At 44.8% G+C, this 123801-nt stretch overlaps 1 protein-coding gene across 5 annotated transcripts; it reads left to right on the forward strand.

Annotated features, from left to right (window-relative positions):
• Positions 1–8777: 8777 nt before the first annotated feature.
• KIFC3 (kinesin family member C3) lies at positions 8778–108580 on the forward strand. 5 transcript variants are annotated; one of them, XM_029608917.1, is made up of 20 exons: positions 8779–9286; positions 11492–11658; positions 54750–54928; positions 55331–55396; positions 58003–58137; positions 60465–60707; positions 65800–65973; positions 67103–67250; positions 67664–67794; positions 77898–78009; positions 78284–78465; positions 79003–79107; positions 80045–80175; positions 80432–80555; positions 81187–81316; positions 81584–81813; positions 92450–92581; positions 106251–106335; positions 106806–106825; positions 107153–108580. In XM_029608917.1, exons 2-19 carry the CDS (start codon positions 11592–11594, stop codon positions 106808–106810), a joined length of 2379 nt encoding a protein of 792 aa, XP_029464777.1. In that variant the 5' UTR covers positions 8779–9286; positions 11492–11591; the 3' UTR covers positions 106811–106825; positions 107153–108580. The 5 variants fall into 5 exon arrangements, with proteins under 5 accessions (XP_029464779.1, XP_029464777.1, XP_029464775.1 ...); XM_029608919.1 differs by lacking the exon at positions 106806–106825 and having other exon boundaries at positions 8778–9286; positions 67664–67740; XM_029608915.1 differs by lacking the exon at positions 106806–106825.
• Positions 108581–123801: the final 15221 nt, after the last annotated feature.

Raw genomic sequence — 123801 nt, forward strand, 5'->3', positions numbered from 1 at the left:
GCCTGTGAGGGAGTCAGTTGGACCGTTAGATGATCGAGGGGTTAAAGGGGCACTTAGAGAAGATAAGGCCATCGCGGAAAGATTAAATGATTTCTTTGCTTCGGTGTTTACTGAAGAGGATGTTGGGGAGGTACCCGTAATGGAGAAGGTTTTCATGGGTAATGAATCAGATGGACTGAATCAAATCACGGTGAACCTAGAAGATGTGGTAGGCCTGATTGACAAACTGAAGAGTAGTAAATCACCTGGACCGGATGGTATACACCCCAGAGTTCTGAAGGAACTAAAAAATGAAATTTCAGACCTATTAGTAAAAATTTGTAACTTATCATTAAAATCATTCATTGTACCTGAAGACTGGAGGATAGCAAATGTAACCCCAATATTTAAAAAGGCCTCCAGGGGCAATCCGGGAAACTACAGACCGGTTAGCTTGACTTCAGTGCCAGGAAAAATAGTGGAAAGTGTTCTAAACATCAAAATCACAGAACATATAGAAAGACATGGTTTAATGGAACAAAGTCAGCATGGCTTTACCCAGGGCAAGTCTTGCCTCACAAATCTGCTTCACTTTTTTGAGGAGTTAATAAACATGTGGATAAAGGTGAACCGGCAGATGTAGTATACTTGGATTTTCAGAAGGCGTTTGACAAAGTTCCTCATGAGAGGCTTCTAGGAAAAGTAAAAAGTAATGGGATAGGTGGCGATGTCCTTTCGTGGATTGCAAACTGGCTAAAAGACAGGAAACAGAGAGTAGGATTAAATGGGCAATTTTCTCAGTGGAAGGGAGTGGACAGTGGAGTGCCTCAGGGATCTGTATTGGGACCCTTACTGTTCAATATATTTATAAATGATCTGGAAAGAAATACGACAAGTGAGATAATCAAATTTGCAGATGACACAAAATTGTTCAGAGTAGTTAAATCACAAGCAGATTGTGATAAATTGCAGGAAGACCTTGTGAGACTGGAAAATTGGGCATCCAAATGGCAGATGAAATTTAATGTGGATAAGTGCAAGGTGATGCATATAGGGAAAAATAACCCATGCTATAATTACACGATGTTGGGTTCCATATTAGGTGCTACAACCCAAGAAAGAGATCTAGGTGTCATAGTGGATAACACATTGAAATCGTCGATGCAGTGTGCTGCGGCAGTCAAAAAGCAAACAGAATGTTGGGAATTATTAGAAAAGGAATGGTGAATAAAACGGAAAATGTCATAATGCCTCTGTATCGCTCCATGGTGAGACCGCACCTTGAATACTGTGTACAATTCTTGTCCCGCATCTCAAAAAAGATATAATTGCGATGGAGAAGGTACAGAGAAGGGCTACCAAAATGATAAGGGGATAAACCTCTTTAGTCTTTCCCCTATGAGGAAAGACTAAAGAGGTTAGGATTTTTCAGCTTGGAGAAGAGACGACTGAGGGGGGATATGATAGAGGTGTTTAAAATCATGAGAGGTCTAGAACGGGTAGATGTGAATCGGTTATTTACTCTTTCGGATAGTAGAAAGATAGGGGGGCACTCCATGAAGTTAGCATGGGGCACATTTAAAACTAATCGGAGAAAGTTCTTTTTTACTCAACGCACAATTAAACTCTGGAATTTGTTGCCAGAGAATGTGGTTAGTGCAGTTAGTATAGCTGTGTTTAAAAAAGGATTGGATAAGTTCTTGGAGGAGAAGTCCATTATCTGCTATTAAGTTCACGTAGAGAATAGCCACTGCCATTAGCAATGGTTACATGGAATAGACTTAGTTTTTGGGTACTTGCCAGGTTCTTATGGCCTGGATTGGCCACTGTTGGAAACAGGATGCTGGGCTTGATGGACCCTTGGTCTGACCCAGTATGGCATTTTCTTATGTTCTTATGTTCTTAACATATAGCTAGTCATGGTTTAATGGAACAAAGCTAACATGGATTTAGCCAATGGGAGTCTTGCCTCACCAATCTCTTACTTTTTTTGAAGGTGTGAATAAAGATGTGGATAAAGCTGAGCCAGTTGATTTAGTGTATATGGATTTACACAAAGGGCTAGATTTTAAAAGCCCTGCGTGCGTAAATCCTGCCGGATTTATGCGTGCAGGGCACTCGCGCGCCGGCGCACCTATTTTGCATAGGCTGCCGGCGTGTGCAAAGCCCCGGGACGCGCGTAAGTCCCGGGGCTTCGTAAAAGGGGCGGGAGGGGGCGGGTCCGGGGTCAGGGGGCATGCCGGGAGGGCAGTCCCGAGTCCCCTGGCACTGCGGCCTGTGTTGGGGGATGCCGAGGCGGCGCGGGCAAGTTACGCCTGCTTCAAGCAGGCGCAACTTGCACAACAAAGGTACGGGGAGATTTAGGTAGGGCTGGGGGGTGGGGTAGATAGGGGAAGGGAGAGGAAGGTGGGGGACGCAGAAGTAAAGTTCGGAGGGAACGGAGGCAGGCTGCGCGGCTCGGCGTGCGCAGGCTGCCGATTTTGCGCAGCCTTGCGCGCGCCGACCCCAGATTTTATAAGATACGCGTGGCTACACGCGTATCTTATATAATCCGCACACATTTTCAAAAGGGGAAGCTGAGGTAGATTTTAAAAACATACACGCGCATGTATGTTTTTAAAATCTACCTCAGCACATTTAACAAAGTACCTCTTGAGAGATTTTTGAGGAAATTAAAAAGTCATGGGATAGGAAGCAATGTTCTATCGCATAGCCGCACGCATGTTGTAAAATTCCCCTCTTTATGTGCATGAGTCGGCATTCGCATGGACATGCACGCGGGTAGCGGTTTTATAACATGCACATGTTGACACATGCATGTTATAAAATTGCCGTGTCCATGTGCTTGGGCCGGCAATTGCGCACACATGGATGCCCACGCGCTAGTTTGAAAATTACCATCTTAGGGGCAGATTTTAAAAGGTGCGTGGGCATGTCCTTGTGCACAAGGTACCCGGCTCCTGCACATGGATGTGCGGATTTTATAACTGCATGCGCATTTTATAACCCGCGTGCACGTGTGTGGGTGGCATGCACGGTGGGGGGGGGGGGATTTTACTAAATTATACGCGTGACGACGCAATCGGGCCTTCCCCAGTTCACTCCCAGTCCGCTCCAATTAAGGAGCGGACTGGGAGGGAACTTCCATACCCCCTTACGGAAACCCCCTCCCTCTTCCCCTCTCCTACCCACCCCCTAAACCCTTTATTTCAACTTACTCTTCTTTTCTTTCATTACTTACTACTCCTCAGGGGCAAAAGTAGTTTGCGTATGCCAACCGGCTGCCGGCGCGCACTTCCCCAGGACAGCAGCTAATGGCCGCTGTCCTGGCCGGCCTCCGTCCTGCCCAGGCCCCGCCCCTTCTAGCGCAGACCACACACCCCCTGCCTGCCCCTTTTTCAGGGCCTAGCACTTGTGCGCATATCGGTGTTTACTCACATAGCCGGGCCCTTTTGAAAATGTGTGCGGTGTGCACAAGGCACGGCTGTGTGCATAAACACCAAAATGTACGTGCGCTGGGCTTTTAAAATCTGGGCTTTAATGTGTATAAGTGTAAAATGATGCATGTAGGGAAGAGCAACCCAAATTATAGCTACACAATGCAAAGTTCCACATTGGGAGTCACCAGCCAGGAAAAAGATCTAGGCGTCATCATGGATGATATGTTGAAATACTCTACTAAGTGTGTAGCAGCTGCCAAGAAAGCAAATAGAATGATAGGAATGGAGAATAAAACAGAATATCACAGTGCCTCCACAATTTGAATATTATTTGCAGTTCTGGTCACTGTATATCAAAAAAGATAAAGCAGAATTGGAAAAGGTACAGAGAAGGGAAACCAAAATGATAAAGGGGATGGAACGATTCCCCTATGAGGAAAGGCTAAAGAAGTTAGGACTCTTCAGCTTGGAGAAGAGACGGCTGAGGGGAGATATGATAGAGGTCTATAAAATAATGAGCAGAGAGGAACAAGTACGTGCAAATTGTTTACTTTTTCATAAAATGCAAAGACTATGGGACATGCAATGAAGCTACTAGATAATATATTTTTAAAAATTGTAGAAAATATTTATTCTCAACACATAATTAAGCTCTGGAATTTGCTGCCAGAGGATGTGATAAAAGCTGTTAATGTAGGTGAGTTTAAAAAAGGTTTGGACAAGTTCCTGGAAGAAAATTCTATAAATCATTATTAAGGTGGACTTGGGGAAATCAACTGCTTATTCATGGGATAAGCAGCATGGAATCTATCAACCTTTTGGCATCCTGCCAGGTACTTGTGACCTGCATTGACCACTGTTAGAAATAGGATACTGTGCTTGATGGATCTTTGGTCTGACCCAATATGGCAATTCTTATGTTCTTTATCTTTATTAAAATGTATTAATCGCCTAAGAACTAGGTGATGTACAAAATAAAAACATACACAAGATTTCAATCAAAACTTGTACAGACAACATATTAAAAATTCTTAACAAATAATGGACAATTAATAGAATGCCTGCCTGAATAGCCATGTCTTTTCTGACTGCTTAAAAGTCTTTAGATTGTCTGCCGATCGAAGTGGTTCAGGGAATGTGTTCCAGAGAGCCAGGGTAGCAATAAAAAATGCACAGTCTCTCTTTCAGCTGAGCCTGGCGTGTGCAGGCGAGGGCACATCCAGCAGGCCCCTCCGCGAGGAGCAAAGTTGGCAAGTGGGACAGTACAATCGCAACAAGGCATTGCACCATGGGGTGACAGCAGAAGAAATTAATTTGAAAGTGACCACTGCAACCTTGTATTTAATATGCTCAGCTATGGGGAGCCAATGCAAGTCAATGAGGATCGGGGTGATATGTTCCCCTCTTTTCGTGCCAGTAATGAGACGCGCAGCAGCATTATGAAAATATATGTAAATCGTAAAAAGCATTCCAATGAGAATGTGAAGGGGAAGTGCAGGGGAGGTGGGAAAGGGTGGATGATGGGTTATCAGAAGAGGATCAGCAATGTAAAGTTATGGATCATAACGAGTTAAGAAATCTAGGTCTTTGAGACCTTTCTTGTCAGTTCTGAAGTGTCTGATCATGTTACTTCAAATGTCTTACATTTCTGGATTGTTTTGAATTTCCTTTTTAGTATTCTGGTCATAAGGCAGGGTAGCGCTAGCAGATTGCTAACTCCGCAGCCTAATTCGTAACAGATTGCTAACTCCGCCCCCCTGGCGGGGTGATCGCTAACACATGGTCAGTGGGCAATACGATAAATAATGCCTGTTTTATGGGCTCTAATGCATTTTGATGAATGCCCCTGTTAATTTGCCACTAACGGTTGGGGGAAGGCCTTTGCTTTTTTTCCAGAGGGTGAGGTAGAAGGCTTCAAAGCGAATGGGAAAGTGGTAGCTCGTTCAAGATTTTGGTAGCACAGCAGCTGAAGTTGTGCAGCTCAGTTTTGCAGAGATCAGGAGAATAGAAAGGCCTTTTTGAGAGGATCGGCATTTTCTAGTGGGGCTGAAGGAGGTAAGAAGAAGGGAGTGATACTCTTGGATCTGTTTATTCACAAATTTTTGAAGCAAAGCAGAGGGCTTTGAATTTTATCTTGGATTCCAGGTGAACTTTCACCTTTGTACAAGTTTCACATGACAGGACATAATCTTTAATGTCTCTGTTCTTGCGTGGCCACCAAAAACAGCGATCAATTGATGCTCTTGTGCCCCGAATCCCCAACTAATTGGATATCATGACAGTTCCTTTTTTTTTTTTAAATTTGATTTAAAGAATGCATATTCCACCTTACGCAGCAACTGTTGTTCTAGGCAAGACAAAACATTAAAACATTAAATGTATCTAGAACATATATAAAACAATCTTACAAACATCATAATATAAAACCCAGCATTACAACAATGTAAAATAATACAAGGCTGTCATAATTTCAAACAATTTAATCTGTAAATGTCTCTTGATAGCTGAATTAAAAAACAACCTAAATAAAAATGTTTTTACCCTTTTCCTGAAAACCTTCAAATCACATTCTCCCTTACTATTTAAAGATAGTGTGTTCCACAATGTAGTGCTACTGAAAAAGTTTGGTTATGAATACTTTTAAGTAAGCTGCTTTTAAATGACAGAATAGTAAATAATAGTCAGGAAGTAAACTGTGTAGGAGCTTTTTAAAATACAAGGGACCAACATCTCTAAATACCTTATATATTAAAGTTAGTAATTTGAGTTTTACCAAAGAGGCAACTGGGTTCCTGGTACAGCGCCAGACGTGGTGGCTGGAGGAGGGTCCAACAAGGAAGTTGATCCAGTGTCTCCCACCACATCAGGGTCCAGCAGTGGAGGGAAGACTCAGAAACTCAGCAGGAGAAGAGGAAGTGGGGTAACTGGGAAGGGAAGACTCGCCCCCATCTCCAAAAGCTTCACTGCGGTGAGAATGATCAGTATCACCGAGGTGGTGGTGGAGTTAGAATTTACTCAGGAAGAGAGACCATGCCTGCCTGGAGAGACATTGGGGGAGAATGATCTATCTACCAGGGATGCAATGTGTAATTAACAATTTTTGTCAGTAGATGGCAGCAAGTCTATTCTTTTCCAGGTTGCAGAGACTATTCATTTGGCCACTTACCTGGTCTCACCTGGATGCCTTTTTCATTCTTAGGTATTGCTGCCTGCTTCATTGTCATCTTCTTTTTATGTATTGTGAAGTGTCAGAAAAAAAATGTTTCACTTGTTGGTTCATCATTTTTTGTCGGTAGGGAAGAGGGTAAGGCAGCTTAGGTTGCAATTGTGCACTATTTCTCACACTGAGAATGTTCCAGTAAGGGGGAGCTCTAGGAAGTTAAAATTGGGTGACAGTGAAAGAGCGCTCCTTTTCCCAAAAGGAATGGGTTTTGGTGTGAGTCTATTTAGGTGCTTCCAGAAGCACTGGGAGGAGTTGTTGGAGGATTTCTGAGAGCAAGAAGCTTTGCAGTCTCAAGAGCTTTGGCCTTTGAGGAATTCAGGGTGAGAGAGAGTTGCTGAGAAAGTTTGCTGGAGTCACAGAGGGAGCTTTTTCTGGGTGAACCACTGGCCATGTAGGAGGTTAAGTACCCCTCAGGACAGGGACACCAGTCTGCCTAAGGAAGCTGACAGCTGGAAGTTGGGTTACAGAAGGAAGCGATTCTTCTGGGTTCTTCCCTGAGACCTGGAGGAGCTAGGGGACCTGTGTGGGAACCTGAGAGGGAGACATTTCTTTTGGAATGTGCTCAAGAATTGAGCGAAGAAGAAATGTGAGTAACAGCAGTGAAATTTATTTATGTGTGTAGTGAGAAGCTTGTTCTGGTTTCAAGTACTGTGAGCAGTGCTAGTTTAAGTTTTCAATCTTTTCCTTGACTTTATAGACTTAGTAATTTGGACTCTAAAATAAATGTTTCTGTTTTGGAACAACAGTCTTGGTGTGGACTCCTGATTTCATGTATGAGACTCCCTGTGGACCCTAGAGCAGAAGCGAATTCCCTGTTAGAAGAACTGTGTTATGGGGCCACAAACAGGTTTTTCCAGCCCTCCAGCACCTGAAGGTGATTCGCTGCAAAGAGGGAGTTAAATGTATGTGCAAAGGTAGGCGTTAATTTCTGCAGGCACTGGGAAAGTGCACAGAAAATTTTAAATCAGCCCGCGGCTTAAAAACCAGATGTTCAATTTTGCCGGTGTCCGGTTTCCGAACCTGTGGCTGTCAGTGGGTTTGAGAACTGACGCCGGCAAAATTGAGCGTCAGCTGTCAAACTCACTGACAGCCGCGGCTCCTGTCAAATAAGAGGTGCTAGGGATGCGCTACTGTCCCTAGCGCCTCTTTTTACCGCAGGCCCTAATTTGAATATTTTTTTTACTGAATCGTGCACACAGGAGAGTGGGCGCTTGCCCACTCTCCCGCGACTTTTACTGTATCGGCCTGATAATCGGGCCGATACAGTAAAAACGCGGGAGAGTGGGCGAACGCCTGCTCTCCTGTGCACGTTATTCAGTATTTTAATTAGGGCTGGCGGTAAAAAGAGACGCTAGGGACCTCTTTTTTGACAGGAGTGGCGGCTGTCAGCGGGTTTGACAGCCGACGCTCAAATTTGCTGGCGTCGGTTCTCGAGCCCGCTGACAGCCACGGGTTCAGAAACCAGACGCCGGCAAAATTTAGCGTCCGGTTTTCGACCCGCGAGCCTATTTCAATTTTTTTTTACTTTTTTTTAACTTTCGGGACCTCCGACTTAATATCGCCATGATATTAAGTCGGAGGGTGCACAGAAAAGCAGTTTTTTACTGCTTTTTTGTGCACTTTCCCGGTGCCCGGAGAAATTAGCGCCTACCTTTGGAATAAGGGGTAAAGCTAGCGCGGTAACAGTGCGCTCCGCTGTACTGTATCGGCCCGCTGGAGCGCACTGTACTGTATCGGCCCGAATGTGATCGGCCGAATGTGATCCAAGAAGTACCAACATGTGAAGGTCTTGGCAGAGACAGGGTTGCATCCATGCTTGTTAGTAAGATTTGTCAGACTTAAAGGCACGCCTTGTGTGCAAGAATAAGCAGCAGCATAAATATGAGGAATCGGTAACCCATTTGCACTGAATACCACGGGCAACTCACCCTTACATATACACATTTCATTTCATCCAAGGGCGTTTTAAAACTTCAAGCCTTTTCCAATTAACATTACAGAAGGGAGAGTTTGCAAGTCGCGCCAGTTTACAGGAAGGGGCACTGCAGTTAAACGGGAAATCATTTATGCGCTGCTGAGGCGGGGTGCGAGTTTCCCCACAGACATAAACCGTTAGTGCAGCTTCGGAGGGCCCGGCGCGCCAGGAGGAGGGCAGAAAGGGCTGCCGGCACCATTCATCCGGTCAGGGCCTTCCGGTGGGGGGGGGGGCTGCGCTGTCAGGTCGGGCAGCCCCGGTCCCCACCCCCCCCCAACAGGAGCACTGGAGACAGGGAGGGCGATCGGACGGGGAATCGGGGCCGGATAAACCGGCGCCGCCGCATTCCGCTCATTCCCCGGCAGCTCTGCGCAGCGGAGGAGGAGGAGCCGGGAGCAGAGGGAGAGAGGAAGGGATTCGGCCACAGGAGAACCTTCCTCTCGCCCCCTCCCTCCCCCGTTCTCGTGGGTTCGCCCCCTTTCCTTTCTGAGGCGGAAAGTTAAAAGTTTCACCTGCGGGGCCGAGGAGTCCTCCCTTCCCCACCTACCCGGTGATATCTCCGCCGGGGTGGCGTGCAAGCCCCCTCCATGCTGACGCGGACCAGGATCGGGACGGAGAAGCTGCTTGCCGCGTCTCTCGTAACGCGGTGTAAGAGGAGGCGCTGCACAGGTACAGGATAAAAGTGCAGGCGAGCGCCATTCCCCTTCCAGGCTGGAGGATTATCCGGGGGGCGGTGGAGATCAGAGTGATTGCAGCATTTGTCTGGGCTCTGCAAACGCGGAAACTCCTTTAATTGCTTTCCCTTGTCAGTACTCCTCCTCCTCCTCCTTATCCTTTCTATAGCACTACTAGGCGTACGCAGCGCTATATAAGTACACATAAGAGGCCATCCCTTCCCTATAGAGCTTGCATTCTAGTTAAGACAAGCATACAGAATAAGTGAACTCTTGGAATTTTGTTTATTAAGAAAATGGTTAACACCAACACGGCGGTATTCAAAAGTAGCCCCGGAAAGGTAGGGTTTAATTAAGGCGGAATTTGGAACAGAGCATGACGCACGGACTCGGGAAGTCTGTTCCAGGCACAGCAGGGCACGGAGGAAAGCGTGGAATTGGCAGTCGAGAATAGTAGGGGCATAGATAAGAGTGACTTGCCCTTTTGATTGCAAAAGTCACTTTACAAAGATGAAACCTTTTGAGGAGTCTTTGTGTAGCCATTCTTCGCTACTCGGTTTTAGTGGTTCAAATCACGTTACAGCTTTCGGGCCCATGCAGTTAAAACTGTGAGCGGAAACTCATCAGTTTCATAACTAACGCTCAAGCGAATGTTTTTAACCCCTGAAGAAGTAAGCTAATGCTTTGTTAATGTATTGGGAGTTTTAAAAATGTGCACAAACAAGAAAATGTGGAACCAAAAAAGGCTTAGTGCACAGAAAAACAAGTTAATGCCAGCAAGCATATTTTATGCATGGAAAACATGCTTTTTGTGCACAAATCATGTTTTCTATGTATAAAATCCCAACTATAGGTTCTTGCTTCGGAACACCAGCTTCTGCCCATTGTCTGACCCTAAGCGCTGGAAATTTTACTCCACCTGGGACTAGGAGTTAAGTTTCCAGTGCTAAGAAAATAGGAGGTAAGCCAAGGCACCTCTCTGTATTGGGAAGTATTACCTAAAGCCTTCATTGGCGCAGATTTTCCATGCAAGGGCGCCAACTTACACACACTGTATCTGTGCGCAAAACTCCTTGCTGCATCTGCAGTAGAGTTTCTGCATAAAAAAATGAGTGCATCGTTTTTCATCCGCCCCTTAGTTTCTGTACAGTGAGTCTGAAGCTCGGGATGTGATTTCCAGAGCTGATGTCAGCAGCCAACAAGAGAACCATTGTCAAATGCTCTTTTATTGTCAGATGTTATGTCCAGAAATAACTTTGCTGAGTTGCCTGTTCTGCTTTATTGTGCAGTAATTGAGTGCTTTTCACCTTTGCACTAGGGAAGTAAGAATTGGGAGTGCAAGAGCTTGTGGATAGCGCAGGGGTCTCCTGCATACAGGTTTTTGTTACCTTGAGGACACTTTAATTTTTGTTAGCCCTGGGTGAACTGAAGCTTCTCTGGGGAATATGACCTTCCAAACATCCTGAGCTTGAATTGCTTATATTGCAGGGCATTGATAGCTGAGGTAAACTCAGTTTTCTAAAGAAACTGTTTTTAGTCATTTATATAGACCTAGCAATAGGCCAGACTTAAAATTATGGTGCTTGGGAGCTGAAGACTGGTGGAGAGAGGGTGTTCCCCAAAGACTGGAGGGGCCCGGGGGGATCCCTGGCGTCTTCAGAATACATTGCCTTTGCCTAAATCTGGCCCTGAATACCAGTGTTCATCAAGCTGTGAGCTGTGCATGAGATCCTTTTATGAAGTGTATAGCACCATTCGTTATTTTGGCTCTTCCTTGTGGGAGACAATAGCTTCTAAAGCCTTCAAAGCTGTAGGAGCTTCCAGTATTGCTTAAAAAACTGGGGGGGGGGGGGGGGGGGATTGTTTTCTCTTGCTGCGTGCTGTGGTATGTTTCACCTGCATTCCACTGCTCATAATCACGCTGGAGTCATCCAGGTCAGGGTATGCCAGGCACAGCTGAGCGATCAGATAAGTTGAATACACCTCTGTGCTTCATAAGCCTCCAAGGAGTCGATTGGCTTCTCTTGGATGTTACACTGAAGTCAATCTTAGTGAGTCCTATTGTAAGGTAGAGGTCCCTGGGAGCTCTGTAAATACGGAGTCTCCTCTGTCATACATAGACACACTGGTAGTGGGAGGGGCAGTGTTTCAAAAACTGTGTACTGCATTATAATGGGATTATTTTCTGTTTCTCCTAAAGCAGCGGGTCTTCAGGGGACACAGATTGGTGATAGGGAGGAGTTATCTTTGGAGAAGAGACCTCCATCCTGTTCCCCTATGCAGGCGGCAGCCCTGATTCCATGCAAGCCCTTCAGCTGGGAGCGGGCCAGCTCTGTCAGCCCCTGGAGCCGCAGCTTCACTATACAGGTAAGGACACTCTGCAGCGTTTTGGGGGGGATGGAGGGCGGAGCACATGAAAGAGTCATTCGGCGCCCACAGTCACCAGCCTGTTCTTCCTGCCCAGTTTTGTCTTTTTTCCAGAGCTCAGAAATAAAAGGTTAACTATAACAAAACCAAAAAAAAAGATATGTCATTAAAAAAAAAAGTCTGACCTGAAGAAATATAATTTTTGTTTGTTTGTTAGGCTTGTATTTTTGTGCATTCGGGTGGATTAACTCAGCAGCCAGACTGCTTCTTTCAGTGCCGCCGTGTTCGTTTCCAGGATCCTGCATCCTGTTATCTTGCTCATATTGTGACGGCATTTGGAGATGCAGGAAGAGGACATGTTGTTGTTGATTTGTGGCTAAGGTGTCATGTGGTGCCCACCTCATTCTAATTGTGGTCAGACCAGGAAGAGCCACTGATTTCCTAACTCGTTTCCTGATTCCTGTTAGCTTGGCTCATGGTGGTTTATAGAGGGTTTGCATCAGTGTGTGGATTGTTGGCGGGTGCTGGTGAGCGGTTTGATGTGACTGAGCCAGTTACAGACACAGCTTCATATCGCTGGCCTTCGGTAACTGAGGGCGGCCCTCGCCCTTGGGCATCTGTTCAGCAGAGTGCCAGATTTTGGCAAAGGCTTTTCCATGGACGCAGAAGAGAGAGAAATTCCTAGCATTGCACAGGTTAATATGGCAGTGCTAGAAATGACTACTCTTAGAAATAATTTCAGCAGTGAATAGAAAAGAGATGTAAGATCGGGGAGTTTTTCTGAAAAATTACATTTTGATTCTTCTTCCTGTGGAAAAGCTTCACATGTCCAAAACTGTATCTCTCTGGAAGGTTTAAGAATCTTTCTTTTCTTTGGATTTTATTTTTTCTTTTGACACTTCTTCTCCCAGTTTTGCTATCTTAATATAATGTCTTGAAAACATAGACTGTTACTTTACAAGTTTGGGCAGCAGGACCATGAAAGGAGCAAAGCAAGGAGAACTATTCTGTCAGCTTCTTACGAAGCTTCTGCAAGACCTACGTGTTTTGCATTCCTAAACTAAGCCATGGAAATCACCAGCCAGATAAGTGATTTGTTTGGCTGAAGGCTTCGTCATGCATTATAATTATGTAGTTTTCTACACTGCAGCATAAGAAAGATTTGGGTTGGATTCTCCACAGTTGCAGAATAGGACAAAATCTGAATGTCTTTACTGATGCATCAACTGAAGTAACTTACAGGCCGATACAGTAAGGACACGTAAGAAAGAGTGTGGCAGTGCCGGGCGCACCCACGTTTGCTGCACTATACAGCGCCTACACAGTATCCTGGGTGCGCTGGTACCTGTCATTTCAAATGACATTTGAAATGACAGGTACCAGGAAGTGGATGGTTCACCTGTGCGCGCAGCTCCGATTTTCCGCCTCCTTCGGACGGTCAAGAAACGAAATTTCACGGGCAAACTTTCCCCCAGCCCCCGCTCACCTGCCCTGGTCACGGCCACGCAAGCCCCCAGCAGCAGAAGGGCGTCCATGGGTGCCGGTCTCCCGTGCGGGCACGCTGACAGCTCCGGAGCAGCCCCAGTCTTCTCTCCCCTCCTCCCGAGGCGTGCGCCGCGGCTCCCCTGCCTCCCGGGGGCAGCCGGCGGTGAGAGCGGCTTCAGCAGCCCGGGGCGGATCGGGCGCTCCCCATGCGAGGCGCGGCTTCCAGCAGCCCCTGCCGGCAAAGGTGCATGAACGCCCGCCTGTACGTGCATGAGCGCATGCCGTGACCTCGGACATCCAGCCGGGCGCTCAGGTCATGACATGCGCTCATGCACCTTCGCCGGCGGGGGCTACTGGAAGCCGCTCCTCGCATGGGGAGCGCCCGATCCGCCCCGGGCTGCTGAAACCGCTCTCGCCGCCGGCTGCCCCCAGGAGGCAGGGGAGCCACAGTGCGCGCCTCGGGAGGAGGGGAGAGAGGACTGGGGCTGCTCCAGAGCAGTTCTTGTTTCTGCTGGCGACGTATCTGTTTGTCATTCAAAATAAAATTCACATGCAGTAAGTTTGTTACAATTTATTCACTATTTGCTTTAATAACATGTCGAGTCGTTTTCTCTCTTTTGTTCCTGGCTGACAGCTTAATAGCATCATTTCAGTTTTAGTATTGCTGCCACTTTAGTAATTATTTCTCCTTTGCAGTGAGCTTTAACACTGTTCATTTTTGAATTTCATCTCTCTCTGCTAAGTTCACCACACTAACACAGGGGTAATAGCAGAGGGCCAGGCATGCCTAGCATGCCTGGCCCTCTGCTATTGTTATGCAGTGATTTGGTCACAACATTACCTCTAGGCTACCAGTTTCCAATCCCAGGCTCGGGTGACACGTGTGAAATGAGCCAGCAATCTCAATCCAGTTCCAGGAGCCACAGCAGAAGCGTTCGCTCCACGGCTCCTTCCTATGAATCTGTGACTCCTGTCACGCGCCTTGCCACTTGACTTATGACGAGCACGAGGAGAAAGAAAGTGATGGAAATTCCTGGAAGTTTGTTTTGAAGACTTGGACTTTGCTGTTGGAGGATCCTGGGCTGAGGCTCGGCGGTGGCAGAGCTCAGCGGGAGGGATAGCAGCTTGCTAGCATTTCTGGGGTCTCGCTGCAGTGCGAGATGTTTTGGGTGACTGCCCCCACGTTGGATCTGGTCCAGGGTTGGGCCATAAATGTAGTAGCTTGGAGTGCTGACCTCTCCGTCTTACTTGTTTCAGTCTGTGATCCATAGCGGGGTGGTCCATGGCATCGTGCCTGCTTGTGATCTGAAGATGTTGCATTGCCCCATTTGCCCTCTTGGCTTCATGGCGTCGTGTGTGTTTATATGTCTGTCCTGCTAGTGTCGGCGCCACTCTTGTTTTATGTGTAACTTTTTTTTTTTGTTTTTCTTACCTGGCTTTTACTAGTACGGTCAAAGTGGGGTACAGTTTAAAAAGAGAAATACTTCCAGCCTTGATGGCACAGGGAGGCAGTCTGCAGACCGGGCACCAAGGTTTGTCACAAGTCTGGTGAGACTACTTGATTTAGCACAAGTGCTCTTCTGACTTACGAAACCTTTAAGCCTCTGGCAAGCCGTGAAAGAGTTTCTGGAATGTTTGTCATAGGCTGAAGAGGGATTTTCATTTCTAATACTATTTGAAGATATTAATCATGACTGAGAAAAATGTTCCTCTGAACGCTAAGCTTAGAAAGGACATTTTAAAGTGGCATTTCCCGTTTAAATCATGGTGTTCGTGCGTGAGGTAAAATGCTTACTCTTCTAGAGCCAAAATAGTTCAGCCTTTACCAGCAGAGCTGACATCAAAAAAGCAGGGGTACAAGTGACTGTTTGCAGGGTGCCAGTATTACCCTGGCTGTAACTCTGACATGCTGCAAGCTCCTGTTGTTCTAGCATTACCTCCTGAAGTTACATCCCGGATTAATGAGAAACTTAAAGCAAGGTTTGGGGCGAGGTGATCAAGGAAAGTGGGGGTGCAGCTGCCCTCACAAGTAACACACACGCTCTTCCTGAATCTCTATCTGCATTTTTACGCATATGACACATTTTTTTTACAACTGTTTTTTTGCTGGCCAACTTTATTATTTTAAATAAATTTCAGTTTTTTATTTTAGCAGTTTCCGATTTATACAGCATTTCCTCATCAGAACTGGGATAGAAATTCTCTTATTCTCTAGGCCTCTAATTTATTGTTTTAATTTTCCTTCACTTTATCCTGGAAACTGGCTCTTCTGTTTTTCTGCAAACCATGAAGAGGCCTCGCTCATGGCCCTGCACTCCAGTGAAGCCTGCAGCCTTGGTAAGCCCTCTGCTAATCGCTGATCAGATAGCTGGGTAGAGGAGGGCCAGAAGGGGACAGTGGCACTGCCAGATGCAAGCAAAGTTAAACATTTACCTGTAGGTTTTTGTTGGGTTTTATTTTTTGGAAGAATTCTCAAGGACTGATTGTATTTATTTATTTATTTATTTTTAGTTTTTATATACCGATCTTCCTACATTAGATGCATTAGATACATTAGTATTGTTTGTTGTATGCTCTGGAACTCATGCCTTCAGTAGCCACTCTGTTCTGATAAAGTTAAAACTTACTTTGCTCTAGCACTAGACTTAACAGACTAACAATAAAATCAGACTGGGACGCAGGAAGGGCTCGGCTCTACTTGCACTTCTTACTGAGGTCTATTAAGGGTAATTAACCTTTACAGGTTCAGTATCCTCCCCCCTCCCCCCCCCCCCCCCCCCACACTCGAGGTTCATTCTAATTAACAATTTCCAGGGGGCATAGCAATCAGTCTGGACATTTAAACGCATCCCTTTCAGGTCCAGTCCTTAAAACAGCTGCTAAACATTCACATTTTCCTCAGGACTTTGGCTTCACTGAGCATCCCCCTTTTTATTCCGGTGAGCAGATCTCGAGTCAACAAATATTCCTTTTGCCGTTGTATCTAAAACGTAGCCACTGATTTGCGAAGGTATTTTCATCTCTGGTTACTTGTACGCTATGCACCAGCTAACTCTCACTCACTTTTAAGCAGTTATCATTTAAACAAGTTTCCAGCTGAACCTAACTGGCTAGGTTTCCAGCTGAAAATGTCTCTACATCATCATAACAGTTATTGTTTGTGACGCCCTCTGTAATAATTGCTGAACTGCCCTGTGCCGTGCATTTGGCATTCACATGTTCTGCCCCTGTTATGTGGGACTTGCTCCCCCAGGATCTTTTTGCTCAGGGGGAAATTCTGTCCTTTTGCAAAAATCTGAAAGCCTGGCTCTTGTCGGCAGGTGTTCTGTGGCCTTTGTGACTTGCACACTACACAGCTGTCTTTTTGATGTTGGGATTTTCAACCTCATTTATTATCAGTATTGTTTCAGAGAATAGATTCTTAGGACATACGATCATGAATATTTGGGGTTTTTTTTAATTTTATTTAAATCTTATTTGCCGTTTATCAAAATAACAGGGTCCTTCATCAAATTGCGTTAGGGCCCTAACACCCGCGATAACGCTATAAGGTATGCATTATTTATTGCAGCGTGCGCTGCGTATGCATATGTGCAAAAATGTATTCGGATGGGTGGATTTTGGGAAGAGTTTGGACGGAGTAAATGAAAAAATGAGATGTGATAACACTGCGTGCGATAGCATAACGCATGTGTTTATACATGCTATCGCAGGCAATAACACTGGAAATAACTACACCTTTTTTTCCTAGCTTTATGGCATGCGATAGCCATGCATTAGGCCCAAAACAGGATATTTCGTAAATTCCGTTTTGGGCAGAGGAGGACGAGTGCAGTGGAATACAGAGAGAGCCTCTGGAGTGGCACACATTAGTCATCTATTTATAGACCACCACCAAAACCTCACCTCACGTTACTAGATGACCCACCTACAGTGATATAAATAGTTGACTATTATGAGAGCCTTATCAAGAGTGTCTCGCTTTCTCGGACCAGCCCAAAACAAGGAAAATTCCTCCCTGGACACTTTGCAAGCTGCGAAGTGAAAATATAACAGGTGTGATAAATTTAACGCGTGCTGTGGTAAAAAAAAAAACAAAAAAAACACAACCTAGGCGGAGAGCTAAAATAGCATGCATTACAGTAACTCAAAAATTACTCTAACCATGCCCCTCTTTTTTTATCGTGGGCTTTATTCTTGCGAAATATATAGCATTTTGATGAATCTGGGGGTAAGTCCCTTTTTACAGTAGTCGCATAATCATCATAAAATCAAGCACAACGCACAGAATTGGACAAGTATGAAGCCACAATTAATACAGTAAGTATATTGAAGAAAAGCTTGCTGAAACTGGTAAGTCTTCCGTTTTTCTTGTGGGACGGCTTATGATCTGAAGCCTCGCGCAATTTAAGCAGCAGGGCAGTCCATAACATAAGGTCAGCAATGGAGAAAAGTGCGCGCCTACGAGTAACTTCTAGATGCGCTTCCCTAAATGAAGACCCCATTAAAAACTGCTTGTTCCCGGGCGTTCATTACACGCTGGACATGCGGCTGCAATAAATCCGTTTAAACACTGTGTGCCATCGTTACTCAGTACTTTATGCGCCAGTCCAATGAATTTGAACATCACGCCGCATACAGCTGGAAGCCAGCCGAGGAGCTACAGTACTCGGATAGGACTCTTCCAGGGGGATTCATCGTTCTGCCATGTTTACAGCGCAATGATGAACCGCGAAGGAAAAAGGGGAGGGTGATAGTGTGCACCAGGCCGCATCGCACGCACACTATTGCCCCCATAATGCCACCGTTAAAGGTGGTGTTATTTCCGGTGCTACTGCCGGCGATAGTGTCTAAAACATTATCTCCTGCAGCGGTACCGGGAAAACATTGCCCTAACCCCTCCCCTTTCCCTCATTTAAATTTTTACCACCGCAATGCGGTAGTTATCGCGTGCAATAGGGCGATAACGCACTAATGCATGCGTTAGCCCCACATCACGTTTTGATAAATGACCCTGTTAGAGAGGCCTGGATACAAATGAACTGCAGTAGTCAATGGATGTAATTATGAAGACAATCATTTGCATCCAAAATGTTTGGGTTCAGTGTGGTGGTGCTGTGATGGAAAGGGAGGGTTATGTATGTGTTTGAGGTTATTGTTCTGTGGGTATTACAATTGTCATAGCCTGCTTTTAGTGTTATGTCTCTGTTATGATTTATGTTCACCACTGTAAAAGGCAGGATATCAGATGGCAATAAATCAAAATTGATTGAAACAATCTATGGATAATAATGGAACATAAAAGAAAATATTCTTCTCAGGAGTGATTTGGCACCTAAGTGCCCAGTTTACAGGTAAACGATAGAAAGTCCTTTGGTCAGATGAGAAGTGTGGCTTCTTTTTGAGGTCAGTTATGAAACACTGCTGAGCAGATAAGGTAACTCACTCACTTTTAAGCAGTTATCATTTAAACAAGTTTCCAGCTGAACCTAACTGGCTAGGTTTCCAGCTGAAAATGTCTCTACATCTAGCCAGTCAAAATATGAGCAGCTAGATTTAGCACAGCTCTGGGTAGCTGAGCCAGACTTAGCCAGTTAGTGCTGGCTAGATCAAAAAGAGAAAAACAGGACACTTCCCTCGCCCAGTACCAGAAAGACCAAGAAATGCCAGCCCTGACTTTCCCCCTGCCCTCTACCTCCCCAGAATCCCCCAAAGCGCCTCCACATTGAGGCAGTAGGTGGGGACTCGCTGTTATTGGCTCCTCATCCATCCGTACGGGTTCTCTTGTGGCTCTAGGTCAGGAAGCAGGAAGGTAACACTCACATCCCAGAGATTCTTATAATTCATTTGCAGTCATACACATCACCTTTATATAAATCCCCATAATAAAGCAGACATTTATGCACATTTTATAATGTGCGGTGTGTTTGGGTTTTTTTTGTTTTTAAGTTGCCAGATTTTCCATTTATACTTCTTTTTTTTTTTTTTTACAAACTTGTTTCCTCATATTGAATATATCATTTATTTATTTGTACTGCTTATCAGCCTTAGTAAGTGGTTTACAATAAAACCTTCATAAAATCAAATCTGTACAAAAGCTAAAAACATAAGATAAACCAATGTTATCTGTATATTGATCTAAGACGAGCATTAAGATCAAAGCATAAAACAAACAAACAAAAAAAGCACTGGTATATTATAAATCTCTGCTGCTTGCTTCTATATCTCAGCAACCAGTATTCTGCAAGAAATTCACTGAAAAAAAAATGTGACCAATTATAAATCACAAGCCTGCTGGAAGAAGTGCGTTTGAACCAGTTTCCTGATTTTTAACAGAGAAGCTTCAGACTTAATATTACCTGGTAGCATATTCCAATTGACTGGTCCTTGTACACAAACCAGGCATTCTCAAAATTCAGCAAGTCTCGCTTGCTTAATGGAGGGGATGTGTTATAGGCCCTGGGATTCAGTTGTAAGGCTTGCACCCAAAATAGATGCTGCAGTTGCTGGAGTCACTATTTTGGCAGACTTGAGACTGAGGGAATCTATTTACTATAGAACAAAAATTTAATTAAAGGAGACTTTACAGGATGACCAACGCAGCTTTAGAACTGGCTATGTCCTCTGTCCAGAGCCTTAGTAAAATTGATAGGTGCTTTGCAGGCAAAGAGCTGCAGGGACCTTTAGGGATAGTTTTCTAAAAGACACTGACTTGTATTACTTCTGCAGTGGTGGGTTTTTGTTTTGTTTTTTATGTTAATGGCATGTCAGCATTACTGGCAAGATTTCAGTAAGCGACAGTGAGGCAATCCTTGCGGCTAACAAAGTAATCCGTGCATATTCATTGGAAAATACATTTTGATAGATGATCTTTGCTGTTTGGGGATTTGGAATTTCCGTTAAAGAAGCTGGCAGACAGTAAAACTAAAAATACAATTCTACCACAGGAAACCCAGGAAATAATTGTATGTTTGTAGGAAACACCCAACTAGAGACTACAGGCAATCCAGGGATTTCAGAGAAATGAGATTTGGTTGAGAGAGGTTTTCAACATCTGTTTCTCGGCTGTGTTTGGGCAGCTGAAGGAGAATTTTTACTCTTTCGGATAATAGAAGGACTAGAAGGCACTCCATGAAGTTAGCAACTAGCACATTTTGAGAGAGATTTTTCAAGCCTTGGCAGAAAGATTATTGCAGAAGGTTGTCAGATTTCTGCGTCGGACGCAGGATAGCTTATTATTTACAGAAGTGATTCCTTACTCATCTGACAGATGGGTTTTGAGCATAATGAGAGAGAGATTCTCTGGAGTTTCTAAATGTTTTGATGACAAGTAGATTTCTTTAATCCCTGTTTGTAAGAGAAAATGTAAAATAAGCTAACAGTGCACAAATGTATTACAGACCACCTAAACCAGGGCAAGTTCTGAAACAAGGAAAAGGTGTATATCTTATCCTGTTTCTGGTATAAAAGTCTCCAAGAGAATTCTGAGCAGTATTGGACTTGAAGTTTGTCAACCAGAGTTCTCGTTTCAAGATGGGAGTCTAAATGATCAGTGTAAAAAGAGGAATGTCCCTAACTGAAACTTTTGCGGTCTACATTAATTTGATATGTACATCACTGTTTTACAAATGTAATAAATTGTGATTCGTTAAGAAATAATAAACATTAAGAAAGAAGACAACTAATTACTAATAAGCAAAGTAGGGAGAATTCATTGGTCCGGACTGAAATATTCCAGTGCCTAAAATTTAGAAAAGCAAAAAATGAAAATAAGCCAAAAAATCTTTTGAAAAAAATACACAACTATAAAAACAAAAAAGAACATAATAAGAAAAACAGCCAAACAAAATAAGTAAAATGGCTGCAATAAAAAAAGAATGAACAGGGGAGAAGAGAGGAAAAAATTTTCTCTGGGTCGTAAAGATAACTTTCAAACGATGGCAAACGTACTCATGTCTCACTGCATGCCCAGAGACGTGGCCATGTTATAAAGTAGTCTAGGTGCGTATATGTGTGCGCCCGGTTTTGCAAGTAGGAACACACAGCTGCGTAAAGTCTGGTTTGAGCCACGCAAGTAGGGGAATCCTTTTTTTTTATAACAGGCGCGCTTCCACGCCATGACCAGTTTCACCAGTTCACCTAGTCTAGATCCAGGTCCTTCACACACCCCCCCCCCCCCCAGAAACCCTAAACCCCTTAAGCTCAGGGATGCCTGTATTTTATTTATTTAACTTGCACCTCCTCCTCCATAGCAGAAATAAAGTTACGCGGCACGAGACCTGGGCACACGCCCAGACATGTAGGTACTCGCATGTACATCTCTTGTGCCCACACCACAACCTCTTATCTCATTCGATGTGAGAGATTCGCGTATCTAGGGATGTGTGCGCATGCAGGTGGCTTTCAAAATCGGGTGGATGCATGCACATCGCCCGATTTTGGGCACGCGCTTTTAAAAATCATCTTAAAGGTTTTTTGACTGGGCATGTAAACTTTCTCAATTTATTTCCATCCCTGACATTGGTAAAACACAGTATATCTTCATTAATACATATAAACAGAGTCAAGAAAGTAAAGCGCACAAGTGATCATAACCATATAAATATTAAATTTAAAAAAAAAAAAGTATTCGGTATTAATATAGCATCCACAGAGGCACCCCTCCCACACACACACAACCAAGCCAATGGTGACATTAAGTCATAAGGATGCCAAGAAAGGCCCATCAAAACATTGAATTTTGCAATACGAACTGTACAAACAATACATGCTATCATCTTGACCTCTCCCTCTCTCTCATGCCACTGCCCTTCCACAGCTGCCTTGGGCCAGTCACACTTCCTGCTCACTTTGTATGGCTGCTGCCCCTGAACAGTTGTTGCCTCCTGGTCTGGCATTATGCGAGTTTCAGCCACATGGTACGTCTCATGCTGATTTGGCATTCTTAAGTCACATGGGGAGTTTGTGTAAGTAGCAGTTAAAAGTATATTTGTTAAGACTTATATGGGTGACCAGCGTCCATGATCCAGCCCCTTTAAGGGGGGGCCTGTACTTTTCAGCAGCCTACATCACATGGTGTTTTTTCTTCTGAGTGTTAAAGGACAGGCAGAGGCTCAGTGGAACTTTTTTTTTTTTTTTTTAATAATGCTGTGATTTGGTCATTTGTTCTGGATACCACACTGAAATTTCTAGGTACCATGGCAACCTGATGAGTGGGATTCATTGAGCCCAGCTTTAGGGTGTGGTTGATCAGTTGGTGTAGTGAGGGAGGGGAGAGCAGCATTCAAAAGTAAGCCTGACCAAGGCCTCTCTGTGCCTGCACAACTCCAAAAGCTGTGGTTCCAAAAGTGATCTGACTCTTATTTGTAGATGACCGTGTTTACCCGCCGATTCACAAACACAGTTTGAGTGTACGTGGTTTCTGTTTCTCTGTGCTGAACGAGGTGGGCTTGGTTTCAGAGTTTCAAAGCAGTCACAAAATGGGGTTGTGTGAGCAGCAGTGATAATTGTCAAAGCTTCAGTCCTGTCTACTGTCCATTTGTGCATCTTTCATGAACATTCATAATTCAGTCATGTTCTCCATGTTGGAGAAATGTGAAATAGCTGTAAGAAAAAATCTACTTCATGCTTGGATCAGACATGACTGAGCAGCATGCAGATTGCAAACTCTTTTAAGGAGTTTTCCTTGGCAAATTTAATATCAATAGGCAGGTCTGATTGTCCAGGGTTGGAAGGAGGTGGCTGGTATGGATGGATGTAGTACATATTTTTTAAGTAGTTGAAATGTTGCTAAAATCACAAAAAAAAGTAACAAAATGTACTTTATCACGATCCTCATGCTCTTACTGTATACATTTTGATGCAGTTCCACTACAGAAGTCAAGTATTTTCTTATAAATTGCTAAGAGTCCAGCTCCTTGCTTGCATGGCTTCTCAAGCATGCTGTCCAAAAACCTGAGCAAACAAAAAGTGTTCATTTTTTTTTTCTTTAAAAAAAAAAAGAAGAAAGGTAGATTAGACTTAACTCTGCGCTCAGGAAGCAAGTTTTCTCCTATTTGTTTTAACTTGGAACTTGGGTTATGGTTCTCAAGTCAACAGAAACATAATTGGCGCATCTTACTCGTACTTCAGATATGCTGCTCAGAATAAAGCTCTGGGATTTTAAAGCATGTGGCCTCTCCCTAACTTTCCCAAGGAATGGATCTTATTCATTCTCTACTGAAAACTTCCTCTCTTAAGATTCACTGGGTATTACCTTCTTTCTGTTCCAGACGTACCGTTATAGTAAGGTTTCATTATCCTTAAAGTGTTTGAGTTAGGAGGAACCCTTTTTCCTCGCTGTTCTTTATCCTCGGTGACTGGAACCATCTTGCAGGTAAGGTTGCATACTTCTGCCCGGAGCTCAGGGCTTCCTCTCTCCATCTATGCTTTCTATAGTCTTTCTCAGCTGCCTTCGTTGCAGCTGCTCACAGAAGCTCCTTCACACGCTGAGCTTCGGTTTCAGACTGACACGCGCCCTCTAGAGCCTACGGACACCATCCTTTGGGGCGCTACCATTGGGGCTCGAAATGCAGGTGTTTGCTTTCTCTGGGATATACCATTGGCCCTACATTTAAAACTCGGCTCTTCGTTTGGTAGTAATTTATGTACCGCGATAAGATGCGTGCGGCGCTGAGCAGACCCATGTGAGAGCGAGCCCCTGCTTTACGAAGCTACAATCTAACCCGTGATACACAGACCAGTTTCTGGGAGCTTTGTGTACATCAAGGAGGCCATGGTTTGGGGGGGGGGGGGGGGGGAACAGGTTTCAAGTTTTGAAAGCACCCTTGAAGAGGTGAGGTTTTAAGAGGGATTTGGCTGTGGAGGTGAAGGGCAGAGATAAGATCAGCTTGCCGCGGGAATGAAGTTTGTGAGAAGAGGTAATGAGGAACTGAATGCGCTTGTAGGCGAGGATAAGACCTTTTGAATTTTATGGGAAACCAATGTAGAGATCTGAGAAGAGGAATAGAATGTTGTAACGGCAGAGAGAGAGAGAGAGAGAGAGGTCATGCAGCTGCATTTGGAATAGACTGCAGTGGAGAGAGAAGGTTCAGTCGGTTGACCCATGAGGAGCGGGTTGCAGGGGGGATGAGGGAGCAGATGAGTTTGGTAGTATGTTCAGAGAGGAAGGGATGGCTTTTGCCGATGTTAGAGAGAGAGGGACAATACTCTTCGGGGACGATGTGGATGTGTTCAGGGGAGAGGGAAATCAAAGAAACCCCCCCCAGATTGTGTGCCTAGGGGAGGTGTCGATAGTGATAGAAAAAGGTTGTGTGAAGGCGGGGAGAACAGGCAGGACTGGGAGGAGGAAAAAAAAGAAGCTTTTGAGTTTTAAGGCCAGGCAGCAATATTCGACAAGCAGACCGCGATTCGGGATTTGCTTCTCAGTGAAGGGTTCTGGTACAGAGAGAGAGAGAGGTTGGGAAATCGTCAGCATAAAGGTGGCACTGTAAACTTTTTGGGAGGAGATTTAGATTACCAAAGGGAAAATGAATAGCGAGAGAAGAGCCAAACTGATAAAGGGATTGTGGTGGGAAAGAATCCACAGGATGCGCACAGAGAGTGAGCTGGAAGCGGTAAGAATGTGAGGAGGCTGCGATGCTCAATGATCTTCATTTGTGAGTGTGCCGTCTCGCACAACTAGAACCAAGGTAAGTTTTCCACTATGAACGTACAGGAGAGTGGAAGCGGGTACTTTTCTCAGTTTGAATCTCCAGAAATCGCTGTCGTGGCATGGTGATTATCTCCATATCGGTTTCATTACTTTATGACTCTGATGCCTGACGGAATGATGCAGCCAAACCGTTGGTATCTTCTGGAAGTTACAGATCTTGTCTAATTCTTGAAATCGCCTGTTGAATTATTTTGCTAATTTTGGTCAGGTATGCATAGAACTTTTATGGCTAGAACCATTTTTCTTTCTGGTTTTTTTTTTTCCCCCAGATATTTTTCTAGACTTGGGAAGTACTGCAGCATTTTATCTATACCCGGTTTAAATTTGAATGGCTTCACCACACTGATGATATCTAATACACCTTTGACCTTTTACCTGCAGTTTGCAGTTCAGCTCATTCGTTTTTGGCATTGTCAGTAAGGAATCTGCAATCTTATCAACCATACAATGTCTGACAACTCGTTGCACACTTCGTTCTTTGATTCTAGACAAGTAATCATTTTGGACGTTGGATGCAAAATTCTTTACAGAGCCCTCCTGTTTAATCACCTCACATTGTTTTGGAGAAGCTGCATTCACTTTATCACTTTTTAAAGATTTTAGACCAGCAGCGCTGAAGGCTCTTGCGCCAGTGCAGTTCTGATATTACTTTTCATCACGCGTGAGAAGTCTGCAGCCTTGCTTGCCAGTGCTGGTAATGGATTGCACAGAGGGAATTCCCAAAAGAAGGAAAATCGGGTTCATTTCTGCAAAATGCACCAGAATCCGCTTTTGCACCAAGCGCTGCGGGTGCGCTATATCGTGTGATGGAAACAAGTTTCTTGACTGGAATATTTTGTCTTAACCGCATACTTTACTTTTTGAATTTCTTGTAGATCTTTTCACCTCGTAGTTTGTCTTTTAAAGAGCAAAACAGAAAGTCCTCTTTGTCATACCCTGTGCAAACACTACCGCTTGGGCTGAACTGCAGTGAAAAGCATTTGCAGTCCTTCCTGTCCTGCTGTAGTTCAAAGATGTAAATAGATTGTATTCATCTGGCTGCCCTGGAAGTGCCAAGTGATACAGATAGCCTCATTAGTGCCTCTTTTGCAGTCTTTAAAGGAGGTGTGGGCTGCCATGGTCATTACTTCTTTGAGAATGATTTCTGGGTCTTTTTTGTTAGTAGATGGCAGACACTAAAGAATGCTTCAATAGAGTCTTTCCATGTTTCTGCAGGCTTAGCAAAAAAAAAAAAAAGACTGAGCTTTCAGATTGGCTTTTAATTCATGACCGTTCTCTTTGAAGCATGCTATTCAAGGAAAGACCATCCTAGAATTTGCTCTGCATTGTTGTATGGTAGCTTTCTAAATTCTCCCTCCTTTTTTTTTTTTTAAACTTAAGACTCTTGACTTTGACATTAACGTCTGGGAAATGTCTACCCAAGATCAGTCGCTGAAAACCTGAATTCCTTAAAGGCTGTCAAAAAAAAAAAAAAAAAAAAATCTGAGGAAAGACTGGCGTAGATCCAGGAAGAAAAACCACAACTCTGGTCTTAGTTGCATCCGCTTTCTGCTGCAGCCATTGCACCAGAGGCCGTCATTCGCGTGTGGATCTTTATAGTCGTAGAAGTCACTGAGACCGAGAAGACCATCAAGGGCGCGTAGCGATGGCCCCTTGAGATGGGAGGAGCCTGACGCACCCTGGTGACCTACTTATCGTTCAGCATTGTGAATAAAAATTCACTTTCCCATTTCAAACAGAAGTTGTAGGTTCTGGGGGGGGGGGGGGGGGGGTTTGTTTTATGGCTCTGCTTCATCACACTTTTTTTAAACGCTGGGGGAGAGAAGACAGCATCTCTCTGCAGTCCAGCAGCAATGAGCACAAGGCTCCCCTACACAGCTTGAAACACAAACTTACAATCAAGGGAGCCTCTTGTTAAAATGTTTTATGGTAATCTAGCCAGTGACTTCATTATAGCTGTTTACTTGCCTGGGTCCAGGCTGTGCTGGGATGTGAAGGGCAAGGACACTCAAATCCCAGCTCCATGGGAAAGTCTGGCCACGAAGTTGGGCAGGAAGCTTGGGAGAGTGCAGCAGCAGTGAGAGGCAACACGTGAATCCGGCAGGGCCTGACCTGAGTTGCGCAATTGGCGGAAGAACCTGGGTAGAAGCTACAGTGGTGGCTGGGAAAGAGTGTGAACTGTCTAACATGAGGCACCTGTTTGCAGCCACTTGATGTGGCAGTTGGGGGGGGAAATACCCATAGTAGTACTGCTGTCCATGTTAGTGTTGGCACGAATGAGGAGCTCCCGATATGTGACGGTGGTGGTGAGACTAAGCAGACTGCACATGGGGTAGAAGCTTTGCAGGAGCCATACCAACAGCGGGGAAATGATGCTGGAAGGAGTGGCAGAAGTCATTAATGGGGTCAGACCAGGCCAGAATAGGGGGGTGGGGTCATTCTATGAGCCATATCCAAGAAGCGGGCCTATGGACAGACTTCTATGTGTGCTTCCGCCTTGGCCATTGATAGGGTAGAAAAAGCGCTTCTTGTAATATAGTGAATGACAGCAGATAAAGACCAAAAAGGTCCATCTAGTCTGCCTTTTTTTGTGTGTGTTTTATGGGTAGGAGCATCTGCTGCTCCATATAGGCTACCCCCAAACAGAAATGCAAACTTTAGGTGTAATTGTAAAACGACCCTGTTTGTTCATTTCCATTCTCTAGCCGGCAGGGGTCCTCTTTTTGTTCCACACCCTTTTGAATTCCGTTTCCATTCTTTTCTTCACCACCTCTCCTGGGAGGACATTCCATGCATCCACCATCCTTTCTGTGAAGAAATAGTTCTCGACACTGTTCTTGAATCTTCCCCCTTAGAGTTTCATATTGTGACCCCTAGTTTTGCAACTTCCTTTCCATCGGAAAAGATTTGATTTTTGCGCATCATTAAATCCTTTCAGGTGTTTGAAAGTCTGCATTTCCCCTGTCTCTTTTTTTTTTTTTTCTTCAGTCTCATTTTATATGGTTTTCTGTACCGACCTTACACCATTTTGGTCGCCTGTCTCTGGACTGCTTCCATTTTGTCCTTGGGCCGCATAGAGGTATTATCACCTTCATTTTCCTGCTGGTTATTCCTCTTTAAATGCAGCCCAGCATCCCTCTGGCCTTAGCCATCGCCTTGTCACTTTGCTTCACCACTTTCAGATCATTAGTCATTAGAGCCCCGAAGTCTCTTTCCAAGTTCTTGCATCAGTCTTTCGCGGTGCCCCCACATGTATAATAAATTTATATTGCCATACCCCAGATGCATCACTCTGCATTTCTTGGCATTGAATCCCAACTGCCAAACCTTCAACCAGTTCTCTAGTTTTTTTTTTTTAGATTACTTCTCATTCTCTCCACTCCTTCAGATGTGTCCACTCTGTTGCAGTTCTTAGTGCCATCCGCAAAAAAAACCAAATTTTAGCTCCTAATCTCTTCACAATATCGCTCACAAAAATGTTGAACAGAACTGGTCCCAGAATCGATCCCTGAGGAACTCCCCTTATCACTCTTCTTCAGAATAAGTTCCATTTACTACTACTCGCTAATGTCTGTCTGTCAGCCAATTGTAATCCATTCCACCACCTTGGACCCTATTCCCAGGCTTCTCGTTTTATTTATGAGCCTTCTCTGTGGGAATTTATCAAAAGGCTTGCTGAAATCCAAGTTAACCACATGGAGCACTCTTCTATGGTCCAGTTCTCTAGTCACCCAATCAAAGAAAAATCAAGCTGATTCGGATCCTGTTCCCCATTGAATTGCAGAGAGTTCATTATCCTTTCCTTTAGCAATCTCTCCATTAATTTTCCACCACTGAGGTAAGGCTAACTGATCTGTAGTTTTATCCTCCTCTCTGCTACCAGAGAGGATCATGAGGCCCTGCTTTCATAGTCTGAATTCATATTGAAAATCAAAATCAAGTGGGCTTTGGACCTGCTGCTCTACAGGAGGTTTCCATCCTCCCTGACGTCGCCTTAGGATACCTGTGTTATGATTTGACAGTATATCAGGACCACTTCCAGCCTTCTCCAGTTTTCTGGCATTATTTCTGTGTCCAAGGATGTATTGAACAGATCTTTCAGTAGACCCGCCAGCACTTCTTAGAGCTCCCTCAGTATCCTAGAATGTATCTTATCTGGCCCCATGGCCTTGTCCATGTTTAGTTTTCCTAGTTCCAGCCAAACATACTTGTCTGTAAATGGGAATGTAGCTACCCACTCTCATCGATATTCTTTCTAGCCAGCAATGGACCTTCTCCAATGTCTTCCATAATGAAAGCTGAACTAAAGTATTTGTTTAATATATCTGCTAGTTCTTCACCATCACCCTCAAAGGTGATACTGATAGCTCTGGTCTGGCCAGGGAGGCCTTGGTATGTGGACCTAGTCAGGCTTCTACTGGAGGCCCCGCTTATGATTTCCCAGAGAACATCAGTTACTCTGGCAGGGCCCGATACCGATGGAAGATCCAGTTCCATTCTGTCTTACTGCCTGGTTCTTGAAAGGCCATGTTTACGAAGTAGAGGAACCATATAAGTGGTGGCCACCATGCTGAAGGCCTATCAGGGGGCCAACCTCATTAGCCAATCTCAGAGTCTGGAGGTTCTTTGAGACATATTATCAAGAAATAGGAATTACACCATTAAAGGCAGAAATGCCACGAATCCTAGATTTTTTACGGAAGGGCTTAGAAGGTACAGATGGCAGGTAGATGCATTAAAGGTATCCAGGTAGCCACACATCCTGATGTGGTATGCTTATTATGAGGAGCGAAGCAGATTTGGCCACCCTTCAGACCAATCTTATCTCAATGGGACCTTTTAACATGGTCCTCAGGATGCTAGCTGGTCCACCCTTTGAACTCTTGAATGGAGCATCCATTAAAGACCTTTTATTATAAAACTGCCTTTTTGATAGCAATCTGCTTTGCTAGACTCATCTCAGAGTTGCAGGCACTCTCATGTAGAGAGCTATACTTAATGATGTCCCCACATTTGGTCATCTTTAAACCGGTGCTCTTGTTTCTCTCGAAGGTGGTGTCTATCTTCCATATGAAACAGGCAGTGCTTCTGCCAGCTTTTGTGGGGAAGGAGAGCAGCTTTCACCTACTGGATGGTTGGCTGCAGTAATATAGTAGTTGAAGGAAACAAATTCATTCAGGAAATCTGACAGGTAATTGTGCTGTTTGGTGGATGACAGAAGGGAGCGGTGGCCTCCAAGGGCACAATAGCAAGATGGCTCAAGGAGGCCATCCCTTAGTGTATATTCTTAATGGTAAACAGGTATTGGTGCTGCTCTGTGCACATTCCATAAGAGCACAGGTATCTTCCTGATCAGCAGTATCATGGGTCCTCCCAGGGGGAGCTGCAGGACTGCAACCTGGTCATCCCTGCACCCATTTGCCAAGCATTACAGACTAGATGTCCAGGCAAAAGAAGAAGCCACCTTTTGGGTTGGGGGTTCTCAAAGCAACTCTTCCTTCCTCCCTCCCTGCCTCTCTTTTGTATCTCCCAAGCATAATGTATTGGTCTATCAGGCAAAAAAGGTGAAATGTATTCTTAACTGATAATTTTCTTTTCTTGAATCCAGCTAGATTAGTCTAAGCCCCACCCAGAAAGATTGGGGTTATGATGGAAGTGTAGGAGGAGCCATTCTCATTCTTTCTCTATTCGTCCTTTCTCTCTACCCTTTTTCTCCTCCCCTGAAGTGGGGGAGTGGTCTCAAGAGACAAACAATGTACAGAATAACAATACAATACATATAAAGGGCACAGAGAAGGGTCCATTGTCCAGTCGCTTTGACAAGAGTCTACTGGCAAGCTCTATGACCAGACTCCCTTTTATGAAAGAGTGATGTCATGAAGAAGGTGTGCCTTCTGTCTCTGGCAGTTGAGGAACAGGGAAATCCCCACGTGTAATGGACAGGTCTAGCAGGATTCAAGGAAAGGTTCAGGTACAAATAATTTCACCATACTGTCTCAATCACTTCCTGATGTGGGTGATTTAAGCACACTACTCCCAACTACATCCTAACAATGAGAGGACTGTAGCTGCTCCATTAACAACTGTTGTATCATTTACACATACATTTTTATAGGGTAGCTACTTGATTATTTAGACACTATTACCATTTACATACTGAAGTGTCTTTGGATTCTTCTTTTGGGAGAAGGGAATGTGCAGCAGTTATGCCATGGGAGTGATTATCTGTGTAGAATGGTATTTATGAAATTGCTTTGATAAACTTAAGTGTTCTGGGCTATTAAAGTTGGAACATCTGAGAGGGGAGAATTTTCTTATTTGCTAACTGGGTTTCTCAGAGTTCCACCAGAAAGAAGCCAGATGGACCACCCTAGTTTTCACTGGTGATAGAGGGTTTTTTTAAAGAATATTATATGCTTGGATAGTAAATAGCTAAGATTTGATGTGCTTGGAATACTAGGTTATAGAATACAGTATATGAGGTAAAGGTTAACCAAGTAGGATATGTTAGCTTTGGAAGAGTCAGAACTAAGGCAGTGTTATTTATAGTATTGAACATCCTCTGCCTTCTAATTTATTTTGTCTGCTGGCTAGAGGAATAATCAGTGGCTTGGGTTATTCCTGGTAGAACTCCAAAAATATAATTGACAGGTAGAAAGGACAGTTTTCCTAACATGCAGGTTTCCTGAAGTCTTGTTATCTTCTAACTACATGTTTCAGTGGAGCAGCTCTCATATAAATGGGCCCTGCAAAGGAAACTTGATAGTGCTGTGTGTTCCAGGGCACTACAAGAAGAGTGACCAGACTTTCAGGCCGATACAGTACAGTGCGCTCCGGAGCGCACTGTACTGTATCGGCGCATCCAAATGCCAGCTAACAGTGCGCTCCGATGGAGCGCACTGTTAGCTGGCATTTGGACGCGCGTTTTCGACGCGCTAGCTTTACCCCTTATTCAGTAAGGGGTGATAGTGCGTCCAACGCCCCCGAACCTAATAGCGCCCGCAACATGCAAATGCACGTTGATGGCCCTATCAGGTAATCCCGCGCGATTCAGTAAGTAAAATGTGCAGCCAAGCCGCACATTTTACTTTCAGAAATTAGCGCCCACCCAAAGGTAGGCGCTAATTTCTCCGGGCACCAGGAAAGTGCACAGAAAAGCAGTAAAAACTGCTTTTCTGTGCACCCTCTGACTTAATATCATGGCGATATTAAGTCGGAGGTCCTGAAAGTTTTAAAAAAAGTAAAAAAAAAAAAAAAAAAAAAAAAAAAAATTTGAAATAGGCCCGCAGCTCGCGGGTTGAAAACTGGACGCTCAATTTTGCCGGCGTCTGTTCTTGAGCCCGCTGACAGCCACGGGTTCGGAAAACAGACGCCAGCAAAATTGAGCATCAGCTGTCAAACCCACTGACAGTTGTCGCTCCTGTCCGAAAAGAGGTGCTAGGGACGCGCTAGTGTCCCTAGCGCCTCTTTTTACCGCCGGGCCTAATGTCGCCCGCTCTCCCACGACTTTTACTGAATCGGCCCGTTTGTAAGATCTCAGTGGCACATCACATCTGGGTCCAGAGGAGGCAGGACGCTGGTACTATGAACCTTGAGATAACAGGTAAAACGGGAGGGGAAGACTCCTATCAGCCTGTTGTATTAGGTCTAATTGTGATCCCCACAACCCTTCTGGCTCTGTGTGGTCCATTATCCCCAAGGACAAAATGTGTCCCTTGTCAGCTAATCTACCCCAAAGACGTGATGTGCAAAAATCCTGTTGCCAGCCCCTTGATTCCTTATGCATTCTGCCATAACCTACAGAATATCGATCCCTGGGGGCTCTGTCTATACCTGATGTATAATGAACCCCCGACTGTGAGACTGTTCCCCCCACATTTTAACATTAACAAATGCAACATAATGAAAAGAGAAAAATACCTTTTTGTATACTTATATATAGTTATGTAAACCCCTGCAAGTCGAGCCTAGACAGTTTCTCGTTAACCCTTGTGAGCATGTCTCTAGGGTGGATATTTCTGGAGACCTCAAATCCATACTCCTGCTCCGCAGTAGACTCTGTAGACTGTATGACCAGAAGTGATACCTAAAAGTCAGCTCTGGTCAGAAGCATTGGAACGAAAATCTTCTGACTGGCGGCGAAGTCGCTTCCCTCCCTTGCCTGCTCTATGCCATCTGGGTTGAGTGTGCAATTTATGGGGAGCGGTGGTAGTTTTGGGGACCAAAAAGGTGGCTTGTATCTGGGCCTGTTGAAATGCATCTGCAGCTTCCTTTAGCGATCTAACTCTGAGTCATGCCTTTTACTTGGAATTGCAAGCCAAAAGGATATGTCCATCGATAGCGGATTCCACTATTGCGCAAGGCACCGTAGCTTCACGCAGGTCAAACCGTTTCTGGAGCGTCGCAGGCGCCAAATCTTGAAAAATAGACAGCTTATGGGAATTCCAGAGTATTTCATTTTGTTTTCGTGCTGCTTCATACACCTGATTGTTTTCACATCTTTACACAGAAAAAATGATTATATCACGAGGTCCCTGGTCCCTGCACTGCCCCAATGCTCTGTGTGCCTTTTCGAGTCAGATCACCAGCTGTGGCTCTGCCATGCTATTTTGTTCAGTGTTTGCACACAAAATGGAGGAGCAAATTTGTAGTGCTCTGAGGTGTGCATCAGCGAAGTCTGCATTATCAGGCACCCTGCAGATCCTCAGGTTACACCTCCTGTTCCTGTTTTCCAGGTCCTGTGTTTTCTCAGAGAGGGTCGCAATTTCATTAGAAAACTGTGTTTTGTTGATGTGTCAGGTTCTTAATGGCCTATCCATGTCATCCACACGAGCTCCTAGGGCTGCAAGATCTTCTTTAATGTCTGCCATTGAGACTAATAAATCAGTTTTGTGCTGCCTCAGATCTGCCTGGATTTCCATGAACCAGCCCCTTAATTCCTCTCTCGAAAGTGGGTCGGACGTGGGGTTCATACCGGATTTGGTGGGGGCTCCAGCTGCATTATCTATGGATTTGGCGGGTTCTAAATTTAGTCTGGCCTGGTCGTTTTCCTCTGGCCCCGCTTCCGAGATCAGTTTCCCATATGAAAATTGTTTGAGGTCAGTCTTCCATTTTGCCGCCATTCTAAGCACAAGCTGAGTATGTGAGGAGTCTGGTGCTCTGTTAGTGTTGATATCTCGGGGGGGGGGGGGGGGGGTGGTTATCACCGAAAAATAAGATATTTATATTTGTGGGGGTCGGAACTCCGGTCTCAAACGTCTACTCCCATCGGCTGCGGTATAGCGCCCCCCCCCCCCCCCAGTCTGTTATATTAAACAGCTTTAGCTAATGTACAACCATAAGCACCACTGCCCTGCTTCTGCAGCCTAGAGGGAAGAAAAACAGGAAGGGAGGGGTTAGATTAGAGAACAAAGTAGCTCTTCTGTGGTTTGTTTTGTTCATCTATTCCAAAATATCCACCACCTCCTCCTCCTGTTCCCTGTAAGACACAGTGGGAGGACTGGATTAAGGAGTAGTATAGCTCTTTGCTCTGCTCTGTCTATTCCAGCCTCTGCCTGACCCAACCACACTCCTACCCTGCAGGCTGCCTGGTAAGGGAGGGACTAGAGCTGGAAACGGAGGGATTTTCTGTAAGTGCGATTTTATTTTTAATTTATGTCTTCCACTTATATACTGCTTGTGAAAAGTATAATCTAGGTCAGTAATACATACAAATATATTTAGTAAATTAAACCTGCTAAAGTGTATGCATTTACAGACTTAAAATAACACAAATATAACAAAATCAACTAAAAATAAACATTAACAATAAAATCAGATACATTAAAATATGCATAGAAAAAATCCCATTAAATTGATTAAAAGCCAGCGTGTAAAAACCAATGAAAAGTAGCATAATCAAATATCAATCGAACATCTCTAGATAACTGAATCCCAGAGAGAAGGGTCCAGCTAAGAAAGTTATCTTATGAATCTCCATTAATTTTATTTCTCTAGGGTTTTGAATTCTAAGCTCCTGTCCTGTATTGATCATAAATTTCCAGCTGGTGTGTATCCAGATAGTTGATCAGTTAAATACCTTCCTCCCAGTCCATCTAAAAATTAAACACCAAGGGGGTTGATTTTAGAAGCGTTGCTCGCACAAAAATGCCCATATACTCAAGTATGTGGGCTGCGCGTGAGCAATGCATACTTTTAAAGCCATGATTTATGTGCATATATGTGCATGCATGAGCAAAAAATAAAGGGTGGGGCATGGGCGTTCCAGGGAAGGGGGCCACCTGTTGTGTGCATAACTCATTATTTTAAAATCAGAGGCCGCAATGATTGGCGGCTTGTTAGCTGCCTAACTTTACTGCTGCTCCTGTTGAGGATCAAGTCTCCAGGTCTTGTGTATTAGGGCTTACATGACAGGGTGAAGAGTCTGGGTCATCTGGCGGGCATATAGGATGATGAACCAAAGGGGTCTGGTTGACCTTGAGTTTGGGCGAATTGGAAAAGCTGGGAATATCCCTCGCGTGAATATGTTTAAAAATTTGCTTGCATACACGCGTTAAAGCCAGGCGTATTTTGAATCATATGTGTACAAGTTTGCACATGGTTTACAATTCCAGCGTATCTCTGCTCGCGCACCAAGTGCATTTAGGGGTGCATGTGTGCTCGTTTTAAAATTAGCCTGCAAGTAAGTATCTTGAACTTTAACCCTAAAGATTATGGGTAACCAATGGAGAAATATCAGCCCAAGTGAAATATGATCAGTGAACTTCAAACCCAATTGAATACATGCTGCTGTATTCTGGATTACTTAGTCTATTTAGCCAAGCCTTTCAGGACACTTAATCGCCCCTCGCCTGTAACCTCACTCTCTCAAGCGATCATTCCAGTTCTGACACTTTAGTCCACTTCCCATTTCTGTTTGCATTGGTTATCATCTCTCCGGGTTCCGAGATGATATGAAAGGACTTATTTTATTTTATGATAAGTTAAGAATGAGTACTGACCTGTTTGCTACTGTTAACTCTACTGTTAGTTGTTCACAACTGTTCCTTGTTACTGCCACAGAGCGAATGTTGTGGTTACATTGTAAACCGATATGCTTTGTATACTTTACAGGAATGTCGGTATAGAAAAAAAAAATAAATAAATACCTCCCACCCCACCCAACACAATTCCAAAATCAGCAAAAGAACCTATCTTCAACTGGAGCATTCTTTTCTCAAAAAAGATTCATATCACTCAAGCATATCCCCCTACAATGTCTGCTGCACTTAGATAATCTAATGAGATACTATGTTCTGGCATATCAAAGGCAGCTGATAAGTCCACAAGTGCCACCACCCAATCTACCTCTTTATCAAGTCCCCTTCTAAGATCAACCAAGGCTACCAGTGCTGTCTTGTACTATAATAATTACAAAAACTGTATGATGGCTATCCAAAAGGCCAGTCTACTCCAGTAATATGGAGAGTTGAAAAGCCACTAAAAAAAATAATAGATCTACTTTTTCCAGTAATTTTGCCAGAAGACGACAAATTTGAAACTGGGCAGTAGTTTTCAAAGAGACATCTAATCCATTTTTCTTTGAAAGAGGACAAGTTACTCTTTCCATAAGTACGTTGGGAAGAATTCCTGATTGCAAAAAGCAGTTAAGTCTGCTGAAGTAGCTCGATAAGTACGTTCACACTTTTTTTTTTCTGTAATTAAAAAAAAGATGGACTTGGGTACAGATAGCAGTAACTTGCTTTGGCCTGCTGTAAGACCCTAGTAATCTCAATCCCTGTTGCGAATTCAAAAGTTGTTATGGTAGTTCCAGTTGTGTGCTAAACCGCGATCTCATGAAGAATATTCTGTCTCAAATCTTGTTAACCTTATCTCTAAAATAAGATGCAAAGACATTGCATCTCAGCATGCAGGAGATATTCACGTTTGATTGGACCTTTTGATTTGGTTAATTTTTTTTTTAACCAATTCAATAGTACCTTTTGGTTGATTTTCAGCCTGAACCATTTAATTGTCAAAATAGACTTTCTTAGTATCCTTAATCTGTCTCCTGAATGGCACCACTCTCTCTCTTCAGTTTTCTACCAGATCTCTTCCTTTGGCAAAGATCCTTGGTATATCTTGGAGCAGACTTGTTAACATTAAACATCCTGTTTTTTGAGGGAGCAATTTCATCAAAAGCTGAAGAGTGTTCTTCCAGAGATATGTTATCTGGTAGCTTAACGACATTTGAATGCTATTTAAAAACTATATGCTGCCATATCCTTATTTTTATAACTGTCAATTTAGTTATAGCTATAGCGAAGGATTGCATTTTAGCTACAAAACAGAGTAAATAACGATCAGACCAAACTACCAGGATGATAGGATTCTGTGTTTGACAATATTTCTGAATCATGTCTGTCAGAAATATCAAATCTAACACATGACTCTTAATATGTGTAGGAGGGTGAAAAATATATTTAAAACCTTGAGAAATTAAACTTGAAATGAACCCTGATGTTAATCCACCTGCTTCTCCAGCCATTGGGCTGTTAAAATCACCAAGCACGATTAATTCTTGCCTCTCCGAACTCATGTTCAAGACTAGCTGAGACAGATCTTGAAATGAATCATGATTACCCCTAGGCACTCAATATATCACCAGAAAAGAACATTTCAATGATCTGCTTAATTTTACTAACAGACATTCAACCCCTAAAGGGAAGTCTGTGGCTTGAGGAGGAGAGAATGCTGGGATTTGTCCCGGGGCTGGGGTAGGGATAGAGGGGAAAGTGCTTGGATCATCCCTGGAGGTGTTAGGGGGAAGAGGGCAGATAGAATATGTGTGAGAGAGTGGAGCAGGGGTAATAATGGAAGAGAAAGTTGTGGCCTGCACATCTTCCCCCCCCCCCCCCCCCCCAATTCACACTGAATCCGAGTGATCACAACTCACGGTTCCCGGATATGGCTGCGGAGGTGGCTGACTTGGGGGAAAGGGGATACAGAAAGGGTTTGCTTTTTCTGTCTACATATGAACGAACAGTGTGCAATAGAAATGCAACCAGGCTTGGCAGTGTCCTCTGAAGTGGGGTAAGTGCTGATCCCATTCCTAAAAAGAAAAAAAGGAGAGACTGAAAACTAACCAGCTGTGAAGGAGAAGTGTACAGCTGACGAGACATGTTGGACTTGTGGCAAGCAGAGAAATCTAGTGAGAGACTTAAGCAGTGAGAAATATGTAGAAAGTGGGCAGATGGGTCAGCCAGGTGTGTGGGAAGAGAAGCCTGTTGTGCAAAGGCCTTTAGCTAACAGGAGCTGCAGGCCCTGTAGTAAAATCATCGTTGTACTTGAAGACTTGGAAGGTGGCCAATGTAACTCCTGATATATAAAATGGGCTCCAGAGGTGATCTGAGAAACTATAGACCGGTGAGTCTGACTCCAGTGCCAGGAAATATCGTGGAAACTGTTACAAAGAATTAAAATCATAAAACATTTAGACATGATTTAATGGGACACAGCCAGCATGGATTTACCCAAGGGAAGTCTTGCCTCACAAATCTCCTACATTTTTTTTGAAGGGGTGAATAAACATGGACAAAGATGAATCGGTAGATGTGGAGTATTTTTGGATTTTCAGAAGGCATTTGACAAAGTCCCCTCATGAGAGGCTTCTAAGAAAACTAAAAAGTCATAGGATAGGAGAAGTTGTTCTATTGTGGATTGCAAACTGGTTAAAAGAGGAAACAGAGTAGGATTAAATGGTTTGTTTTCACAGTGGAGAAATGTAAACAATGGCATGCCTCAGGGATTTGTACTTGGACCAGTGCTCTTTAATATATTTATAAAGGATCTGGAAAGAGGTATGACCAGTGAGGTGATCAAATTTGCAAATGAGACAAAATTATTCAGAGTAGTTAAATACACGCGGATTGTGATAAATTGTACTTACATGATGTTAGGTTCCATCTTAGGAGTTATCTGGGCATCGAGTTATCTGGGCATCGATTATTACATTGAATTCATCTACTCTGTGTGCTATGGCGGTCAAAAAAGCAAACTATGTTAGGAATAATTAGGAAGGGAATGGCAAATAAAATGGAGGATGTCATAATGTCTGTGTATCGCTCAGTGGTTAGACCGCACCTTGAATACTGTGTGGAATTCTTTTTTGAGATGTGGGTGACCAGATATAGTTGCATTGGAGAAAATACAGAGCAGGGTGACCAAAATAAGAGAGGACATGGAATGGCTCCTCTGGGAAGAAAGGCTAAAGAGGTTAGGGCTGCTCATCCTAGAAAAGAGAGAGCTGAGTGTGGATATGATAGAGATCCACAAAATCATGAAAGGACTGGAACTGGTAAATATGAATGGGTTATTTACTCTTTCGGATAATACAAGGACTAGGGGGTCACTCCATGAAGTTAGAAAGTAGCACATTTGAAACAAATCAGAGACATTGTTTTTTTCACTGAACACTCAATTAAGCTTTGGAATTCATTGCTAGAGGATGTGGTTAAGGCAGTTAGTGCAGCTGGGTTTAAAAAAGGCTTGGATAAGTTCCTGGAGGAAAAGTCCATAAACCACTATTAATCAATAGGGAATAGCCACTGCTTGTTGTCGACATTAGTAGTGTAGGATCTGCTTAATGTTTGGTTCTTGCCAGGTACTTGAGACTTGGATTGGCCACTGTTGGAAACAGGATGCTGGGCTTGATGGACCCTTCGTCTGATCTAATATGGCATATCTTATGCTCTTTTGTAATAGCTCTGTTCTGCTGCAGAACTCAGTGCAAGAGAGTGCCCAAAGGGAAAACATCCTAATATATTAGCTGAGCATGTTCTCAGTGCTGCAATAGTGGTATTGCAGAAGCATGGGCTATGAATTGCAGCATGAGTCAGAATTAAAGTATATTTTATTATTGTAGTAATGCAGACCTTGTATCACAGGTCACCGGCCCAGGTCTGTTGCTTCACTGTGCTCTTCATTCTTTCAGTCTGTGACCCAGTGCAGAACATTGCTCAGCTGTCTGGTAGGTATGCACGGAAGGCGGGGAGTCCCTGCGGATGAGCCCTGAGGCAGAGCATGTATACCGTGGGAAAGACACTCAGCTGTAGGAAGTTCATCACCGGGTGCTCTGAACCTGTCCAGACTTGGCTGAGCCAATCCTGCTTAGGTTTTGTGCTCTTCATCTCAACTTCAAGGATGTTGCTGGTTTCGGGGCAGCTCCTTGATGTGTATGTGTGTCACATTCTCCACCCAGACAAGGGATGTCTGTCTGTTAAGAAAATGGGAGGAGAAATAGTGAGAAAAGGAAAGACAGTGAGTGAGTAGGAGACAGAAGCCGAGGAAAGTCTGGGAGACAGGTGGAAGAGGTAAGAGAAGCAGCACTGAGCAGGTCTGAGATAAGAGATGGATATCTGTACTGTGACGCTCACGTACATACGCTCTGTTTCTCTTTCAAAGCAAGGTTGTGTCTCCTAACCATCAGTGTTGTCCTTGTATATGCGGCGTCCAGTGGGACAGGTGGGGGGTGTAAGAGGATTAGAGCAGGAGGTCGGGGTATATGTTTGCTTTTCCCACTGATGCTCGGTGTGACCTTGGGTAGGTCACTTCACAGACTTGGATTGTAAGGTCTCTTGGGCAGGGAAATAATTACAGCACCTGAATTGTAATTCACCTTCAGCTTGGATTTAGAAAAGACAAATCTAAAATCCAGTTATATCAAATTCTGCATCCATTGTGGGTGTGTTATGTGCAGTGTAGTGCAGTACGCTTTGCCAGTGGGCATCTGATCAGAACTGTCAGACAGGTGCATCCTGACTCATGGGAACTTTTCCTTTTTATTTCAATGCTTACGGAGGGTGGTGGGTAACGTTCAAAGTAGGATTTCTTAGTTACTGACTCTGTAGCCATGATTTGTACGGTAAAAGTAAATAGGATCTGAAACTGAATTAGGTGGGTAAGGTTACTTTAATTGTTAGTTTTGTGTTGGAGCCAAATAAGAATGGTGACTGAGGATTATCCCTGCAAAACAAATGTAATTTTATTATTTATTTTAGGTTAGGATATTTCCAGATGTTGCCCAATCCGTTCAAGAGCAAGGAGAGAAATTTATAAGAGTTTAAAAATGAAGGGTTTTCGAGAGAGGTGCTTCATTTGAGTTGGAATATCCTTGTAAATGTAATGTAACCTCATCTGATTTTCTCTCGTTCGTAGCATTAGGATGCCAGAACGTTGATTGAATTTGGCCCTCCGTTTTAGTTTTATAAGCTCCTTGACCTTGCAGTGCATTGCTGGAGAAGACTCTTGGTTTTTCTTTTATTTTTTGTGGCTCATTTTGTACTGTTTCCTGTATTCCATCTCGCTTCCCTCGTTCCCACACCCTCTCTCCTTTTCCAATCTCCCTATCTGGTGGCCTTTTCTGATTTAGACAGAACATTTATATATTGACGGTTATATTGCTTGGCGGCTATGATTTTGAGAAGACTGCTGTGTAAATATGTTCTGATGGAAGAGGGTTTATATTTTTGGTTGAAAAAAAAACTGATGATAAATATAAAGTAGTTTTCATAGGGGGTCGTTCCTTAACACGCGATGCGACGAAGTTAGAAAATGTTCTTTCCGGTACCAGAGAAAAATTTTCTAACCCACTCCCCTTTCCTTCGTTTAAATGCTAACGACGTGGTGCAGAAGTTATCACATGCGTTAGGGCTATATCGCGTTTTAAAGAATGCCCCCCCCCCCCCCAATCCCGTGAAAACTCTGGTAGTTACATATGTGACAGAACGTACTTTATATTTATCACCAGTTTTGTTTTTTTTTTTTCAACCGAGAATATAAACCCTCTTCCATCAGAACATATTTACACAGCAGTCTTCTCAAAATCATGGCCGCCAAGCAATATAACCGTCAATATATAAACGTTCTGTCTAAATCAGAAAAGGCCACCAGATAGGGCCATCAGATTAAAGCACCGTTCTTAAGTTTGTAACTTGTACACTCTACGGTAAAATTACTTTACTGGCCTTTTCTTCTTTCCAGCTTGTTGCAAGCTTCCAAGTTCTCGCCCCCTGTTGATTGTAACTTTGACTTATTCCTGCTTTGGTTATCTTTCGTTTACGTGAATTTGTTACTCTAGTTTTTTTCCCTTTGTTAAACTGTAAACCGATCCGATATGGTAATCTACTATGAAGGTCGGTATATAAAATTGTTAAATAAATAAATAAATAGGGAGAACGGAGAAGGAGAGAGGGTGGGAACGAGGGAAGCGAGATGGAACACAGAAAAAAACAGTACAAAATGAGCCACAAAAATAAAAAGAAAAATACAGAGGACTGATGGATGTAGGCCATGGTTAGTATTTGAAAAGCAAAGTAGCTAGTTTCTTTGCAGTTTGGGCTCAGCACCCAGTGGGGACTTAGTTTCTCTTTTGCATAAGAACTCGAGCTCCTGAAGACCGCCTTTCTCCTCCTGCCTCTCTTCATCTCTAGCTGCTTCCCTATAAACAGAAGCCAGGAGCAGCTCAACCCAAGGACACCTGCAAAAGAATAGTTTGTTTTCAATAACTTCTTTTAATAAAGATAATTGAGTTCAAGCGTTCTACGTTTCGTTAAACACACATGCCATACAGTTTCACATTTTGTATTTCGATTTAAGCAGTTCCTTAGTTCCAATTGTTTGTGGATCCCTGATGCATTATTTCCTCGAAGGACAGCAACTCCTCATGACCCCCTACGTTTGCCGGAGAGTGTTTTTCGTCTGCTGACTCTGGAGTTGCGCTGGGTCGGCTTGCATAGTCATTCAGCCTGTGCAACTGCTCGCCCATTGCTGCCTTTCACAAGATAATGCAATATTGCTCCTTTCCCGCCCTCCCCCTCCCCATCAGCGCACACCTCGGTTATCTCATGTTGCGCTGCGCTTGCCTCCCTGAATTTTTCCATGGATAAAAGAAGAATAAATTTTTTTTTTGTTTGTTTTGGAGCCCAGAATCCCAAAGTACTTGCAACTGCGGGTCCTACAAAAACCCCAAATCTTTCCATGTCCAGAGACCAGAGGGTCCCTCCTCTGTGAGGTTTAATACCATAAACGTAGAGGGCATTTTTCACAGCCCGTTTACACGGCCTGTCTGAAACGGATCTCCTCCATCTGGTTAGAAGGCCCGCGTGAGCTTCCACGGCAAGCATGCATTTAGCAGAGTTAAAAAGAGGCGTTCCGTGCATGTGTTTGGGTCAGGGGAGCAAAGCCATGCATGTATGTAGCCATTTTCAAACGCACCTGCGCCGTTTCGCTCCTGCTCGGCCGCCCGCACAGAGAGGAAGCGCCAAACAGGGCGGGCACTCTTGGCGCGTGATCTCTTTGCAGCTGCTAATTTTTCAAAGGGAATTAACGTGGGCAGTTTCCTTTTGGGAAAATGTACACGGGCTATAAGCCCCCGAATGCAAGGCAAATATTGTGGCCTCTTCTTTTCAAAATGCAGGTGATGCTGGGATCAGAGTGTGGATGAGAATCGTGAGACTATCAGCAAACTGCATCTTAAAATGTGGAAATGGGGGCCTGGAGATCGGAACCACACCCATCCAGGTGGCCCGTTCTCCCTACCTTTGATCGTGCAGGCCCTACTGGGTCTGCAACTTACGGCTTTCACTTTGAATTTCCCAGACGGTGTCACTTTTCACCCAGGTGGTGCTGCAGCCCTGAAATCTAGGCCCAGACATGGGAGGAGAGGGCATGAGACTCTAGTGAGAGAGTGACGGATGAGATGCAGTGGGTAATCCTTTCTTAGCTGGTACAGCCTGGGTGCATGTGCAGTAATTGTCTACTTACGCGGTTACATAATCTGGACAGGCAGGCTTGTGCCAGAATTGTTAGATCTTCTTCCAGAAAAGCCATGAATGATTTGTAGCTGAAGGACTGCCTGGGGTAGACTTCCCATTATGTTTTCATCGCTAAGTACTAGGTACGGGAGGAGGAGGAGATGTCTTTGGATCTTTCCTGCATTTTTTTTTTTTTTTTCCAGTCCCATGTTTCTCTTGCATTCTTTTATGTGAAAGTGAAATGCAGATTCTTGAGGCGGGGACAAACTGTAAGGATGACCTCTCCCTGGAGTAAGGTCCGTAAAGAAGCTCCATTGGCATTGATGCTAGGGTGGAGAGCTTGACAAGTTTGGGTTAAAGAGGTGTGAAGTAGTTTTGCTGGAGAAGAGCAAAAAGGGAGGAGTGGGAGAGGATGGTAAGGAGTAGAGAGTGTGTGTGGGAGGTAGTCCTTGGTAGAAGTTCTTGAACTGCTTAGGAGTAACATCAGGGGCTGTAAAAGCTGTGGGGCGGATTTTAAGAGCCCTGCTCGCCTAAATCCGCCCAAATCCGGGCGGATTTAGGCGAGCAGGGCCCTGCGCGCCGGTGAGCCTATTTTACATAGGCCTACCGGCGCACACAGAGCCCCGAGACTCGCGTAAGTCCCGGGGTTTTCTGAGGGGGGCGTGGCTACGGCCCGGGGCGGTCCGGGGGCGTGGCCGCACCCTCCGGACCCACCCCCAGATCGCATCCCGGCGCTAGCGGCCTGCTGGCGCATGGGGATTTATGTTTCCCTCCGGGAGGCGTAAATCCCCTGACAAAGGTAAGGGGGGGGTTTAGACAGGGTCGGGCGGGTGGTTAGGTAGGGAAAGGGAGGGGAAGGTGAGGGGAGGGCAAAAGAAAGTTCCCTCCGAGGCCGCTCCGATTTCGGAGCGGCCTCGGAGGGAACAGGGGTAGGCTGCGCGGCTTGGCGCGTGCTGGCTATACGGAATTGATAGCCTTGCGCGCGCCGATCTAGGATTTTAGCGGATACGCGCAGCTACGCTCGTATCTACTAAAATCCCACGTACTTTTGCTTGCGCCTGATGCGCCAGCAAAAGTACGCCAAATCGCGCGGTTTGAAAATCTACCCCTGTGTGCAGAATATAAAACTCTTCGGTGCCGTACAGTTCTTTGTACATGGAAGACCGTAATTAAACCAAAAAAATGACAGCAGTCGGGTGGCACCTTATAGACAAACCAATTGGTTGAAACATGAGCTTTCGAGGACAGTATCCACTTCATGAGATGCATGACGAAGTGGACTCTGTCCCCGAAAGCTCATGCTTCAACCAATTGGTTATTCTATAAGGTGCCACCCGACTCCTGTCATTTTTTTGCTATACCAGACTAACATGGCTGTCTATCCCTCTGAACATTATTCAACCAGGAAACGCAATCATCCTCCTCCTGGATTCATGTGGAACTCTTAGTCTGGACCCGAGGTATGGCACTGAATGAATACAGGATGGGATTCCCGATGCCTCTTCCAGTCCTGCTCTTCTGTCTATCCCTATGCAGGGACTTCTGGGTTCTCTTTCTTTTTTTGTGTCCTCGTGCCAGGGCTCTCTTCCTTGGGTGTTCCTCACTGTCTCAGGTGCGTGAGGCTTTGCTTCCACTCTGCACAGCTGGCTGAAAGGAAAGTAGTATTTTGGCTTCCTCCCTGCTATGTGAATTTTTTTTTTTTTAAGCCTCTTGGATTTTGGATTTAACTATTCACCTCTCCAAATCCAAGCTCAAGGCGAGTTACAAATTAAAGGTACAGTCGATAAGTCCCTGTCCTGGAGAGGATTTACAATCCAAGGGCCTAATTTTTAAAAAGTATTTACATGCATAAAACTGGATTTTTTTATGTAATGCCTTGGGCTCTTCTGTTATATGTACACCGATTTGATATGTTTGCTTTCAACATGAAGGTCGGTATAAAAAAGTTCAAAATAAATAAATACATTTTTCACATGTAAATGTACTTGATTCCAGTAAGTGGGCTTTCAAAAATTGCTACAATATATGCCCTTGAATTGTCCATAGGATTTACAAAGCGTAAATAGCTTTTGAAAAATGCTACGATAGGATGTTACATTTATGCACGTAACTCCTTTGAAAATTGCCTCCTTGGTCAGTACTTGAGGCAGTGGAGGGTGAAGTGACTTGGCCGAGGTGCTAAGGTGCATGGGTGGGATTTGATCCCCGGCTTCCCTGGTTCTTCAGCCTGCTACTCTAACCGCTGGACTCCTCCTTGCTTTCTTATAAATGCTGGCCTGTGGAATGCAGGGAGAGCCGGAGGCAATGGGACAGTGCTGTGGTATTACAAATATTTTCATAAGTGAAGATGTTTGGTTATTGTGCACATTCCATCAGTAGCTTTTCCTAGGAAAGAGGATCCCTTTTGTACGTGAGGCTCGCTCTACACGCCCATCTCTTGTTGCTGATTATCTTACATACTCTCGCACATTCCTGCAATTTGCAGGAACGTTAGCAAAACAGGGGCCAGTTTCATCTCCATCCCTGGATTTAAATTAGAGTCCCCCCTCTGCTTTAGGGATTTCCTCCCCCCCCTCCCTTTTACCTTTTAAATGAAAAAGCAAGGGGAATTTCAGAGAGTGTAGGTCTGGAATCTTTGAAAGGGATTTTTTTTTTTTTTTAAATAAGTCAGCCATAGCCTCCTGCCTGAAGGGCAGTGATTATTGTAGGGAAGAGGTGGCCTGTAGCACTGTCCCTAGGAAATTCACCTCAGTACGCCTTGGGGAGGAGCGAGATCTTCTTCTGTGCATTGTTGCTCTTCCAGAGTGTTTTAATGGTCAAGGCACCACAGATTAATTAAAGATGGGAACAAATATTTTATAGTTCAGTGCCTCTGAGGTCTGTCCTATATTACCAGATGGAGTGCATCGCTGGTTAAACATTTTATGCTTTTTTTTTTTTCCCCCTATAAATTAGCCTTGTGTATTTTCCTGTTAACCTCAGCTCAGGAAGTTGGCTGGGTAGGGGCAGAACTTTAAACCGGGCTTTCATAGTGGTTGATGGCTGGGCCCTATCTTGTCCGTATATGAAACATGGTGATTACTCCCTGTGATAGACCACTGACAGGCCAATGCATGGTCTGCTGACACTTGCAGTTAAAAACAGCCTTATTCCATGTATCTGTTTACTTCACATTTTAAAGCTTTCAGTTTCTTTTCAGAGGCTCCAGTATCGCCCCAGTAAAGTACATTAAAAGTCAGATGTAGGTCAGCCCAGTTTCCTAAGATCCATATAGCAGTTAGTTACTTCCCAACCGTGCCTTTTGCAGATTCAAAAGCCCTACCCACAGGCTGCAGGCATCTCTGCTGCTAGGTCCGGATAGGCCCTTTCCCTCTAGGCTCCCCGCCTGCCTTTCAGACAGAGACACTGAACCAATGTTCTCTCTGGTTAAGCGGAAACGGGCTGATACGGTCAAGATGCGAGGGAAAACCGGTGCTCAGTGTTCAGCGCCTGCTTTCCTAATGCACGCCCTGCCACCTGTCCTGGGTGTGCGATATATTTAGATGAGGGGGTCTCGCTAAAAAGGAGGTGCTAGGGACAATTGCACACCCCCTAGTGCCTCCTTGGCAGCGGGCGCTCAGGAGAGGTGGCTGTCAGCAGGTTAGGAAAATGGATACTTGTTAATTGAGCACCCCTTTTCCTAACCTGACCGCTGGCAAGACTTATTTTTTTTTAACTATTTTCTGCTTTACTGTACACTGTTTTGGGCTGCTCAGAAATGGACGTTTGCTCTAGGGCAGGTGTTAATTTCTGAGAGTAAAAATGTGTGGGTCGAGCGCACATTTTTGTTTTGTATCTGGGGTGAATAGCTAATAGCCTCATCAACATGCATTTAGCCTCAGCTGTCTCTCTCAATTAGTAACATCCCTTTCACTGGCTGCTACCTTGATCCTCATTACCTGTCTATGAGGGATCTTCAAACCTCATTGCCCAGCAGCCCTGTGCTTTAAAATCCCCTAACCAGCTCTTCTTCACTTTCTTGAGCCTCCCCTCTGCCTTCTGGAGTCTCTAATTATCCCGTTTCTCCTGGCTGCTTCTGCCTGCGCGAAGCCCCTGCTTCATCACGCTTTCGCTGGCATAAACCTGCTAGGTGGAGAATACTTACTGTATTAGCTTAAATTTCTGTCAAAAGTGACTGAATACTGAAGAACACATTGAAATAGTCGGTTCAGTGTGCTGCAGCAGTCAAAAAAGCAAACAGAATGTTGGGAATTATTAGAAAGGGAATGGTGAATAAAACGGAAAATGTCATAATGCCTCTGTATCGCTCCATGGTGAGACCGCACCTTGAATACTGTGTACAATTCTGGTCACCGCATCTCAAAAAAGATATAATTGCGATGGAGAAGGTACAGAGAAGGGCTACCAAAATGATAAGGGGAATGGAACAGCTCCCCTATGAGGAAAGACTAAAGAGGTTAGGACTTTTCAGCTTGGAGAAGAGACGGCTGAGGGGGGATATGATAGAGGTGTTTAAAATCATGAGAGGTCTAGAACGGGTAGATGTGAATCGGTTATTTACTCTTTCGGATAGTAGAAAGACTAGGGGGCAGTCCATGAAGTTAGCATGTGGCACATTTAAAACTAATCGGAGAAAGTTCTTTTTAACTCAACGCACAATTAAACTCTGGAATTTGTTGCCAGAGGATGTGGTTAGTGCAGTTAGTATAGCTGTGTTTAAAAAAAGGATTGGATAAGTTCTTGGAGGAGAAGTCCATTACCTGCTAGTAATTAAGTTGACTTAGAAAATAGCCACTGCTATTACTAGAAACAGTAGTTTATAGTTTATTCGTTTTTCTATACCGCCATATTAGCAATAGCCTTCACAGCGGTTTACAGTTTACATATTAAGGAATAATACAATAAATAAGTTCAATAAAAGATAACAGCTAAAATTAAAAGCACATAAAAGTATTTTAGCTGTATAGTAACATGGAATAGACTTAGTTTTTGGGTAATTGCCAGGTTCTTGTGGCCTGGTTTGGCCACTGTTGGAAACAGGATGCTGGGCTTGATGGACCCTTGGTCTGACCCAGTATGGCATGTTCTTATGTTCTCATATCAATCTGTAGTAATATTTTAATTCCACTTTTTATTATATTTAATAGTTCAGCCATTAAAATAACACAATCATTTCCCTCTGTCATCACGTTTATGCTACTCTTCAAATATTTCATGGTAGACAACATTTCTCGCGAACATTTTTTTATTGTTAAGTAAGATTCCTCAGTTCTCATCCTCAGCAAGAAATCCTTCCAAATGTAAGAGGGACGTTGGTTCTCAGTAGAGCAGGGGCAGTGATGTGAAGAAGCCGTTTGGTGTAACGTTCTGGGAAAGATGCACCGGGGGGGGGGGGGGGGGGTCGTACCAGGCAAGCTACTGGATGGAAATGCAGTATCTACTGGGGTTTATGTGAGGGAGTTTGGATTCTGTTTGGGAGTTGGTTTATGAACCACAAGAGAAGCCCAATTCCCATCTATCTTGGATTCGTTTTTAGCCCTTCACATCCAAAGAGCAACGTCATAAAAATAGGTCAGAAAGATGTTTAAAACGTTTTGTAAATTCAAAATTGATGGGGAAAGCATAAAGGAGCAGAGCAGGTTGGGCTTGGTGGAAGGGAGCTCAAGAACTGCAAGCAGTACTCATGGTGGTGGTTTCTGGGGCATTTGGAATTGGTGAAAGGGTGAGCAGTAGGAAAGACTAGAAACTTTCGGGCCAATGCAGTAAAATCGCAGGAGAGCGGGCGAGCGCCCAAGACCCTCTCCTGTGCGCGTGATAAAAAGAGGTGCTAGGGACACTAGCGCATCCCTAGCGCCTCTTTTTGGACAGGAGCGGGCGGCTGTTAGTGGGACTGAGCGTCCGGTTTTCGAGCCGCGGACCTATTTCAAATTTTATTTTTTTTTTAAACTTTCGGGACCTCCGACTTAATCTCGCCATGATATTAAGTCGGAGGTTGCACAGAAAAGCAGTTTTTACTGCTCTTCTGTGCACTTTCCCGGTGCCCGGAGAAATTAGTGCCTACCTTTGGGTAAGCGCTAATTTCTTAATTTAAAATGTGCGGCTTGGCTGCACATTTTATTTATTTATTTATTTATTTATAACTTTTATATACCGAGGTTCAATTAACAAGATTAATTATCACTTCGGTTTACATTACAACCAGCAAAATAACATAGACAAAGTCTTGTTTTACAATGAACAGGGAATAATAACCTGGATAAAACAAAGAACAGGGAAGAAATAACCTGGAAAACATAAAATGGGTGAAGCAAGTATAGAGAATAGGGTTTGTATAACTTGGGCGAAAAGCAAGGAAATTAAATAGGGGAGGACTGTGAAGGCTTTTATTACATCACCTTCATGAATGTCGTAGCTCTGAATTTTACTTACTGAATCGCGCGGGAATACCTAATAGGGCCATCAACATGCATTTGCATGTTGCGGGCACTATTAGGTTCGGGGGGGGGGGGTTGGACGCGCGTTTTGGACGCGCTATTACAGCTTACTGAATAAGGGGTAAAGCTAGCGCGTCAAATGCGTGTCCAACTGCCGGCTAACAGTGCGCTCTGTCGTAGCGCACTGTTCTGTATCGGCCTGTTTGGAGTAAAGCAATATACAGGTAATAATCAACAAGTCGAAGGTATTTATACGGAGGTCGAAAACAGACCAGAGGCAACAGGTAGGACAGTAGCTTTGTTTAAGGCAAGGGCCCCTCTTCTGTGTCCAAACTGGGCAGTAGTGAATACGTTCAAGGGAGGCACTTTCTTTAGACACACGGAGGAGACACTTTCGTCCCTTTTATTAAATCATGAGGCTGCTCATGAATTGTTTAGCAGCTGATGACCTGAGTGAGGGAGCCAGTCTTTCAGAGTAAGTCAAGCGTCTTTTGCAAGCAAGATAGGTGTGTCAGAGGAACGAATAAAGGCAACTGGGAGGCAGAAATCGGAGCTGCTGTACGTTAGAGATGGCAGATACTGGAATTGAATTAACTGTTGTCTCTTTTTATAAAAGGCTTAAATAGAAAGCAACGCAGAAAAGAGTGTGGATTAATGATCATTTCTATTTTGGGCTCAAAAAGACAAGGATGAGCACTCATGATGAAATGTTGAGGCTCCTGGAAAGCTTAGTGTCAATTCAGTGGATCAGCAAGAGAGTTATGAAATAGACCCAGTTGCTACTCACGCAACTGCAGAAAGGAAGTGGCCAAATCCTGGCATATTGCATGTTCTGTAGCGATGATCTAGTTTTGGTTGAGAATGTTGATCTGATTATCAAGATAAAAGAATTTAGCATGTTCTAAGTCAACATAGGTTAACACCATAGTAGTCTGGTCCTATATCATCCCAAGTCTGGTATGGAGGGGGGGCAACCAGGTCAGAAAAAAACAATAGAACAGGAAAAAGCCGAACAAAGAGCTTGGTGATTTCATGAAAATACTGGTGAATTGGATCAAGACCCGAAGATCAAATGAAAGGCTATAAAGATCTGATGAGGTTTGAACATATCTAGCACTGAAATGTCATCAATACCTTAGAGGATGAGTAGAACAGTAGATGGTGTGGGAGGATAGGGTAAAACCTTGCTGAGAGAAAATTTGGGTACTGTAGTAAGATAAGGTGGGCCTGGAGCAATAGATAGGGGGCATCTGGCTTAGTTTTAAATATGCATTGAAATTCCACTCTTGAGCCAATAGGGGCCAGATGAAATAATTCAATTCTCTAGTAAAGCTACTTGGGTGCCATTAAGTGGCATTTGGGCCAACTGATGGGATGAAAAGGTTGCAGCACAGACAGCATGGCATTAGACAACAAAGTGCCCTTATGCTTTTTTAGATATTGAACTTCAAATAAAACTAGATGGTATAGTTTAGCCACCCCCACAATCTGCCAGTCGGGCAGTAATTTAAAGATATATACATAGCTAAGAATATGTGAGATTAAAATAAAACTGTGGCCTATTTATGCCACAAAAATTGTTAACTTGGTGGTCTTTTTTTTTTTTGAAAACTGCTTCCACTGCTCTTAATATATATATTTTTTTTTAAACGTTATTTTTATAGTGAAGCCATTCATTACAGAATAGCTCAGAAGTATCAGTGATCTACCAGGAGCCCAGCAATGTATGAGCCAGTCACATTACTGCAACATTCTTCCTTTAATTGAGAGATGTCAGTTTTTTATGCAAACAAAAAGGGTCAAAGCTCTAGGGGAAAAGTATATAAAAATAGGGCTGGAATATGTTAAATATAAAAAATAGAGAAGAAAACAAATTGCTCAGCAGCCAATCATGCCAAGGAAGCCAGAAAGGGAGCTCAGGTCTTGCGAAATCTGTTATTTCATTCTGCTGTGATCTTTCAAAGAGTAAATATTCCATAATCGGGTTTTCCAGTTCAGTATGCTGCTTGGATTGTTTTCTTTTTCCAGAAGGCAGCTTTACAGCAAGAAGCTGCAGTTAGATAACCAGTCGGTTTTTGTTTCCCTTCACCAAAATCTAGTGGCAAGCCCAATAGAAACATCCCAGTCTCCTAAGGAAGGCCTAAGCCCATATAAAATGATGCATCTTTTAAAAAAAACAAACAAAAAACGGCATAGCCACCACATGTGGAGTAAGGCATTGGCTCCTGCTCGATCCCACCAGCATTTGTTGGAAGCATTAGGGAAAACTGTATTGATTCTCTTAGGCACAGGATACCGACCACAATCTTGAAGCCATTATTTAATACATTTGAGGTTTGAAGTTTTCCTTAGATTTCAGTTTGACTGTACAGGAACAATTCAGACCCTTCTCCCAAGCAAAGCCTATGGTGCCTTGTAAAAGTAGTCACACCCTTGCACACTTTTTATGTTCTGCGTGTAAAAATGCATTCAACAGGAGTTTTTCTTTTCACTGACCTACACAACCTACTCTGCACTTTTATTATGAAAGAACAATATGCCTGAAGAGCAGCAATCTTAAACTTTTCTGGAAGCAACTGAAAGCAGTATTCTTTCAGGAAGCTTTTATGTGTGCATCTGAATAGTGTTGGAGAGACTGTAAGCATTGTTTTAACAATATTTGCTGTGTGTGTGTGCGCTCGCGCTGTTTTATTTTGTTTGAAGGTGTTGTAATGCTTATTGGAACTCAGTTACTATAGATGGGCTACAGATAGTTTCAATGAATAAATAAATTGTAGAAATATTCCAAAAGTAATTACTATGATAATTTTTTTTTTTAAGTCTTGATTGCATAAGTCTTCAAACTCGTTGAATCAAAGTAAGCCTATTTTGTAACAGTAAGAGTCATGAGTCTTTTAGGATAAGTATCTGCCAGCTTTGCACTGAGGATTGGTGTATGTTTTGCCCGTTCTTCTTCACAGTAGAGCTCATCTGTGGACTGCAGTCTTCAAGTCTTGCCACAGATTTTCTGTTGGACTCAGGTCTGGGCTTTGACTTGGGCCACTTGAGGACATTCGTTTTCTTCTCGCTGAGCCTCTTCCTTGCTGCTTTTGCTTTGTGCCTAGGATCATTGTCCCGCTGAAAGGTGAAACTTCTCCCCCAGTCCCAGGTCTATGGCAGGCTAAGCTGGGTTTCCCTCGAGAGCTGCCTGTACCAAAATGCCACCCACCTTTTCCCTCTAGCTTGACAAACGTCTCAGTCCATGCTGCTACAAAACATCCCCACAATGTAATGCTGCCACCCCTGTGCTTTACTGGAGGGATGGTGTTGGTTTTTATGCCACACTCATCACTTAGCACCGAGACCAAAACGTTCCACTTAGGTCTCATCAGACCACAGAACCTTCTTCCACGTTTGCAGGGTCCCGTAAGTGTTTCTTTACGTACAGTTTAACGGCACATCCTCTGGCTTTTCTTCCGCAGTGGAGAAATCCTTGAAATTGTTGAACAGTCAACATTTTCTCCATTCCTAGCCAGAGGTCTCTCTAGTTCTTTTAAAGTCATCTTAGGCCTCACAATGACCTTCTGCTGCAGTTTCTTTATCCCATAGCTGCTGATGTTGGAGGGATGGCCTGATTGCGGCAGTGTTTTTTGAGGGAGCCAAACAGTTTCCACTTTATGATGACGACTGTGCCTTAAAGAATATTCGGAGTCGTCAAACATTTCTTATAGCCTTTCCTCAGTCTGTACCTTTGGAATAACGTTATCCTGGAGTTCTTTTGTCAGGTCCTTGTTGGGCAAATTCTGACTTTGTAAAATTCACTTCATACAATGAGCAGCTTAATTGGATACAGGCAGGCTGCATTTAACTTATTATCGACCTAGTGAAAGCAACCTTTTGAACTGGAGCTAATTTGGATTTACTGTGTCAAAGGGAGTGAAGACTTTACATAGTAACATAATAAATGACGGCAGATAAAGACCAAAAAGGGCCATCCAGCCCGCCCAGCAGCAATTATTTGCACATTTGCAAAAAAAAAACAAACCCAGATCAGATTCACACATGGAACTCGCCCCCCCTCCCCCCTTTTAGGGTTACAACTGCCGTTCTGTGCAGGCTTCCCCCATGCCATCCAGGAAGCACAGTGCAGCCGTATCGCTGATTTCCCCGGGCTGCAGCCATCACTCAATGAAGGCTTCGGGTTCCACCATTACTATTCCCCCATTACCATTACCATTCTCTTGCCACCAGGGATCCTCTGTATTTATCCCATGCTTTGTTGAGGTCTGCCCCCGTCTTTGTCATCACCACCTCATCTAGGAGGCATTTCAGGCTTCCACTGTCCTTTCCGTGAAAAAAGACCTCCTGACATTTTTTTTTTTTCCTGAGTCTACCTCCTTGGAGCTTCATATTGTGACCCCTAGTTCTGCAGCTTCCATTCCATTGGAAAAGCCTGTCTTCCTGTGCATTAATACCTTTCAGTGTTTGTATCATATCCTCCGTCTCGCCTCTCTTCTAGAATATACATATTAAGATCTTTCATCTCATCTCATAGAGATTTATGCAAGCAAGATGTTTTTTTTTTGTCTGTGCACTATTGAGTTCTGGCTTCCTCCTTACTCTCCTACGCCCTTTCTTCCTGTGCTCTTTTAACACTTTTTTTTTTTTATTTTTTTAATTCTCCCACAGGTGGAAGGTTTTTCGGATTTGGAAAGCGCTCCTATTTGGCGGGAGCTCATCCGTTCCCTATGATTCAGAAGATGGTAGAGTCCATGAGCCAGCTGCAGGAGAAGAAGCTGCAGCTGCAGGAAGAGCTGCAGGCGCAGGACAAGGAGCACCGAGCTGTCTGCTGGGGCCTGCAGTACCAGGTACAGCGCAAAAGGGGCAGGCTTAGCAGGAAGAGTGCAGGACCAGGGGCCGTGAAGGAGAGGAGAAGTTGCTGAGGTTCTGGGGAGCCAACAGGTCTTTTCTGTGAGGCAGCTCTTACAGTGTGGCGCTTAACACAGAGTGAGGTCCTTGTAGAGTTTTTTGCATTTGGAGGGAGCAGGGAATCCTTTGTCAAGAGCAGTGCAAGAGAGCATAGCATGCTGTGTAATTTGTGTTTGGGCCGGAGGCAGGCATGCACAGGATTGTATGACGTGAGGGAAATCTCCCTTGCCCAGGTTAGAGAACGGAGCCTGATGCGATTTGTCTATGTTGGGGGTGGATAAGAAAGTCTGTGCGCAAAGCTGCAAACAGATGTTTATGTAAGGCTTATGTCTGGCTGGCAGGTGGAGAACCTTCCGGAAAAAGTGCTGATTCAGGCTGAGGAAGTGAACAGATTCCAGTCAGAGGTGGTGAGTACCGGTAACATGTTCGCTAATGGCTGGCGTAAGACAGTAAAGGGATTTAGCAGTGGGGCAATAAAAATATTTCTGTGTGTATTTTCTTTTCTGAGCAATATAGAGGACAATTTTCAGAAGGACTTAGCTAAATACTTGGCGTAGTGGGACACAGGGACAGTTGTATTAGGTTGTTTGCTCACTTTTTTAAAACACAACTTTTATTTATATATATATACACATACACACAAGCCGTTATATATATATATATATATATATATATATATATATATATATATATATGTATGTATATATATATATATATGTATGTGTATATATATATATATATATATATATATGTATATATATACATACACACAAGCCGTTAAGCCCGTTAACGGGCTACATTAAAACCTTTTTTTTTTCGGTTTGGTTTTCGGAAACGGCACTCTTCCTCATTTCTTCTCCCTCACTCCCCCTTCCCCTCTCTCATTCACCTTGGTCACTCACCTCCCCTGCCCCCACTCAAACTCCTTTCCCTCAGTCTTATTCACCCTCTTTCTCCCACTGCCTCCCTCCCCTCTCACTGAAACCCCCTTTCCTTCACTCTCACTCTCACCTCCCCTTCCCTCATTCTCAGTCACTCCCCACCCGTCCCCTCTCAGTCACTACGCTATGTGACTCACTCCTTCCCTTGTGGCACGGCAGTCTATCTGTTACTCTTGGCCCTTATTGGAAACTTTTTGTTTCTAATTTTCTTCCCCTCTGCCACTGATGCAGAGAGCAGTGCTGGAGCTCCATCAAAGTAAAGGCTTGCTTTGCACTCTTTCTGGGAGACACCCCCCCCCCCCCCCCCCCCCCGGTTGATAGCACTGCTCCCCCCTGCAGCAGTTGCTGTTTACTTGGCTTCTCCTTATCTGCGGGACTCAGGGGGCGGGCTGACTCAAATGTTCTCCGTTCAGTTGTCTTGGCTGTGCTCCTGCTGCTTCTAATCTGTTCAGCTGGAGGTAAGGAGCAAGGCCCCTTCGCAGCACGTGGGTCTCTACTACATTTGCTGGCAACTCTTCTTTCCTCCTCCTGTCCCTGTTCGTGACGGTCCGGCTGTCCCTCCCTACTCCTCCCCCCCCCCCCCCCCCCCCCTGCGGTGGAGGAGGAACAGCTCAGGCTGTTAACATATCGGAGCAGCAGCTCCCTGCCCTTTCCTCCTCCCCTCTGTCGCTCAGAGTTCTCTGTGCCGCACATGCGCAGTAGAGCTGCTCTCTACTGCGCATTTGCGGCACGTCTGTCCAGCTTCATTTATCTAGTTAGATATAGATAGATATATATATAGGCAGGCGCTAATTTCTGAAAGTAAAATGTGCGGCTTGGCTGCACATTTTACTTACTGAATCGCGCGGGAATACCTAATAGGGCCATCATTTTGCATGTTGCAGGCACTATTAAGTTCGGGGGGGTTGGACGCGTGTTTTGGACGCGCTATTACCCCTTACTGAATAAAGGGTAAAGCTAGCGCGTCAAACGCGCGTCCAAATGCCGGCTAACAGTGCGCTCCATTGGCCTGTTAGTGTTTACTTATACAACCAACTATCAGTGACAGTCCAAGAAGAAGTTGTTTGTGTATACATATGTATATTTTTCTCTTGTGTGTGTGTTTAAGCTCCATATTTTGGGGACAATTTTGAAGCAGAGTTCTTGCTTCTAAAGGGGTAACTTTATAGCTGTGTATAGAGCTCAGGTCTATGTGTAATTTGAACACACAGACTTATGCACACATTTTAGCCTTGAAAATACTTGGGTAATTGATTCGGTATGCACAAAAATAATTTTGCAAAAAATGCCTGCTCTTTGCAGGGCATAACTTGTGTGGGGTAACTCGGGCACATAATTTTTTTTTTTTTTTTTTAAATCATGTGACTCTCAAAATCGCTCTCTGGCAAGGTTACTTTTCCTCACACAAAACCAGGATTTCTGCATGCACCTGGCTTTGAAAATGACCCCTTAATGCCTTCAACTGCAGCCATCCTGGATACTTGCGGAGATTCCCCTTTTTATAAAAAAAAAATTCCCCCTCCTGTAGTGTGTATAAATGTATGCATGTGGACTTTCATATCTTGCGCACTTTATAGCCAGATTTTTTTTAAAAAAGGCGTTTGCACAGGCTTGGTTTTAGATTGGGAGTAAATAGCATGCATGCATTTGGATTTTCAAATATATTTATTTTTCTATACCGACATTCGATTTGACATATCACATCAGTTTACATATAACATGATGTCTAAGGCCTGCCTTATAATGACATGGTACATTGTAACAGATTAAATGCATAAACTGATACATATAACTGATATATATATATATATATATATATATATATATATATATATATATATATATACTTCTCCCGCCTTCCCCAGTCCCCCAAATCTGACCCTCATGCAAATATCAGGTGTTAATATTCACATGCACTTAGCATGTGCCAGGCAAAAAGTTTTTTACCTGATTTAGCTTCCCTTTCAAAAAATTAACTAAAAGGCACGTGTGCATACATCACTGCAGCCTATTCAGAATTGCCCCCATAAGCAGGGCTTGAGTCATGTATCTGTGCTTTTTGTTTTTTTCAGGGTGGCACAGACTTAGAGAAGCACCGAGACTTGCTGGCTGCTGAGAATGAGCGACTGAAGCAGGAACTCAGGGCCTGTCATTTGCAGCTGCAGGAACTGAAGAAGGGGGATTGTGAAGACTGTGTTCACAGAAAGGTGAGGAGTGGATTTTGGAACACAAATATCCATGATGTACTCTCCCCAGGGTACAGGAAGGGAACAGCACACATTCTCACTTTATTCCTATGTGCACTCCTGGGAATCACCCAGAGATCACTGTACATTTAGCAAGGGAATTGCGAATTTCCCTCAGGATCCACTATATTTTCTCTCACTCTTGCTTTCACACATACACACGCTCTTACACTCTCTCTTGTCCTCTCTCGCACCCTTCCTGCTTTCAGGCCTGACCTCCACCAGCCTGAATCCTCTCACTTGTCCAGTTGCAGTTACTTCCTCTGCCTTCCAGTCCAAAGCAATGACTCCTGCTTATAGGGGGGGCCAGCACAATTCCTCCTCTTCCTTCCAGCCCGGGCAGGCTGAGGAGACACCACTCCATTCTTCCTGCCTGTGCAGGTTGATTCAGCATGAGCTCTATGAGATTTTCACTATCTGCTTGGACACCTGGCAATTCATGCAGAATCCTGGCATCTCCAGGTATGCCTGTGTAGCAGATGGGTAGGGTAGCATGTATGAGATGAAATAGAAATAAAATGTAGAAGTAAAGACTAAGGACCATCCCGGTGGCACTGATGCATGTTAGTATTTTGGCAGGTCAGGTCAACATCAGTTATTTTCTTATTGAAGAATTAACACTCTTCATGACTTAACAGAATGCAGATTAAATGTGCATTCCCTGTATGTATCCAGATCAGTCCAGACTCCTGGGTTTTGCCTCCCTTCCAGCAGATGGAGACAGTTTTTTGCTGACACTGCCACATAACCTGGTGTGCCACCTGCAGCCCCTCAGTATTTCTCTGTCTCCGCAGATGGTAGAGATGCAAAACCTGCAGTCTGAAAATTAGTTTAAAAGAAAATAGGAAAAGGAAAGGAGAAGAGTTCCCCCAGAAGGTTGGCAGGTCCTGGTGGGGGCCATCCCTTCTGGTCCTGAGGTAGATAAGCAGGGGGTTGGGGATCCTTGTTTGGCTCGATGCTTTTCGCTGCTGGGGATAGATAACTGGTGGAGCCAGTTCCCTCACCCCCAGGAGGAAATCCGGATCCTGCTGCCCAGCTTCAGGGAAGTGTCTTAGTCTTTGAAGTTTTAATGGGAGGGGGGGGGAAGGGGGTCTTTTTTTTCTTCTTGTGGTGTCGCTTGACCAGAGGGGCAGATCACAGGCAGCCCGGCAGGTGCAGGGCTGGGTTGGCGTTTTTTTCTTTGGCATCCTCGGAGCAGCTGAGGCGCACGCGACCATGTGCACACCTGCGTGTGGCCATGTGCACACCTGTCCCAAGCCAGCGTTTGTTCCCGCTGCCTCTCGGGGGAGAGGGCAGCTTGGGGAGGCATCGTGAGGCCACGAGGATCGCGAGTGATGCCTGCGTAGCAGCGGGCTCCTTCTCGGTTAGCACAGGAATGTCAGCCATTTTGGCTTTTGCGGTTGCATCTGAAGCTGTGGGGGAAGGGGGATCTCCCTCCACCACTGTCCCCGGCCAGTAGAAGTCCTGGGATCCTCTGGGGGAAGATCCTGAGGATCTGACAGTCCTTTCTCCTGACTTTGGAGCAGTTTCATCTACCGCTGCCTCTTACAGAGATGGCCAGGTCCAGTCTCTCATGGTGGCTTGGTCAGGACCACTTAAGTTGGAGGCTCCGAATTGGATAGTAATCACAACTGATGCCAGTCTCTCTGGTTTGGGGAGCTGTATGCCAGACTGAGTCAGTGCAGGGCTGGTGGTCGGTGGAAGGGGCATCGTGGTCTATCAATCACTTAGAGACAAGAGCGGGGCAGTTCGCCTTGCGAGCAGCTAGTAAGAATTGTCAGAAAATGCAACAACGGTGGCTTACATCAACTAACAGGACGGTATCAAGAATCAGGTGCTGGCTTCTCACATAGCTGGGATAGACAGTGTACAAGCAGATTTACTCAGTCATCGACAGCTGGATCCCAAGGCGTGGGAGTTGTCAGAGGAAGCAATGCGGCATATCCATCGCAAGTGGGGCGTCCCCGCATGGACTTGATGGCAATTCAGAGGAATGTCAAGTCTCCATGCCATTCCTGAGCTACTAATGAATGTGTTTGTTTTTTTATACTTTGCTATTTAAGAAGGATCTCCTCTTAAAGTTTGTGTGTGGTTAGGTAGCTGATGCCTCTTTGAAATCTATGGATGTGAATGGAATGGTTAGATTTTCTTCTTGTGAGGGTGAGTAGAAGGAATGTGTTTGAAAATTATGGGTGTTATCGATGCTTGCCAAGCTGGATACATCTGGTTTGTGGCGGTCCAGATGCTTTAACTGTATTGTACACTTGTGCTCTTTTTCCCTTTCTCAGTTGGAGAGTGCACAAATGCAGGAGTGTTCGTGCCAGCTGAAGCTGGAGGTTGGCGAGAAGAATGGCCAGCTTTTGAAGCCGGAGCTGGAAGTGCAGCGGAAGATGGCCTGCCTGGCCGAAGTAGAGCAACGTCTGAAGGATTCACTGCGGGAGCGAGCCAAGGAGAAGGAGCGGTTTAACCTCAGACTATGGGAATCTCAGCAGATCATTGCCAGCCTGAAAGCACAGCCCCCACAGATCAAGGCAAGTGAAGGGGCAGGCAGGAAAAGGCACAGAAATGTGCAGAGGACACATGATGGTGCCAGCAGCAGCCATAAGGGTCACCAGCCCCATACCTGCTGTTAATGGCACTGTCAAAAAGAACACCACATAGGACTTTAGGGAAGGGTTTCCCCTACTTTGTGCTTGGGGGGGGGGGAAGCTTAATTGACGGACTCCTGGATGGACACCCCCCTTCTGCTACTTTGAGAAAGGAAGGAAGGGAGGATCTACAGTTGGCAACATCTTTTTACCAAGAGTGGTAGGGATGTGGAGAGGCCCCTGTTGAGAGAAGCTGGCCTGGGGAGGAGGACACAGACATTGTTTGCTTCTTCCTCAGAGGGGAGGACATGGAGAGACGCGTGTCTCCTCTTCCCTCAGATGGGAGGATATGGACCTATAGGACATAAGAACATAAGAAAATGCCATACTGGGTCAGACCAAGGGTCCATCAAGCCCAGCATCCTGTTTCCAACAGTGGCCAATCCAGGCCATAAGAACCTGGCAAGTACCCAAAAACTAAGTCTATTCCATGTAACCATTGCTAATGGCAGTGGCTATTCTCTAAGTGAACTTAATAGCAGGTAATGGAGTTCTCCTCCAAGAACTTATCCAATCCTTTTTTAAACACAGCTATACTAACTGCACTAACCACATCCTCTGGCAACAAATTCCAGAGTTTAATTGTGCGTTGAGTAAAAAAGAACTTTCTCCGATTAGTTTTAAATGTGCCACATGTTAACTTCATGGAGTGCCCCCTAGTCTTTCTACTATCCCAAAGAGTAAATAACCGATTCACATCTACCCGTTCTAGACCTCTCATGATTTTAAACACCTCTATCATATCCCCCCTCAGTTGTCTCTTCTCCAAGCTGAAAAGTCCTAACCTCTTTAGTCTTTCCTCATAGGGGAGTTGTTCCATTCCCCTTATCATTTTGGTAACCCTTCTCTGTACATTCTCCATCGCAATTATATCTTTTTTGAGATGCGGCGACCAGAATTGTACACAATATTCAAGGTGCGGTCTCACCATGGAGCGATACAGAGGCATTATGACATTTTCCGTTTTATTCACCATTCCCTTTCTAATAATTCCCAACATTCTGTTTGCTTTTTTGACTGCCGCAGCACACTGCACCGACGATTTCAATGTGTTATCCACTATGACACCTAGATCTCTTTCTTGGGTTGTAGCACCTAATATGGAACCCAACATTGTGTAATTATAGCATGGGTTATTTTTCCCTATATGCATCACCTTGCACTTATCCACATTAAATTTCATCTGCCATTTGGATGCCCAATTTTCCAGTCTCACAAGGTCTTCCTGCAATTTATCACAATCTGCTTGTGATTTAACTACTCTGAACAATTTTGTGTCATCTGCAAATTTGATTATCTCACTCGTCGTATTTCTTTCCAGATCATTTATAAATATATTGAAAAGTAAGGGTCCCAATACAGATCCCTGAGGCACTCCACTGTTCACTCCCTTCCACTGAGAAAATTGCCCATTTAATCCTACTCTCTGTTTCCTGTCTTTTAGCCAGTTTGCAATCCACGAAAGGACATCACCACCTATCCCATGACTTTTTACTTTTCCTAGAAGCCTCTCATGAGGAACTTTGTCAAACGCCTTCTGAAAATCCAAGTATACTATATCAACCGGTTCACCTTTATCCACATGTTTATTAACTCCTTCAAAAAAGTGAAGCAGATTTGTGAGGCAAGACTTGCCCTGGGTAAAGCCATGCTGACTTTGTTCCATTAAACCATGTCTTTCTATATGTTCTGTGATTTTGATGTTTAGTAGACTGATTTGATGTAGTAGGCCAGATTGACAGACTAAAGAGTGGCTAATCACCTGGACCGGATGGTATGCATCCCAGGGCTCTGAAGAAAATAAAAAATGAAATTTCAGATCTATTAGTTAAAATTTGTACCCTATCAGTAAAATCACCCATTGTACCTGGAGACTGGATGGTGGCAAATGTAGCACCAATATTTAAAATGGGCTCCAGGGTTGATCCGGGAAACTATAGACCAGTGAGCCTGACTTCAGTGCCGGGAAAAATAGTGGAAACTATTCTAAAGATCAAAATCACAGAGCATATAGAAAGACATGGTTTAATGGAACACAGTCAACATGGATTTACCCAAGGGAAATCTTGCCTCACAAATCTGCTTCATTTTTTTGAAGGGATTAATAAAACATGGATAAAGGTGAAACACAACATCTACCGGATTTGGATTTTCAGAAGGCATTGACAAAGTCCTTCATGAGAGGCTTCTAAGAACTAAAATGTTATGGATAAGAGGCGATGTCCTTTCATGGATTACAAACTGGTTAAAAAAACAGGAATCAGAGAGTAGGATTAAATGGTCAATTTTCTCAGTGGAAAAGGGTAAACAGTGGAGTGCCTCAGGGATCTGTACTTGGACCGGTGTTTTTTAATATATTTATAAATGATCTGGAAAGGAATATGACAATTGAGGTTATTAAATTTGCAAATGATACAAAATTATTCAGAGTAGTTAAATCACAAGTGAATTGTCATAAATTGCAGGAGGACCTTGCAAGACTGAAAGATTGGGCATCCAAATGGTAGATGAAATTTAATGTGGACAAGTGCAAGGTGTTGCATATAGGGAAAAATAACCCATGCAGTAGTTACATGATATTAGTGGAGCTGGGTTTAAAAAAGGTTTGGATAAGTTCTTGGAGGAGAAGTCCATTAACTGCTATTAATCAAGTCGACTTAGAAAATTGCTACTGCTACCGTGTTTCCCCGAAAATAAGACCTAGTAGAGGTTTTGCCAAATTGCTAAATGTAAGACCTAGCACATATTACATGTAAACGATCGAATTGGCTACGGTATTCCCTCCCATAAAGTAACGCGCGCCCCTGCCGTTTTGCCGCGCGTTTAACCTGCTAACTTACCGCCTACCCTTACCCCTGCGTTAGAGGCAGGGGTAAGGATAGGTGGAAAACTTTCCCCCAGCCCCCGCTCACCTGCCCTGGCCGCGTCCATGGGTGCTGGTCTCCGGGGCAGCCCCAGTCCTCTCCCCTCCTCCCAAAGCAACGAAAGCGGAAAAAAATCGAAAAAGCAAAAAAAAAAAAGCAAAGCGAAAAAAAGAAGTTGCAAGAGAGAGAGGGGAGAGAGGACGGGCAATCCTACGCTCGGGATTGCCAGTCCTCTCCTCTCCTCCCGAAGCAAGGCGCGAAAAGCAGCCTTGCTCCGGGAGGAGGGGAGAGGACTGGCAGTGTACGGTAAAGCAACGAAGTGACTTACTTTTTTCACAGCCCTCCTCCGGAGACGGAGATCGGACACGGATCGCGGCTCCCCTGCCTCCCGGAGGCGAAGATGGATGCCTGCACGGGCGAAAGCGGCCCCTGTACGTGCGATTGTGCCGCTCAATGCGTGACGTCACATGCCGTGACGCCAAACGTCATGACGTCACGCATTGAACGGCCCAATTGCACACACAGGGGCCGCTTTCGCCCGTGCAGGCATCCATCTTCGCCTCCGGGAGGCAGGGGAGCTGCGGTCCGTCTTCAGAGGAGGGCTGTGAAAAAAGTAAGTCACTTCGTTGCTTTACCGTACACTGCCAGTCCTCTCCCCTCCTCCCGGAGCAAGGCTACTTTTTGCGCCTTGCTTCGGGAGGAGGGGAGAGGACTGGCAATCCCGAGTGTACCATAGGATTGCCTGTCCTCTCTCCCCTCTCTCTCTTGCAACTTTTATTTTTTTCACTTTTTCGCTTTTTTTTTTCCGCTTTCGTTGCTTGCTTCGGGAGGAGAGGAGGGAGGACTGGCAATCCCAAGCGTAGGAGAACCGTCCACTTCCTGGTACCTGTCATTTCAAATGTCATTTGAAACGAAATTTGAAATGACAGATACCGGTACCAGCGTGTCCGTGAAGCGTTAGGCCAGCGCACCCAGGATACTGTATAGCGCTCTATACAGTAAAATGGGTTGCTTGGGCCTAACGCTTCACGGACTCTTCTTACCTTAGATGCAGCTTGCATTTTTTAAAATTACTGTATAAAGAGTGTCATTCTTCTTTTTCAGTCAATCTGTGATTCTGTGAGCACGCAAGCCCAAAAGGGAAGAGAATGCAAGCTTTGTTTTGTTTAGTTCAGCAACTGCCCTATATATTGGTGATATAATTGGACATCTAGATTAATAAAATCTCATACAAATTGCTATAAGAAGGAAGGAATCAAATTAATCAGATTAGTCTGAGTTTCCTTTCTTCTGCATTCTCTCAAAGATCAACAAATGAATGGAGAAGAATGGATGGAAATGGACAATGTGCTCAACGCCCCGTTCTCTCAGGATTCAGTAACATCAGTGGTCATTTTCTAGGTTTGAGTCAGCAGCAGCCTCCACCTTTCAGTTTTTCCCAATGGAGAAAAGGAAGCAAGTTAAAAATGATCCCAGCAGGCAGAAGTAGTTTACTGGCATCAGTAGCGTGGGATAGACTTAGTTTTTGGGTACTTGTCGGGTACCAGTCAGGTACTTGTAGCCTGGTTTGGCCACTGTTGGAAACAGGATGCTGGGCTTGATGGACCCTTGGTCTGACCCAGTATGGCATGTTCTTATGTTCTTAGTTTCTCCCAGCCCTTGGAAGGATCATGGGTGATTCCCAGTCCTCAAGAGATCCCACATACCCTTCCCAACCCTAGGGGAACCAGAGTAGTCAATCTTTATTTCTTACACACCTGTCCACGTGAATTACAATAAATCCATAATTAACACATCCTTGGCAAACAATTTCAAAGCATAAATAAATATCTAACATAAATCACATAAAACATGGGATAAATTAAAATAGCAAACAATCATAAGCAAATTAAATTCATAACATTTGGTAAATGTTACGCTTGTAGTTATAATCAAACATGGTAAATCTGACTAGTGCTGCTGGTTCTTGGGAGATCTTATGAGTCCTGTAACCTTTAAAATGGTCTCTGGATCATAGTGCTGGCTTTCAGGGGTTCACTGATTAATCTTTCTCACACAGTATGACTCCTTTTATTCACAGGCACTGTTGGTACTTTTTTTTTTTTTTTCAGTACATCATCAAAATGGTGGAGGTGGAATCTTCTAAGCTTAAGCAGGCCCTGAGTGAGGCGCAGTCCCAGAGTCGGTCCCTGCAGGAGCAGGTGGGAATGCAGAGGCAGGTCCTGAAGGAAATGGAAGAGCAGCTAGAGGACTCGCATGGCACATCGGCTCAGCTGCAAGACCAGGTATGCAAGGAACGAGCCTCTGGAGGGCTGCTCCGGGCAGGACGGGCCATCCCTTGAAACTTTTGATGTTACCTGCAGTGTCTCTGGGATTTAAAGACCGGACGCTGCATCTCTAGGCGAGCTCCCGCAGGCCCTGTGATTACTCTCTAGCTTTCATTGGTGGTGCACCTGCAACAGGACTCCTGTAGGGGAGGGCCGGAGGTGCCTTTTGTGCCTCCCCTCATTGCCTTGGCCTCCGCATGAGAACCAGGGGAGCCAGTAAACAGCTGGAGGAGGGTAGGAACAGAGGCACGGGAGAGAGAAGTGCTTCCTGACCCCGCTTGTCGTTGCTCACGCTGAATCATCGGTCTGGTATTGCTGGTTATAAAATCAGCCGCTGGAGGAGAGAGACTTGAGGGGATGCGGGAGCAAATTAGGAAGAGGCAGGAAGGCCGAGGAAGTATTAGGGGGGGTGAGGAGGTGGAAAGCAGTAGCAGATTGCTGGGGGGAGGGGGGGGGGGGAGCTAATGCCCTGCATGTCCGAGGGGAAGAAATCTGCAGTCCTGTGCGGAGGAAGAGGAGCACGAGCACGCTTGAGGAGATAGTGATGAGGAGAAATAAATAAGGTGAGGAAGTAGGCATTACTCAATTTTTTTTACTTCTGTCACACTTTGACAGTACCAGAAATTGCCTTGTACGTGCCAAGATGTCTTTTGTGCAGGTAGGGTGCCACCAGCGTGACAATCTGATATATATTCTGGTTACTTTGTGTCTGCAGGGATTTACCTGATAAGCTTCTCTTAGCTCTTTCCCTTTCTGAAGTCCTCTCTCTGCTCTCACCTCCTGTAGCTGGGAAGAGCTGTCCACAAAGCATGGACAACCATTCTAAAGAAGCCCAAAACATGCCAGTTCCCAAAAAAATATACTTACTAAATGGCTCATGATCTCAGAAGTACAGCCAAGGCCAACAGCAGTTTCTCCCTCAAACTCCATTGCTTGCTTGCTTGCTCTTCTGTTTAAACTGGAAGCCAAAGCTGTAAGTTACCAAGGTCTGTTGCTCTGGCTCTTTTCATTCAGCCCCGCTTCTGAGGCTTGCTCTGTCTCTCTGTTCAGCACAGTAACGGGTGCGTTGTCTCCCTTGCTTCCCTAGCTTCAGCAGTACGAGTCTGAGCTAGAGCGAGTACATAGAGAGATGGTGGAAGTCCTTCAGTCCATGAAGGAGGAGAAGAACCGGGCCATAGAGGACGCTTTCATGCAAGCGCAAACGGAAATGAAAGCCGTGCACGAGAATCTTGCAGGTGAGTGCCGTTGCTCTGACCGCCTCGCCTTTCTCCCCCCCCACCCACCAGATCCGGCGCCGTGGCCTGCTCCCTGGGCTGAGCACTGCTAACAAGGGCCCCCGTGGCAGATCGTCGGGAGATGCGTGTACAATGAGGGCTCTGGCGGGTGAGGGAGCGTGACCGAGCTGTGTGTGTGTGTGTGCATGAGAAGATGCATAGCGTGGGGCAGGGAGCTGCAGTGGAAGGGAATGCAGCAAGCCCAGGGTGAGCCTGAGATGGAGGAGAGGGGTGCTTAGAGGGAGGAGTAAGGTGAGGGGGGGGGGGGGGGGGGAGAGTGACCCAGGAAAGGAAGGGGAGAAGAGGCAGGGCCTGGAAACGGTGCGCCTCTTCTGTATGAGAGATTTAATTGTAACATAATCGCGTGTCTGCAGGTGTCCGAACGAACCTCTTGACGCTGCAGCCTGCTCTGCGCACCCTGACCAACGATTACAACGGTCTGAAGCGGCAGGTGCGTGATTTTCCCCTTCTGCTGCGAATGGCGCTGCGGACCACCAGGGAGGAGGTGAGGATGAGAACGATGCTTTAAACTCTTCATGCTGTTCTGGTTTTGATATTCTTTTCTGTTGCTTAGCAGTACGTAAAGCCATCTTGCGCACACAAGTTTCGCTCTTTCCTACTTTTTGGTATTCAGTGTAGTCTTGTATGTAGTAAGATGTCATGTTATAAAAGGATTGCTTCCTCCGCCCTTGATGTAGGTAGGTGGGATATTAAAGGGTGTAAGGAAATGGGCTATTTTTGGGTTTTATTTTTTTAACTTCTGACATTGTTTTGTAAGTTAGCTTTTCTGATACTTCCAGGAACTCGAGCATCACGTGTTCTCTTCTGGGGCTTGCCCATTATTTCCTGAATTTCCTGCCTCCTTACCCGTGGGGGCCAGACACTGCCATGGTACACAGTACTCTGCCTTCTCCAGAGCAGCAAACGTCTTTGCTTGCCTCAGCTCTATGCACTGGGAGGAGCTATTACGGCCTTTTCTTTATCAGGACTGTAAGGGCCACCTTCTCCTACCACTTGCAACCTACAGTGCAGGAGACTTGAGCCACGAATCAGTCAGTCTGTTGCCTGCTTACAAACGGGCCGATTCAGTAAAAGTTGCGGGCGAGCGCCCAGGCCACTCTCCTGTGCGCGCAATTCAGGGGGGAAGAAGATGCAAATTAGGGGCCCGCAGTAAAAAGAGGCGCTAGGGACACTAGCGCGTCCCTAGAGCCTCCTTTTTGACAGAAGCGGTGGCTGTCAGCGGGTTTGACAGCCGATGCTCAATTTTTCCGGCGTCTGTTCTCAAACACGCTGACAGCCACGGGTTTGGAAAATGGACGCCGGCTAAATTGAGCGTCCGTCTTCCGACCCACGGGCCGCCGGCCAATTAAAACATTTTTTTTTTTTTTAATTTTGGGGCCTCCGACTTAATATCGCTATGATATTAAGTCGGAGGGTGTACAGAAAAGCAGTTTTCTGCTTTTCTGAACACTTTCCCAGTGCCAGCAGAAATTAATGCCAGCCTTTGGCAGGCGTTAATTTCTGAAAGTAAAATGTGCGGCTTGGCTGCACATTTTACTTACTGAATTGCATGCATTTGCATGTTGCGGGCGCTATTAGTTTCGGGGGGGGGGGGGGGTTGGATGCGCATTTTCGACGCGCTATTACCCCTTACTGTATAGGGGGTAAAGCTAGAGCGTCAAACGCGCGTCCAAACCCGAGCGCACTGTACTGTATCTGCCCGAAAGAAAGCTAGACATTGAGGCTACACAGGTTGGGACTTTTCAGTTTGGAAAAGAGACCGCTGAGAGGGGAGACAGGAAAAGTTTATAAAATCGTGAGTGGGGCAGGATGGATAAATAAAGGACGCTTATTTAACCTTTCAAATAATACTAAAAGCCTACTATTTAGTTTACTATGTTACATTGTTTCATAATATAAATAATTATTTACTTCCTTTCTTCTTTGGAAATGCAAATAATTTTAAATGATTAATGGCTAACTACTGTAAACCGATTTGATATGTTTGCATGAAAAGTCGGTATATAAAAATTATTAAATAATAAATAAAACAAAGGGACACTCCATGAAACTTACCAACAGATTTAAAACAAATAGTACTTTTTCACTCAGTGCACAATCAAGCTGTGAAATCTGTTGCCTGGTCAAGACAACTAGCAGTGTCTAAAAGTTTAAAATTGTTTAAAAGTGTCTACTTTTTGGGATCTGCCGGTACTTGTGACTTGGCTTGGCCTTTGTCAGAGGCAGTATGCTGGGCTCAATGAGCCTCGATCTGAGCGAGCGTGGCATGTTTCATGAGGCCAATATTCAGCAAGCTGGCCAGCAACAGAGCAAATTTAATCCAGATAACTTTAGCCAAATACTTAGTGGGACAGGAATCCTGCAAAATATGCTTAGCCAAAGATACCTGATAAGCAGGCCGATACAGTACAGTGCGCTCCGACGGAGTGCACTGTTAGCCGGCATTTAGATGCGCGTTTTCGACGCGCTAGCTTTACCCCTTATTTAGTAAGGGGTAATAGCACGTCCAAACGCGCGTCCAACCCGCCGAACCTAATAGCACCCGCAACATGCAAATGCATGTTGATGGCCCTATTAGGTATTCCCGCGCGATTCAGTAAGTAAAATGTGCAGCCAAGCCGCACATTTTACTTTCAGAAATTAGCGCCTACCCAAAGGTAGGCACTAATTTCTCCGGGCACCGGGAAAGTGCACAGAAAAGCAGTAAAAACTGCTTTTCTGTGCACCCTCCGACTTAATATCATGGCGATATTAAGTCGGAGGTCCCAAAAGTTTAAAAAAAAAAAAAGTGAAATAGGCCTGCAGCTCGTGGGTTGAAAACCGGACGCTCAATTTTGCCGGCGTCCGGTTTCTGAACCCATGGCTGTCAGTGGGCTCTAGAACCAGCGTCGGCTGTCAAACCTGCTGACAGCCACCACTCCTGTCTGAAAAGAGGCGCTAGGGACACGCTAGTGTCCCTAGCGTTTCTTTTTACCACCGGGCCTAATTTAAATAAATTTATTTACTGTATCGCAAGCATAGGAGAGCGGGCACTCGCCCGCTCTCCTGCGTTTTTACTGTATCGGCCCGAAAGTTGTCCAAGTAAAAAAAAATATAAATATATATATATATATATGCACCAAGGGCCCCCCATCCTCCCGAGCCCAATATTAAAAGAATAGTAGTGTACCAAGGCCCTCCCCGCAGCCTCCTGATCCCAAAATATGAAAAAGTAGCAGTGTGCTGAGGACCCCCTCCTGCCCCCAAACTCCCACAGCTAACCCCCAAAGCCTGTAAGTAAGCCGGCAGGAGGAGGGATTAATTTGCAGACAAAAAGGAAGAACTGTGAGCAGAGTGGGGGAGGGGCTAGGTGTGACCTGTCAGAGGGGGTGGAGCTAGGAACACTTTCCCAAATGCTTCCTCCATTCCGTCCGGCCATCCTTCGCCCCTCGGAACTGAAGTACACCATTGGCTCTGCTCTACTTCCTCAGACCCCAGAAAAAAGGTGGCAGCACGCTGTCCTACCATAACTTAAGCCCCAGGTAGCAGATGCAAAAATAGAGTGGAAGTAGCACACGTTTGAAACTCGTGAACAAGTAATGCCAGTTGTCCATGCTTCAACCCTGGCTACTATGCAACTGCTGATGTCTGCTCTGTCTGCTGCGGTGGCTGCTTCAAGGTCACGCTCGCCCGTTCCTGATCCCTAAAGAACAGCAGGGGCACAGGGCTGCTCCGGCCTGCATAGTAAATATGGAATACAGCTGTACCAGCATTTACTCTTCAAGCCAGCAGGAGTGGGACAAAGCCTTTTCTTCTCCCTCTGGCATACCTACAGGCTTATGGGGCTGGGAGTGGGCCCTTGGCATGCTTCCACTTTTTCATATCTTGGGATCAGGAGGTCGGGAGGGCTCTCAGCATGTTTTACTCTCTTTGAATATTGGGGTGGGGGCTCTCTTGTCCTGCTACTCTTTATTTATTTATTTTTTTACATAAGTGTGAGGTGGGGTGAAGGGATGGGGGCAGCAGCTGCTGCGTTGTCTCGGGGGGACGCACAACTTTCAAACTTACACGCTATACATGGGCTGCCTCTCTAAATAAAAGAACACCATGATTTCCTATGAGTGGATTACAATTTTTATCTGGAATTACTTCCACCTCACCTATTGTGAACCTTTGATTAATGCTATCGATGTGACAAATTTGCATATCTTGCAAAGTAAATTCATTAATTAATAAAATAAAAGCATTACCAAGTACAGAAAGTAACTAAGCAGAAACTTGTAATTTTTTAATGCTCAATATTGTCTTTGGTTATATTAAATTCCTAAACATGACACATTTTGCTGCTATAGCTTCTGTTTCTCCTCTTTCCCCAAGGATGATCATTTAACCTGCTCATTCTTTTGTGAGAAATCTTTTATTTCCTAGTGTGTGGACAGATGGACTCAGGACCAGTTTATGCTCCCCTGCCAGCAGATGGAGAAGGAGCAAGCTGACGTCACAGTATATATATATAGCCCTGCAGTAAGCCCAGCCTGCCAGTATTCTCAGTCTCCAGCAAATAGTGGACGTGCGTCTCCCTATGGGGAGATGCTTCAAGCATTTTGAAAGGAGAAATTTGAAATTCTAAATTAGGAAACAAAAGCCCCGCTCTCCTGCAATGATACCTAAAGGTCCCTCACCCAGTTGAGAATTCCTGAGGTGATTTCCGTGGTTCCTCAGAGGTGTACCTTGGTCCGGTAGCTGGGTTTCCTGGCGTGGACTTAGCTGCTAGTTCAGCTGAAAGGCAAAGGGTGCAGGAGGCCGAGCGTGGTGGTAACTGCAGAGGCCCTCCCCTGCAGCTGGAGACATCTCTGTGCTCAGCCGGTAAGCACAGAGCCCAGGTAAGGTTTTTTATAAACAAAAAAAAAAAAAAAAGAGCTTTACCTGAATCAGAGACAGTTACAGGGGTTTCAGGACTTCCTCTGGTCTCCATTCTCGGCGCACCATGCTGATGTTTGTTCCTGCTTCTGTTGGGGTTGGGGAAGGGGAACTGGGCAACCTGGCGGGTTGAGCCGCCCCCAGTGGGCTAGGTCCCTCGCCTAGGATTTTTTCTTACACGCCACATGGTAGGTCGCGGCGGCCATTTTCACATGCTCTTGTGCATGTTCTGCTGTCTTCTATAGGCCGTCTGAATGCGCAGTGTGTTGGCTCTGCGCACACCTTGTGTGCTTGGTTTTTGGGCGCGCTTTTTACGTGCACAGACCTTTTTACGTGCTTAACTTGGCACACAGGTTGTGCGTGCGCCTTGCTGCGCTTTCTTCTAGGAGCTTATTTTTTGGGTGCATTTCATTTTTGAGTACGAGCCATTGCGAAGCATGTTTACCACAGCGATGGCACCGGTAAGCAAGAAGCCTAAGTGTCTTCCTATTTGTGTTGCCTGTCTTTTTAGGGCTTCTCAGCCTGACCTGACGTCTAACCTGTGTCAGCGCTACTCAGACGCTCAGGGAGAGTTTTCTTCCTCAGATTTTGCTATTCCTGACTTCCCATTCTGATGATGGGTTGTCTTGGCCTTGACTGGGGGGGGCGCCAGATCTTGGTTCTCCCTTGACTGGGTGCTCCACTGGTGAGGGCAGTTCTGTGGGACCAGCTCCAGTTTCTTCTGGGCTTGGTCAGGACCCGGCTGCTTTTTCTGGGCGGGATTTTTTTCAAGGCTTTATAAGCCTTTCTTGAGGCATAGTCCTCCGCTTCCCCCATTTCTGTCCAGTCGGTGGCTCATCCCTCTTCCAGTCCTATGCTTAAGCGCTGGGGCTCGCCTCGGCTCGCTGCAGGTGTTCCCATCAGGAATCCGGATGGCACTGATGAGGTTGATCCTGCTTCCCTGGAAATGGGGAAATTCCTCCAAGGCTGGAACCGTATCGAACCATGTTGCGGTTCTTTCATAGAGATGAACTGCCGGCCCTCATTTCCCAGACCTTGAAACAGCTGGGTGTTCCTGGTTCGGATGCTATGTCAGAGCTGAGGAAGAATCCGATTTTGGTTTCCTTACGTAAAGCCTCTTGGTTTTTCCCAGTAATGGATGCAATCCAGGAATTGATTGATCTGGAACGGGATGGCCCAGAGGCAAATTTTAAAGGGGGTCTGACATTGGAAGGCCTGTACCCCCCTGGATGCGGCTGTGAGAGAGAGTTTGCATTTTCCCAAATTGTGTGCCATGTCTAAGCGAACAACTATCCACGTAGAGAGAGGAGGGGTTTTGAAGGATGTTCATGATACAAGGATTGAGGTTATTCTTAAGCAAGCCTTCGAGGCAGTGGCAATGAATTTACAGTGGCGAGACCTTGTCTGCTTCTCTCTCAGGTGGTTGAGTCTGGAGGGAATTCCAGAGCAGTTATGGAGCCTGCTGCCACCTTTTTAGCAGATGCAGGCTGTGCTTTGTTCCGGACCTTGACCAGAGGGAGTGGCTTTAGTGATAGCGGCCAGGTGTCAACTCTGGTTGTGAAATTGATCAGTTGACACATCTTCCAAAGCCATTCTTACCAAGATGCCCTTTAAAGACTCGCTCTTGTTTGGGAGCAAGTTGGAGAAACTGGCAAGTAAGTGGGGCGAGTCTCCGGTGCCTTGGTTGCTGGAGAATAAGAAACAGTTACAGCGCCCCTTTGGTATGAGGGGTCAGTTCTGGGAGTTTTCATCCCTAAGAGGGATGACCTTTCAGCGGACTCGACCTTTCGGTAGGTCTCAGTCCTTTCGTATCCAGCAACTCAAGAGAGGAGCGGGCTTGGGTGGTGAACCTTCCCAAGCTTCCCAATGAAGGTTTGCTGACCCAACTTCCGGAACAGGAAATAGGGGAACGTCTCTCTGTCTGTCTTTTATCGGAGGTGGGTCAAGACCATGTCAGACCAGTGGGTCCTGGAGGTGATGCGTGAAGGGTATGCACTGGAATTTCGCAGTATTCTTCAGGACGTGTTCATGATGTCCCATAGCCACTCCCCGCAGAAGAAGAAAGCAGTGGACTTCACACTTTAAAAGCTCTTCTGACTTAGGGCTGTGGTTTCGGTGCCCATGTCTCAAAGTATGGGGCGATATTCAATTTATATTTGTTGTGCCCAAAAAGGAGGGCTCCTTTCGTCCCATCTTGGATCTCAAGAAGGTTAACAGTCACTTGAAGGTGATTCATTTTCAAATGGAAACTTAATGCCCTGTAATAATGGCGGTGCAGTCGGGGGAATTTCTGACCTCTTTGGATCTGTCAGAGGCTTACCTTCAATTGGAATGCCAATGCTTTCTCCACTTTGTGGTGTGGGGCGCCATTATCAATTTCGGGTGCTGCCTTTTGGTCTAACCACTGCTCCCAGAACTTTTTCCAAGATTATGCTGGTGATAGCGGTGGACTTGCGAAAAGAAGGAATCCTGGTGCACCCGTATTTGGGCGACTGGCTGATTCGAGCCAAGTCTTGGGAAGAGAGCCGCCAGGTGACACACAAGGTGATCTCCTTATTGCAGGAGCTGCTTTTTGTGGTGAACCTGACCAAGAGCAATCTTCAGCCATCCCTGTCGTTGAAGTATCTGGGGGTCCGGTTTGACACGGGACAGGACAGAGTTTTTCTACCAGAAGTTTGGATCCAGAGATTGATGTCTCAAGTGCATCAGTTGATGAACACCATACACCCGACTGTGTGGTCCTACCTACAGGTACTCGGCTAGATGGTAGCTACCCTGGAAGTGGTGCCATGGACAAGGGTGCATATGCATCCTTTTCAGCACTCTCTGCTATCTCGTTAGAACCTGCAGTCTCAGGATTATGCGGTTTATTTATTTATTTATTTTATTTATTGTTTTTATATACCGACATTCGATCTCAATCGAGATATCACACCGGTTTACATTCAGGTATTGTAGGTATTTCTCTATCCTCAGAGGGCTTACAATCTAAGTTTTTGTACCTGATGGTTTGGCTCCATTTGCCAATGGAAATTTGCTCCTGCCTCCAGTGCTGGTTGCAGAAGGATCATCTGAGAAAGAGAGTTCCCTTGTCCTCTCCAGCCTAGTTGGTATTCATGAATGATGCGAGTCTCCATGGTTGGGGGGGCTCACTGTCTGGAATTAATGGCCCAGGGGTGCTGGAATGCCGAAGAGTCCTACTGGAACATCAATCTCCTGGAGGCCCGGATGGTATGGCTGGCATACTTGCAGTTCAGCCACAGGCTGCAGAATCAAGCGGTTTGCGTGATGTCGGACAATACAATGACAGTGGCCTTTCTCAACTGCCAGGGAGGAACCAAGAGCCAGCAAGTGTCATGGAAATAGACCAGATGATGGAATGGGCGGGAGGTCATCTGCAGATGATCTTGGTCTCTCACATTGCAGGAAAAGACAACGTAAGAGTGGACTTTCTCAGCAGGGAGAGTCTCGACCCAGGAGAGTGGGTGTTGTCAGCTGAGGTGTTTCAGCTGATTGTGGATCGCTGGCGATTTCTTGAAATGCGAAGCTTCCTTGCTTCTACAGTCGCAGGAGAGAATCTGTGGTTCCTGAGAATAGATGCTCTCGTATAGGTCTGGCCAGAAGACAGATTGCTTTATGCCTTTCCTCTGTGGCCCTTGCTGGGCATAATTCGCAAGATCGAAGGCCACAGGGGGCTAGTACTCCTGATGGCACTGGACTGGCGCAGGCGTCTGTAGTATGCGGATTTGCAACAACTCCTGGTTGAGGCACCCTTCATCTTCCACCGCACATGGATCTGCTTCAACTGGGACTGGTTCTTTAGGAGGAACCATCTTGATTATGTCTTACAGTTTGGCCCTTGAAAGGGCTTGTTTGTTAAAGTGTGGTTATTCCTCTGTGGTGGTTGCCACTGCGCTCGCAAGTTCTCCACTTCCTTGATTTATGTGCGGATTTGGAGACTTTTTTGAGGCTGGTGTCAGGAGCAAGGTGTTCTTCCTCGTTCAGTTAAGATCCCACTCATTCTGGATTTTTTATGGGATGGATTGAATAAAGGCTTTGCCCTTAATTCCTTAAAGGTGTAGGTTGCAGCTCCTGCTTGTTTCAGAGGCCTGGTGAATGATGGTTCCTTGTCTCATCCTGATGTGGCCCATTTTTTTTTTTTTTTTTTTTTTTTTTTTTTTTTTTTTAAGGCAGTGAAGCACCTTAGGCCTTCCTCTGTTACCGGTTCCATTGTGGAGTCTGAAATTGGTGCTGGACTTTTTTTGGTGGGCCCTACATTCTGACCACTGCATAGCCTTTCCTTAGTTGTTCATTTTGAAGGCTGTGTTCCTGGTGGCTATATGTTCTGCACGTCTGATTTCTGAGTTGCATGTCTTGTCTTGCTGGAAGCAGTTCCTTTGGGTGACTCCGGGAGCATTACAGCAGTGTTCTGTTCCATCCTTCTTGCCCAAGATAGTGTCTCACTTTTCATTTGAATCCGTCCATCTCCTTGCCATCCCTGGATAAGGTCAGGGATGTGGAGGAGTTTTGCCTTTTGTGCTCCTTGGATGGTCTGAGTCTTTTTGAAAGATGGATCGCCTATTTGTTCTCCATGGCGAGAGTAAGCAGGGTGCTCCGGCTTCTCAGGCTGCCATAGCTTGTTGGATTAAGGAGGTGGTCACGCCGTGTCTGTGGATGCTGGAAAGCCATTGCCTACTCAGGTTAGGGCTTATTCCACTAGGGCTCAGGCAGTGTCATGGTTGGAGGTTAGTCTGTTGTCGCCCGTCGATATCTGCCGAGCTGCGACGTAGTCCTCTTTACACACTTTTTCCAGATTTTATCGTCTGGAAGATGCAGCCTTTGCACGTGCGGTGTTGACTGGACCGCAAGCAGCCTCCCACCCTGTTGGGGAGTAGCTCTGGTACATCCCACTGGTCCTGTATCCATCTGTCTACACGCTAGGAAATGGAGAAATTACTTACCTGATGATTTCGTTTTCCTTAGTGTAGACAGATGGACTCTGCTTCCCCTCCTCGGCTGCCGCATGAGTGTGTCAATAGTCCTCCTGTGGGGCTCCGGATCCCAAGGGATTACTGGTAGGTGTTCATCCAGTCCCTAGCTTGGAGTACCTTGAATCTTATATGAGTTCAGTGTTTATGGTTGGTTGAGTACAGTTCTGGTTATCTGTTTTTAATCAAGTTTTTTGCTCATCTGTCCACAGTTGCTTTCGAAGAGAATATTGGCAGGTTGGGGTCACTGCAGGGTTATAAATACTGTGATGTCAGCTTGCTCTGTCTCCATCTGCTGGCAGGGAAGCATAAACCCACTGGTCCTGAGTCCATCTGTCTACACTAAGGAAAACGAAATTATCAGGTAAGTAATTTCTCCATTTCTCTGAGTTCTAGGAAATGTGTATGCCTTTTTGTTTTTGTATTTTGCACAGTACAGGTGGAAATGCATTTCTGCATCCATTTCTCTTAAGTGTTTTCCAGGGCTTCTTGGGGGGAGGGGGGGTTTCCATTTCAGTTTTTGTGTGCACATTTCCATTTCTATTTTGTGGTCTACCAGACCCCGAGAGAAAGGGGCACAGATCCAGATCTCTTCTTCCCCTGCCAGGATATGGAAAGGGCAGCACAGTCCTGAGGTCCTCGCTAGGGCAGGGTTCACTTGGGGCCCCCTGTGGCATCCTCAACTCTCGCTTTCTCTCAGATTGGACAGGTCGTAGAGGAGGTGAAGAATACTAACCAGGAGCTGCTGAGCAAATACCGCCGGGAGCTGCAGCTGCGCAAGAAGTACCACAATGAGCTGGTGCGATTGAAAGGTAAGGGGAGTGTGGTGCCCTGTGGGGTCATAATGAGATAATGTGGTTGAAGAATGAGGGGCGCTTAAGACCCCCTAAGGCCACAGTGAATCGACGAGGTAAGGGGACGCACGTAGGGAGCTCCTTTGACAAGATCTCTGACTGCAGGGTTTTCCTGATGGCTAGATAGTCTGGGACTTGCTGAGGGGTGGGGCATGGGTAAGAGTTGGAGTGAGCATAGTTCCTGGCTTTAAGCATCAGATGTGCAATTCCTTTCCTATTCTCCAACCCCCAGGGAATATTCGTGTTTTTTGTCGGGTCCGCCCGGTAATGGAGGAAGACGGTGGTGGACCAAAGGCTGTGAATATGGTGACCTTTGACCCAGAGGACGATGCTGTCCTGCATCTGTGTCACAGGGGAAAGATGGTGTCATTTGAGCTGGACAAGGTCTTCTCACCAGAAGCCACACAGCAAGATGTAAGTGCCACAGCCACATTCTTGAGTGATACGTTCTTCTGGAAAGGATGCCTCTCGGGGGGGGAGATTGTTTCTCAACCGGGTGGGGCAGGAGGGTCCCTTGGCAGGGGCACTTCATGGGCTCAGTGTGTCAAGGTCTGATAGTATATCAGCAGGTGCCCTTCGGGTCAGCTTCTTGAAGGAGGAGCAACCATTCTTAGGTCAGTGTCTCAAATACCCAGTTCCCTCAGAAGGGGAGGTCAGAATCTCGTGGGTAACCAGCTTCCTGGCAGGGGCCCTTCTTACTGCCCGTGGCTTTGTTGCAAGTGCAGGGTGAGGGGAGCCACGTTTGCAGTTTCAAGGGGTAAATCGGTAGTAAACCTAAGATGAAAAAATGGCTCAACACATGTACGCATCTGGGGTCTGTGCCAGGCTCTACGTGCACGTATGTCTGGATTCACTGAGCAGATGCGTGCGTGCACACACTTGGGATGTGATCAGAGGAACAGCTGTCTTGCTGAAATCCTGTGCAGTAATCGCTTTGTGTCCCTTCTGCAGGTGTTCCAGGAGGTGCAGGATCTGATTACCTCCTGCATTGATGGATACAATGTCTGTATTTTTGCCTATGGACAGACAGGCTCTGGAAAAACATACACTATGGAGGTAGCTGCTGCCAGCCCCTTTTATATCTGCCCTCGTGCTCACTTCTACTGTTGGCTCCTGTGCCCTTCTCTTCCTCTTGTGTTTTCTGGTCTCTGCTGCCTGTTCTGGAGGGCATTCCCGAGAGCCCCTTCTAGATTAATTTTATGATAACAGACCGTCTCGCTGAGTAAAGCAGAGCTGGCAACACCCCATTGGTAAGAAATTGGTAGCATTTCAATGCCCCTGTGCCTCCCTGTTTTCACACCTTTGTGGTCTGTGCTATTCTTTCTCTTTCTTCCCTGAAGTCTCTCGTCATCCTTGTGCGTCTCTCTTCTCACAGGCACTGCTTTTTGCTTCTCCCTTGTTCTATCTCTGCCTGTATTTACCTGTTTGTTTTTTTTACCCTGTCAGTCTACTTTCTCTTCCTGTGCTTCTCTGTCTTTCCTCCTTGAGATTTCTGCTTTCTGTTGCATCCTTATCTTCCCTCTCTTGGTCTCTGCTTTTTTCTTTTTTTTGTATTCCTGTACCTTTCTCTTCCTGTGTGCTTTCCTCTCTTTTTAGTTTCCCTCTTCTCTGCTTTCCGGTGTTCTCCTTGTGCCTCTTACTTTCTCATAGTCTCTCCCTATGGCTTCCTCTTGTCCTCCCTTGTGGTCTCTTCTCCATGCTGCTGCTCCCTGTGTGCCTCTCTGTCCCCCTTCTGCCCTTCAGTGTGCTGTCTCCCTCTGTTCCTTCATTCCTTGTAACACCCCGGTCTCTGCTTTTGTTGTTTCCAATGCCTCTCTCATGCTCGTGGTCTCCACTTTGTTGTCTCTCTTCTGAACCTCCCTCTCTGCTCTCCTTGTGGTGTTCATCATCACTTCCTGCTACTTTTGTTGTTCTTTTTTGTTATTGAAGGCTTGGTCCCTGCTGCTTTCTGCTGAGTCTACGTGTTAATGTGGGGCTTTTGCTCTTTTACCAGGGAATGCCGGGGAACCCCGGGATAAACCAGCGAGCCCTGCAGCTTCTCTTCTCTGAGGTGGCAGAGAAATCTTTGGACTGGGATTATAAGATCTCCGTCAACATGGTTGAGATTTACAATGAAGCGCTCAGGTGAGAAGGAAAGGGGGGTGTGGCGGGTTGGGAAGAGGGATAGAGAGCCAATAGGTAAGTGGATGGGTCTGAGACAGGGAATGGCAGTGCTTCTGGGGAGATGTGAGGGAGTGATGGAATAAACTGAATGACCACATAATTCAGAAGTGAGGCGTGGAGGGCTGTTGCCTTTCTGTGATTCACTGTTGTGGATATATGGACAGCATCTTTTGCTTCTCCCAATTACTTGGAATCTTTGCTTTCTCTCATTTCTCAGGGACCTACTTGGGAAGGAGCCTCAGGGGAAGCTGGACATTAAACTATGCCCTGATGGCAGTGGGCAGCTCTATGTACCAGGCCTGACAGAATTCACAGTGAAGAGTGTTGAGGATATCAATAGGGTAAGGGTTAAGCATTACATGGAGAAAGCAAATTCTCAAGCAAAATATTAGGATGAGGTCAAACAGTAGGGTATATTAATGGGGAGGCTGGAGAATTGGAAAGCATTAAAAGGTTAGTGACTGAGCAGGAAAGGTGATAAGACAGAATGATTTAACAGGGGTTGATTAGTTGGAGGTATTCACAACATATTGATAGGGTAGGGCTATTGATGATGTATTCACAGATGATGGAGGTACATAGAGGTAGTAGGAGAAGGGTAATGGGGCACTGGCAGTTTTTCCCTTTTAAAGGTTCACATGCGCAGAAGTACTTGCAGAACGTCAGTCTAACCAAGATTTTGAAAATGGCTCTCTAAATAGTTATATAACTTGGTCTTTGAGGTAGGAGGGAATGTAGCACTCCAGTCATATAACTTCTGTTGTGGGAACAAGTTTATGGATTAGGGGAGGAGGTGCAGAATGGGATGCTGATGGTAGCTGGGGAAAGGGATGTGCGACTTAGGGGAAAGATGATAAGGAAAGAGATGCAGCTGAGGATAGAGTGGGGGTGAGGAAGTGGGTTGGGGTGGGGGCTGATGGATGGAGCACCCTTTACGGAGCTTGAGCTATGTGGTTTTTGTTCTTCTTCCAGGTGTTTGAGATTGGGCACATGAACAGAGTGACAGAATGCACCAACCTTAATGAGCACAGCTCACGGTCTCATGCCCTCCTCATTGTGACGGTCAATGGAGTTGACTGCAGTACACGCATTCGAACCATAGGTGTGTGTTCCTACAGTGCTGTGAAACCATGGATTTCCTGTCTTATCAGATTGGTGTTTGAGTTCATGCTGGGCTTGGAGGCTTTAGGTACCCTGACCCTTCCATTAAATTGACACTGGGATTTGTATTGATGTTGCTGGGATTGATGCGTTATATCCCTGGTGACTTCCATCATGCTAGGGCTGGCCCTATCTTGTGCATTAGGCAACGTAGACTGTGATAGCCTCTTTGCTCTATGCTGAGGTTTTCCGGATGATTCCTCTTCAGGAAAGTTGAACCTGGTGGACCTGGCTGGCTCTGAGCGTGTGGGGAAGTCTGGGGCAGAGGGCAGCCGACTCCGTGAAGCGCAGTATATCAACAAGTCTCTGTCTGCTCTGGGTGATGTCATCTATGCCTTGCGATCCCGTCAAGTTCATGTGCCATTCCGCAATTCCAAGTTGACCTATTTGCTTCAGGACTCGCTCAGTGGGGAGAGCAAGACACTCATGATGGTGCAGGTAAGCGCTACCACAGGAAACAAGTAGTGTAGTGGGGAATATAATAAAGGAAGCCATATCTTATTGATAGATTTGTTTGTATATAATAATTCTAAATTTGTGTTATTTCTGCATTGACACTTACTCTGAAATACTCTGCTGGGCCAGATCAGAAATTTCAGGGACGTAAATTGGGACACAGACTGAGTATGCACACATGTTTTTTTTTTGCTTCGATCTCCTCTCTCTCTCTCGCTGATGGTGAAGCATAACTATGCATCTCATACTCTCTTTGTGATGCATTGAGTTACAAATACTTGTTGCTTACTGATTGGCTGCAATTCAAATTCCTTCCTATAAAAGGACTTTTATGTACAATCTCCTATATGAAAAATCAGAATATATGATGCTGGCCATAGGCAGTCATGGCTGTTTTTGTAGAAATTGGCAACAGATGGCTGTACACATTTTTGCTAAGATCAGCAACTCTGAGAACTTTAGTTCCTAGCCTGTTCAAATTCCCATCTGTTCTTATCAATATTTAGCATATTGCTGGTCCACTGTCTTGGATTTGAACACATGCAGCTGTCAGTCAGTCTTCAGCCCTTTTTGTTAAACAATAATCTTCAGTATTTGCAGTGTCAAAACAAATAAATAAATAAATAGAAGAATCAAACCCGTCTGTGATATGGTCAGTTATCGACCTATTTTTAATCTGCCTACCATGACCCAGGAGCCAGAGAAGAGTGCACTGTTACAGTTAGCTGATTATCTCGTTGATCATTATGTAACTTGATGAAAACCAATTTGGCTTTCAAAAGGGTCACAACATAACAATTGTTGCTGTTGTCCCATCTTGAAATGCTTCTTTGTACTGTGTATCATGGTGGAGCTGGAATTTTGGTGCAGCTTGATGTCTCTAATGCCTTTGACTCCGGTGGGCATGAAATTCTCATCTCACTTCTGAAGGAGGTTGGACGTTTTGGGGTGGTACTGCGTTGGTTTTCTTTGTTCTCAGAAGACATAGAGTTCAAGTAGGGAATTGTATTCCTCCTGGCGTGAATTGTCCTCCAGCGTTCCCCAGGCTTCAGCGCTGTTTTCTGCCCTCTTTAATCTTTACCTTTTTCCATTAGGAAAACTGCTTAGCGATTGATGTGCAGTTATATCTTCATGGGATACCTCTGGTCTTTTCCCAGAGAGATTTATTTTCAAAGTTGTACGCTGCAGATTAAAATTTGGTTAGCGTGTAAAGGACTGGCCTTGAGTATAGTGAAGACTGGGTTGGTAAGGGCCTGGCCTGTCATTGATCTAACTTTTGGTATCCCTAGAAGACGTTATCCTAGCCATATTTACTGAAGCAAGAAGTCTGGGAATTTTGTTACCCACAGCTGTCCTTGCATTCTCATGTGTGGCATGTGGCTCAATTAGCTTTTTATAAGTTAAACTTCAGTGGTTTTAACATTATCATCATGTCAAATGACATGTTTAGAACTGTTCTTCAGTCTTTGGCTCTGGGGTAGCTTGACTACTGGAGCTCCCTTTAGGTCTTGTAGACAGACTGTTGCTTGTACTTCAGTTGATACAACATGCTGTGTGGATGCTTATGGGTTTGAATAGAAGTGACCCATATTCAACCCGTTTTGAATGAGTTGCATTGGCTCCCAGTAAAATAAAGGTCTATAACGCATAAATTATTAAATGCAGAATGTTTGTGTAGTCCGAAATAAAATTGGCTGGTGCTTGCCTGCTTGCCCTTCACGCTCAGCTGCTCAGACTGTTTATAGATACCCACTATCATGATTATTACCTTTAAAAAAAAACTAGAGCTAGAGCATTTTGGTATATTTCTCTGACTATTTGGAACTCATTACTGCTCCAGCTTAGGGCAGAAAATTATATAAAGGTATTTAGGAAGCAGGAAAGGCCATTTTATTCAGAGATGAATTTGGATGATGGCTAACTAATTTTATTGTTGTGTTTTAATTCTCTGTATTTTATTTCAGATATTTATGATTAATTTTATGGATGTGTTGTTTGTACTCCACACTGAATGCTATTTGCCTAGAAGCAGTGGAATATAAGATTTTATTTAAAAAAAAAAATAAAAAGACCCCTTCATCACTCTACAGCAGCACCTGCTGGAGGGTACAGGGCAGTGGGCAGGAGACCCAGGTGTTTAGGCCGGTGCACTCCAAGCCTGGAGCGGATAGCAGAAGAGCTTGGACTTTGTAGAGATTGTGAATGGGGACGAAAGAGTCCATAATTAAGCTTTGTTAGGTTTCTGAGACGGTCGGTTTCCTTCATATTCGTTGGATAACTTAAAATTGTCCTCCATGTAATGTGGCTATCAGCAGGTCGTTCCACAGCGTGGGTAATTTTAGCCACATTGAGAGGAAGCATTTCCTCCTCTGACCTTAACACCCCCCCCCCCCCCTGAAAAAAAAAATACATGCACGGATTACATTATCAAGTCTGTGTGCATACTTTTCCAGTAAAATCTCTACCTGTAGAAAAAGGTTCACGTGACCTTGCACACGTGCATTGTACCCATGGCAAGTTTCAAGCAAAAGAGCATGCAAACCTCTGCCTAGAGATGGTGCAAAGTCCATGGGCACTTTCAAAAGCATGTGCACTCTTTGTCCAAATGGAGACAGTATTAAAATTGCCCCAAAGAGCTTTTTACAGCCTTTATAAAATGTGGACTTAAAAAAAAAAAGTGTTTTGTTTTTTTATGTTTCAATAAAGATTTTGGGGGTACAAGATAACTTTAAATGCATTGGTTAGTGGCACTGCTGGCTTTCATATGATCCCCTCAGTAGCAGAATGTTGTGCTGAGTGATGAAGATTTGAGTGCATTGATGGTCTACTTTCATTGATGGTTCTTGGAAGTAAACGAGAATTGTAGAGTGTTTTTCTTGGATTGGACATTTAAAACGGTGAATGATAATGGCATTTTATTAAGTGGTTAAAGACTTTGATTTTCTCTCTTATGCGCATGTCATAGGTATATAATCAGGCCACTCTTAGTCCTGGGGTTTTGAGCATTTACATTTCTCTTTGACAGACTCTGAGCTTTTTCAAGTTTCAGCTCTGTTTGATTTTCAGCCTTTATTATTGCAATATAAATTTCTCAAACAATAGCCATTGTGTCTTCTGACCCAATTTCTTATATTAGACCTGCATTGTCCTCTTGTCTGTTCTGGAAGTCTTGGAGAATTTGCTTAAACTGCTTTTTTTTTTTTTTTTATGGTAACAGTTTGCCATACCAGCTACTCTCCTATGTTCATCTCGTTCAGTTAAGCCTTTGATATCAGCGATATCTTTCATCAAGTTTGTAACAGATCCAATGCTTTCTGTGAGTAGATTAGTGCTGCTAAGTGTCCTTTAGTAACTGGTAGGGATGTGCATTCGTTTCATCCGTTTCCTATACAAGCATGTAATATGAAACGTATGAAACGAATGCACATCTAATTGACATGTAATGGGAAACGGATGAAACGAATGCACATCCCTAGTAACTGGTACATCCTATGTAGGAACATAAGACTTGCCATACTGGGTAAGACCAAGGGTCCATCAAGCCCAATATCCTGTTTCCAACGGTGGCCAATCCAGGTCACAAGTACCTGGCAAGTACCCAAACATTAAATAGCTCCCATGCTACTAATGCCAGCAACAAGCAGTGGCTATTCCCTATTGATAGCAGTTTATGGACTTCTCCTCCAGGAATTTATACAAACCATTTTTAAACCCAGCTACACAAACTGCCGTAACCACATCCTCTGACCATGAATTCCAGAGCTTAATTGTGCAATGAGTGAAAAAGAATTGTCTCCAATTTGTTTTAAATGTGCTACTTGCTAACTTCATGGTGGGCCCCCTAGTTCTTGTATTATTCGAAAGAGTAAATAACCATTTCACCTGTGCTTGTTCAAGTCCTTTCATGATTTTGTAGACCTCTGTCATATTCTCCCTCAGCCATCTCTTCTCCAAGCTTAAACAGCCTTAACCTCTTTAGCCTTTCCTCATAGAGGAACCATTCCATACCCTTTTATCATTTTGGTCACCCTTCTCTGTACTTTCTCCAATACAACTTTCAAAAGCTGGCAGTGGGCACTAACCAATGCATCAGCTGCTGCAACAGCCATTTTACCTTTGTCTAAATCATGTGGCTGGGTATTTCTGCTCATTTTTTTTTTGCCCGAACAATCACATAGTTGGGTTTAGATTTTATAACTGCTGGACTCATCACAACTTAATTGAAGATACTACAAAAAAGACATTGTTTTAACTGCTAATAAGCAATGCCCCTGACACCTGCCTGTGAGAAATAGGGGTTTCATTTTTTAAGGCCCCCTGGCAGAAGATGTTTCCCTGTATATTTCAATCTCTCTTAATAGCAAGATTCGAGCTCCCTCCTAAATTCACTTACATTTAAAAAGTTGTATTTCTCCTCAACCATTGTTTGCCAGCTCTATTATATTTACTGTATTCCTCTTCCAATGACTCAGTGCTGTCAGCTACAGACAGCACAGTACAGTAGTGTTTCTTAATATCCCAGTTCTTATCTTAGTTCCTACCCCTTCTTCAGGCACCATAAGTGTTATTTGGAATCATGCATTTAATTCCTGTTAATATCTAGATTTGCACATTGAGGCCGATATAGTAAGAGTGCAGGAAAACAGGTGCTCAATGCTGAGCGCCCGCTCTCCCAATGCTTGCCCAGCCACCTCTCCTGGGCGCGCGATCCTATATTTAAATGAGGGATCGCGCTAAAAAGGAGATGCTAGGGGCGATAGTGCAGTCCTAACTCCTCCTTATTAGTGGCATCCCAGGAGAGGTAGTTGTCAAGTGGGTTCAGGAAACCGACATTCAATTTTACGAGTACCATTTTTACGAACCTGCTGACAGCCATGGGTTAGGAAAACAGACACTGGAAAAATTGAGCGTCCATTTTCCTAACCTGACCGGCTGGCACATTTTTATTTATTTTTAAATATTTTTGGTTCCTCTGACTTAATATCGCTAGGATATTAAGTCAGAGGGTGTATGGTATTTTCTGTACACTTTTTCAGGCTGCTCAGAAATTAACGTCTACCCTTGGCCATACATTTTTTTTTTTTTCTCAGTATCCTGGGTACATAACTAATAGCCTCATCAACATGCATGAGGTCAGGTCTACCTATGACGTTTTTGAGACCGCAGCCCACCTAGCCACCGAAGGCGTCGGCACCAGACGACTGGCTTGGCTCTGGGCCTCAGGTCTCCGACCAGAGGTTCAGGACAGGCTTGCGAACCTCTCCTGTACAGGCAAAAACCTGTTTGGGAATAAGGTGAAAGAGGTCATGGATCAGCATGATACACTTCAGCAACTATCCGCCAGCCCCTCTGAAGGCCTTTCTATCGGCCGAGGAAGTACTTTCCTCCAGATGCCCGTGCCCAGCCATCTCTGTCCTGCCCTAGAGGTCGTGGCCGGCAGCAGCAAGTTCTGAGGGCCCAACCAGTCCTCCAACAGACCCTATCCACCGGCTTTTGACTGGCGACGAGGGGGCACGAGCCAAACACCGGTTCCCCTGGTGGTCTATTCCCCCAGTCGGTGGCAGGCTTCTTTACTTTGCCTGCTGCTGGGAGGCGATCACTTCGGATCGTTGGGTTCTCGCCTTTGTCCACCAGGGCTACAGCCTGAATTTCAGCAGGCTCCCAGAGACTGCTCCCCCATGTCCATCGTGGGTACGCACATCCATCAGGTCATCCTTCAATCGGAACTTTCTGCCCTTCTAGTGGCGGACGTGGTAAAACTGGTGCCCCACAAGCAGTGGGGCCATGGCTTCTACTCAAGGTACTTCCTCATTCCGAAGAGGAATGGCGGCTTGCGCCCCATCATTGACCTCAGGGCGTTAAACCGATTTCTCGTAAAAGAGAAATTCAAAATGGTCTCTCTGGGCACTCTGATCCCACGCTTCCTCAGAAGAGACTAGCTCTGCTCCCTCGACTTGAGGCCTACACCCAGATTGCAATTGTCCCCAACCACAGGAAGTACCTCCGCTTTCTGGTGGGGACTGCACATTTTCAGTGCAAAGTGCTGCCCTTTGGGCTGGCTTCAGCCCCACGCATCTTCACGAAATGCTTGGCGGTGGTGGCTGCCTACCTCAGGCATCACTCGGTCCATATCTTTTCATACCTGGACGATTGGCTGATCTGGAGCGACTCCCTCCGGGGTCCTGGATGCACTGGCCTTGACGGTTCAGACCTTGCAGACATTGGGATTCGTTATCAGCTTCCCCAAGTCACATCTCAATCAGTCTCCACGGCTAGACTTTATCGGCGTCAGGTTGGATACGGCACAAGCAAAGGCTTTTCTGCCCAAGGATCAAGTGGTTGCCCTCTCCTCGCTGGCCACCGTCATTTGCCTGCTGGGCCATATGGCGGCCTTGGCCCGTGTGACCACCTTGGCCCACCTCCCCATGAGGAATTCTCAGTGGGGCTTGCAGTTCCAGTGGCGGCAGGCATCCCAGAATCTAGAGGCGCCGGTGACGGTCAAGGACCCTCTTCGCTTCTCCCTGATCTGGTGGGAGGTTCTTCCCAATCTGGAAACTGGGCTCTCATTTCAGCCTGCACCACCCCAGACGACCCTCACCACTGATGCCTCGCCTCAGGGGTGGGGGGTCACACGGACGGCCTGCGTACACAGGGCCTTTGGACTGCGGCCGAAGCCCGCTGCCAGATAAACTTCCTGGAACTGCGGGCGATCCGGTACGCCTTGTGGGCCTTTCAAGACAGGCTGTCCTCCAAGGTTGTCATCCTCAGAACAGACAACCAGGTGGCAATGTGGTACATAAACAAGCAGGGTGGCTCGGGCTCGGGCTCCTTCCCCCTCTGCAAGGAAGTGATACAAGTCTGGGATTGGGCCCTTTCCAGAGGGATGTATACCTGCCAGTCACCTGAACAAGCTGGCGAACCACCTCAGCCGGTCCTTCCAGCCACACGAATGGTCCCTGAACCCGGCGGTGGCAGCCAACTTATTCCATCGCTGGGTCACTCCAGACATGGACCTGTTTGCCTCTCCCCACAATCACAAGGTAAGCATGTTCTGCTCCCTGATTCCAGGGAAGGGCCATCCAGCCTGCGACGCGTTTTCCCTTCACTGGGGACAAGGTCTCATGTACGCGTACCTCCCTATCCCGCTCGAGGACTCTGATGAAACTGTAAGAGGACGGGGGAACCACAATCTTGGTGGCACCCTCCTGGCCAAGGCAGGTGTGGTTTCCTCTGCTCCAGGACCTGTCCGTGAGCACACCGGTCCCTCTGGGGATGGCTCCCGACCTCCTATCGCAGAACCAGGGCAACCTGCGCCACCCGAACTTCTGGGCCCTGGCCCTCACGGCATGGATGTTGAGAGCGCGATCCTCCAGCCCTTGCAGCTCTCGATTGGTGTCTCCAGAGTCTTGATTGAATCCCTGAAACCTTTCACCTGGAAATCTTACAGCTCAAAGTGGAAGTGTTTCTCCACCTGGTGTGGCAGCCACGGACTGGACCCTTTCTCCTGTCTGCTCCCCCACCTGCTGGATTATCTTTGGCACCTGTCCGAGTCTGGCCTCCAAAGCAGCTCGATCTGAATACACCTCCAGCGCCCTCAGTGCCTACCACCAGGGTGTCACCAGTGCGCCCATTTCAGTCCAGCTGCTGGTCGGACGCTTCATGTGGGGGCCTGGTTCAAATGAAGCCCCCGCTTCACCTGCCAGTGACCCCGTGGGATCTCAACATTGTCCTGGCGAGGCTCATGCGGCATTCGTTTGAGCTTCTCAAATCCTGTAACCTGAAGTTCCTCACCTGGAAAGTTATGTTCCTGGTGGCAATTACTTCCGCTCGCAGGATCGTGAGTTCCAGGCCCTGGTCACGTACGCTCCCTACACGAAATTCTTTCATGATCATGTGGTTCTACGCTCGCATCCAAAATTTCTGCCGAAGGTGGTGACTGGTTTCCACATCAACCAGTGAATCATCGTTCCCACGGCCTCATTCTCACCCAGGTGAATGTGCTCTCCACACCGTGGACTGCAAGCGGGCGCTCGCTTTCTACTAGGACCGTACAGCAAGCTATAGACAGTGTACCCAGCTCTTTGTGTCTTTTGACCCCAATAGGCTGGGAACAGCAGTGGGGAAGCAGACCCTGTCCAACTGGCTAGCGGATTGCATTGCCTTCTGTTATAAGCAGGAGGGCCTCCAGCTGGCTGGCAGGGTGAAGGCTCACTCTGTGTGGGCTATGGCGGCGTCAGTGGCCCATCTGCATGCGATCCCTGTCGCCGAAATCTTCAGGGCTGCGACCTGGAGTTCTCTCTACACATTCGCAGCTCTCTACTGCCTTGACAGGGATAGTCGCTAGGACAGCACTTTTGGCCAGTATGCCCTACGCAATCTATTCCAGTCCTGAACCCAACTGTTTTCATCGTGCTCTCTGTGGGACCAGACTGCCTCTCTTTTTCCCCACAGCGCCCCAGTTGTGTTGTGCCCGTTGGCAGCTTGTTCAGCTACTGTGAGTCCTCTGATCAAATGGGGCAATCTGGAGCTCTGTAATCACCCACATTTGAGGACTACCATCCTGCTTGTCCTAAGAGAAAGTGCAGTTGCTTACCTGTAACAGGTGTTCTCCTAGGACAGGATGTTAGCCCTCAGGAATCCCGCTCGCCTCCCCACGATGTTGGATTCACCTTCGGTTTGTTGTTGTTTTTCTTGCTCATATTTTTGCTGTGAGACTGAAGGGGACCTCGCATAGACCTCGCATGGACGTGCAGTTTGCAGCAGGTTTTCCGTGTCAGGCTCCATTGAATGATTTCACCCACATGTGAGGGCTAACATCCTGCTGTCCTAGGAGAACACCTGTTATAGGTAAGCAACTGCGCTTTACCTAGTCCCTACGTATAATAATTCTACCACCATTGTGCGTTTAACAGGCATATCAGATTAATCTCTTCCTTAATCTTCTTGGAGCTGATTCTGCTTAAATACAAGTGTGGTGAGGCACTTCAGTAAGCACCCTCTCCTGCATTTTGATTGATCTCGCTGCCTGCAGGCAACTTCAGGCATGCCTTGGCTTCCCCTGCTCCTCTCAGCTTTTTTCTTGCTTAGCTGGTTGGTACATGTGACCTCTCTTGGAGTAGTTTCAGACTATTGGAAACCTTCAGGTTAGTGATTTTGTATACTCTTATTACCGTGCACGTTCATCTCATTCAGTTGAACATCTGCCCTGTCCAGCTGTCCAGTAGCACTTATAAACCTCTTCCACTTTCAGGGTTTACACAGGTGCTCAACCCCTCAGCCCTGGGCCTCTGCCCTCTGTCTCAGTTAATTGGGTCAGTCAGGTTACCTGACTGATATGTGTCATTGACTTTTTAAATCCCCCTCGCAACCATCCCCTCCCCTTCCAACCTGCTTGTGACCAGCCTCCAAGTCAGTGAGCAGAGAAGAGAAACTGATGAGTTTTGTTTGCCATCTTAGATCACTCCAGGCCCGTGTTGGCAGTCTCTTCCTCTGTCTTGCTCTTTGTTGCAGGCAGGTCACATCAGGGAGTGCCAGTTCTGGCACCCTCATAACAGCTGGTGTCCTTTTATGGGCTCACATTGGGTCATAGGTCATTGTTTCATCTGGGGTAACCTATTACCTACTTAGAGGTTTTTGCAGGTCTGTGGTGGTGGTGGGGGTATTCTTTATCTTGGAGAGGAAGTGCTTGAGGGATTAGGCATTCTTTTTTTTTTTTTTTTTTTTTTTTAAACTCTTTAACAACATTTTAAATACAACTAGTGACATGTGAGAAATACACGTAGCAGCAAGAAGGGTTGCACAAGGAAGGCATGTACAGACATAGATACCCAATACAAAACCATTAGGACATGGGAGTATCCTTACAGTAATCCCAAGAAGGGACCCCACACTTGAACATATTTATAATGTGTGTTCTGTAGGTCATGGCTCAGCAATTCAATGTCTGCAATATCCCTCACCTGCTGTCTCCAATGTGTCAACAGAGGACTAGCTTTCCAAAATGTGGCAATGGTGAACCTGGCAGCCAAAAGATGATGACCAACCAAGGATCGATTTTTCAAAGGGATCCCCGACCCTGACCATTTCCCCACAACCCCAGCTCAGGCCCAATAAAAACTGCATGCCCCAGGATAGTAGCTGTCTCCTCCGTAACCTTGTTCCGATAATAGCGTACACTTTGGCAGTGCCACCACATACGGATGTAGGTTCCAAGGGCTCCAGGCAATCGTTCTTGATAATGCCTTTCCTAAATGTCATTTATGAACTCCCAGAAAGTGGCAGATGGCACATTGGTCTTTTGCACCATTGCTGTCTCAAGAGGTTACTGATTAGAGCATTATGCGGTGGGTATCTTCCCTTTGGCGCTCTAGGCATTGGACGTTGTTCCAGCCGTGGGCGATGTTGCTTTGTGTGTAGCGGAGGGAAGAGAAGGTAATGAGGGACTGGTTCGTGGTCATCTGGCTTTTGTCACTAGCAACTGGTTTCCCTTTGTAGGTCTGGCATCTGAGAGGGGAATGAGGGCAGTGTTTGGAGGGGGTGTGCATGACATGTGGTGTGACTGGAAGGGCAATGTGTAACTTGCCTAATGAGGGATTCTCCATTCTTCTCTGTGTTTCAGGTCTCTCCTGTGGAGATCAACCTCAGCGAGACCCTTTACTCTCTGAAGTTTGCTCAGAGAGTTCGCTCAGTGGAACTTGGACCAGTGACAAAGAAAACTGAGGTGGTCTCCTTGCCTCCTGCAGAGCAAGAGGTAAGAGTTGAAGAATCATCAGATATTGTTATGCCAGGTTCTCCTCTTCGTGGGGAAGCTGGGGAATGCTTGAAAGGGGATAATTCGGCTCATGCTAAAGAAAATGAGGCAACTAATATATTCTGTGGCTTGGAGCAGTGCAAGCCCAATATGAATCGTTTTACACTCATTATCACTCCATTTGTGGCTATTTGGTCTCACACAGCCCCCTGTGCCATCTTTAAATTATAACTATTGCCATTCACCAGCCTTGCCAAACAGCCATTCACTTTGGCCTCTTTTCTGGCTTCAAAATGGATGAATAAACTTGTGCAGCTCAAACCTTTCCTGGCAGCGTGTGATTGTAGAGAGAGTGTACAGAAACCAAAAGTGTGGCTTCTGTACACACTCTCACCGCTGGGGAAGCTGAGCTTGTATGTTATGTTTTCCCTGCTTCTCCTCTGTTCTGTATCCTCTCTTTTTTTTCTTTCTGAATAACAGATGCAAATCAGTATACTTTGTATGTTGTCCTTGGCCCAAGGCAGAAAACATTACAGCAACACCCTTTTTAGCACACACTTTTGGCTTCTGTACACTCTCTCTACAATCGCACACTGCCAGGAAAGGTTTGCGCTGCACAAGTTTATTCATTTTGAAGCCAGAAAAGAGGCCAAAGTGAATGGCTGTTTGGCAAGGCTGGTGAATGGCAATAGTTATAATTTAAAGATGGCACAGGGGGCTGTGTGAGACCAAATAGCCACAAATGGAGTGATAATGAGTGTAAAACGATTCATATTGGGCTTGCACTGCTCCAAGCCACAGAATACATTAGTTGCCTCTTTTTTTTTTTGCACGAGCCGAATTATCCCCTTTCAAGCATGCAAAGATGCTCAGGTGATGTTGATCCCCTGTAGACAAAGACATAGAAACTACCGAGCAGGCAGGGACTCGATATCCACATGATCTAAGGGCAAGAAGCCAAGAACGCTGGGACGCATTTCATGCTTTTGTATATTCGCTAAAACACTTAGCTGGCTAGGAAAACTCCAGCACTCTAACACATGTAAAACAATACTTATTACAATCAAAGAAACAAAATGCCAATGCCTCAGCAAGCTGTAGGGAGTACAAGATCAACATAGGTTCAGTAGTGGTAAAAAAAAATAAATCTTTTTACATGCACTCAATTATTCTGCATCTTTCCTTCACACCTGTTTTCTTTATGAAAATACAACACACAGGTCATTGTCCACTCACCTTTCCCTTATTTATTTATTTATTTATTTATTTATTTATTTATTTAAGGCTTTTATATACCGAATTTCTTGATACAAATCAAATCAGCTCGGTTTACATCGAACAAGTAGAAAATTATAACCAACCAAACAGTAGAGACGATTTGAAGGAGTATAAAGTTACATTATAACAAGGATGTGTAAACTTGGAGTAGGAAATAAGAAGGGGGACGAAAGATTATAATATACAATGGAGAATGCGAGGGAGGCAAGGAGCAGTCCTCATGATAATTTGTACACGTTCTCTTAATAATTTATATACATGGTTTAGCGCTTGTTTGTATGCATAGTTGCTAGAACAGTTATAAGTCAGGCTGTTGGGCTGGTGTCTGTGAAGGCTCGGCAGAACAGCCATGTCTTTAATTTCTTTTTAAAAGTTAGAAGGCATGATTCCTGCCTGAGGTCCGGAGGCATGGCGTTCCAGATGGAGGGACCTGTGATGGAGAATGTCCGGTCTCTGATATTTGAGTGTTGTATAGCTTTGATAGAAGGTACATGTAGGGATCCCTTGTAGGCATCCCTTAAAGGTCTAGATGTTGAGTGCAGTTTGAGGGGGTATCGCAGGTCAAGAGGGGTCTGATGGTGAATATGTTTGTGGATTAATGTAAGAGATTTATGAAGAATCCTGAATTGTACTGGGAGCCAATGGAGATCTTTTAGAATGGGAGAGATATGCGCTCTTCAATTGGTATTTGTCAAAATTCTCGCCGTTGCGTTTTGGAATAACTGGAGGGGTTTTACAGTGGAGGCCGGGAGTCCTTGCAATATGGAATTACAGTAGTCGATTTTGGTAGATAGAATGGCTTGGAGGACAGATCTAAAATCATAATGGAATAGGAGCGGTTTGAGTTTTTTGAGTACTTGTAACTTGTAGAAGCACTCTTTTGTAGTGTGTTTTATGAATTGCTTTGGGTTCAGGTGATTGTCAATGATGACTCCTAGATCTCTAGCGTGGGATGTTTGTATGATTGTCTGCATCTGATGTTGAAAAGGACTGCTTTCTGGGGTGATTAGTAATAGTTCAGTTTTGGAAGTGTTGAGCACCAGATTGAGGCTTGAGAGGTGATGATTGATCATTTGCAGATGAGAGTCCCATAACTTGATTGTTGATTCGAGTGAATTGGATATTGGGATTAAAATTTGAACGTCATCTGCATAAATATAGAACTTGAGTTTCAGTTTTGTGAGTAAGTGGCAGAGAGGTAGAATGTAAATATTGAACAGTGTAGGCGATAAAGAAGAGCCCTGGGGGACTCCGAATGGTGCGTTGGTGCGAGAGGATTCCTTGTTCTTGATTTTAACCTTATAGCCTCTATTGCTAAGGAAGGAGTCGAACCAACTAAGGGCTGATCCTGTAATACCTATGTCTGATAGACGGTTTAGAAGGGTATTATGATTTACCGTATCGAAAGCTGCAGAGATGTCAAGAAGAGCTGTTCTATACAGTTCTCAACCCCTGCTGCATCGCTGTCATGTGCCTCAGAACATTTGCAGAAGGCACAAAATGTATTCAGAGTTGTTAAAACAGCAGAGGATTATGAGGAATTGCAGAAGCTCCTTGCAAGCCTAGGAGCATGGGCATCTAAATATCAGATTAAATTTAGTGTGGGCGAGTGCAAAGTGATACACAGAGGGGGAAATAATCCAAGTTACAGATACACCGTGCTGGGTTACATATTAGAAATAAACAGCCAGGAAAGGACATTGGAGCCCTTGTGGACAATACTTTGAAGCTCTCAGCTCAGTGTGCAGCAAATAAGCAAACAGAATGTTAGGCATTATTGGGAGATGAATGGAGAATTATAATTTTCTGTACTGATCCATGGTGCGACCGACCTTGAGTATTGCTTGTAATTCTAGTGCCCTAGCTCAAAAACGGGACGGTAGAACTAGAAAAAGTACAGAGAAGGGCAGCAAAAATAATGGGGGTGGGATGGCTCCCTTATGGCTAAACAGGTTAGGGCTCTTCAACTGTAGAAATGTTAAGCAGTAGATGACTGAGAGGGAATACGATAGAAGATTATAAAATGAGTGGGTGGAACAAGTAAATAAAGAATGTTTACCCATTCAAATACTGAAACAAGGGGAGACAAGCCATAAAACTAACAATCAGCAGATTAAAAAAAAAAAATCGGAGAAAGTTTTTTTGGTTTTTTTGTTTATTTTTTTTCACTTGGCACTCAATCAAGCTGTGTGCCAGAGGATGCAGTCAAGTCGACTAGTACAGCAAGGTTTAAAAGAGGTTTGGATAAGTCCCTGATGCAAACAGTTGTTAACCAGATAGCCTTGGGAATGCTATAGCTTATCCAAGGAGGTAAGCTTAAGAAATATATCTACTCAGTACTTATGACCTGAACTGGCCACCATCCGAGACATGATGCAAGGCTTGATGGACCTTGGTCTGACCCAGAATGGCATGGTTCTTATGACCTTTACAGACCACCTTCCATGCGGCCAGAAAAGCTATGGCCTCTGGATCCTGGAGTCTCATTTATCACAAATGAGCTCTGTCACTCCACCCCTGGAAATCTTGCTATAATAAAAAGGGTTCTGCCTTCATCCATTCTGCTTCTGCAAGCACTGTGCTGCCTTCAACACAGCTGTCGCACACATTGACTGGCATAGTGTCTTCTATGCTGCAGTGTCCTGCACATCTCTTGCTCTCCCTGCCCTGAAAAGGGATGCACATCTGCTCATGTTGGACCGGGCTAACCCCTCAAAATCAGAATCTTCCTTAGGGACTAACTCCCAACACTTGAATAGCCTGAGGAATTAAGGGACAGAGTTCCTCTTTTCTAAAAGGACTATTATCGAGACACCCCCTCAGAGGCTGGGAGTTCCTCCAGATCATCCCCCAGGCCCATGTCTCCTGCTGCCTGATCTACTGGCAAGTTATAACCCAAAGGGTTATAACTTGCCAGTAGATCAGAATGCGGAGGAGTCCCCCAACCCCCACATGGGACTCCTCCGCATTCTTCGAGTCGTCTCCATCTGGTCCAGTACCCGAAGGAGGACCCAGTAACTTCTGAACAGAGGGAACGCTTTTCCTGAGCGAACCATCTGGCTTGGTCTCCAACGCACTTCTGTCCGACGACTGGGAGCGGGAACCCGGACAAGAAAATGCTGCCTGCTGCTTGACTAAATAAGCCTCATGCATCAGCAATCGAAAAACGTCTTAGACCTCCCTGCTGCAACAGCAGAGGAACTAGGACCGGACAGCAAAGGAAAACTTTCCTCCTCTGAGGCTCCCTGATCATCCCCGGAGCCTAAACACGCTAGCAACAATTGTGCAGTTAGTGTAGCTGGGTTTAAAAAAGGCTTGGATAAGATCTTGGAGGAGAAGTCCATTACCTGCTATTAATCAAATTGACTTAGAAAATAGCCACTGCTATTACTAGCAATGGTAACATGGAATAGACTTAGTTTTTGGGTACTTGTCAGGTACTTGTGACTTGGATTGGCCACAGGATGCTGGGCTTGATGGACACTTGGTCTGACCCAGTGTGGCATATTCTTATGTTCTCCCCCCCCTCCCCCCCCCAACGATGTGGGAGCAGCCAAAAAAGAATTCACAATGGCCGCCGTTCCCACACTGAGCAGGAGGAGGTCCTCACCACCCCCGCAAACCCGGCAGCACTGCTGAAACAGAAGCAGGAGCCCTCCATACCTTTTTTGCTCCCACCCAGCCATCAGATGAGCGCTTCCTGCCCGCCGAAGAGCTGGAGCACAAGCCACACATGCGGCATGCCGACCCCAGGCCCATCACTAAAGGCAGAAAACCTACGTCAAAGCAGGTGACAAACGGGCTCTAAAAACCCCAGCCATCAGATAGCAGAGGAAAAAGTCGTCCGCACAGTAGAGCTGTGCTGCTGCCTGAGACTTTTTTTTTTTTTCTTTTTATACTTTACTGAAAACTCCTCAAAGGTTGGAAAATAGAGCCAAAAACAGAGGAACCAAAAATACTCCCTCAGAATAAAAAGTGTTACACTGAGCCTGCAGCTGCCTAAGCAGCCTCGTGAAGGGGAGGGATCTGGACCACCAGATTTACACCTCACGGGCAAAAGAAGTGAGCATACTAAAGAGTCACCAACCCCCAGCTCATCTACCTCAACCAGACAGGGAAGGACCCACTAGGATCCAAAAAAAACCCTGGAGGAAGGCTCAAAAAAAAAAAACCCAAAAAAAATTGTCCAGCACCTTCTATCATCTGCTGAAGACAGAGAAATACTGGGGAACTGCAGGTGGCACTCATGGTTAAGTAGCAGTATCAGTAAAATCTTTCTCTGATTCCCATCTGCTGGAGGGGAGAAGTCTGGACTGATCTAGGTACGTACAAGGAATTAAGAATTAAAAACCATTAACAAATCTCCAAATCTAAAATTAAGAACTTAAAATAAGACATCAAGAATTAGAATCCTGCTTTTGCATAATTAGTTTAATAAAATGTTAATATGTTTAACCAACAGAAAAAGCTTTCTTAAAAAGTCATTTTTTTGATGGCTTTTCTAAAAGACAGATAGTTTTGGCTCTTGTATTTCTCTTGGAAGGGAGTTCCAGAGTATTGAAGCTATTCCTGAAAATGCTCAGTATTCCGTCTTCCACTAACAAATTTCCTTAGGGTTCAGTATTTTATTATTTAAACTTATTAATTACAAGTCTGAAAAATTACTCAGTGCAATATCCAGATACATATTATAATATACATAACACATACATATATCCTATATCTTAAGAATTTAATTAACAGACCTTAAAATCCAATCTGGTTTATAAGTGGAAATGTACTTTTGACAGATAATCTGGACTCTGCTTATTCAAAACTTCAAAGTTCAGGACTTTAATGTTGAATTTTCATACATCCAGCTATTGAATGCCAAATGTCGCGCTCTAATGTCCGCATAATAGAATCTCTGCAGGAAAAATGCCAGGACCTTCCTAGCTGCTGTGTTTTAGATAAACTGAAGTTTAAAAATCAGCTTCTGAAGGGGACCTGCATACAAAGACTTTAGTCCTGGGGGAATTCTGTGCTACTGCGGAGCACAGAATTTGTGCAGAATTCCCCCCCCCCCCCCCCCCCCTGCGCAGAATTGCCAAATTCTGTGCAGAAAATGGCAGAGGAGACCCCGGCATGCCGTGAATGGAGCGCGCAAAGATGAAGGCCCCGGGATGCTGTTCGCGGCGAAGATGAAGACCCTTGTGTGCTGCGGGACGCGCTCCACTCGCAGCGAAGATGAAGGCCCCTGTGTGCTGTGAACAGTGTGCCCCCGACAGTAAGATTCCAATAATAAGAAAAGTAGTCCAAGTGCCTGTAACTAAAAACGCACCTGAGCTAAAAAATTCTACCTTATCCCTATTAATTAAAAAGCAGAATGAAAATACAAACAAAAAACAAACTTTGAAATGTTTGTATGCTAATGCCAGAAGTCTAAGAAGTAAGATGGGAGAATTAGAGTGTATAGCAGTGAATGATGACATAGACTTAATTGGCATCTCAGAGACATGGTGGAAAGAGGATAACCAATGGGACAGTGCTATACCGGGGTACAAATTATATCGCAATGACAGAGTGGAGCACCCGGGAGGCGGTGTGGCGCTTTATGTCCAGGATGGCATAGAGTCCAACAGGATAAACAACCTGCATGAGGCTAAATGCACAATCAAATCTTTATGAGTAGAAATCCCTTGTGTGTTGGGGAAAAGTATAGTGATAGGAGTATACTACCGTCCACCTGGTCAAGATGGTGAGACGGACAGTGAAATGCTAAGAGAAATTATGGAAGCTAACCAAATTGGTAGAGCGGTAATAATGGGAGACTTCAATTACCAACATATACAGCGTGCAAGGAAATGGTAAACAAAGTCCACCTTCAAGGTTATAATACTTTTTTATTTAACTGAGTTTTTTCAATATTGTTAGTGGCAACTCCATATATCTTCAACAACAGTCATTTAAAGTCCCCCGACACGGTCCGTGTTTCGCGGTGGCTGCATCGGGAGGGACCCACAATCAATATCATCTAGAATATAAAGACAGTAAAGCTGATGGACTTGGCAAATATGGCTATACAATTTCAGCAAGTTTCTTACAAACATACCTTATATATGCATCATGGAGCGCATCGGCTCACACGACTAAGGGCCATTTTAAGAGGTCGTTTGGCGCCAAAAGACAGAAGCTATCGCGATAGAATCGTCAGTGTAAACTCCGCCCACCCTGTACATGGTTCAACCAAAAAGGTGCCATTCTACATCCCTGTTTAAACCCTTGGGATGGACAGAGGAAAGCGTATAAATCCACTTCTGTTCCCGTCTTCCCAGAATCTCAGAATAATTCCCTCCCCTATAGGGGGGAACGACCACCTCTAAAACTGAGAACTGCAATTCAGCAATGGTGTGTTGGTGTTGAACCCAGTGCGTGACCAAGGGTTCATCCATCCTCAGGAGACGGATATTCGAACAATGTTCTATAATGCGGGTCTTAACCATCCTAGAGGTCTTGCCCACATACAGCATGGAACACGGGCATTGTATAACACATACAATGCCCTTGGTGGTACAATCTGATGAATTACGAAGGTTAAACTGAACCCCAGTATCCGGATGAGTAAATGAGTCTGATTGACTAGTATGATTGCATATTGTGCAGTGCCCACAGGGGCCGTGATGACCATCCCTGATATCCCTCGCTTGTTTGTTAAAGCTCGCATGTACTAGCTGATCCCGGAGGTTGCTAGCTCTCCGAAAAGTAAAACGTAACGGTGCCTGAAACAACTGTGATAAAGATAGATTATCCCAGTGTCGTCTTATCATTGTTGCTATGACCTTACTTGCTGTAGAAAATGGTAAAATACAATTACAACTTTGACTGTCATCGTTTACTGAAGGGAGAAGCAGCCAGTCTCGGTTAGCATATAATGCCCTTTTAAAAGCCTTTTTTACAACTCGTGGAGGGTAACCCCTATCCAAAAACCGCTGGGACATCAATCGTGCTTGCTCTAAAAAATCACTCCGGGATGAACACACACGTTTCAATCTTAGAAATTGTCCCGTAGGGATGTTGTCTCTGAGGGGCTTGGGATGACAGCTAGAATAGGCTAATAGTGTATTTCTGTCTGTCTCCTTCCTAAATAAAGTGGTAACAAATTGGTCCTGTTCTACGGAAATAGTAATGTCAAGAAAGGAAATCTTTGAAGCATGAATGCAAAAATTGAACTGTATGTGAGGGTTCAATGAATTGAGCCAATCAAAAAAACAAAAAAATTGAATGTCTGAACCAGTCCAAATAATCAGGATGTCATCGATATATCGTAGCCACAGAGCTACATGGGAAAACCCTTCTGAAGGATATACTAAAGAGGATTCATAGTGGTCCATATATAAACAGGCAAGTGAGGGGGCCATAGTGGCCCCCATTGCCGTCCCTTTTATCTGTTGATAATGGCTCTGGTCGAACATAAAAAATGTTTTTGTTAAAGCCAAAGTAGCAAGTTGTACCAAAAAGGCTGTAGACAGCCGGTGTGGGGCTGGTCGTTGGTCCAAAATAGTTTCAATGAGTTGTAATGCCTCCATTTGGGGAATGTTTGAATAAAGTGAGATGACATCCAGGGTCACAAAGAAAAACCCATCTGATGGAACAGGGGAATTAGACAAAATAGTAATGAGATGTGTGGTATCCTTAACATATGAACGAATCTGGGCAACAAACGGTTTCAAAAAAATATCGACGAATTTGGACAATGGCTCAAGCAATGAATTTATACCGGAAACTATGGGGCGTCCTGGAGGGTGCACGAGGGTCTTGTGAATTTTTGGTAAGAGGTAAAATAAGGGCATAGTCGGAGTAGAGTTAACCAAGAATTTAGCCTCCCTACTGGTGAGCATATTGCAGTCAAGGGCTTCCTGGATAAGGTCCTTGATCATTTTTAGGAGGTCTTGTGTGGGATCTCCTGGAAGTAGTCTATAACATGAGGTATCGCCTAACTGACGCAATACCTCCATTTCATAATCAATTTTACCCCATACTACAATACCCCCACCCTTATCGGCGGGCTTTATGACTATAGAGGAATCATTGGATAGCTCCCTGACTGCTATGACCTCTTGTTGAGATAAGTTGTACCGAGCATACTGGTTTCTAGTAGCAAGGAGTTGAGCCTCTGCACTTACTAAATTCTCAAAGGCCCCCAACAATGGGTTTACAGGGCCCGGAGGGGTCCATCTAGACCTTTTCGAGATTACTGACATGTCTAATGTGGGTGGGGTATCTGCGAAGAACAGTTTTAATTTCAATGCACGGAAGAACCTATATAAATGCACCTGTAAATCAAACGGGTCACATCTAGCAGTTGGTACAAACGATAACCCTCGCTGTAGAGTTCTTTTTTCAACATCAGACAGAGCACGAGAGGATAAATTGAAAACAGTCTCTGTGGTCACTGCCATGCGTCCGGAAGACGCGAGGGGGGATGTGGTGTCCGAGGCATTTTCTGTCCTGCCTGGGATGTGGTGGTGCCGGGGCGAGACCGTGTACTGCGAGTCTCTCTGGGGGTCTCTCTGGGGGCTTGGCCCGAATCTAAAAAAGAGGCCGCTATTGAGGAGTATTGTGAGGAGGCAAAGGATTGTCCCGTATTCGATGAGGCAGGAGCATTGGTAGAGGCTCCGCGGGCCTTGCGTCTTTGCCCGCGGCCTCGAGGCGCGTCTTCGCTCACTGATTCCTCCGAAGATGATGATGAACCCTGGGCAAAGGTGACTTTCTTTTGTGGCTTCTTGGCCATCCATTTATATACGTATCCTGTGCTATAATCTGTAGAATCCCGCTGGAATTTGCTGAATTTAACAGCTTTCAGTTCGTCCCTAAATTTGATTAAGTTCTCTTCAAATTCCTGAAACTGTTGGTGGAAGGTTTCCAACACAGTTGAATGTTTAATCAGGTCAAGTTTGAAGGAAAGATCCTCTTTTAAAGTGACTTGCAGCTCCTTGTTTGTCTCAATTATGAGTACCATCAAATCCAAAGAGCATTTGTTTAGGATCTGGTTCCAGCGCGTTATAAACGCGGGGTTCTCTGTATGGAGCCTCGGCTCCTTTTGTATTCGCAGACCTCTAGGAATCCGGCGTACCCGGCAGTATTCTATGAGTGTTGAGGAATGTAGCTCCGCTCTTGTTAGGCGTTTCTGAATGTTGATTACTTCAGACCATGAGGAGGTGGGGACAGTATCGTCAGATGCTTCAGAGAAGAATAGCACATCTGTCAAAACGGCGTTCACCACTTCTTCAGTATAGCTGAAAGTAGTGTCATCAGTAGCCATTTAAACGCTTCCCAAACGGGTGAGTCAACCAAGCAAAAGCATGAAGCAAAGTACCTTGCACATCAGTAAATATCAACATATACAGCGTGCAAGGAAATGGTAAACTGTCTTTATATTCTAGATGATATTGATTGTGGGTCCCTCCCGATGCAGCCACCGCGAAACACGGACCGTGTCGGGGGACTTTAAATGACTGTTGTTGAAGATATATGGAGTTGCCACTAACAATATTGAAAAAACTCAGTTAAATAAAAAAGTATTATTACCTTGAAGGTGGACTTGGTTTACCATTTCCTTGCACGCTGTATATGTTGATATTTACTGATGTGCAAGGTACTTTGCTTCATGCTTTTGCTTGGTAGACTTCAATTACCCCAATATTGAGTTTGACTGGATAAATGTATCATCAGGACATGCTAGAGAGATAAAGTTCCTGGATGGAATAAATGACAGCTTTATGGAGCGTTGGTTCAGGAACCGACGAGAGGGAGCAATTTTAGATCTAATTCTCAGTGGAACACAGGATTTGGTGAGAGAGGTAACGGTGGTGGGGCCGCTTGAGCGGTCTAGAACGGGTTAATGTGAATCAGTTATTTGCTCTTTCGGATAATAGAAAGACTAGGGGGCACTCCATGAAGTTAGCATGTGGCACATTTAAAACTAATCGGAGAAAGCTTTTTTTCACTCAACGCACAATTAAACTCTGGAATTTGTTGCCAGAGGATGTGGTTAGTGCAGTTAGTGTAGCTGTGTTTAAAAAAGGAATGGATAAGTTCTTGGAGGAGAAGTCCATTACCTGCTATTAATTAAGTTCACTTAGAGAATAGCCACTGCTATTACTAGCAACGGTAACATGGAATAGACTTAGTTTTTGGGTACTTGCCAGGTTCTTATGGCCTGGATTGGCCACTGTTGGAAACAGGATGCTGGGCTTGATGGACCCTTGGTCTGCCCCAGTATGGCATGTTCTTATGTTCTGCTTGCAACGAAGATGAAGGCCCTGGTGAGAGTGAATGTTTGTGTGTGAGAGAGGGGAGGGGGTGTGAGAGAGAGCTTGGGAGGTTAGGGAGGGGATGCTTGAGTGTGGGTGCCAGAGAAAGGGAGCCTATATGAGGAGATTGTGAAGGAGTGTGTATGAGATTGGGAGCTGGTGTGTATGAAAAAGGGATTGTGTGTATGTGAGGGTGCTGGCCTGTGTGAAGGGATTGTGTATGTATGAGACAGAGCCTGTGTGAAGGAGGGTGCATGAGAGAGAGACATAGGTAACCTGTGTGAAGATGTATGTGTGAAAGAGAAAGGGAGCTTGTGTGGGTGTGTATGCAAGAGAGAAGGGACCCTGTGTGAGGGGATGTGTGAGAGAGAGTGAGGGAGTCTGTATGAGGGTGTGTTTATGTGTACTAGAGAGAGGGAGGGATAGAGGGAGCCTGTGTGAGGGGCAGTACTGAGAACGGGGTCAAACTCTGGGACTGGCAATAGAGTGGAAGGAGTTGAGCCTAGAGGTGGAGGGGAGAGATCCTGGCAGGTTGGAGGGGTTGGGGCCTGAGAGGGCAGAGCGAATGGAAGGGACACTCTTACAGTGAATTTCTAGGAAATTCTGCTCAAAATATTTAAAATTCTGCATCTTTAAGTAATAACTTTTTTCTGTATTAATTTAAAATGTAATTACTTAAAGACTGTCATGTAAATTGTGTTATTTTGACCAATATAAAGTTTGCAGAATTTTACATTATTTTTGCGCAGAATTTCCCCCAAGAGTAAGACTTGCAGTAATTTGTATGAGAGTGAACCACTGTAAGGTTCGTATACAGACAGGATACCTGGTTAAAGTTAGCTGGATAACTTTTCACAGATATTCAGCTGAATATACATGGTTAAAGTTATGCAGGTACACATACTTGGATAACTTTGAAGTCTAACTGGCAAATTTGACTATAACTGGTTAGGTTTAATGTTTATCCGGAATGTGTACCCAGATAACTTTTACTTTAACTGGCTGTATTCAAGATATAACTGATAAGTGAAAAAAAATCCTTCTGGGCCAGAAGGCCTGATCTCCCACTCTGCAAAATAATTAGAATTGTTGGGCATAGCACCCGGTTTTTCTCCCTACCTCTATGCCCAGCCCCCTAAGGAAAGAAAATATGCTGCAGGCCATGTTGGCCTGAGGAGCCACTCCAGCCTTCCACCCCACCCTGAATTTGCAAAAAACAAGCAGGCTCCAAGCCCCCCTCTCACCCTATCTAGAACCCCCCCCAGAAGCCTGGTACATTCCTACCATTCCTCCCGGCATTGCTTTGGTAGCAACTTTGATAGTGTTAAGCTACCGACATTGTCAATCTGACAGCAAGGCCGAATATGGACCTCTACATCAGAGCTTTCTAAACTTTTCATGTTGGTGACACACGTTTTAGACAAACATAATTTCACGACACAGTAATTCAGTCTACTAGCAAACCAGAGGTTAAAGGTTAAACGAACAAAACATAAAACGTATTTTGACAATTTATGTATGTTTCCTTAAAAATATACATAAATAGGTTGTGTTGTGAAACATTTTATCTCATGAAAACACTTAATTTATATTAATATATAATATTCCAAGATTAATGTTATTGTTATAATTTATGAGTAACAATAATAAAACCAATTCTTTCCCCCACACACTCATCTCTCTCCCTCCCAGCACATGTTTGGCCCCCACACACTCATCTCTCTCGTCTGGCCCCCACATTCATGTACCTCTTCTTTTTGATTGTTGCCAGTTAAGTGCTTAAGGATCACCAGGCACTGTTGCTTGCTGTCAGTACTCCTCGTGGCCAGGCCTCATCGGCAGCAGCAGCCAATGACAGGGACAGCTGGGCTCAAGTCCCACCCACCAAGCCCAAAAAAATCGCGATTGACAGCAAAAATTGCCCAATAATAAGCAACCCACGAACTGAAAAAAAGCGAATCGCTAGAAAAAAAGCCCAAACTCGTGTTGGAGTTGACCGGGCTTGCACGACACACCTGCACACTAACGTGTCGCCACACACAGTTTGGAAAGCTCTGGTCACTATGCTATTCCTTCATACCCTGTTTGTTTCTATGTAGTTGGACTCGCGCTCAAGCCCTTCCGCCAGTCCTGGGGCAGGTGCTGTACGACCGGGATCTCTGCGCCGGAAGTTCCAGATCTCGGGTGAGTAAGAAGACATGCCTGCACTCCCTCTGTTTTTACTCTGCTGAAGTAAATACAGCACTTCTCTCTCTATTTCTGGATGTTATGTCAATTCTGTTAGCATCCGTTGGGGCCTGTGGACACTGTTGTGCAGGGAATATAATTGGGACCAGTAGCTTCAAATTATGTTCTAGAGAGTAGTAGAACCTTTTCTTGGTCATATCAGAGCACCCATGCAGCTGGAGTACTATTGTTTCAGCCTGTGTGTGTGTTATATTGGGTTGCAAAGCCTATCCTTAGTCGCTGTCTTCCAACACCTGGGTACAGTGCATCATCTCTTATGTTATGAGGTGCAGAGCCTTTCTCTAGGTTATGTTAGATTTGAGGGGAATATTAGGGCGGTGTCTGCCCAGGGGGAGGGTTAGAAAATGCTATATGTAGATTGGAGACCTCATTAAACTCTGCAGTGAAACTCTTTCATTTACTTGCAGCTTGAACTTGCCCTCCACAGGTGAGTGCAGATATGGAACAGATGTCTTCTCTTATGCAAAGGTGGTGTTTTCTGCTCTGTGGCTGGAGAGGGACTTCTCATGCTTGGGATCAGGCTTTGGCTTAATGCACAATACTGTCTTGGTTCTCTTTGGAGATGGCAAACTTTTAAAACATTTGCTTACTTTTGTGCCTTACCTTAGATTAACGGTTGCAGTTCTGAGCTGGAGAGGAGGAACTAGAGTGGTTCTGTCACCCTACAAGACCCTTCTAGCGTAGCACAGGGTTCACCCTTGCTCTGCATGTTCCTATCTTTTGTTTATAGGTTCTTTTTCTCTCCTCTCTATAGGAAGAGGAAAGTCAGTCCCTGTGTGACAAGAAGTATCCTGGAGAACAAGGCAAGCTTTGGACCTCCAGCTAATGGTGATAGGACTAAATGACTTGGGGACTCCAAGTTAAGGTATAAAGATGCTGAAATAGATTCCCCTCTCCATGTATGATAAGGGGGGTTATAAAGTTGAAAGAAGACCATATCTTAACTGTTGTCTCATGGAGAGACAAAGATACTTCATCTGAACTAACATGAAGGGAAAATGGGGGCAGGATGGAGATGAGTCCTTGAAGAGAGACCAGTGAGTGAAAAATGACAATGGGCCCTCTGCCTCCTGAGTAGAGATCATCCCAGCACCCTGGCAAGCTGATGAAAACTCTTGGTGGTCATGAGACAAAACTCAGTGTGTGGTCCAGTTGGTTTCACTCGGGACTGGTTAGGATGCTGCTTACTGCTGATGTCAGAGCTGGGTCTGGTTTTTTTTTTTTTTGGTTTTTTTTATATGCTTCTTCCATGGAGAGAAGGGAGTTCTTACAACATCATCGTATAAAGCCAACGTGCACTTTATCCTGGCCCTTTCTAGGACCAAATGAAATAAATTTTAATTAGAATTTTAATTTTTGGACTACATCCTGTTAAGGGGGAAGTGCGCTAGTGAGCAAGCTTAAGAATGGTCACTTGAGGCTCAACTTGTGTATGGAGATAAACTATTGTATATATCATAGGATTTGCCAAACTTTCTACAACCCAAGTTTGTATATCTCTTTTGCATTGCTGTAAAGATTGCTTCAGCTGTATCAGGCCAGGCAGAGGCAGCTTTCTGAATGCCTCTGGTAATGAAGCGACCAAAATCAGAACATTCCTTCCCCAACCATGATGGCATCTGAGGAAGAAAAAAAAAAGTGAAAGAAGAGATGAAAAATCTCCTTATGGAAATTTAAAAAATCGATTATGATCAAGAACAGAGAGATGACCAGAGAAGTTAACATTGACGTATCTGCTATAATGATGCCTCCAGTCTTGAGGATATGCTACAAGTCCGAGAAAAGTTTGAACTGCTAACTATTGAAATAAGATTTATAGAAGAGAGAATAATATTTATATTCCGTGATTATCAGCTTTGATTGAGGATAACGAGCCTGTTAAGTTCTTTGCACTAAAGCTGCTGGAACAAAATATTTTTCAAAAGATTGAGCACACAGAGTTACTGTGTTCAAACAGAAAAAATTCCAGATACCTGAACCCTGTGGTAATTCGTGCACTAAGGTACCCACAGCTACTGAAGTTCCTGTAGCAGGAAGCATACAATCCTTTTCTGAAACAGGAAGTTTAACAAGAATCCTGCTCATTGCTGACCTATGTTTAAAAAAAAAAAAAAAGAAACCTTCATTGCATGATCAACTAAAAACAACACAGGCTAAATATGAATTATCTTGTTATCATGCTGGTAAGATGTGGGTTACATCAGCTTAAAAAAAACCAAACAAATAGACAAAAACATGGAATTATGACTATTTGCAAAATGTTGCTGATGCTATTGGGCATATCTGGATGGAGCCAAAGGAAGTGACTGTTTCACTACATTTGAGAGATTTTGATGAGTGAATTCTGGTTTTACTAGTGAAAAGGAACTGTTCTATTTTTATACCTGTGATGGAGGAATTTATTTTATTTTATGGTTTTTTTAGTGCAAAAGTGTGATTTTTGACAGTGTTTGATCTGGAATTACATTGTTTTCTTTAGTATGTATTTGAGTTGCAGACAGGTTTATATTCTGATCCAGACAGCAATTAAAAACAAAAATTGTGTCCAGAATTTACTTAAGTCAACAGGCATTTCCCATGAAGTAGTGGCTACAATGATGTCTGTTTCTGTACCTAAGAGAAGGTGGTGAACTAGATCAGGTCTGGGAATGGTTTGTGCTTTAAATCTCAGAAGCGTGATCCACCCTTGGTTAGACTACTCCTGGGGAAATTCTGCATACTTTATCCAAACTACACACTTTAATCACCGTCTTTGAAAAATTAACTTTTTTATACATTATATTTTTAATTATCACTCAAAGATGAAGATGTTTTTAAAAAAAAATTTTTTATACAGATCCTCCCCATTATAAGTCCTGGCCTCTCTCTTCTCCCTGTCCTTGGCTTGACCGTCCACACCAATGTGGCCATATGGGGCTACCTCTGCTTCTGCCTCCTTTGTTTTTGGGCTGCTGCAGAATTCTGCACAAATGCTCCATTACATAGAATTCCCTCAGGAGTCCTAGGCAGAGAGCATTCTTGCCAGATCTAGTTTTTGTGGGGTTTTCTTTTTTGCATTTATTGTGTGTTCACTTGTAAAATAAATCTGATTTTTTTTTTGCATATTTGGTGGGTGGAACACTTGGGGAACATTTAGAGGAAGCAGATGAGTGTAAGTTGCCAGGAAAGTGTTAAATGGCCAAGGGAGTCCAACATTATTTTTGGGGTAAGCTGGTTACTTATTTTTGAAAATTGTACTAAGGTTTATGGAGATACATAGTTTTGTGGGGGGGGGGGTTATTCTTTATCTCCTATAATATTCAACTTTAGCCTCCTGTTTTTTGTTTTGGTTTTTTTTAGGTGCTAATTTACAGTATTTTTATAAAGCTGTTTCCTAAATAAAGTTTGCTGCTATAGGGTTGTTGGTAGTAAGATGTACATTTATTGTATAGTTAGAATTATTTGTAACTACAGAAAAGTGTTCATGTACTCGTTTATTTTGAATATAGTATAAAGCCATCTGTGTTTTTTATTTTTTTTTTAAACTGTCTCAGCTACTGGATAATTGTTGTATAGAATATAACTTGTTTATATTTTTACAAGTATTACCTTTTTTATATTGATTTTGCTGTATATGACATTTTGATAAAGCACACTTTATTGCCACTGCTTTTTTTAAATCCTATATAGTCGTCACCTAGAAGTATGATTGGCACATGAGGAGATTTAATCTGTTACCAAAGAGGTTTCATGTTGAGGAATATGAAGTCAATTTAGATGTGATATGGTTTTGAGCTTTAATATAATAGAGGATCCTCATTTTGCAATTCTTTGTGGCATTCTGAGCCACAGGGATTTCTCTGGCCTCTTAGCTGTTTAATTGGGATTAAGGTAATGATATTCTCATTAACTGTGCTTATTAAACCAAATAGGATATCTTCCTTACATCCTAAGACATCATTCAGGTTACAGTGAATCCAATATAGCTATCTGAATGTCTAGTTTTAGTTTTAAAATGTTAATGGATTAAATAACCCTGTTAAGAAGAAAAAGATTTTAAGTTTTGTTAATAAAAAGTAAGCCAAATATAGTTTTTGCATTTTTGGGTTTTATTTTTTTGGTTTAACACAAGTTAGTTGAGAAATGAGTTAAAGAATGTAGGGGGTGTGCAGTCAAAATAGTTTCATTTTAATTTTTTTCCTCATCGTTTCCACATTTTAGTACAGGCTAAAACGCTTTGGTGCATACTAAGTCATTTGGCATGTGCTAATTCGTTTTAACGCGCACAAAAACAAAACCATTCTGGAGATTTTATGTCCTTTCAAAAATGTTTCTGTCATCTAAAATGACAGCACAACCCTATTATTCTTGCAGTAATGAAAAAGAATGCTATAGCAATCTTGATCCTAATATTAGGATAGTGTTTAATCCCTCAAATAACAAAGGGAGGAGGAGTAAGAGCAATAATGATAAATGAAATAAAGAAACTCTTTGCGTAATGTTTGATTCAATCAAAGAGCATTTTTTTCAACAATTAACAAATCAAATGGAAATGTAGGAGACTTCCCAACAATTATGGATGGATGGGAACTTTAATCAACCTCCTTGATTTGATTTTGGATAGACAATGTGAAGGTAAAAATTCTAAATTATTCCAGGTTCTTCACTCGGTAATGAAATTGCATGGTCTGGTTGACTCCTGCAGAATGTTAAATCTCAATGGGAAAGACTTAATATCTCTCAATGCTGAAAAGGCTTTTGAGAGTATGGAATGAGTTTTTGTTTTTCAGCTTCTAAATTGGTTTGGTTTTGAAGATTCCTTTATTAGTATAATCTATTTTTCTAATCACTCCAGGTTATTTAATACTTGACTTTCTAATGATTTTAGTTTAAAGAGGGGCACTCAGTAAGTTTGCCAATTATCCTCTCTTTAAGTTTAATTTTGCTTTGGAACCTTTGGCCCTAGCTTTTCAACAGAGTGAGGAGATTCATGGCTTCAAGCTTAATATAGAATGTAAAATATCATTGTAACTAAGGGCTAGATTCATCAAACTATCGCATGCGATAAGGGAAAAGGGCATGTTTTATGGTAATAGTGCACATTGCAATAAATAGGCTATCTTAGCGCTGATAGCATTTCTCACCTGCAACCACTGGGGAGGGAGAGAGAGACACTATCTATAAGGCCCTTGTAGTAGTTAGCTATTTATATCTCTATAGGAGGAACACCTAACACATGTGCAATGTTCTCTCAACCTAGTCCATCAAGCTAGGTTGAGAGAACATTGTACAAATCTCATAGTTGTATGAGTTTCCTCACTCCGAAGGACATCAAATCTTCACAAGGGGGTACTGTTCTGTTCATACGTGTCTCTGCCTATCAAAGTGGCCCCTAACCCCTACACTACTACCTAAACCTCACCTCGAGTTACAAGGTGGGCCTCCTATAGAGAGATAAATAACTAACTAGATAGTCTCTGTCTGTCTCTCTCCCTCCCCCTCTCCCTCTCTCAACACAAGTTACCCCAACTCCTCCCCTTTTAAAAAGTTGCATCACACCATGCATCATGGTGCTTTTCGCATGCGTTAAGCTGTTTTTCTGGGTCACTCTGTTACCAAGAGCGATGTTTCATAGCTGGAGCCATCTAATTCAAGATGGTGTCAGAAAAATGTATGCCATCTGCCACAATTTTCCATTCAGCAAATGAATAGAAGTTGGCTCTGTTTGCAATTCTAGCACAGTGTTACTGCCTCCAAAACTCAAACATCTCCAGTTGATAGCAGTGGTGTCTATGCAATGGACTGCATTACCCCTGAGCTGATTAGGGTGTGTGGGGGGAGGAGATGTATCTTGCTGTGCTAGCGTGCAAGAACAAAATATATTCTTTCCTCAAAGTTCTGTCTTCCAACAAATGTACCTCTCCACAGCAAGCTCTCAAATTACATTTCTTAAATACTGTAGCTTTATTCTCTCTTCTTCAGTGCACTTGTAAGAAAGCATAAAATGAAATCTTTCATCTCTTCAGACATTATCAGCATGGGCCCTGGTTTCCTGCAATGCTGTGGCAAAAGATGCAAAATGCAGCCTATACCATAGAATCGTTTGATCTAGAAACTGGGTGCAGGGTGTGCACACCTCTTAATCCCTTCACCATGTTGCATGACCTCTTTTCACAGCCTTCTTGCCACCAATCCTTCTGATGAGAAGAGAAGTAGTACCTCAGCCCTCCTCCTCCTCCTCCTCTGCTACCCAGGACCAAAGCGAAATACACATGACATCGTGATGCCACACAGTTCAAAGCACGACTCTGGCTCCTAATAGCAAGACACAACTAGAAATGCTGTCATTCTCTTGTTGGATGGCTTGGGGGGAATAGGAGGATGGAGGTGAGTGGGGGTGATAAGAGGGGCGCGAGGTGTTCAGTTGAGGGAAAGTGGGAGCAGCAGGAGTTCCTTCATTTACTTTTTGTTTTTGTGCTCTTTACGGCAAGAGCTCAGACTTCCATACTTTTTCTAAGGTTCTCCATGCTTTTGATCTCCAAGTGTGTAGCTGTGTCTTGATGATAGCCCTTTCCAATGTGTGTGAAAAGAAAAGCAAAGGTATACCATTGTCTTCACTTCAGCGTCTTCTGTGCGGGCATGCTCTGTAGCTATCTTGGCATGTCATCTTTTTACAACCCTTGTGGGGTCATATGAGCTCTGAAATTACTAACATGCCTGGGAAGTTATAGCTGCCTCCTCTAATCAATTGTATATAGTTTTTACTGTTTAAAAATTTTATTGCCATTTTTGTGTTATCTCTGCACATAGGTATGGGAAGGCCAATAGCTTCCAGCTGTTATAATCAGATTGAATTGTTCTCTGTTCCTGTTGAACAACATATTTCTTATCTTGATACCAAAGCCTTCCCACTCTTGAATTTGGGCCAACATTCTTTATGGACTGTCTTGATCTCATAAAGCAAAGTCTCAAATTCTCTTGGGAAATATTCAACAGTTCTAGTCTCTGGTACCTCTGCCTCTTTGGGCATTATAAAGATTTTATTTAGACCATGGGCCAAAAGCAGAAAACTGGGATATTGATATATGGTAAGGTGATAAAATCTCAATCTGTTTTCTTGACAGATATATCAAAGGGCAATGTTTTTCACATGATAGCCACTTCTAAGCAGTAGCTGAAAAGTTGCATCATGATGTTTCAGCCATCTTGATGATATCTGTTGATTTCAGCAGTAACATGATCTAATAGACCCACTTTAATTTTTAGCACTTCATTAGAAAGCCAGTTAGCTGTAGCTATTTTCACAATATAAACCATAGAACATGCAGCAATAAATGTTTGTTCTCCTAGGACAAGCAGGATGGTAGTCCTCATACATGGGTGACCTCATCAGATGGAGCCTGGCACGGAAAACTTTTGTCAAAGTTTCTAGAACTTTGACTAAGCACATTGAGCATGCCCAGCATAGCATTATCCACACATCCATGCAGAGCCCTTCTTCGGTTTCTTCTTTTCTGTGGAGCTACCGTCTTGCAGATGTGAAGCTCGTGCTTTGTTTACTGGAAAACTTCCACATTCAAGTTCTCTCGCTTTTTTTCTTCCATGCTGGGTCCCTCGATCTTTTCCTGGCCTTAGTCAGAGGGCGTTGTGGTAAATGTTTGTACGTCCACTGCGGTCGATTCCCAACAGTGCCATCTCCCAGTGGCCACCAGCAATTGACCGCTCGCCGGTTGATTTTTTTTCAATGGCGTCATCAGGTTTTCACCGATGCCCCCAGTGCCCTTGGACTACATCCATCACAGACCCCTTTGAGGTCTGTGTTTTGTGCCTGGGGGTGTCTCACGACATCAGGGGGTGTCAATTCTGCACTCAGATGACCTCCCAAGGGTCGCCATGCATAACTTGATAAAATGGAAAAGTTGTTCGGCCCCAGGAGGTCCGATCCATGGACTTCGGCATCTGGGCCATTGACGCCTTTGGGAAAGGAGGTAGCGGTAGCCACTGGTCCAGGTTTAACTTCTCCATTGCTGGATCCCCATGTCGAGTTAGGTGGTGGGGACCAGCCGCTCTCTTTCCCGCTCGTTCCAGGACTGGTTCCTCACTGTCTCCCTCTGCACTGGGGAAGGACTGGGCCGAGCACCTTGGGAAACCGAGGAAGCATCAACATCTGCCACCTTCCTCCCGGGGCTCTGAGGGAGGCCTGGTCATGCCACCTCCTCCTCAAGCTGTCCTGTCTTCGGCAGGCTTTGAGAAGGAGTTGGAGCACAAGGTGCGCCCAGCAGTCATCCAAGCCCTCCAAGGCATCGCACCACCGGCCCCTTCGTGGTCGCCACCGCCAGCAGAGCCCACTCCATCACTGCTAGCACCGTTGTTGAAGCGTCTGGATTTTTTCTTTTTTGCACTGCCGACACAGCCTGTTCCAGTTCTCCAGGTGCCGTCGATACCCCTGGGGGGCATGAAACTACCTTGCCCAGAGGCCATTCCCATTTCCAATTCCTCAGATGAGGGAAGACCATCAGGGCCGGTGGCCCTACTTCCGAAACTGACACTATGGCAGGTCTATCAGTGCTTCCGATGGGGCCGTCGGTGCCCACGGTGCCCTGACTCAAGGCTGTGGTTAGGGTTTTCCCACCAGTGTCTCCAGGCAATCAGAGTGATAAGATGCCCCATACGACCTGGGGGGGATGAGGAGTCCATTTCGTCCTCGGAGGACTCTGAGGACCTTCCCTCTGAACATTCTCCTCTGGAGGATAGACGTCTATATACACCTGAGAATTTGGCATTTGCAGGCTTTGTCAGGACTACGACGGAGTTGGTTCCCTTCCTGCTCCTGCCTTTGGAGGACTCCAGACACAAAATGTTGGAGGTCCTCCAATTTGTGGATGCACCTAAGGAGGTGGTTGCTGTCCCAGTCTGTGACATCTTTAAGGACCTATTTGTCCGGCTCTGGGAACGGCCCATCTCCGTACCCCCGGTGAACCGTAAGAAAATGCGGTATATATGGTTCAGCCTACTGCAGGGTTTGAGAGGCATCACCTTCCGCACCAGTCTGTAGTAGTGGAATCCGCCCTCAAGAAAGTGAAGAGGTCTCATACCAATGCCTCAGCTCCCCCAGGCTGTGAGCACAAGGCTCTGGATGCCTTGGGGAGAAAAGTCTTCCAGGGCTCCATGCTGGCGGCCCGTATTGTATTTTCTCAGTTGTATATGGGCCAGTATTCCAGAAACCTTTGGTAACAGGTTCAGGATCTGGTGGAGCGCCTCCCTCAGCAAATTCAGGAGGCCTTCCTGAAAGTCATTCAGCAGGGATTGGAGTGCGATAAGCATGGGGTCCACTCCTCTTACGATGTCTTTGAGATGGTGGCACTGGTAACTGCAGTGGGCATTGGTGCTCGTCGAATGGCCTGGCTATGTGCCTCTGACCTCCGGCCAGAGGTATAAGAGTGCCTTGCAGACTTGTCCTGCACTGGGGAGAACCTTTTCGATGATAAGATCAAGAAGGCAGTGGCGCAGCTGAAGGATCATCATGAGACCCTCTAGCATCCGTCGGCCAGCACCTCAGACCCGCAGTAGCGTATTTGAATCAAAGCAGATAGATTTGGTCGATGGTGTTCCTCCAAGGATCCTCTTTATCCTCAACACTTTTTAACATATGCAAGCTTTTAGCCGGACTAGGATTAACACATTTTTATTTATGCCGATGATGTCTAAATCTTAATTCCGATCACTGACTCTATTGAATCTGCTCTAAAGCTATGGGAAATCTGTCTTTCTGCCATAAACAGACTCTTAGCTCAAATGAGCTTATCGTTAAACCCATCTAAAACTGAATTTCTCATTTTATGCCATAAACTGAACAAACAAGCCAATTTAGAAATGAGAACAGTACAGACTAAATACTCCATTTTAAATCAAGTTAAAGATCTAGGAGTAATATTAGTGAATTAAACCTAAAGACATTTATAAGTAATTTAATTAAAGATGGTTATTTTAAATTACATGTCCTAAAAAAAAATAACTCTTGCTTCATATAAATGATTTCAGAATTGTACTCCAAGCCCTCATTTTCTCAAAAATTGATTATTGTAATGCCCTACTATTAGGCCTTCCACATCTTCTACCTGACCGCTTCAACTACTGCAGAACGCAGCTGCCAGAGTACGGACTAATACTAGGAAAACAGATCATATAACACCTATTCTAAAGAAACTACATTGGCTACCAATAACACAGAGAATCCATTTCAAAACCTTATCATTAATTCACAAGACATTATACAATGACAAAGTAGAATGGCTTAACGCTGCTCTCCATTTCCATATTCTACAGAGAATCACGCGCTCAGCAATCAACGGCACTTTATCTATACCCTCTCCTAAATTAGCACACCTAAATACTGTAAGAGAGCGAGCTCTATTACTTGCAGGACCCCACTTATGGAATTCCTTGCCACAGGACCTAAAATTAGAAGCAAATCCCCGAATTTTCAAGAAGAAATAAAGAACTGGCTATTCCAGCAAGCTTATGCATAATCAAAGATGACAGCTCTATATATCCTCTAATTTCGGATAAATCTTATTTTATCTATTTTGAAATTAATGATTTTATTAACTTTCAACATAACATTGCTAGAATATCATTATGAATACAGAATATAGAAAAACTCCCCAATTCCCCCCCCCCCCACCACCCACCACCACCACCTCTGTCCCTGCAGGCGTAGCGGAGCTGTGGCCAGTCTGCTTCAGGATCCAAACTCAGTAGAAATAAAGAGTGGCTTCTCATATGCATACCAGAATGTCAAAGTGTGTAATGCTTATGAAAGACGCGCCACCTCTAACGCACCATGAAGAAAAAAGTAGTGTGATACATTCCCACCCGAGATGCAAAACAGTCCCTCAGATATCTTCTGAAAATTGCAAACAATATCAAGTTACATTTGAGCAATATAATCAAGAAAGGGTTGCCAAGATTTAAGGAAAGAATACATTCTCCCATATTTGGTGGCCGTTAACAAGGCCAGCCGATAGTATGTATGAAGTTTGTCCATAACCTCCAGTAGTTGAGGCACCTCTTCTGTCTTTCACCGTACTATCAAATTGCGGGCAGCTATAAAAGTATGTGAACAAAATCGCTGTTGGGACTTATGTAAGTCATTAGGATAAACATGCAATAAGGCGATAATAGCAGAGGCAGATAGAGTAACTTGGAATAGGTTACTTAACCAAGTGAATATGATCGCTCAAAAGGTCTGTATTTTCGGACAAGTCCCCCCAAATATGGAAATAAGTTCCCCCTACTACCACAGTTTCGCCAGCAGGAGTCCGATACCGCCGGATATATCCTATGGATTTTATCTGGAGTGAGATACCATCTAAATATCATTTTATATCACGTAATCCGGCTGAGATTGAACATCTTCTGGCAAAATGCAATATGACCTTCCATGTCTGAGAGCTCATCTGCTCCCCCAAGTCCACTGCCCACTGTCTCGCATAGTTGCTGACCTCCAGCTAGTCCGGGAAAAGGGCCTGATATATCTTAGAGATGGGGCCCTTTATTCTGTCACTGTACCGAATTAGGGACTCAAACAGCGAGCATCCTGGTCGTAGCAGTTTGGTGCGTTGCAAAGTTTGGATAAAGTGTACCACTATGTGCCAGAAAATCTTTTGTGCTAAAGGGAAAAACATCCATCAACCCCATCAATGAAAGGATCCGACCCCTGTGTGACATCATATGCCCTATGATGGTAACCCCCTTGTCCCTCCAAAAGTTCAATTGAGAGGTCTGATAACCTGAAAATAGGATAAAGCATAAACATTGGCAAGTTAAATGTAAGACATTGATAAGACAAGCTAAGAGAGATTTTGAAAAGAAGTTGGCTGTAGAGGCAAAAACTCACAGTAAAAACTTTTAAAAATATATCCGAAGCAGAAAGCCTGTGAGGGAGTCAGTTGGACCGTTAGATGATCGAGGGGTTAAAGGGGCACTTAGAGAAGATAAGGCCATCGCGGAAAGATTAAATGATTTCTTTGCTTCGGTGTTTACTGAAGAGGATGTTGGGGAGGTACCCGTAATGGAGAAGGTTTTCATGGGTAATGAATCAGATGGACTGAATCAAATCACGGTGAACCTAGAAGATGTGGTAGGCCTGATAGACAAACTGAAGAGTAGTAAATCACCTGGACCGGATGGTATACACCCCAGAGTTCTGAAGGAACTAAAAAATGAAATTTCAGACCTATTAGTAAAAATTTGTAACTTATCATTAAAATCATCCATTGTACCTGAAGACTGGAGGATAGCAAATGTAACCCCAATATTTAAAAAGGGCTCCAGGGGCGATCCGGGAAACTACAGACCGGTTAGCCTGACTTCAGTGCCAGGAAAAATAGTGGAAAGTGTTCTAAACATCAAAATCACAGAACATATAGAAAGACTTGGTTTAATGGAACAAAGTCAGCATGGCTTTACCCAGGGCAAGTCTTGCCTCACAAATCTGCTTCACTTTTTTGAAGGAGTTAATAAACATGTGGATAAAGGTGAACCGGTAGATATAGTATACTTGGATTTTCAGAAGGCGTTTGACAAAGTTCCTCATGAGAGGCTTCTAGGAAAAGTAAAAAGTCATGGGATAGGTGGCGATGTCCTTTCGTGGATTACAAACTGGCTAAAAGACAGGAAACAGAGAGTAGGATTAAATGGGCAATTTTCTCAGTGGAAGGGAGTGGACAGTGGAGTGCCTCAGGGATCTGTATTGGGACCCTTACTGTTCAATATATTTATAAATGATCTGGAAAGAAATACGACGAGTGAGATAATCAAATTTGCAGATGACACAAAATTGTTCAGAGTAGTTAAATCACAAGCAGATTGTGATAAATTGCAGGAAGACCTTGTTAGACTGGAAAATTGGGCATCCAAATGGCAGATGAAATTTAATGTGGATAAGTGCAAGGTGATGCATATAGGGAAAAATAACCCATGCTATAATTACACAATGTTGGGTTCCATATTAGGTGCTACAACCCAAGAAAGAGATCTAGGTGTCATAGTGGATAACACATTGAAATCGTCGGTACAGTGTGCTGCGGCAGTCAAAAAAGCAAACAGAATGTTGGGAATTATTACAAAAGGAATGGTGAATAAAACGGAAAATGTCATAATGCCTCTGTATCGCTCCATGGTGAGACCGCACCTTGAATACTGTGTACAATTCTGGTCGCCGCATCTCAAAAAAGATATAATTGCGATGGAGAAGGTACAGAGAAGGGCTACCAAAATGATAAAAGGAATGGAACAACTTCCCTATGAGGAAAGACTAAAGAGGTTAGGACTTTTCAGCTTGGAGAAGAGACGACTGAGGGGGGATATGATAGAGGTGTTTAAAATCATGAGAGGTCTAGAACGGGTAGATGTGAATCGGTTATTTACTCTTTCAGATAGTAGAAAGACTAGGGGGCAGTCCATGAAGTTAGCATGGGGCACATTTAAAACTAATCGGAGAAAGTTCTTTTTTACTCAACGCACAATTAAACTCTGGAATTTGTTGCCAGAGAATGTGGTTAGTGCAGTTAGTATAGCTGTGTTTAAAAAAGGATTGGATAAGTTCTTGGAGGAGAAGTCCATTACCTGCTATTAAGTTCACTTAGAGAATAGCCACTGCCATTAGCAATGGTTACATGGAATAGACTTAGTTTTTGGGTACTTGCCAGGTTCTTATGACCTGGATTGGCCACTGTTGGAAACAGGATGCTGGGCTTGATGGACCCTTGGTCTGACCCAGTATGGCATTTTCTTATGTTCTTATGTTGGCATGTGACTATTTTATCTATTTTAGTAATTGCTCTCTTAGATGCTTTTAGAAAATGTTTTTATCTTAATGTTTCTTTTAGCAAATTATGTATTTCACTGTATATTTTGAATTATGTTTTTTTTATATTTTAGTATATTGTAAACCGATGTGATGTTTCCCACGAACTTCGGAATATAAAAACAAACAAATAAGAAGTCGTCATGACAGGGATCCAGATGCCTGTTTTACCGGCCAAGGAAATAGTACCCTCCAGTGGGTTGGGCAAGGTTGCACCGGACTTGCCCAGGACTCGCTCAAGGCAGCCTCGTACCCCTAGAACCCAGCCTGTGCCCCAGCAAAGCCCTGCCACGGGGTTTTGACTGACCGTGAGGGAGTGTAAGCCAGCTGCCAGTACCTTCACTGAAGGGGGTCAGCTACAGTTCATTGTGAACCAATGGCTGGCTGTCACCTCGGACCATTGGGTCCTCGCCATTGTTCATTGAGGGTACAGGCTCAAATTCCAAGATGACCCTCCAGACTCTCCCCCATGTCACTCATGGGGCCTCTTGACGGATCAGGATGTACTGTTGCCAGAACTCTCCAGCCTCTTAACGGCCAGAGCAGTCGAGCCCATTCCACTGCAACAGCGGGGAACCGGCTTCTACTTCAGATACTTCCTGATACCAAAGAGAACAGGACACCTCTGTCCTATTCTGGACTTGAGGGCGTTGAACAAGTTTCTAAAGCGGGAAAAGTTCAAGATGATCTCGGTGGGTGCCTTGATCCCTTTCCTATGAAGAGGGGACTGGCTTTGCTCCCTTGATCTAAAAGACGCCTACACCCATATTGAGATTTCCCGGGACACTGGAAATATCTTTGCTTTGTGGTGGGCGAGAACCACTTCCAGTACAGAGTATTGCACTTCGGCCTGGCATCCGCTCCTCGCGTCGTCACAAAGTGCCTGGCAGTGGTAGGGGCTTATCAGAGACTAATGTGAGTGCAAGTGTTTGTTTCCTACCTGGACGACTGGCTCATCAAGAGCCCTACCACGCAGGGAGCACTGCGATCCCTGCATTTCACCCTTCAGGTATTGGAAGCCTTAAGTTTTCTGGTCAATTACCCGAAGTCACAGATGGTCCCGTCACCGCAGGTGGTGCTAGGCTCAACATGGTTCAGACTCTGGCGTTTTTGCCCTGGGATCGAGCACTCACCTTGGCATCCCTAGCAGGAGCAATTGCTCGGGGTCACCAGGTCACAGCGCACCACATGTTGCGCCTCTTGGGGCAAATGGCTGCAACTCTCCATGTCATGCCCTTTGCTCATCTGCACATGTGTAGGTGCAATGGACCCTGTGGTCCCACTGGTGCCAGGCCACCCAGGACCTTTGAGTGCGCATACGGATAACTCTGCCACTCCGGGACTCCTTATTGTGAGAGACCCAATTAAACTTGGAGATAGGGGTGCCTTTTCAGGCGTCCCCTCCTCAAGTTGTGCTGTCCACAGATGCTTTCCACCTGGGCTGAGAGGCCCACATGGAAGGTCTTCGCATCCAGGGTCTGTGGTCGGTGCAGGAGGAGCAGTGTCAGATAAACTTCCTAGAGCTCTGGGCCATCCAATACGAGCTCTGGGCATTCTGGGATCACCTGGCTGACTGGGTTGTCCTAGTCCAGACTGAAAACCAAGTGGTGATGTACCTGAGCAAGCAGGAAAGCACAAAGATCGTTCCTCCTCTGTCAAGAAGCGGTCCAGATTTGGTCGTGGGTGCTATCCTAGGTCATCTTTCTCTGAGCAGTGAATTTGCCAGGGACAGAGAATGTAGTGGCAGGCGACCTGAGTCGTTCCTTCTGCCCACACGAGGGGTCCCTGAAGCAGGAGGTGGCAGATTGGATCTTCCGTCACTGGAGAACTCCAGATGTAGATCTCTTCATTTCCCCCTGGAACAGGAAGATGCGTCACTTCTGCTTCCTGTTCAGGGAGGATGGCAAGGCAGCATCGGACGCCTTTGCCCATCATTGGGGCCCATCCTGTATGCATACCCTCCACTTCCACTAGTGTTGAAAGCTCTCCTGAAACTCCAACAGAACCAAGGAACCATGATGCTCATCACTCCTTACTGGCCACGGTAGATCCGGTTCCCACTTCTTCAGGATCTCTCTCTGCGGGATCCGATCAGTCTGGGGACCTCCCCAGACCACCTCATGCAGGATCAGGGAAGGCTCCACCATCCCAACATCCGGGCCTTATCCGTCATGGCTTGGATGTTGAAAGGGTGATCTTGCAGTCCCTGAACCTCTTGGAGGAGGTGCCTCGCGTCCTGGTGGAGTCCAAGAAGCCTTCCACTAGGAAGTCATATAGCCCAAAGTGGAGAAGATTCTCCATATGGTGTAAGCATCACGGTTTGATCTGTTCTTTTGCTTCATTGCAAAGCTTCTGGATTACCTCCTGCATCTTTTGGAGGCTGGTCTAAAGACCAACTCTGTCAGTCCACCTGAGCGCATTTGGTGACTACCATCAAGGGGTAGATGGTTCACCCGTCTTGGTGCAGCCTATAGTTAGTCTCTTCATGCCTCATTTACTGCCCCCCCCCCCCCCCCCCCCCCCATCTCCTGGGACCTCAGTGTGTCCTGGCCTGGCTTATGAAGGCTCCCTTTGATGCTTTGCAGTCCTGTGACCTGAAGTACCTGACCTGGAAGGTCATCTTCTTGGTAACAGTCACCTTGGTGTGCAGAGTCAGCGAACTTCAGGCTTTGGTGTCCTACCTGCCTTACACGAAGTTCTTTCATGATAGGGTGGTTCTGCATATGCATCCAAAATTCCTGCCAAAGGTGGTGACAGAATTACATCTGAACCAATCAATTGTCTTGCCCACCTTTTTTCTCAAACCTCATTTGCATCAGGGTGAAAGAGCTCTTCAAAGCTTGGACTGCAAAAGGGCCTTGGCTTTCTTCCTGGAGTGGACAGCAGGTCACAGGCAAACCACGCAACTCATCTCTTTTGATAAAAACAGATCAGTTGACTAGCGGATTGCATTTCTTTCTGTTAGTCGCAAGCAGGACTGCAGCTTTGGGGCCACTTCAAGGCTCATTCTGTCTTAGCCATGGCAGTTTCGGTGGTCCACTTGCAAGCAGTCCCCATGGACGAAATCTGCAAGGCGGCAACATGGAGTTCTCTCCAAACCTTTGCCTCACACTATTATCTGGACAGGGACAGCCGACATGACAGCAGTTTCAGCAACTCTGTCCTCAGGAATCTTTCAGCTGTGAAACCCAACTCATCCTGCCTAGGGCCCATTTTTCAGGGTCGGGCTGTATCCCTCTGTTTACAACAGCACCACTGTTGTGCCTGTTGGCACCTAGTTGGGTGTCTGTTGGACGTTGGTTTTGGGGCAGCCTGTAGCTAGGGATTCACCCATGCGAGAGGACTACCATCCTGCTTGTCCTAGGAGAAAGCAGAGTTGCTTTCCTGTAACAGGTGTTCTTCTAAGTTAGCAGGATGTTAGTCTTCACAATACCCACCCACTATGCCACAGAGTTGGGTTTCTCCTGTGTTTATTTTATGTTTTCATAATTCTACATTACGAGACTGAAGAGAGACCCTGCCTGGATAGTGGTATGCTGGGCATGCTCAGTGTG

The sequence above is a fragment of the Rhinatrema bivittatum genome, chromosome 7 (assembly GCF_901001135.1).
Source record: "Rhinatrema bivittatum chromosome 7, aRhiBiv1.1, whole genome shotgun sequence".
Classification (NCBI taxonomy): Eukaryota; Metazoa; Chordata; class Amphibia; order Gymnophiona; family Rhinatrematidae; genus Rhinatrema; species Rhinatrema bivittatum.

What these genes read in the sequence shown, in the direction of transcription:
- KIFC3 (XM_029608915.1), top strand. Translation starts at nt 11,592, where the DNA reads ATGCAAGCCCTTCAGCTGGGAGCGGGCCAGCTCTGTCAGCCCCTGGAG. An exon ending in ACAGATTCCAGTCAGAGGTG is followed by an intron (nt 55,397 to 58,002) that starts GTGAGTACCGGT and finishes TGTTTTTTTCAG; the next exon opens with GGTGGCACAGACTTAGAGAA. An exon ending in TGCCTCCTGCAGAGCAAGAG is followed by an intron (nt 92,582 to 106,250) that starts GTAAGAGTTGAA and finishes GTTTCTATGTAG; the next exon opens with TTGGACTCGCGCTCAAGCCC.